Consider the following 134,082-nt stretch of genomic DNA (forward strand, 5'->3'; position numbering starts at 1 on the left):
ATGCAGTTCATTTAAAAATATAAAATTCTGGTTTTTGAAAGCTATTATTATAAACTATTTAGGATAATCAAAAAACTCAGGTTAATAGTCATTTATTGTAGATATATTAGACATGTTTCTAAATCATACAGATATATTTTAGATAGATAAATGGTCTCCAGATACTTCAAAGACCTATAGAATATGACATTTGAAATGTTTTGTTAACTTAGGGCTTTTCATGACAGTGAGACACATCTGCTCCTGGCAGCACCAATTTACTTCATAAAAGGATGATGGGTATTGAAGAACCTCCATAAGAGTTTGCTTTCATTGTGGCAAGATTAGCCAGTTAGACAAGAAACAGCTTTTGCCTTGACTGCTTGACTGTGCTCTCTAAACTGGACATGCAAGACACACAGGAAAGTGAATGCAGAACTTTGCCAAAACAAGATGGGATGATCCTTCAGGGTTCCTGCTTCACAGAAGAAACTGTCAGACATTTTTCAGGACACAGAGGAAAGCAATTGATGAACTTTGCCAAAATAATAGGGACAGTCCTTCAAATTTCCTACTTCACTAAGAAGTCTGCCAGATACTAGATCTATAGGCTGAAGATGGATGCCCCAACATTACAGAGGAACTTTGGGTGACTGCCCAGGCAACCAGATATCTCTGTCATTTCTAGAATTTTGGAAGTTGCTTTTAGTGTACTTCTTGTTTACTCAGGTAATATTATATCCTTCTGGGGTCTTTGATGGAATTGAAGTCTAGATAGTTATAGTTTTCCTTAATTATGATGATAAGAGATAAATTAGATATGAAACTTTAGACTCACAAAGATAGATGATAGAGTATTTAATTTTGCCAAATACAAATAGATTAAATAATGTAACTGTAATTCTTGCTTAATAACTGTTTTGTTATATATAATTTTACTATGTTAAAGTTAAAACCTTTTTTGGTTTGACAGAAAAGGAGAAATGACATGGGATGTTTTCCTGTATGCTGTGAATATGTATTACTCCCAAGGCAGCATAGAGCCAGGTGGGAAATCCAAGCAGAGATACAGGAAAAGGGTAGAGTCTGGGAGAAGCCAGCCAGCCAGCTTCCCAAGGCGCAAGAGGCCAGTAGACCAGTAATGCCAAGGCTACATGGCAATAAATAGATTAATAGAAATGAGTTAGTTTAAATGTAAGGACTAGCTAATTATAAGCCTAAGGCATCAGCCAAGCATTTATAAATAATATTAAGCATCTGGTTATTTGGGAACTGGCAGGTGGAAGAGAAACTTCCAATTACACAGTAAGATCTTGTCTCAAAAAAAAAATATTTTTTTCCTAGTTTGATGATTTGCTTTTAATGTTACAATGCTTGATTGACATTTAAGCTTTACATTTGTATTTTGCCAAATATATTCCTTTTTATGCTTAGAAAGCATTTATCTGCCCCAATATTAAAAATTCATGTCACCTCTTTTATAGTTTATGCTTTTTATTTTTAATGTTTTGATTCACTTAGAAGCTACTGGAATATATAACATGACTTCATAGTGTGTTATCTCTTATTTTCCTGTAGGTTTCCAACTGTGGGCATAAGTTTCCGTCCTGCTAGCCACTCCCAAATACCCATAGAAGCTTATATTAATTATAAATGCTCAGCCGGTAGCTCAGGCTTATTACTAACTATCTCTTACACTTAAATTAACCCATTATTCTTATCTATGTTTAGACAAGTGGTTTGGTCCCTTTTCCTCAGAATGACATTCTCATCTTGCTTCCTCTGCATCTGCCTGGCAATTCCTGACTCTACACTTCCTCTTCCCAGCATTTTTAGTTTGGTCACCCCACCTATACTTCTTGCCTGGCTACTAGCCTATCAGCATTTTATTAAACCATTTGAGTAGCAAATCTTTATAGTGCATAAGATGATTATTCCATAGCATTTCCCTTTTTTTAATTAAAAAGGAAGAATTTTAACTTTAACATAGTAAGAGTATATGCAACAAAAGTTATCAAATAAGAATTATAATACCTAGTCTATTTGTGTTTGACAAAATTAGAGAAAACACTCAATTATCTATCTTGGTGAGTCTAAAGTTTTATATCTAATTTATCTTTTATCATAACTAAGGACAACTATAATTATAATTATCTAGTACTCAACTTCATCAAAGACTCCAGAAGGATGTAATGTTACCTAATGACAGGGACATCAGGCTGCCTGGACAGTCACCCAAATTTTTCTATAATGTTGGGGCATCCATCTTTGGCCTATAGGCTTAGCATATCTGACAGATTTTTTTCAGTAGCAGAAAAGTTTGAAAGACTGTTTACCTTGTCTTGGCAAAGCTTGGCAGTCACTTTTCTTTGTGTCCTACTTGTCAAGATTGTACAGCGTACTTACTGTCAGCAGTTGAGGCAAGGGCAATTTCTTTTCCAATAGGCCAGTTTTGCCAAAAGGAAAACAAACTCCATATGGAGTGTCTTCAGTGCCCATCAACCTCTCATGAGTAGATTGGTACTGCTAGGAGCAGATGTATCTCATGTTCAAAAGAATTCTAAGTTCTTAAAAAATTTTAAATGCCATATTCTATAGGTCTTTGAAGTGTTTGATGATTGTCTAATTGAAATATGGTTTTGTATACCTAGAAAACTTAAATAACTGTAAGTTTGACTATTATAGATGATTATTAAATTGTATTTTTAATTATACATTACATTTTTAATTGAGCTGTATAAACATAATATCTTAAACAAGAGTAGAAATATACATATATAGTATAACAGAAATAAATTTAAATTTGTATCAATAAACTAAAATCCATACCATTGTAAAATATGTAAGATTAACAGTTGTTTTGGGGGATAAAATAGATTCAACAGTCTACCCTTTTTTCTTGTCATAAGAATCTGTCCTTTTTTCCCATTATTTCTATTTAATATCCCCCTTCCTTCTTTAGAAAGAAATTGACCATGACCAATAACAATTTATAACCACTCCCCCTTAAATGAAAATAAACATTCGTAAACAATATTTTGGGAATTTGGGCATAGTTTTCTTGACTACTTCCTGTTGATTGGTGCTGGTAATCTTACGGGACTCTGAGAAAATTTAAAATTATGGTCAAGTCCTGACTGGAGTATTTTGTACAGCTGGTCCATCTCAGCCAGCAGCCTTGAAGCTGTTTTGGGTGCAGAACCCAGAGGAACCTTTAACAGAGCTATGCTGAAACATTGGATCATCTGGGCCATCTGTTTTTATTGGTGTCTGATCCCCTTGTTCTGAAAACATAGACATTTTTAAAGGTAACATATATCTGTATTAATAGAAATATAAGCTGTTTTGTACATCAGCCAGCCAAAGTTAATTTTTTGTTTTATTGTTTAGCGGGTAAAATATACATCCCATGTCTTGTAGTTACTTCAGATTTATTTTCCCATGTCTGTGGTCAGGATTTTCAGAGGTCTTCCTCAATCAAACATGATTTTTCTCAACCTAAAATGAATCTATAGCCTCTCATTTTCTGTGGAAATAAAAGCAGAATCTCTTTCCCAAAGTACATATCAAAGTAGAAGTAAAATTACCAGCTTTTATAATCAAATGTCTCCCAGCAATTAGCTTGTTAACAGTCAAAAAATACAAAGAAAACAGAATAATATATGTAATCCAGACTATATTTTTCATTTTTATGTGGCTTACTTTCTTTATATTATTTTATTCCCCTTTTAATAGATTTTTTATTATTTTAAATATAGTTTGAATATAAGGCTGTATATATTCTTCCTCTTCTCATTTTCAAGCCTATGCACATTTTTTAAGCATACTGTAACCTGTTTAGAGGTCTTTTTGTCTGAACCTGTTTTTACTGTATATTTCTGACCCTTTTTTGTTTGTATGAGCAGAAACCCTAAATCCACCATGCAGCACATGCTCGTGTGAACCTGTGAGAATCCATCATGGTGTAGTTCAAGCCCACATGCCACAGCATCTCTGTACCAAGGCCTGTATGAGAGGCAAAACTAGAAAGCTGTTTTTTTGTGTGTAGAATCTTTTTTTTTTTTTTTTTTTAAAGAAGGCTTTCTCAGGCTTTATGTGGATGTATGTGTGGCATGTTGGAGTACCATATGTAAGCAGAAGTTACTGTCCTGCCAGCAACACCCAAATAACCAGCAGCTGCTTCTCAAATTACCACACACAGGCTTATATTAATTATAAATGTTTGGCCAGCAGCTTAAGCTTGTTACTAACTAGCTTTTACACACACTTAAATTAACCCATAATTCTGATCTACATTTAGCCACATGGCTTGATACCTTTTTCAGTACAGCATTTTCATCTTCCCCTGGCTGTTGACTCTGTCCTTCCTTTTCCCAGCATTCTTAGTTTGGTCACCCTGCCTATACTTCTTGCCTGGCCAATCAGTGTTTTATTAAACCAATTCAAGTGACAAATCTTTATAGTACAAGAGGATTATTCCACAGCACCAACACAGTAAAAAAATCAAATCGGTCTTATTGCCTTGTGTGTGCAAAACTTAACTTGGATATCATTAGCCTTGCTAAGTATTGGTATTGGAAGATGACTGTCCTCTAACATCTGTGATTCCACTGCTCTCAGGATGCCATTGCCGAACTCCTGAAGGCCATTGTATTAGTCAGCGTTCTCTAGAATAGCAAAACGTATATATTCTATATGGGATTTATATAGAATGGTTTACAGGCTGTAGTCCAGCTAATCCAACAATGGCTGGCTATGAATGAAAAGTTCAAGAATCTAGTAGATTGCTCAGTCCATGGGACTGGAGGTCTCAGCTGATCTTCAGTATATCCTGAAAGCCCAAAGAAGTCAGCTCTAATGCCAGCGAGGGAATGGACTTGCTAGCCAGGTGAGAACAAGCAGGTAAAAAGCATGACTACAGTTTAAGAGCAGAGAATTAAGCCACATAAGTTGAGTAGTCTTGATTAATTAACCTTCACATTGTTAATAGACAATGTAATATTTGTGATTAAAACAAGCAGTATGGGGCTGATAGGATGGTTCAGTGGGTACACTGCTTGCCAGGCAAGCCTAACAACCTGAGTTTGATCCCTGGAACCCACATAGAAGTAGAAGGTAAGAACCAGCTCCTCAGAGTTGTCCTCTGACTGCTACATGCACATATCTATACATGGTGATAATTTTTTCTGAATGTCTCTAAGTAGCCTGTACCCAATACTGTCATTGCTGAGTGCCTTGCTCCTGCTTGAAGGCTTTTGCATGGGCTCTTCTCTTGCTCTCTGGTTCTTGTATTGGGTCAAGAAGCTTTGGTGGAAGAGTCAAAGTGTTTGCTTGGCTTCCTCTCTGTGAGTTTGACCCACAGACTCCTTCCAGCCAAAGGTTCCTCTCAGTCAGGCTTCTCAGCTTCTGTTCTGTGGGTCTGACAGTTCAGGTTCTGTATCTTCTGCCTCTAATGGTGACATTTTGCTGCTCCTCTACTTACTGTAATAGTTTTTGTGATTCCTCAGTTCTGCCCACCCTTTGTAAGTATGGCTTACCAGAATTTTGGTGTGCCGTATGTTTCCTGTTAAGATAGTGATTGATAATTTGTCACAGTTCTATCAGTGGCAAAAAAACAAAAACAAACAAACAAAAAACCCTCATGTATCAAAGTGTCAGTATTTCTGTATATCTGATCACACTGTGTAACTCTGAGACTATGTTAATAAAATTAACCTTGGATCGGGGGAAGAGCCAGTGACTAGTTGACAGGAATTAGCCATAGGGAATATGGAGGAGCCAGGGATACTGATAGGGAGACACACAGGAAGTAATAGGGTGGGACTTAGAGATTCGAGGTCTATTTGGGGCTAGGATGTATGGAGATACATGCCTTGCTGGGTCTCCAGTAAAAGGGACAAGGTCAGCTGGTTGCTATTCTGCTGTTTCTTTGATCTATCAGGTTTTCACCCCAATATCTGACTCCCTAGTCATTATTGATAATTGAACAACTTAGATAAAAACATGTCAGCTTATATAAAAGTAAATTTGTCAGTGGAGTGTACACACACACACACACACACAAACACACTATTAAGTTGAAAATTACCACAAAATTTTATTAACTATAAAGATAACTTACTAAATCTTGAGAATATTAAAAACTCCAGGGGCTGGAGAGATGGTTCAGTGGTTAAGGGCATTGCTGTTCTTTCAGAGGACCCGGGTTCAATTCCCAGCACCCACATGGCAGCTCACAGCTGTCTGTAATGCCATCTCCGAGGAGATAAAACACCCTCATACAGACAGACATGCAGGCAAAAGACCAATGCACATAAAATTAAAAAAAAAATTAATAAAAAAACCCTCAAAGTTGAACCTTCTCTCTCTCATATACATTATAAATTTGAGAATATATAAATTGAAAATATATATACACATATACATACATATATACACAGTTTGTTTAGTAGGTTGGTTGGTTGGTTTTTATTTTGATGTGCCATTTATGGTAAAATACTGAAGTATGACTAGCTATCAACCTCAGGTAAAGAATAAAGTAGTCATAAGTAATAAGTAGGACTTGGGAAATGCTAAGAAGAGAAAATGAAACAAAAAATATATCTAGAAACAATGCATAAAAACTTCCCAGTAGGATGGCCCCTGGCCTTCAGGAAGCATCTACCAAGCTCTTCCACAGTTACTGCAGATCTTCCTTTGAAAAGGTACACATCCATGGTCTGTGGTGGTCATAGGAGTACTGAAATAATAACCAGGAGGGATAATAATGTACGTATCAGGGAGGTGGATTTTGGTTTTAAATATTAAATAGAAGAATAAGTCAGCTAAGTGTTTTCAGGATTCTTGGGGGAACACTGAGCTCTGTATGTGCATAGGGAGAGTCCAGCTCCACTTAGATCTGAAAGCTCTCCAGGCTTGCTCAATAATGCCTTACCCATTGAGCTGTCTCACCTGCCATTTGTCAGTGTTTCTTACAGCTTCCAGACAAGATTGGGTGTGATTGGGGTGGTAGGGCCATACATTTTTAAAGCTTTCAGTCACAGCTCTTGCATCTTTTTTATTAAACCTTCCCTGTCATTTTTTATATAATATAAGAAAATATATTTTATTTTATCTGTGTGTATGTCTGTGTGAGTGAATGCCACGTGTGTGAAGATGCCCATGAAGACCATAAGGCATCAAATTCCTTGGAATTGCAGTAACAGGCAGTTGTGAGCTGTGCCTGACATAGTGTTGAGAACTGTACTCTGAAAAAAACAGTAAGTGCTCTATCTAAACTGCTAAGCCATATCCAGTATTTTTTTCTACAATTGTTGAAAGTTTGTCCTTCCTTCCTTCCTTCCTTCCTTCCTTCCTTCCTTCCTTCCTTCCTTCCTTCCTTCCTTCCTCCCTCCATACCTCCCTCCCTCCCTCCAAACCTCCCTCCCTCCATACCTCTCTCCTTTCCTTCCTTCCTTTCTTCCTTCCTGTTTTTTGAAAGAAAGTCTTGTGACTCCCTACCTATTCTCAAAATCCTGGGCTCAAGGGGTCATCTTGGCCTGTCTTTTGAGTGGCTGAAACTGCATGCAACTACACCTGGGGTATTGTTTTCTCATTCTGTTTTGATTTTTCATTACTAGCACATTGAATATAATTGAGGCAGGCCCCAGAGTCTGAGTGTTGTCTTTGGTGGGGCCTGCTTCCATGGTACACATTTTTGGTCAAAGAAAGGACAGTTTGTGGGGGTGACAGTTAGGTTCTCTCTTCCCATGATTTGGGTTCCAAGAGTCAAATTCAGGTTATCACATTTGATAGTAGGTACCTTCTTTTTTCGATGAGCCATCTCCCTGGCCTAGATCACAGGTCTTACTCTCCCCAAACAGAGTTACCTTGTGTTCTCCAAACTGGTTAGTACGGTTCTGATAAAGTGGATGAGGAGGGAGTAAATTCCACAGTGTTCTACAAAGATTGTTACTCATAACATTCAAGGAGGAAAAAAAAAAAGAGGGCTACCTCTTTCTTTTCAATCTTATTTCTTATCTTGCATATTAGTGTTCAGTATAAGTGAGGGAAGCAAACACCGTGTCCTTGTCCCCAGTTTTAGAGGGAAAATGAATTTTAACCATGAAGTCAGTTGATTGCTATTAACATTTTCTCTAGATACCCATTATTAGGTTGAAGTTCATCCTCATTGCTAAGTATAAAAATCGTGAACTAATATTGAATTTTTTCAGATAACTTACTGCTTTCTCTTAGCATCAATGTAGTATGTTTTGTCTGCCTTTCTCAGCCTATTTGTGCTGCTGTAAGTAATTTATAAAGACCATAAATTTACTTCCTATCAGTTCTAGAAGTTAGTCCCAGATCAAGCACTATATAGGACTCTAGTCTCTATTCCCAAGATCACTCCTTGAATACCCTGGTTTCACATAGAATAAAGGAGGAGATGACTACTCCAGTCCTTTTATAGAATCACTGATTCCATTAATGAGGGTAGAACCCTCATGATTTAATCACCTCAATACTATTACACTGGCAACTAAGTTTCAGTGTAGGAATTTGGGACACATGTTCAGATTCTAGCATCATCCACTGGCTTTCAGTCTGTCCATATCTACTCATGGGTTCCTGACATGCAACATAGCTTCTGACAGTGTTGTGGCATTCAAATCCACTGAGAGAACCTGAAGATGTAGACTCAATTCAAATTTAGATTAATCTATTCTTTCTTCTAGCAGAAGGACAACAGCCTGAGAGCCAAACAGCATGCCCCATGGAAGCAGGGTTAAGGTAGGATTTTAAAGCAGACATTAGAAAAGCATGTATTAATTACAACTATCTATGGAATCAACAACTGGGCAAGAAGACTGTTTTACTTCCCTCAGTTGTTTCTTACTTTCTTGCTGTATAGTAATAAAAAGACCATTCCATCCCTCTCCCATAGCAGTAAGCAAGTGTTCTAGAAGCAAAGGCAGCTGTCAATGCCTCACAGCCCATTATCCTATTCTTACTTCACCTGTAGGCCGCTAGGATCTCCCAACCATTCCAGAGCAAAAAGTCAACAGCCATGTAGGGACACTGGCTCCATATTAAGTTTCCTTAGTCATCTTAGGACCTGTGTAAATCATCACTCAGGTCTGAGCACTCTAATGACTGAGATAGAGTAGTTCATCTCTGGGCAGGCAAAAACAATGCCACCAGGTTACAGCTGGCTGCCACATGCTCACAACCACTCTTAATTGATGCCTAAGGGTTAATATAGACCCCATTTCCCTTGTTCTTTGTTTCTATTTTTGTCTTCCATGTGGTTTTGTTTTTTTGCCTTTGTGATTTTTTTTTTTTAGGATTTTATGTTGCTGTGTTTCACTTTTTTCATAGCTTTCCAGTTACATTTGCCTTTACATTTCCAATGGCAGCCCTAGAATTACATTGTCCATTAGTTCTAATGCCCTAACTGATCTCATCCTTCTAGATCTTCCCTTTATTAGCTTTAACATGGAATAGGTAATCCCTGCTTACCTCATAAGAGTTTGCTGGGAGTTTTATAAATGATACAGCCATCCTTTTACACTGTGCTACCCAAATTATTTATTTTCAGACAACCTTTAGGCTCTTCCCTTGGGTCATCAATTAAAATCAGATTTTAGCAATTAACTTCCACGTCCTGAGGCAAATGGGACTGATTAACTCCAAGAGAAAGACAATGATCCAGCCACAAAGCCCTAAGTCCATACAACTCCTTTCCTGGCCAGCACACACTATTTTAGGAGAAAGAAATTAAGCTAGAGGGTAATGTTTAGACACCAATATTTTATATTAACATTTGCACTTCAGACTTCTGGGTAATTAAAAAAAAAAAAAAGCAGGTGCCTCCAGCTGTGCCCACAACCACCTGGGACCTCATTCCTTTTCCTTCCTGTTTCTGCCAAGGATTCATCTAATATGGATCATGCTCATCTTTGTGCAGTATAAATGACATGAGCACTCTTAAAAATATCCATGCCCTCTCTACAGGAACACACTGGAAGGGCAGAGTACCTGTAACATTCATTTCTAACATTTCATTCATTAACATTTTCCCAGAGGTACGAACTGTACAGCACATCACATGTCAGAGAATCTGTTTTATCTTGGGGTGTGTGTGTGTGTGTGTGTGTGTGTGTGTTGTGTTGTGTGTGTGTGCAGTGGTATTGTGTTCCCCATAATATTGTGCACCCTAATAAACTTATCTGGGGTCAGAGACAGAACAGCCACAATATTAAACATAGAGGTTAGGCAGTGATAGCACACTCCTTTAATCCTAGCATTCCAGAGGCAGAAATCCATCTGTTCAAGTATACAGCCAAGTGTGGTGACTCACGCCTTTAATCCCAGGGAGTGATGGTAGAAAGCAGAAAGGTATATAAGGCATGAGGACCAGAAACTAGAAGCATTTGGCTGGTTAAGTGTTCAGGCTTTTGAGCAACAGTTCAGCTGAGACCCATTCCGATGAGGACACAGAGGCTTCCAGTCTGAGGAAACAGGATCAGCTGAGGAACTGGCAAGGTAAGATAGCTGTGGCTTGTTCTGCTTCTCTAATCTTCCAGCATTCACCCCAATAACTGGCCTCAGGTTTGATTTTATTAATAAGAACTTTTAAGATTCCTGGGTGCTTGTGTGTGCACCATAACAGGCCCATGGAAGTCAGAAGACAGCCCCGGGTGTTGCTCCTCACCTTGCACTTTGTTTGACACAGGGTCTCTTGGTTGCACATTGCTCCGTGTGCTTGGCTCACGAGCTTCATTCCAGTATCTGCCTCCAGTCTCCCTATAGAGGCATAGCCCCATGCTACTGCCCCTGACTTTGCATGGGCTTTGGGGATTGCAACTCACAGCTTCACACTTGTTTGGCCAGAGCTTTAACCACTGAACTATCGTCCCAGCATCAGTGAGCCTCTGATGGGATATGAGAATACATGTACATGCCAACTTTGAGTCGAGGAGTGTGGAACGTGGCAGTAGAGAGGGTCTGTATCTCCACCACCTTCTCAGCACTCTGTTGTTCTCAGATGGATCTTACAGTCCCCAAATAAGCCTCTGCTTTTCATGCTAAGGCATTGCAACTTCATGGGCTGTGTGGCCTTGGGTAAGTCACTTAACATCTCTGAATTCACATTCTTGTCCCCCCCACTGACCCCCACAATAAAATGTAAATGGCTTTCCTCCCTACCTATCTTGCACAGTTGGGCAGATAGATAATATAAAGCAGTTTGCATCATAGGGGGGGTGCCAATTTATCAGATGATAAAAACTGGAGCCGCCTTTAAACTTTTTGTCATGTGGGGGTGGGGTGGGAGGGAGCAGAGGACAACCTGCAGGAGTCGGTTCTTGCCTTCAACTATGTAGATCTTAAGAGATTGAACTCAGGTCACGCTTGGTTGCAGGCGTACTCGCTGAGCCATCTGGCCTTGAGCACAGGTTTGACTTGGCAACAAGACGATGTTTCGAAGTTTGCACCAGAGAGAACCAGAGTTACATAAACTTTTTAAGTGAACGAGTTTGTGCTGGACGGCATCCACAACTCTGAGCGGCCACTCGCTTGACACGCCTGGCTTCCCACTGCGGTCTTCCCTGGAGGAACCTAGCTGGCTCCTAGCGAGGGCGGCTCTCCGCCTTGCCCAAGCTCTGGCCTGAAGCTGGGCTGCCTAGAAATCCCAGGACAGAAGTGCAGCCATGGCCCCAGAGGACTGACCAATAGTCGCCCGCCAGCCGCGCCCTCCCGCAGGGTTGCAGTGTTGCCCCGGGCTCGCGCAGATCTGCTCCCTAAACCACCCTCTCAGCCCTGTTCCAGCGGCGCTGCTCCCCGGGGCGTGCAAAATGGCTCGCAGCAGGATCTCCCAGCTCTCGGTGCAGGACGTGCGCTTTCCTACGTCCCTAAGTGGCCACGGCTCGGACGCCATGGTAAGCGCTCAGACCACCGGGGTCGCGTGTGCGAAGTGAAGAAGGGCTTCTAGGACTTGGAGGCAGGTGGGCATAGGGCAGGGCAGAGGCCTTCTGAGGGGCCGGAGTAGCCAGCACTTGTCACTCTCAACTTAGGTTTTCCTGGAAAGGGTAGAATGCAGAGGACCAAGAGCAAAAGGGTTTGGTTGAGCCCCCACTAGCGAAGCAGAACTTCGCACGGCCTGTGTCCATTCGCGGTACATTATGGGGCCTGCAGTAGCGGAGACCAGGAACCCAGAGCTGGGAATGTAGGATAGTGATCTTCCCTCTGTCACAACTCATTGAGTGACTTTGAGAAGACCCCGGCCTCTCTGCCACCCTTTGCTCATCAGTGGAATGAAAGTGTCACAGTCGGGCTGTGAAACCAAGAGTCTAGTGACTGGGGGTCGCTTGAGAGGGCACTCCTGTGAAATCTCTGTACCTACAAAAGTGATTAGAAAAGATTAACATAAAGAGTTCTACCTGTGACCGTCTAAAGAGAGGAAATAAAGGAAGGGCATAAATTGGGGCACCCATGTCAGTCCTGAAGGACATTTCTTACTGGCTGAGACTGTTAGAAAGACTGTTGTGCTTGTCTTATCCAACTGGTTGATGGCTTAACCTAAATACATGCATGGAATCCATCACTGCCCTTCACAGCTGAGTGCCTAAAAACCTAAAATGTTTGATTAAAAACAGGCTTCTCAAAACTATAATGAATATATTAAGTTCAGAAGAATGTTCTCTGTTCTGAGGCATTAAGAAAATCCCTGTGTCCTTATATATGATATTATGATAAATGATATAAAAATCTAGTCACAGTCCTTTGTGGATTTACAAATAAATATTCATAATTTTGGCAACTTGTAAAATCCAGACACCTCATTGAACGTGATTTTGCCTCTGTGTGGTTTAGCAGCTGAGGATGTTATATAATCTCTTCAAGCCTAGATCTTCTCATCTGTAAAATAGGTCCAACAGTATTTACTTTGTGCATTGTAGATAGATACCTGAAAAGAACTTTACAGAGAAGGCTTCCAACAGGAGTTTACTTTAATTATCACTTACTGATGAGAAAACTGAAGCAAAAAGAACTGACATAAACCTGACTTTGAATGTATGAAATATTAAGAAACATGGTTTGTATAGGAACAGTTAAGAAATGGAATTTACTTCTGGGCTTTAGTTGGCTGTGAGCTTTGATATCAGATTTTCTGATATCTGTATTTGAAGCTCATAAATACTTAACATTTCTCTCTGGGAGACAGGGTGAATATAGTATGTTGATCCTCAAGGCTTTCTTAGTAGAATGTGCTACTCTGCAGTTCTTGATGGTGATGGCTTTGTTGGTCTTGGAATACTAGACTTAGCATTCCCAACTACTTTCCAGCACACAGCAGCAATGAACCTTTCATGGAAAAAAAACTTAACTGCTCTCAGTGTCTGTGAAAGCAAAGATTCCTGGTGTGATCTGCTTTGTTAGAAACGTGGACTGCTCAAGCCTACAAGTACTTACTAGTTGCTGGCTTGTGCAAGCCCAGGACTCATCAAGTACTCAGTGAGCTCCACCACCTCTTAGCAATACTTTTACTTTGCTTTGCTCACTGTGAGCTCCCTAGTTCCTTCTCCTCTAGGCCCTAGTTCTCACCTCTCAGCAGTTAAGAGATATACCACTGCATCACTCAGTAGGTGGAAGACAAAATACCCATGGTCCCTTCTCTGTCTCCAAGCTGACCTTCGAATTCTACTCTTTGTTCTCTTCCGTGTCCTGCCCCCAAACTAATATAGTCCCCTGTCCGAATTCCTCCCCATCTAAACTCCTGAGGCTCTCTTTCTATGCCCTCACCCCCCTAACCCTTCCCACCTTCAGGTTTCTCACTGGTTTATTTTTAGAAATTTGATTTTTAAATTTAGACTTATTTATGGGTGTTTTGCCTGTCCGTATGTATATGAACCTCCGAGCATGCCTGGTGTCCATGGAGGTCAGAGAAGGACACCCAATGGACACCCAATGTGGATGCTGAGAATTGAATCTAGGTCCCCTGGAAGGGCAGCCAGTGCTCTTAATCTCTGAGACATCTCTCCAGCCTCTTCTAATGGTTATCCACTTTTTTTGAAGAGTCTGGACTTGACCAAATTCATGTTTGGCTCCCTTTGGTTTCTGCCCCTGGTCACTCTTAGGTGTTTTGCCTGTTCCCTTGTTTTATGTCTACTTATTTCCTCCCTAATTTGAAATCCAGTGTTTCTCTGCTATTGGGATTGCCTTTGTTTTCTCTGCTTCCAGTCCCCTGTACTCCTGGCCACTTCTCAGGCTATCTGCTGTTTCCCTACCCATTCCTGTCTCTGACTCTTCCTTCTTCCTGTGCTGACCCCCTCTTTCCTCTTCAAGGCTTTCTCATCTCACTCCATATTCTTACTATGACACCGCTGTAGCATGAATCATAAAGTCTTATTAATAAAATCAAACCTGAGACAGGTATTTGGGGTGAATGCTGGAAGAACAAGCCACAGCTTCCTCACCTTGCCAGTTCCTCAGCTGATCCTGTTTCCTCAGACTGGAAGCCTCTGAGTCCTCATTCAGAATGGGTCTCAGCTGAACTGCTGCTCGAAAGCCTAAAAGCTTAACCAGCCAAATGCTTCTAGTTTCTGGTCCTCATGCCTTATATACCTTTCTGCTTTCTACCGTCACTCCCTGGGATTAAAGGCGAGTGTAACCATCCTTGGCTGTATCCTTGTGGCCTTGAACTCACAGAGATCCAGACTTCTGCCTCTGGAATGCTAGAATTAAAGGCGTGCTACCACTGCGGAAACTCTATGTTTAATATTGTGGCTGTTCTGTCTCTGATCCCAAATAAGTTTATAAGAGTGCACAATATTTCAGGGAACATAATACCATACACCACTCCATGTTTTCAACTTCTAAACCTATCTTTATGCCAAAGACTTCCTGATTCCATTTCTGGATCTGCCTTCTCACCTCAGGTCTAGTTGCTGTGTAGACATTTTGTGTTCAACTTCATTTTCTGTTTGCCTTCATGCTTAACACCACCTTAATTATAAAGCATCACCTTCTAGCTCCCAATCCCAACTCCCTATATACACATTTCTTTCTGATCCCCTATGATCTTGCTGTTAGTCACAAAGACTCAGAAACTTCAAGTTATATTTGGCTCATCTTGTCCTTTTGATTCTCTCCTAAGGCTTTAATGGAGGATTTCTTTTTCTTTCTTTCTTTTTTTTTTAATTTATTTTTTTTCTTTTTTTCGAGACAGGGTTTCTCCATGTAGTTTTGGTGCCTGTCCTGGATCTCACTCTGTAGACCAGGCTGGCCTTGAACTCACAGAAATCGGCTTGGCTCTGCCTCCTGAGTGCTGGAATTAAAGGCATGCGCCACCACCGCCCAGCAGATTTCTTTTTACTACTTGAAAAAGCAGTGCAATCCTGTAACTCATGTCTTTAATTCCACTTGAGGAATCCAATGGTTGTTCTAAACCAGGATGGGTACTGTCTTGGTTACTATTCCATTGCTATGAAGAGACACCATGATCAAGGAACTTATAAAGAAAGCATTTAATTGGAGGCTTGCTTACAGTTTCAGAGGATTAGTCCATGACCATTATGGCAAGAAGCATGGAGTCAGGCAGGCATGTCACTAGGATAGAAGCTGAGAGCTCACATCTAACCCAAAAGTTACAAGCAGAAAGAGAGAGAGAGAGGAGAGAGGAGAGAGAGGAGAAAGAGAGAGAGGGTAGAGAGAGAGGGGGAGGAGAGAGGAGAGAGAGGGGGGAGAGAGAGGAGGGCAGAGAGAGGGGGGAGAGAGAGAGAGAGGAGAGAAGAGAGAGAGAGGGGAGAGAAGAGAGACTTGGCTTAGCATGGGCTTTTGAAACCTTACAGCTCACCTCCAGTAACCCAATGACACACCTCCTCCAATAATAACACACTTAATCCTGAATAGTTTACCTGCTGGTAACCAATCAAATATATGAGCCTATGGGGCACATTCTTATTCAAACTACCACAGGTACAAACTTGAAAACACTGTTACAGTCTTACTCTGTTTTATGCTCCTGTAACAAGATCCCAGAGATCTTATATAATTTATGAAGAAAATAAATTCACATAATTTACAGGTCAGGAGGTCAAAGAACATGGTGTCCAGCTCCGCTCAACTTCCGGTGAGGACCTGGTGCAGAATTGTAATCATGATAGAGATGAGGAAAGAGGAAGCAGACAGATATGCAAGGAGAATATATGTGAGAGAAGCCAAGAAATAGCTAGCTAGTTTTCTGACAACCCCTTCTCATGAAACCAATCAAGGCTTGTTTTGCTTTGTTTTTGAGAGAGTCTCATGTAGTCCTTTGCCATATGTCTGGGATTACTTTAAATTCCTGATCCTCCTGCATTTACCTTCCAAATACTGGGATTTCAGGCATTCACTACCATACCCAGCCCCTAATCCATTCTTAAAAGTTATAATGTAGTCTCTTCAGAGAGACATTAATCCATTCGTCAATGTAAATGTAACTAATTGTTCTCTAAAGTCCAAACAGTCCAGTATTGAGACTTCATGGGCATAGCTTCCCTGACATTTCTAGGAGATGTAATCTTACAGCAGACATCCTCTTCCTCTGGCTCTTACACTATTTCCATCCACCTTTTAAGATGTTCGCTGAACTTTAAATGAAGGAGTTGTATTGTGGATGGATCACTGGTGCTGGACACCACACTCTCCATTGTTTTCTGCATTTTCTTTATCAGTTATGGTTTTCTGTAACGGTTTCTATATATTTCAAAGAGACATTTCTTGTGGAGGTCATAGACTGAATAGATTTGTTTATATGTTTAGGAGAAACAGAAAAAGAGACCAGAGACTTTGAATCTGAGAGAAAACAAGTAGGGTTGGGGTACATGAAAGGGGGGAAGGAAAGGGAACAGAGACAATGATGTGATTATATTTTAATTTCAAGAAATGGCAAAAATTTATAAAAACATTCAAACACATCTAAACACCTCTAAATGCCTTCCATTAGGGATCAAGCTTCAGTATGAGTTCCAGTGGGGATAAACTAAATTCAAACCCATAGCAGTTACCATTATCTCACCTCCAGTGCTCTTCCTTCCCAGGTCCTTCTTCAGTGCTGGAGAGCCTTAGAGTCCAACCTCTAACAACTGTTCCAACTCTGAGTACATTCATCTGATAATACCCTCTGCCTGTCTTTCATAGTTTGCATCTTTCCCAGGGCCTCTCTATGCTCTGCCTGAGATTATTAGAGTTTTGGTAACTATGTCTTCTTCACTGTAACTCCCTCAAGAACAGACATCTGTGTCTGCGGCAGCAACCTACAGTCTCTGATACACAGGCTGCACTGAGCATCACATCATCCCGCACCAGACTTTGATGCCAACTCAGACCTGTCATCTATAACACACACCTCCTACCCTATCTCCCATCCCTGCACTGAATATATGAGAGCTTACAGTCTGCCTCCATAAGTTACTCATACTATGACCTTGGACAGGTTACTAAACCTCTTTAAAACTCACATTGTTTGCCTTTAAAACAAGAAAAATAGCACCTACTTTATACTATCACTGTGAAGATCAAATGAATAACATAAATGTTTAGAATGTGCTTGTGGCAATAATTGTTATACAGCATGAATAATGATGACAGTAATAAATTGTCTTAGCCTTATGCACAGCTCTTCTTCAATCATTGTAGTGACCTACATTCCTTATTAACATATTCAGACCTTCTGCCTGGCTTTTTCAGTATCTATATCTGACATGTCAGGGAACCCTAATTCACTTCCAAAACAATGCTCTTGTAGATCTTTTTCTTCTTTGTTGAAAATAAAAAAGGCTCTGGGATTTGTATTGCTTTCTCTGCCCTTTTGCACATCCTTGTGGTCTCTGCCCCATTCAAGAAAATTCCCTCAAGTTCTAGTTCTTCCTTGCCTTTGAACTAACTACTGTACTGGTTATAACTGATCACACTCATCACTTAAACACCTTCTCATCTGGTCCTAGGTGTTGGCTCCCCCTCCCCACTATATGAAAATTTTCTACTGATACACTAGAATAAAAAAAAAACAAAAAAAACAAAACAACAAAAAACAACAACAACAACAACAAAAAACCCCCTGCTTCTTCCATATCAATAAGCCACACTAATTTTTTATAGTAGTTGAACAGGAAAAATTTAGCAAAAGTACTGTTTGAAGACTGGTCCTTTCAGTATTTCGTCATGTATGGGGGGGGGTGTGCTCATGAGTTTCTGGCCCTTCCAGAAGAGCCATTGGCTATTGGCAGTTGATGGCTGCTTGGAGTGGGGAGTCATTCTCTTTAGTGGTATAGCCATTGATAAATTACCCATGCATTCATGGATAGTGGATATGCATAGCTCCATACCAATGCCCACTCTTGCATGACTCTAGTTAAACTCAACAGTTCACAAAACAAAAAAGAAATGATAGTATAAAAGGGACTTGTTAGAAGAAGTGGGAAGTTGATGGGGCATGGCAGAAAGATGGGGGCAGGAGGGTAAATGTGACTAGAGTGTACTATATACATATGTGAAAATTGTCAAAGGTGAGTTAATAAAACATTGTTTAGTAGTAGAAAATTAATGCAACATAGGGCAACACGAATAAAAGAGTTAACTTGTCCTAAAGTTTTATTTCTTTATTTTCTCCCAATGGTTTCTGAATGTGAGCTATTGTGTTGTCAGTCTACATAAGATGCTACAATGGAGAGCTCTGCAAATTTTTATATGAGTTTTCTAAAAAAATGGATTCATTCTATTTGAAATTGCTTATGAAGGTACATCTTTTTAGAAGGGGTGTGATCCAAAACTCCTGTATTTAAAAATAAACTCAAAACCAAATTTTGATATCATTGCAAACTGGTTTAAGAATTTATGCATTTGGGGCTAAGTATGGAGCTTAGTAGGAAAGTACGTGCTAAGCATGTACAAGCCTTGGGTTCTACTTCCACTCATCCCCCCAAACTGGGTCCATTGCATTTCTGCACTAGTGTGAATCCTCAAGAATATTTTTCCTCAGTTCATTCAGATCTCTTGTATGCTGTCTAGGGTATCTCATAGCAATTCTAATTTCTATTCTTTCCTTCCTTCCTCCCTCCCTCCCTCCCTCCCTCCCTCCCTCCCTCCCTCCCTCCCTCTCTCTCTCTCTCTCTCTCTCTCTCTCTCTCTCTCTCTCTCTCTTTCTCAAGACAGGGTTGCTCTGCATAGCCTTGGCTGTCTTGAAATTTACTATAGAACAGTCTGGCCTGGAACTCACAGAGATCCACCTGTCTCTGCCTCCCAAGTGCTGGGATTAAAGGTGTGCATCATCAGTACCTGGAAGCATTTCTATTTTTGTTTTTTTGGGGAGAAGTTTCTCATGTTTGCATTTTGGGGACCCCTTTCTCTACAGCACACAGACCCTGACTACTCGGCTGCCTATGTTGTCATAGAGACTGATGCAGAAGATGGACTCAAGGGCTATGGCATTACTTTCACTCTGGGTAAGGGCACTGAAGTTGGTGAGTTTGAGGACTCCAGTCTTGAGTTTCCAGAATACTTCATTTTCACATAGATTCCATTTTTTACTCTATTTTTCTCTGTAGTCATGCCTTTCAAATGGAGTAAAAACAATGCTTTGCAATTTGTTTCTTTGCTGGGAAAACTGAAAAATAGCAGCATTTGGTCTTTCCTCATATACTCATCGCTAGATTGATGAAAAATCCTTGAATCTGGATCAATTTCCATGTGTCAAAGTATAACTACTAGAGTAGTACCCACTGCTTTTTAACTTGAGACTATTGTAGAGCTTTTAGGACTAAATGTAGGCAAGTGACTGAAAGTAAAGGAGGACCAGATGTGTCACATACAGAAGTGCTTATTATGATATGTACTCAGTTCATGGTACTTCATACCAAGTTGCTTTCCAAAGAAATTCTCTGATGGTTCTCATCGATCCATGTATAAGCCTTCCTCTTGTTTTTCTAAACTGAAAATACTGAGTGTAATTTAACCTGTCTTAAAGTTGGATGAGATCTCAGTGGTGATATTGAGGGCCCTCATATTTTAGAGACAGAAAACTAAATACTTAGCAGTGGCAGAATTTTATGTATCAAAGTACTTTCTATCTAGAACATTGATTGATTGTGTGTATGCACATGTATGTACAGGTAGCTTGCAGGTATGTGAGCATATATGTGGAAATCCAGAGATCGACTTCTGGTATTGTTTCTCAGGTACAATCCACCTTGTTTTTCCAGACAGTGTTTCTCATTGACCTGAAATCAGCAATGCCAGGATCCACCTGTTGTTGCTTCCCCAGCACTAGGATTACAAGTGCACTTTATCACATCCAGCTTTTCTTTTGCACATGGGTTCTAGGGCTTGAACTTGGGTCCTCATTCTTGCAAGACAAGTACTTTACCAATTTAGCCATCTATCTCCCCAGTCTGTCTCTCGAATATTTAAATGCCATCTTTTGTTTGCATACACAACATACACACATAGTACAGTATTCAAGAAGTACAAGAAGGTCACTTTCACAAGATTAGTTTCAATAGATCATGAGGATCTAAAGATAAATCATGCTAGATTAAAAAAAATAAGTATCAAAGAAGGAGAAAACAGATTTCCTACCTATGGTAAGAATATGTACTTCTCTCATAGATGTTTTTACTTTTAGTCCTCCCACAAGTCTGCCCTTGGTGGAAGATTTTAATATTTTCAAACAAGTAAAAAAAAAAAAAAGTTTACATGTGTGTGCAAATAACATGGGGACATTTTTTCAAACTTTCAGTAGATACCACCATATTTGTGCCATTGCAATTCCAAATTCAGACCACCCAGTAGGCCACACATTAGTCATGTTATAAGTCAGCCTATCCTGCACTTGGCTGAAGAACTGATATGTATTGTACATTCTTCAAGGCATTGGAAAAGTAATTTTAAAGAGGAAAAGAAACAGTCAGTGAGGTGGCTCAGTGGATAAAGTTGTTTATTGCCAAGCCTGATGACTTGAGTTAATTCCCAGGACCTACTTGGCAGAAGGAAAGAACCCATAGCAGAAAATTGTCTTCTGAAATCCACAAACATGTCATGAAATCCATGACATGTCTGATAGCTCAACAGTTAAGAGCACTTGTTCTTGCAGAGAACCTGAGTTTGGTCCCAAGTACCCCATGGCAGCTCACAACCATCTTTAAATGCAATTGCAGGGAATCTGCTGTCATCTCCTGGCCTCCACAGACAACAGGCATACATGTGGTGCATATGCATACATGCAGACAAACACTCAAAACTCAAGCACATAATAAGTGGAGAAAGAGAATAATAAAGCAGAGAGGGCTCAGTGGTTAAGAGCACTGGCTGCTCTTCTAAAGGACCAGGGTTTAATTTCCAGTACCCACATGGCAACTCATTGCTCCCTGTGACTCCAGTTTCAGGAGATCCAACACCTTCACACAGACATACATGCAGGCAAGACATGAATGCACATGAAATAAACATAAATAAAATTAAAAAAAGAAAGCAGAGTTGTTGGTGAATGTTATTTTTAGGTGTGTTACTTTTGTTTATGTTGCATTTGTTTAACTCTGTGAAGCTGTGTTGCTGTGCTGTCTAAAATACCTGATGGTCTAATAAAGAACCAGCCAATAAGGCAGGAGACAAGATAGGTGGGGCTGGCAGGTGGAGAGAATATATAGAAGGAGAAATCTGGGAGGAGAAGAAAAGAGATGGAAAAGAAGAAGAAGTAGCAAGAGAAGGCAGGGGATCCAGGGTCCAGCCACAGAGTAAAAGCAAAAATTACATAAGTAAGAGAATGAGAAAAGCCCAGAGGAAAAAGACAGATGGGTTAAATTAAGGAAAGCTGGCAAGCAGCAAGCTGAAATAAGGCGAGACACTTATAATTAAGAATAAGCCTCTGTGTGTGATTTATTTGGGAGCTGGGCGGTGGGTCTCCCAAAAAGAGCCAAAACAAAAAACAACACAGAGTCCCATATCAGAAGAATGCATTAACTTACTGAAGAATCAGATATAAAAGGTATACTTATAATATAGCATGAAAAGTACTGTTTTTAAAAAATGTATCTGAACAGCATGGAGAAGAGTTCTTTCCCTCATCCAAAGGCTTGGGGAAGGTTTCAGAATAGAGGCGAGGCCCAAAAGTAATAGAATCTATTTTCTGGGTAAGAGGGGACCAGACAAGGATTCAGCAACTCATCTCTACATCCCACTTTCCCCATTAGGTTAAGGATCTCCTGTAAAAGTTTCCCACAAGGTAGTGACTCCTGACCAAGATAGATTTGTGAGCTGTTTCTGCCTTTCTGCAGCTTTAATTGTGCCTGCCTACATGCTGAGCATTCTATGAAGTTGCTGTCTTTTTTCATACTTCATACCATACAACACAACCCTGACACATTTCATAATCTATACAGTGGACTTATAAAACCTGGGGCAGACCACTAAAACCACTCTATTAAAAGGTAAATCTTTGAACTTCAATGTTTTTGGAACATAGTGGAGGGCCCTTGAGTGCTAAGATGAGATACTGTTCTTCAGTTGTATTATGATGGCTTTATCTTCCCCACCCACAATCCTGATGGAGGTCTTAGGGCAGGGGTAAATCAACTCCCATCTCCTGTGACTTTAATGCATGTTTCTTTTGTGCTAATTTTATTGGCTTCCACATTTTCCAGAATACATCCAGATAGAATCCATTTAAATTTTGATCTTCCTCTGTATTTCATGAGACTCACTGCATCTCAGTGTCACTTAAACTTGCACCAAAAATGAAATTTTTCATTAGCTCAGTATGATTCTTCCTGCAACCTTTGTCAACCCATTTACCAAGTTGTTATTTTAAGTTCACCACCATCACTCAAAATGAGAGAAAAAAATAGCTTGCTCCTCATTATTGAAGTGTATGATCAAGATATAGGGAGAGCAGATTGTATATTAATGTATAGAATAGACCAAAGGTTTCTTTTTTGTTGAGTAGATTTTTCCACCAACTCATCTTGCAAGAGAAAACTTGGGTTTAGTCAGCAAGAGCTGCCTTTAAGGCTAATTTTTGCCATATGAATCTCCCCTTCCCAGAACCAAAATAACCACAACCCAGATTTCTATTGAATACAGAAATTTTTAGTTAACCTTTTGCAGCATCTTCATGTCAAGCAAGGAAAATCCACATATTATAGATAAATTTTTCACTGTGGCTTGTTCCACTCTTAGCGCCATAGAAGTTGAAATCATTCATAGCTTTTGTTAGATGCATTTGCTATTGTGGTAGAGACCATAGGCTGCTTTACCCAGTGATTTATAGCAACAATCAAAGCCACGAGGCCAGAGTTTGATGTAGATAATAATATACCTCACTGTGAGTCTAGATTTTTGTTTCAATCCCAAAACATCAACCATCAAGGAATGAGGAGGATATTGTCTACTTGCAGTTTTGTGGCATAAATATACTAACTAGAATGATTGTGTATTCCATTAACAAAAGTCCTAGAGAACCCAGAGTGGTGGTTCAGCCCTAAATGCTGCATCCATCAGCAAGTATGTGTCACTGGAAAGCTGTGTCACTCAGATGTGGTGCTGCTTTAAAAATATCTTTATCTAGCATACAGTAAAACTGTATCCCTATAACTACCTTATTAAATGACCTAAAAGTTTACTATGGAATCAATACAACACCAAACAAATTTACCAAAATGTTTTGTAATAAATTAATTGCTTTGGGGGCACAAACTGTTTAAACCATTTTCTTAAAGAGACTTCTTCCACTGCCAGAGATCTTGAATAGCCTGCTGGTCAGTCATACAGAAGCAATTCTTCAGAAGCAGAACTTGGCTTTCACTTTTGGAAGAGAACCACCTTTATTTATACTTGCTTGCATTTTTGGCTTAGTATCTTCTATAGAACTAGGTCCTTTAGGTGTTTTAGGAGTTTTTTCCTGTTTTATTTTTTTATTTTTTATTTTTTATTTTTTTAAAGACTCTTGACCTTTTGATCTTGGTGCTAATGGTTTGCAGTCTTTTCCATTTTGGTTCAATTTTTGTACATTTTGATTGGATATTTAGTACAAATTTTTTCACTGGGACTTTTTCTTCAATTTCCTCTTTATCAAAATCATCATCATCATCATCATCATCAAGTTTTTCTTTTTTCTGTAGAGCCTTGCTTATTACCACTTCTGGTAGCAGTCTCTATTCAGGCATACTTAAGAGTTTTATAACCTCCTCATCTCCATCTTCTGACTCTGCATCTTCCTCTATGGCTACTAGGTGCTGTCCAATAATGTGGGCAGGCTTTGAACCACCCTTCAACCTTAAGGACCACAGGTCATATAACTTCAAAGCCCCCAAGGGAAACTGTTGGTCGTACAGGCATTTTCAAAGTTTTCAGTGTTAACTTTAATTGGACTGCCTTTGTAGTTCTCTGCTTCTGCCTCTATGATGTGTGATTCTTCTTTTGCTCCTGCCTGTAAATCATTCTTAGTGATAATTGGTGCTCATTCTCATCATTATCCATCTTACAGTGATAATCTTTGTCAATCTTTATTCTCAACTGAAAAGGTAGTTCTGAGGCATAAGAGGGCTCATGTCCATGTCCACTGAGTCTTCCATGAGTGGAAGCATGCACTTCAGTGTGAGAGAAGTCATGCCAGGCACAATGAACCCTTTTAAAGCACCAAAAAAAAAAAATTAATGTTGATGTTAACCCAAATTATGTTTAACTTTCACTGCATACTAAAAATGTAGTATAAGTCACTGGGAATAAGTTTAATGTTATAATGGTATTTTTATGTACAGAAAGTGTTCTTTATGCAAGTATGCTACATGCAAATAAATTCATCTTTGGTAGTGTATGATGTTGTGAATCAAGTATCTTTATTTGCCACTATTTAAAAATAAGTTCAAATTAAAAAAAATAAAAATAAAAGTAAGTTCATAGTTCCGTAAGTCTGAGTATTCTTATCCTTTTAGAGCAATGAATTAGCAAGGTTTGGCTTTGAACCTCCTTGCCTAACACATCACCCAGTGAATAGGAAAACACTTTTGGAATAGTAACTAAACTTACAAGTCTATGATTTTGCTTTTCACACGACAACCAATCAGAATGTATTTGCTCTACCCAGTATGTGGATTCCTAGCTGTTGTAGTTATGTCCAGTTCTTAGTTATAGTAGACACAGATACATTATGGAAGAATATTAAAGTATATGAGTTTTTTGTATTTTAATTATTTTCATAAAATGCCCATATCCATTTGTTTGTGGTATTTTAATGTCTTAACTTCCTGACTAAAACATGAACAAGAATGCAATCCTATCTCTTGGATAGTTGTCTGTGCTGTGAATGCTCTTGCCCACCACATGCTTCACAAGGATCTCAGGGACATTGTTGGTGACTTCAGAGGCTTCTACAGACAGCTCACAAGTGATGGGCAGCTCAGATGGGTAAGGAATGTATTTTGTTTTGTTTTTAAAAAGTGTGTGAGTGTGTGTTTGTGTGTGTGTGTGTGTGTACATACCCATGTAGGCTGGAAGAGGGTGTACGATCCCCTGAAGCTGGAGTTACACAAGTTTGTGAGTCACCTGATGTGGTATTGGAAATCCAACTCCAAGTTCTAAGATCAGCAAGTCCCCTTATCCTCTGAGCTATCTCTGTATCTCCGGGGATATGTTTTATAAAAAACTTTTATAAATAATGTCTCTACAGTCTATGATGGCCTTTGGTTGTAACAAATATAAAAACAGAGAAGAGTTTTTAATTTTTTCATAAACAGTTTCATTCAGTTAAATTAAGGTTTGAACCATTTAGATCATCAGCATTTTGAGATAGTTCCTTTCTATAAGACTTGAATCTGAATGTAATTGGATCTCAAGAAATCCAACTATTATATACTACACTATGTACTGTGTGGATTGGATAGAGTCCAAGAGTGTAATTGTGGTTTATGCCTATAATCCCAGCACTCAGATTATGATCACCATGGGTTTGAGACCAACTTGGGCTACAGAGTAAGAGCCTGTTTCAAAAGGACAAATAAAGAGGTCCAGAAGACAAAAGTCCAGATGGGCAGCCCTTTGGGTGAGGATGTGAACAGTAATGGCATTGTAGGAATAGCGAGTAAGGTGGAGAATATAAGAGAAAAAATACAAGCAGAGAGGAGAATCATGCTTTTGTATAAATAGGTCAGTATCTGAACCATAAGGTCAAAGCATGAAAAAATAGTTCTAAAGAAAGGACTCTAGACCAGGTTGTGGTGGCACAAGCCTTTAAACCTAGAACTCAGGAGGCAGAACCAGGTGGATCCCTGTGAGTTCAAGGCCAGCCTAGTCTAGTGAGTTCCAGGACAGGCACCAAAACTACACAGAGGAAACCCTGTCTTGAAAAACAAAAACAAAAACAAACAAAAAAAAAGGACTCTAACACAGAAAGATAACTCCAGTAATCTAGACTTTTTCCTGTCTCCTGATACCAAATTTCTCTTTTCTAAGTCTGTTCAGTTTCCTTTCCATGCAGAGACAGGCACAAGAAACTTTCTCTGTTTCGTTGGCTTATATGTTTTTAACTTTATGTAAAGTAAGTTAAACATGCCTTGAAAAGTCACACCTTGAAGGACCTCCCATTAGCCAAATCTTGAATAATTTCAACATGAGAATAGATAGGATAATAATGGCTTATAACCATTATAATGTAAGAACCCATGAGTCTGTTCAGGCAATAAATAAGGGAAAGTTCATCAATAGATTGCAACCTAATGAGTATGAGGCCAATATTGACATCATAGTTTTAGTTAATTGAGCTAAGTTGTAGTTAATCTGGGGCAGTAATATACTTCCTTGGAAGAGGAAAATGGTAACTCCACAGTAAAGAAAATAAATGAACACTTACTAAAGCAGTATAATTTAATAACCCTGACAATAAGGCAAGATATCATCATCAATTATATAATATGTTAATCAGCCCATATTGAGGGACACTAGACAAGTCAAGGCTCACACTCTAAAAATGGCACTCTCATTCAAAGAAGTATAAATGAATTTTACATAAAAAAGGCTGAAGACATATAACAGCTAAATTCAACATGTGGTCCTGAGTCAGATATGAGTCAGGACAAAATGAAGCCCGTTATTGGGAAAATTGGTAAGATTTGATTATGGGCCATCTTTTAGATAACATTCCATCAACATATTTCTTGAATATGATCATTGTATTATGAGGACACATGTAAGAGAATGTCCTAGTTTTTAGGAACTGCAAACAGAGGTATTTATGATTACAAAAAAAAAAAAAGATGATATTTGCAACTTTGCTTTTAGATGGTTGGGAAACTTAAATGTGTTCAGAGACAGAGAAGAGAAGGAGTTCGGGTTTTTTATTTCTACTTTTGCAACTTTTCTGTGAGTCAGAAACCAAGTTTCCATTGCTGCCAATTTCTTATTTGTTTGTTTTTGAGCCAGGGTAATTCTGTGTAACACAGGCTGGCCTTAAACTCATGATCCTCCCTCCTTAGCGTCCTGAGTTCTGTGAGTATAGATGTTTGCTGCCACACCTGGTTTTAAAATCTCAAAAAAATGTCCCTGGAGAAAGCCCAGATATCTTTTCTCAGCTAAGACAACACTGTTGTGCTCTGTTTCCCAACTAGATTGGTCCAGAGAAAGGTGTAGTGCATCTGGCCACAACAGCCATTCTGAATGCTGTGTGGGACCTGTGGGCAAAGCAAGAAGGGAAGGTAATGATTTCAGAGGCACACCTGTGGCTCCACAACTCAAGGGGATACATGACTGTAGTCAGAAATTTGTCGGGGCAGGACAAGGAAAAGGGAGAAGGGACAACAAAGGTAAAGTAGCAGTTCGGGGTAGCAAGACTCATGGGAGCATTGGGGATGGGGCGGGAAATGAACCAGCTGTCTGGTGGCAGTTACCATTAGTGCATTCACATCAGACAAAAACGATTGTTTTACACGTTTTCTCTCTCTCTCTCTCTCTCTCTCTCTCTCTCTCTCTCTCTCTTTCATTCTTTTTCATTTAAGCCTTTATGGAAGCTGCTTGTGGACATGGTAAGTAGAGTCTTTAATATTATAGTTATTTCTAAAGGAAATACTTTGTAGATTACATGGTATTTTTGATAATTAGTAAGAATATTCAGGACTAGTCTGTTGATCATTGATTATAAAATAAATGATGGGAATGAACCTAGGGCCTTGCTTGCTAAGTAAGCACTCTACCACAAACTCATATTCCCAGCTCATTTCTGATCATTTGAAATAGCAGATAGCTGTGCTCATGCAGGCAAGCAAGGATGGGAGGCAGTGAGTTCAAGTTCTCCTTTCTTCTGAAGGGTCCTTACAATTTCATACAAGTTCTGAGCTCCTACTGCTTGAGAAAATCACCTGAACCATTAGGAGCCTCAGAGTCAATTTAAATATCAAATGAAAATACAACTCCATAAATTTTGAAAAGCCACATACTATTACTAAGACATCTTATGGCCACTTTAAAAACATGATCAGGTCATGGCAGTTTCCACCATAAAGTTCCATCAGGGCAGCAGTGTAATACTGAATTCCAAAAACATACAGTTGGCTGTTTTCTTTCTCAGATAACTATTTGTAGCATGATGAGTGCCTGATTGCTAAGGAGGGTAAAAAAAAAAAATTCTTTGTGCTAGTTAATGAGGAGGGACCTTCAGACCCAAGTAGACCTGACTTTCAGCACAGGCTTCATTAGTAAGCAGCAGAACATTCTTGAGCATGTTGCTTATCAGTGAATGGTAGGTGACTCAGGTGATTTCTGAGGGCCCACAAATAAAGGCCCTGTGAAGAGACACCATGACTACAGCAACTCATTTAATTGAGGTGGCGGCTTACAGTTCAGAGGTTCAGTCCATTATCATCATGGCAGGGAGCATGGTGGTATGCAGGCAGACATGGCACTGGAGAAGAAGCTAGGAGTCCTACATCTTGCAGACAACCGGAAGATGACTGAGACACTGGACAGTATCTCAAATTACCACAGGATGCCATTATTATTTGATAGCAAAGTGAAGGAAAAGCAATGAACATGGGCTTTGAAGATTGTTGGGCTAAGAGGCTTTGCTCCTCCTCCAGGGGCAAATAGAGCCTAGATGCTCACACAGCTTCTTTCCGACAGACTTCAGATGGGGCATCTGAAGGGAAGGGTATGGAAAACTCAGCCTTTCACAGGAGTGTCACTGATAGTCATGAAAAGAATTTGAAGTCCAGTTAGGCATAGTGATGCATGCTTTTAACCCAAGCACTCTGGAGGCAGAGACAGGGAGATCTTGAGGCCAGTCTGGTACATAGTGAGTTCCAGGATAGCCAGAGATATATAGTGACACACTGTTTAGAAAACAGGCAAACAAACAAAATGAAAAAGAATTTGAAGTTCAGCAGAGTGGTGCCTGAGGTCTTACCTGAAGACTTCCATCATTTATTTATATTTTATGTATTTGGGTATTTTGCCTGCACATATGTCTGTAGCACATGTATACAGTACCTGCAGAGACCAGAAGAGGATACTGGATTCCCTGAAACAAGTTATAGATGGTTGTGGGCAGCAGTGTGGGTGTTAGGAATTGAATGTGCATTTTCTAGAAGAGCTGCTAGTGCTATTAACCATGGAACTGAATCATCTCTCTAGCCTACTTCCCGTCTTTTAGATTCTGTTTTCTGTCCTGGTCATCTTCTAAAAGATGCAGGGTCTCCAGGTTGAAAGAGCTCTTGAGATTTTCTGTTTTAATGACATATTACTAGTCAAATGGATATTAATGGGAACAGAGTTGTGATTCACTTCCTTGTGACTATTATGTGGGGATGAGGATATCAGGCCCAGGCATCCTGGGCAAAGTGGGGAGTGAGCATGAAGGAACAGGACCAGCATCACAATACAGCCAGTATTCTTCTGGACGATTAGTGCATCACTCGCCTCCTGTCAGGAAATCAGTCTTTGGGGAGATGGCCACAGTCACACTATGGCCCACATTTGTGGACCCAGGGCTGACCCTAGTGGTCGACTCTGAACACTGCCTTCCATCCACTCTGCTGTGCTGCTCCAGGACTACCTTAATCATAGTTCAGTGAAATCAGTATGCCAGGTAGACGAGACTCAGAGAGGAACTCAAGGCACCATCAACTCCTTCCCTTAGTGCTGAATGTTCACTGGGTACCAGGCCCTCTGGCCAAGAATCCACGTTAATTGGAAAGAACAGGGCAGTGGCAGGAAGTAAAAATTAAGACAGGAGGGTTGAGGGTCTCAGAGCTCCTTAGGGACAGCAATGAATCTCTAAAATGTTCAATAGTAAGGAATGACAGAACCAGACACACAAATCCAAAGATCCTTCCCGGAAAGGATAAGCCCAAAGGATCAGTTTAAGTAAAGATAAATGATCTGCTTATGGATTGATCTGGGCCTTTCTCTTCCTGTGCACCAGGACCCACAGATGCTGTTGTCCTGCATTGATTTCAGGTACATCACTGACGTCTTGACAGAAGAGGATGCCTATGGTGAGTTATGTGTAAGCTGTGGGTCTGGAAGGGTTCTGGTGCTTACCAAGGAGTGAACAGAGCAGATGCAGACTCTATCGTCTAAATGAGTGATTGATATTCTTCTCCTCCTCCTCCCCAGAAATACTGAAGAAAGGTCAGCTTGGTAAAAAAGAAAGAGGTATGTTGTGAGAAAATGTCCTTCTCTGTTTGTGCTATCAGTGTCTACTTTTAAACATCCATGTCTTCTGGGGTGCACATGATGCTCCCAGATACCCTGGAATAAGCATTAGACCCTTAGTCACACATGCAAATCTAGGTGAAGAGGCCACTAGTAGTGTGACTTGGCTGCAGGGCTCAGTTCAGCAATAGTTCAAGGAGGTTTAGCTCTCATGTTGCACTGTGGGTTAGGGAACTTTGAGGAGCAGGGCATTCAGTGAATATCCTTATTGTTTGAATTGGACACAACCAGAGGTGGACTAATGGTAGTGAGTATATAAAGGACACCCAAGAGAACAACTGGACTCCCTGTGGGTAACAACTTAGCTCTCAACAATTCTAATTCTGAAATTTCCTAGAAAGTGCCAAATGTTGTGTTTTCCAGAAGAGCAAATGCCGAGACACGGCTACCCGGCCTACACCACATCATGTGCCTGGTTGGGGTATTCAGACAGTACATTGAAGCAGGTAAGCTTTTAAACCTGTTTTTACAGGCAGGCCAAAGCAGAAGAAGCAAGCTAGTTCATATATATTCACACCACTATCATTCATCATACCTGGCTCTGATAACCAGATAAGTGGGAACACACAAACACACCCCAATCTCCACACACACACACACACACACACACACACACACACACACACACACACCAGTCTCTTTGGACAACAACTGGGTGTCCTGTTGTGTAACTCAGTCTCCAAGGACTAATCTGTTTTACTTGCCAATTGTGCAAATCCAGATTGTCACCTAAGTCTCTGACTTACAGCAGCTAGAACATAGGTTTCTATAATCTAATACCTTGAGTTTTATTATTCACTAGACTAGCTCAGAGAGCCTTTGACTTATGTTTACCAGTGTATCACAAAGGACATAACTTAGGAAGATCCAAGTAGAGTGGATTCACAGAGCAAAGTGTGTAGGGGAGGCAGTATAGAGCTTCCATGCCCTCGTATTGGGCTTCCAGATATGACCACATGTTCACTAACCCTGAAATTCCCTGGACTCTGTCCTTCCAGACTTTTTCAGAGGGTCCATTAATAAGCATATTGATTACATCATTGGCTTTTGGTAAGCAATGCAGTCATCAATCTTTCTTTCTCTAGTGGTTTCAGGGTAGGACAACAAGTTCTAACCCTTTAGTCAGAGCTTGGTCTAATGGTAACCAACTATGAAGGGACTGATTTTAGGGTCAATTTATTGGTATACAAAAGATACTATCACTAAGGAGATTCTGTGTTTTAGGAACTGCATGCTAGGAAATGATATGGGAAGGTAGACTGTAGAAGGGGGAGAATGCCAGATGTATGTTCCTCATGTCACCCTGGCTTTCTGAGAGAATTTCACTGCTTCTTGTTAGCCTTCTTACATGAGAAAAAGAAAAGCCACTCACTTTGACTTTGTAAGTCTCAGGTTGGGTTCTGGGAGATGGTAGCCTAGTTTTGATTCTATGCATATGTAGCCATGTAATGCTGTCAAGTCACTTCACTACACTGAGCCTCAGTTTCCTTTCTGTGAAGTAGAAAAACAATACCCCATCTCTTATGGGACAGTTTTGAAGACTCAGATAAAGCTCTAAGTGTCCCTATCACAGCTAGTACATGGTCATTTATTTTTCTTTCTTACCATATTGTGTATGTTTTTAAACCCAGGGCCTCATATGTGCTAGGCAGGCACTTGAAAACTGATCTGCACCCTCAGCCCTACTTCCTCACCATATTGTGTTCACATAGGGCCAAGAAAAAGGAGGGAGGGAGAAGCTGGCTTCTGGTTTTTACTCTTACATGTGTTAGTTTTGTGGATGCCACAAAGAATGCTAGCTTTAGAAAGAAGGACATCCATACTTCATTCTCCTTTCAGGAATGTTTATGACAATTAAAGTAATTGTTCCCATAGAGATAAGGAAAGAAAGCCACAACTGGAGTGATGCTGTTAGCCAAACTGCTTCTATCTTTAATTTAAATAACACATGCTCATTCCTTGGGTTTATACTACAACCATAATGTCTGTGAAACCAAGGTCAGAAACTACTGAAGTACCATCAGGCCAGGGAAACCTGGTGCATTATGCCAATATGTAATGAGAGATTCACCCCTTTCCTCACAGCTCTGTGCAGCGGCACTGAAGGACGGCTGGACCAGGTAAGTTTTCTATGTAATGGTGGACTTGACATTCCTAGTTAGCAACATGAAGAGGCCAAATATGTGAAGAGGAGCCAAAGATGTCACTAATAATGCCTGAAGAAACTAGACTAGTGTGTCAGCACACAGACATTTCAACCTGGGCCAGACACATTCTCTCTAAAGACAAGGTGTAAATCTACTTAGAATCCTAGAATATCATACACTATTTTTTTGGAAAATAACAGCTTCAAGCACCCATCCAGTATACAAATCCATTCTATCTGTTTTTGTAGTGCAAGTGATAGAACCCAGAGAGTGGCTCCAACTGCAACCAGGATCCTCATTTTAACAAGACCCCTCAGTTATTCCTCATTTGTGTACCCAAATTTAAGAGGGACCGGACCCTTGTTAATGCCTTAGCTAAACAGAGTGATAACATGAAGAAGGCAAGGAAAGGGCTTTAGCATCTGTAGACGGACGTTTGGCATCTGATAGAATTAAACTCTTGCCTTTTCCCACCATCCCTTTTCAAGGACACAGTGTGTGATGCTAGGCAGATTTCTCAGCCTCTGAAACACAGGCCTTCCCTCTCTCCTGTTCCTTCTAAGAGTTGCCATATTTGATGAGAACTAGCACAAGGTGAATTTGTATCATGCAGACCAGCCTCTCCCTACCCATGATGGGGCTGAAGAGTCAATTCTAGGGGGTCAGGAGGACTCCAGAAAGATTTATGGGCAGCAGCACAAAATGTGTATGGAGGCTATGGCCAGCAGTCTCCAGTGTTCTCCAATATTCCAAATCATACAGCTGAGACTTCCACCTGGAGTAGAAATGTCTCTGGGTGTTTGTTCTGAGTAAGAGAAAATAGCATAGTGGATGCCTGAATATTTTCAGCTTTTAAAAAAATATATTTCTGGGGCTGGAGAGATGGCTCAGAGGTTAAGAGCACAGCTTGCTCTTCCAAAGGTCCTGAGTTCAATTCCCAGCAACCATATGGTGGCTCACAACCATCTGTAATGAAGTCTGGTGCCCTCTTTTGGCCTGAAGGGATATATGCAGACAGGACACTGTATTCATAATAAGTAAATAAATCTTTATATATATATATAATTGAAATAAAATTACATCACTTTCTCTCCCTCTGTTTCCTACCAGCTCCCCTTCCCAACACCCCACTCTTAAATTGACAGCCTGTTTTTCTTTGATTATCATTGTTATATGTGTGTGTGTGTGTATGTGTGTGTGTGTGTGTACACTATTAGATATAATTACAACCCGCAGAGTCCATTTTTGCTGGCAGTGGTGTATATAATTTCAAGGCTGACCGCTCTGCATTGGATCAGACTAAGGGGAGAGGCTGATTCTCCTCTTAGTCATCTGTTGCTAGTAGTTCCTTGTCGAGGAGTGGGACCCTGAAAGATTTTCCTCCTTCCATGTTAAAATGTCTGTTGATATTGCCACTTGTTCTGGTCTTGTTTAGGCAGTCATTTCTAGAAGAGCCTTTCAGAATAAACTTTCTGGTATTCTGCCTCTTACAATCTTTGTCCCTTCTTCCAAGATGTTCCCTGAGCCATTGATGCAGGAGCTTTGATGTATATTATCCTTTAGGGTTGGGCTCCCGATGATCTGTTGATCTCTGTGTTGTGTCCAGTTGTGATTTTCTGTGATGGCCTCCATTTGATGTAAAGAGAGTCTCCTTTGAAGGGGGTTAGTAGCTACAATTATCCAGGAAAGTTGACTCCTGTACCTATGTGAAGCTTTTATGAGCCTAATGGGCCTCTAAGTAGACAGAGAGATTGGGGACATTGAAGAGTAGAAGACTTAGGCTCTGTCTGCTGTGGCAGCCTAAAGCCACTGTGGCTCTCAAGCACAGCCTTGGTGCTCACTGAACAGATTGTTGTGAGTGAAAAATTGGATACCAGTTCCTTGGGGTGACATTCTCTCCTCCACTAACAGTGCCCACTCTGGACCAGCCATATTCCAGCAGTCATAAAGAACATACATAGATGCTTATGTCTCAAGAACGTAATTGGATATCAAGGCAGATTGGGCGTCAGTGGGCTCCTTGTGAGTGGTGAAATGTGCCATGAAGGAGACCTCTACAGGACACTACAGACCACACTCTGTTTCTCCTCTTTGTGTGACCAAGTCCCTTTCCCTCCCTGGAACCAACCCTGAACCATAAGGAACTGATCAGTCCTACAGCCTTCCTCTACTGTGCTAACTGGGGCCAAAAATTTCTGTACAAATAGCTAGCACATGTATGGGCCTTGTCTTCCATTTGGACCAGGGTTTGTTTGTTCTTCTCTGTTTGGCATTGAAAATTTTTGAGAAGCTGTATCAGAGATGTAACTTCTCTTTCTGGCTCCTTAACTGTGAGTCAGCAGATAATTGAGAGTCATTGCCCTGAATCTAAATAAAGAGATGCAGTTTGCAGTGTTATTATTAAGTGACTTGTCTAAAGTTTGACTGAAGAGAAGAGGTTACTAGTAAACGTGGTCTGTGAATGATTCACAGAGAGTCACTTCTATAAAAAATCTAGATGTTCTTGCCAAGTTAAAGACCTACCTTAACTAAGTGTATTTGTAGGTTTAAAGTAAAAGTTGGAGCTGATCTCCAGGATGACATACAAAGATGCCGCCTCATCAGGGACATGATTGGACCAGAGAAGACTTTGGTAAATGTTTTCTCATGCTAATAAGACATGACAGCTTGATGGATTTTGTGTGTGTGTGTGTGTGTGTGTGTGTGTGTGTGTGTGTGTGTGAGTGATATTGGAAGTCTAACTCAGGAATGTGTCCATGTTAGATAAGCACTTTACCACTGAGCTATAATACTCACTTCTAGCCTGAAGTCTTTTGTTTCATGCAAGGATTAAGAACATGGAAGTTTTCATAAATTATGGTGGTCTTGTGATAGGTGAACTCTTTTTTTAAAAGCTGTGGGATCTCTGATCGGTTTAAGTTTTCTAATTCTACAGAGCCAATGAAGTCTGATCAGAGCAAGAACTGTCCTTCTTGCTAACTATGAGTGAGCCTGAACAAGTAGTCTTCCATTGGCCCCACGCTAGTGTGTCAACCATTGACCTCCCTTAAGCAGCTTATCTGGAGATAGGTTCCAAGCAGTCATTCTTTGAAGAAGTATTGAGATTTTTAGCCAAGATAAATATGATTTATCAATCCTATGTATTTTATGGAATAATTTTTATTATATATAAAATATTTTTGTAAAAGGAAGTTACAATCAGATTTTTATGAATTTTAACAAATAAGGCTTGTTTTGAGAGTTAAAATTAACTCTGGAGTGTTTGATGTAAGATCAGAAGTCTCATTATTTATACATGAAATGGCATTGCTCTTGTTTCATGAAGTCATCCTCATCCAAATAATTTATGACAAAATTGCTCTTGAGCCTGCCACACTGTGGTTCTCAGAGTATCCTGTGAGGAAGCTCTTACCACTTAGAGGATTTGTAGAATCTCATGTCCTTGTCCAAGTGCAATGAGGTTGATGGCAGAGAAGTGAGTCCTGTCTCAAGCTCTACACAATAATCACCCAGCTTTCAGGTTAGATGATAGGGAGGAAAAAGCCAGAGCCTAGAAGGCAAGGCCTGGACTTGAACTTACCACCAACTTAGATTACGAGTCTTGAGAGACTGACTTAATTTCTCTATAAGCCAATAATTTCCTTATTTGTAAAACAGAGTAATATGCGCTGCCTTGTGGGGTTATAGTAAAAATTAAATGGAACAAAACTCATTAAGCATCTAGTGGAACAGGAGCTTCATTAGTGGTTATTTATTAATATGTCAGACACCTATTGGGCAATAGTCAATAATGGACCATTGAACAAACTCATATGATTCAAAGGATGACCGAAGGGGAACTGGTGAGATGGCTCAGCAGTTAAAGGTATCTGTTGTCCAGTTTGAGAACTTGAGTTCAGTCTCTAGGATCCACATTGTAGAAGGAAAGAATTGATGCGCCCAACAAATTGTCCTCTGACTTCCACACATGTGTATATCACACATACACACAAGGGCATACACACACACACACACACACACACACACACACACACACACACACACACACACCATAAGTAAAATAAGGAGCTAGAGAGATGGTTCAGTGATTACGAAAGAACATTTTTCTGTTCTTGCCAAGGAGTCAGATTCTGTTCCCAGCACCCAAATGGCAGCTCATAACCAGCTGCAACTCCAGTTTCAGTGGATCTGATGCTCTCTTCTGGCTTCTGCTGGCACTAGACACATAATGTACATCATGTGCATTATGGCAAAACACTCACACTCTTAAAAATAAAGCACTCAGTGGATCCAACTTAAAGGTCAGTGAACACATCTTATAACCCAGCCCAGTACTTGTAGACATCATAGCAGTTCTGTGAACAATTCACATCTCCTACCTCATATATGGCTCACTCAGATCTGAAGCCAGATCTCTAATCCCGATGTTTGCACTTTGGATCCTTTTTGGAGGACTCTGGGCTAGACTTTAGCACAAAACAAAACAAAACAAAACAAAACAAAACAAACAAAAAACACCAGAGGAGTCTTCCTAACAGTAGGTTGCATTAAATGATGGCATCTCCTCTCTGGAGCCCCAACCCTACAGAGAAGTGAGGGGTCTGTCCTTGCAGATGATGGATGCCAACCAGTGTTGGGATGTGCCTGGGGCAGTGGAGTGGATGTCAAAACTGGCTGAGTTCAAGCCATTGTGGATTGAGGAGCCCACATCCCCTGATGACATCCTGGGCCATGCAGCTATTTCCAAGGTAATAAAGCTGCTGCTTCTGTCATCTCAGTCATTTACTATTTTGTTTAGTGTTCTCCCAGTCTCTCGTGCAAATAAAAGACTATGAATTTATTAAAAATGGGACAATTTCTCTCGCAAGTGAGGAGCTAAGTTTGTACTAATCACAGGCCTTCTTCTGGGCCATAAGGGAAGTGTTCCCTTTCTATCTTTGATAAAAATGGCTTCAGGACCATCTAGTTCATCAAGGTTTATCTCACTTAGAGTGTTGCCTCCTAAGGCTGGTGCAGGCTGTATGGAATATATCTCCAGCCATGCTTATAGTGGTCCTATCAAGCTGCTAGTGTGTCAAAATGATTTTCCACAATGCCCAGAATTCTAGCTGTTTAGCTAGCCAGAGTACCAGGGAAGTGTTTAAATGCTGTCAAATAGGGAGTCAGATTGCCTCACCCCCAACAGCTTAGCCTATTTAAAAGAAAAACAGAGTCAAAGAGAAATGTGTACAATAAAGGTTTATCATTAACATTAGTAGTGATTTAATAGTATACTAATAATTAACTCCTATCCCAGTGTTCCAGGAACAGGTGAGTCTCTAATCTGCCTTAATATTTGGTAGACTAGGTAGGTTGAATACAATTTCTGCTGATGATCTTTCCACTTACAATGCATTCATGAGGATCCTATCAAGCTAAGCAGCACCTGTATTTTATTTGTCCAAAGTGAAACAAAATATATAGATTTCCTCCAGAGGACTCAAAAGATCAGGCCTCCCCTTCAAAGCAAGAGGCTGCCTGACTTTTCTAAGAGCCCTCAATACAAATTTGCAGTGATTAGGGGCCATCTGAATTGCCTTAAGGGTTCAAATAGATCCTGATATGTCAGAACATCTTAGAAACTATGTCAGGGTGGGTGGCTACAGTGGCTCAGGTCCTTAGCGCTAATCTTTAGAACCAGAATACCAGTTGGCTCGTTTGTAAATTGAGCTTCCATCCTCAGACCCAAGCATGCTCTGTAAGAAACTGTACTCATGAAAGGCTGTAGAATGAGTGGAAAACTGGGGTAGGGCTGGTTATAAAATTTGAATATGTGATGACATCAGACCTCAATGACCTGCCATGGCCCTCTCAAAGCTCTGGCAATAAGACCTGGAGCCTTAAGCCTGTCCCTCTCCTGGGCACACGTTTGGCTAGCATCTGCCTATAGTATCTCACACGCCTGATTGGATTAGTATATTACTTTGACTCCTAGCCAACTCCTGCCCTTTAAGGAACATTTTCTTCTCTCTGGGATGAGTTTGTGTCTTAGTTACTTTTCTATTTGAAGGCAACTTATAGAAGGAAGGGTTTATTTGGGATTATGGTTCCAGAGTACCTAAAGAGTCCATCATGGCAGGAAAGCGTGGCAACATGTAGTTGACATGGCATCTAGAAGAGACGCTGAGGGCTCATATCTCAAACCATGAAAGGCGTGTAGCTTTGAAACCTCAAAACATGCACCACACTTTGCAGATCACTATTTTCCTCATTTTGTGGTTTTACCTTTAAAGTGTACCTGGGAACTAAAGAGATGCCTCAGCAGGAGGTGGTTGCTACCAAATCTGAAAACCTGAGTTCAGTTTTCAGGACACCCATGGTGGAAGAGGAGAACTTACCCCCACAATTTTTGCTTTGACTTCCACATATACTCTGTGACACACATGCACATACATGCACACAATTAACTAAATTAATTGAATTAAACTTTAAAATAATTTTAGAGAAGAAAAAAAAGTTTAAAATAAATAAAGTATAACTGATGGGGAGGAATCCTCCCTCCTTCCCTCCTTCCCTCCTTCCCTCCCTCCTTCCCTCCCTCCCTCCCTCTGTGTCTCTGTCTCTGTCTTTCTCTCTCTCTCTCTCTCTCTCTCTCTCTCTCTCTCTCTCTCTCTCTCTCCCTCTCTCCCTCCCTCCCTCTGTGTCTCTGTCTCTGTCTTTCTCTCTCTCTCTCCCTCTCCCCCTCCCTCCCTCACTCCCTCCCTCTCTCTCTGTCTCTGTCTCTGAGACAGGATTTCTCTATGTAACAGCTCTGGTTGTCCTGGATCTCACTCTGTAGACCAGGCTGGCCTCAAATTCACAGAGATCCACCAGCTTCTGCCTCCCAGTGCTGGGATTAAAGGTGTGCACCACTCCACCTAGCCCTGGGAGGAATCTTGTTTTAAGTTCTGGAAGAGAATGTAATGCTCCAGGCTCCTATTAGGATGTGAGGTTGGAGACTCAGGGCCATTCTCTATTTCTCTCAGTAAATTAGCAATAGAGTCTACTTAGACCAGATACCTTCCAGAAGCCTGTGCTTAGGGAATGTCCCCTTTATTTAAAGGAAAAATAAACACTTGAAGCCTCATCCAAGAGGAAATATTGAGATACATAAAATCAAAGTGCAGAGTGTTGAGTCTGAATTCTGAGTGCCCAGTGTGGTAGAATGAAGCTCATTAAAGGGATAATGGGAGTAAGCTAGGACAGTCAGAGATGGAGGGTGGCCTCACAAAGAGATCAGAGTTAATGCTAAGGAGTGTCACACTGCAAACCAGTTGAAAGATCCTTGGAGTGACCAAAGGCTTCTTTGTGTGCATGCACTTGGAAGCCAGAAGCCAGTCTTGAATATCATTCCTCAAGAGCCATCTACCTAATTTATTTTGAGGCAGAGTCTCTCATTAGGACCTGGAGCTTGCCAATTAGGTTGGGTCGGTGGCCAATGAGCTCCAGGGATCCACTTGTTGCGGCTTCCCTAGTGCTGGGATTACAACTCATTTTTTTCCCCAGGAATTCCTAGATATATAAATACAACCTGCTCACCCGCTATGACCATACATTACATATATACATATATACATACAAATATATGTATATAATCTCAGTACTGACCACTTGGTATTTGATATGCAACTCAGAGGCTCTTCCCTGGGGAAGACTGGTTCTCCTACTCTCAGCATTCCTCAGTTGCCCATAGTTCTTTGTCTAGTGTTCAGGCCCCGAAAGCTTTCCCTCTTCTATGTTTATTAGTGTCTTTTCTGACATTTCTAGGAGACAGAAAATTTTCTGTTCCCTCTGGCTCTTAGAATCTTTCTGCCTCCTCAGTTATCCCTGAGGAATTGTGTTGTAGGTCTGTCAGTTGGGTCTGGGTACCACGTGATCACTTATTCTCTGCGTTTTGATTGATTGTGGTTTTCTGTCATTGATCTCTGCATTGCAAAGAGAAGTTTCTTTGATGAGAGGTGAGAACCAAAACTGTCTGTGAGAGAATAAGGATAAGTCACAATGTAGTAAAGAATTGTGCTGGTTTAGGAAAGTGGGGGCTGTAGGTTTTCCTACAAGATCCTTGACTTCACTAGTATCAGGCACAGTTTCCTTTTTGTTTGGTGGGCCTTTGGTTCAATTAGAGAGATGTCCGTGACCACCAAGGTCTACATGCCACTGTTGTACCATTAAGGGATGTAGTGCCATGCTGGTGGTTGTGGTTCATAGTCATCACAGTTGGGTAGGACTGTTGGGTGCCTTCCTTCCTAGGGAGCTTGCATGGTGCTCTCTGGTACTGGAAAAGCTAGTGCTCAGGGAGGAGATTTTCATGTCAGACCCAGCTCAGGTCCTCCAGGTCCTGTGTCTGAAGTGGTTGGTGTCTTCAGCAAGAGAGTCTTACCTTAAACTTTTGGCGGCAACCAAAGGCAATAGCAATAGTCTATAATGTTTTGGGAGTCTTTTTGACAACCTGATCAATAAGGGTTTATCATGTTTGGTGTTTGGGTTGTATCTTTTTTGTTTTGGGTTTTTTTGTTTTTGTTTTTTGTTTGTTTTGTTTTTTGGGGGGATAGTCTACAGCTCTAGGGGGGAGCATTGTCAACCCAGATGGGAAATTTTCATTTGAACAATGTATGTATGTCTATAGAGATTTATATGTATTATATTTCATTTTAGGTAGATGGATACTAATATGATTCCTTAAGACTTTTCCAGATATCCTTATTGTTCACCCTCCTTCTCTTTATGTCCCTCCCCTTTCCTAATTAAAGCCCCCTTCCCCCCAATTCCCCTTCAAATAATGTGTACGTCACTATTCCCTTCTCTGTTGCTCCTCTCCCCACCCCCATAGTTCCCTTTCACTTTCCTAGTGTCTGTAGTCACTCCAGGTTATATACTCACATCCGAAAATTTGGAGCTAGGAACCACAGATGAGAGAGTGTGTGACATTTGTCTTTCTGGGTCTGAGTTGCTTTACTCAATATATTCCTTTCTAATTCCACCTAGTGACCTGCAAATTCAGGATTTTATTTTTCTTTTTCAGCTGTATTCTGTGGTTTATATGTACCACATTTTTATTATCCATTCATCAGTTGAAGGATGTTTAGGTTGTTCCCATCTCCTAGCTGCTATGACTAGAGCAGCAGTGAGCACGGATGAGCAAGTGTCTGTAGATTAGGATATTGGGTCTTTGGGGAACATGCTGAGGAGAGCCACAGCTAGGTCATAGGGTAGATTCATTTTTAGCTTTCTGACACGTCTCCACACTGATTTTGAGTTCTTTATATATTCTGGTTATTGATCATCTGTCAGATTGATTGTTTCTTTAGCTATGCAGAAGATTTTTAGTTTTATGAAGTCCCATTTGTCAATTGTTGGTCTCAATTCCCAGGCAAATGGGGTCCTATTCAGAAAGTTCTTTCTTGTGCCTGTATCCTGTAGGGTACTGCTTATGTTCTCTTCTAGCAGTTTAATATTTTAGGTTTTCCATTTAGCCTCTGATCCATTTGGAGATACGTTTTGTGCAAGATAATGGATATGGGTCTGACTTTATTCTTCTGTATATGGACATCCAGTTCTCCCAGGACCGTTTGCTGTCTTCCCTCCACTGGATGCTTCTGACATCTTTGTTGATATTAGGTGGTTATAGTTATAAGGTCCAATGTTCAGCTCTTCAGTTTCTCCCATCTGTCTGTATGTCTGTTTTTGCACCAGAACAATATTCTTTCTCTTATTATTATGTGTGGAGTGGGAATCCCTCAAGCATTGCTTGTGACTCAGGACTGTTACAGCTGTCTGGGGGATTTTGTGATTCCATATGGATTTTAGGATTTTTTTCCCTATTTCTGTGAAGAATAAGATTTTGGGGATTTTGATTGGGATTGAAACTCTTACTTTAGAGACAGGCTTTCACCTTGTAGCCCGGCTGATCCCAAACTTTTGTCCTCCCACTTTAATCTCCACAGTGATGGGATGACAGCTGTTCACCACTATGCCTGGCTTCTTAGGGCTCTTTCTGCTGTTGTTACATTTACTCATTCATTTTGTGTGTGTGTGTGTGTGTGTGTGTGTGTGTGTGTGTGTGTGTGTCTGTGTGTCTGTGTGTCTGTGTGCTGTGTGGAAGTCAGAGGACAATTTGTGGGAGTTGATTCTCTCCACCTTGGGGATCACTGGGACTGAACTCAGGTTGTCACCTCTGCCACCTAGAGTATTTTGGATACTTTTCTGATCTTTGATTCATGTACTAGGCTTCTTCTTTAGGGCCTCCAATCAGCTCCCAGATCATGACATGCAGATTTAATATTAGTTATGAATTCTCAGCCTAGCTTAGGCTTGTTTCTGGCTAGCTCTTTTAACTTAAGTTAACCTGTTCTCTTTATCTACCTTTGGCCTTGGGGCTTTTTACTTTTCTTTCCTTCTGTATATCTTACTTTCACTGCTTCTCCTGTCTGTCTGTCTGGTGGCTGCCTGGCTTCTTGCCCTGGGCATGTCCCTCTCTTTCTCCCTCATTCTCTCTTCCACCTTCTTCTCTCATTTTTCTTCATTCTTGAGCCTAGATTTCTCCTCCTACTTATTCTCTCTGCCTGCCAGCCCTGCCTGTCCTTTCTTTGCCCAGCTATTGGCTGTTCAGCTCTTTATTAGACCAACGAGGAGCCTTAGGCAGGCCAGGTGAAACAAATGCAACACATCTTTACATAATTCAACAAATGCAGCATAAACAAACATAACACATCTTTACACAGTTAAAATAATATTCTGCAGCATAAATAAATGTAACACATCTTTGCTCAGTTAAAATAATATTCCACAACAGACTCACCAAGATTTTCCTTAAACAGTGGAGGCCTTCCCCTCAGCAGGGGTTAAATGAGCTGAGGCAGGGCAGCTATCTAAATGGCAGGTCCAGATAGAGACCTGGAGAGATACCAAGGGAATGCTGCCTGCCAGGGAGTATCAGAGGCCAGTGCTTGGAGCCAGATTATAGACTCCATTGTTTAAAGGATACAACTGATAAGAAGGAGTCACTGTGGGCTCTTAAAGGAGAGGATGATACTGTGAAAGACAAGAGAAAGATGGGTTGACTGGAGGCCACATGTAGAGTGGATTGAGATAGGTATGTAGGGGTTAAGAAATGGGCAGAAGGGAGCAGTCAGGGATGGGAGGTATGGAATTCTGTTATTATCTGGGAAAGATGAAGGGAAAGGGCAGCTGGGAGAACAGATTCAGGAGATTGTGAGGAGGGAACAAAACTTGGCTCCTAGTTAGTCCTGGGAGCACAATCTTACAGTGATGACATGACTAAGTCAAATGGATTTTGTCTCTTTCTCCATCCCTCTCTTTTTTCCTCTTGAGATAAAGAGCTAAGTACAATTCACTGCGAAATCTCAGGAAGTGGGAATTATAAGCATAAGAAGATACTTTAGAAACGATGTTGAAACTGAGACCTTCTACAATGAGGAAACCAGCTGCATATGGTTCTTGGTGGTCTTACCCAAAAACACATCCAGTTAAACATAGCATAAGAGTAGTGAGGTTGGGGATGACTGGTTTCTGAATTAAGGGCTGTTTCTGCTAAGCTGCTTCATCTAATGATTCAGATGTCTCCTCCAATTCTAGAATCATACTAAAGCTCAAATCCTACTCTACATTTTCCATCTTTGTGATCTGGGAAGAGTTCATACCTGTATGCCTGTTTGCTCATCTGCAAAACAGGGCTACTGATAGCTCCTCTTTCTCACAGTGGGTTGTAACCAAGAATCATTTATGCTAAGATGCCTGGGAAAGGAAACTGTTAGGAAATGTCCTGTAGCACAGGTGGAAGGTGGGGAAGCTGTTCAGGGCCAGGCAAGGAAAATAGAGAGAATGCAAGGCCATATCCAAGTGAAGACTCCAGTACTTTACTAAATGACAGAGGGGTTCACCACTAAGCAGGTGGATCTCTGTGAGTTCGAGGCCAGCCTGGTCTACAAAGCGAGTTCCAGGACAGGCTCCAAAGCTACCGAGAAACCCTGTCTCGAAAAAAAAATAAATAAAAAAAAAATAATTGGAACCATGATCCACAGGAAGCAGAGGCCAGAGCCCCAAGAGTCCACAAGAACACATTACCTAGTGGCTCGGTCCTCTCCTCAGGCCCTGGAGCATGCAGAGACATGGTGTTGTGGAAGGAAGTCTACAGAGTCACATCCAGAAAGGGAGCAGTGGCCATATGTGAGCAGCCCTGTCCCCCCCCCCCACCCTACCCCCCCTCCTCCCCCGTGGATACACAACTCTCCCATGCACACACATTTCTGTGGACATCCTTCTTCCAGGCTTTAAACTTCACATGGCTCAACAGCAGGGATGTTTCCTTCAGCTCTAAAAATATTTTTAAACATTCAGAGTTGCAGTTCAAATATTAGAAAATAACACCAGGCTGCCTTACTTTGCAGGCATTGGCCCCATTAGGAATTGGCGTTGCCACAAGAGAACAGGTGAGTGATGTGTCCTTGGTATCACCTCACTGACCACTGACAGAGGATACAGTCATGTTGCACTATAAGTTGGGAAAATTTTATTGTTATAAAAATTGGTGATTCATTAGAATCCAATGTTTTGTGAATTTTTCCATAATTCATGGACTCAGGTCACTATTTTTTTTCTCTCTAAGTAATTAACTCAGAATTAACAAGGAATAACTTATTACTGTCAGGGCATACAGTGACTTTAAGAAAGTCAGCTTCCACATAGAGTAAGGGTGACATCATTCTCTTCTTGGGCTTATATACTAAGCATAGTGCCTGCCTACACCTGCTTGAGTCAGCCCAAAGGCAGAGCAGAGTGAGGAACAGATTTTCAGTCTCCCAGCAAAATGAACAATACCACCCTGCCACCGTTCCGTTTTGTCATTGTGCCATCTGCTTGTGGCTGTCACTGTATTCCATCCTGATGCTTCACTCCCTTTCTCACTTGCCAGGTGATAGAACAGTCATCTCTTTATAAATGGAGAGCTGGTGTGATTTGTACCCGACCCACAGTTATATCTTCAGATCTGCCCGTCTGAACTGTCAGGGTCACCTCAGGCCAAGTGAGGAAAAAAAAAAAAAAAAGGAAAAGAAAAAAGAAATATAGTCCAGGCTTCCTGAAGTCTAGTAATGAGTAACAGCTGGTGTGGAATCAGGGTACTGCCAAGCTTAGGGATCATGAAAACGAAGGCCAATTCTTCTGTTGGTGCTATGTTGAAATGTTTCATTCTATCTCCAGTGCCAGAATCGAGTGATATTTAAGCAGCTCTTACAAGCGAGTGCCCTACAGTTTCTCCAGATCGACAGCTGCAGACTGGGGAGTGTCAATGAAAACCTCTCAGTGTTACTGATGGCCAAAAAGTTTGGAAGTAAGGGTGATGTGCAGGCTGTGGGCCACACCTCCACTCTGCTCCCACTAAAGGCCATGCATGCTCCCTTTGCTGGCCTTTGCAACTCACAGATCTGTAGTTTGCCTTTTCTCTAAATCTTATTTATCCCTTATCAGTGAGTCTTGGCTGATTTCCATCCTAGAATTTCAGGCTAAATATTACAAAATTGCCTGTAGACATTTAAAAAAAAAAGAAACACTCCATGGAATCTCCCTCCCTCTTCCTCTCTCTGCATTACTTTTGCGCTAAATTAAAATACCTTCCTTCTAGTCCCTGTTTGCCCCCATGCCAGTGGAGTTGGACTTTGTGAACTGGTACAGCACTTGATTATATTTGACTATATATCAGTCTCTGCCAGCCTTCAAAACAGGTCAGTAACATGGCATTAGCTTCTCCACTGTGGTAATATCTCTAATCTCCCTTGATCCAGAACAGCTCTTTGAAAATTCTTTCATGGTCAGAAATACTCAGAACCCTGTGCACTGTTGCAAGCACCTAGAATAGATTTAAAATCCCAATTCCAAATTGATACTGTTCACTTTTTTGTTTTATTTTTTTTCCCTGTTAATTTTATGTATATGGGTGCTTTGCCTGCATGTGTGCCTCTGTACATGTATGCAGTGCCCAGTGAGGTCAGAAGAGGGCACTGGATCCCTTGGACCTATAATTACAGGAAGTTGTGAGCTGCCATGTGGTTGCTGGGAATGAAAGTTGGGCCCTCTAGAAGAGCAGCCAATGCTCTTTACAGCCAAACAATTTCTCTAGCCCCAACAGGATTTGAAATCCAGTCAGTTGCACATATATGGATTTGCTTATTATATATTTCATCTGCTGAAGCTAAACGTATCACAGGAACCTCACTAAAGTGAAATTGTAAGAACAAATGTGAGACTCTACATGGGAAAGACGAATGCCCAATTCAGGACTGTAAGAAAGAAATGGATGCCAAGGCACATGGAAGCAGGGTGCAGGGGGTGTGTGTTTGTGCGCGCGGGGTGTTGATTAGAATTGGTTTTCTTTATTCAGCTGGCTAGTGAGTGAAAAATACTTCCTTTTAAATCTGCCTAAACTAGTTTATGCTTGAAAAACATTCAGTTTAAAGGGAGGAAACTGGACTTCCTCACCCTAGAGCTGCTGCTCATACCTAACCTCACAGGACAGGAATCTTGACAATGAAGGTCTAGGTCATTATTCTTTTCTTAATGCTGTCCAGACAGACTCTAGGTTGAAAGTATCCTTCCTACATTGTTCTGTATTTACTTTCTCATTTCAGCACTTGTCTTCATGAGAGTCTTGCAGGTCCCAGGGGATGAAGGAGTCACCTAAGCACCCCAGTGCAGTGTCCCTGGTGTGAGAGACACTGCCAAGCAGAACTGGTGCTTCATACAGGCTTTGCAGCTCAGAAATGCCTATATAAAACCAGGTAACCAACAGCAGGTGCTGGCATCTTAAGCCCTCAGATTTGCCACTGTCTGTAGATGTAACGGTCTTGTTCAATAAGAAACACAGAGCCAAATGCAGAGCTAAAAGCCCAAGAGGTCAGAGCAGTAGCTAAGAGCTGAGACTAAAACCGCCTTCTTACCCCTCACTGCCGCTGCCGTCCTTCCCCTGAGAAAGAGACCTACTTACTTCCTGTGTGTCTGTCTGACTTTCTGTTCTGCCTTCTCATTGGTTGTAAACCCAACCACATGACCTCCTGGTCACTGCCTGTCTATACAGACTTCCAGGTCTTCTATGGTTAATATTGAGATTAAAGGCATGTGTTTCCATGCTGGCTATGTCCTTGAACATACAGAGATCTGCCAGTCATGTGATCGGGATTAAGGGCATGTGCTACCACTGCCAGACTTCTGCTATGGCTTGCTATTAGCTCTGACCCCCAGGCAATTTATTTATTAACATACAAATAAAATATTACCATAATTGTCTCTGCATTTTTTGAGACCCAACTGTCTCTCTCTCATGAGGCTGGCTCTTTATCTGCACCCTGTTCTTTACATAGGACACAGGAGCCATGAGCTTCTCTTGCCAGCTTATTTGTGCAGTCCTGGTTGGTGTGTGACATTATTTCTGGGGAGATGGGAACAGACTTCTGTCATCCTATTTTGGGAACTGGTGACAGACCCAAGTACAGATATCTGCTACCAAAGTCCAACCTGGTGAACTACTGAATTAGTTTTATTGACGTTACTTACAGGAATATGGGTCAGGGGTTTCTTACAGGAGCAGAAGTGACTCAGAGACAGCTGCATGACCAAAGCCCATCCAGCACGGGTGACAGCTCACGAAGCTGGAACTTGGAACATACTGCACAGCCTGCAGACAGTACCACAGGTTGAAGAGAGTCCCTTACGGCTGACTCAGTTCTGAGCCTCTTCCAGTCAGCTCATCTGGTCTTTGCTTCTTCTAGGAAGTTTGGCTGGGTCTTATTTCTGCTTCTTCTGGGTGGCTGGGCTTGTCTGAGAGTGACTCTCACCAGCCTTTACTCTGGGAAAGAGGGGCCTCGTAAATGTCGTCAGTTTCAGGGAATTCCTGAAGCTACTTTGAGCCGTTTACTTCATCTCCTAGTGAGCTTCCTGTGGTGATATTGTGTCCCCCACCAATATATTGTACACCCTAATAAACTTATCTGGGGTCAGAGAACAGAACAGCCACTAGATATAGAGGCCAGAAAATGGTGGCACACACACAGCTTTAATTCTAGCATTCCAAAGGCAGAGATCCGTGTGGATCTCTGTGAGTTCAAAGCCACATTGGAAACAGCCAGGCATGGTGGCTCACACCTTTAATCCCAGGAAGTGATGGCAGGAAGCAGAAAGGCGTGAAAACCAGGAATTAGAGCCTGCTAAGCTTTTAGGCTTTTGAGCAGCAGTTCAGCTGAGATCCATTTGGATGAGGACACAGAAGCTTCCAGTCTGAGGAAACAGGATGAGCTGAGAAGTTGGTGAAGTGAGGTTAGCTGTGGCTTGTTCCGCTTCTCTGATCTTTCAGCGTTCATCACAATACCTGGCTCTGGGTTTGTTTTTATTAATAAGAACTTTTAAGATTCTTGTTACAGCTTCCCTGCTGTATTTCCCTCCCTGTTGGTTCACTTCCCTAAAACATTCTGACTTAATAAGTTTCACTCCAAAATGGGAGGCTTTAATCTCCTAAGATCTGCCACACAACACTGGTACATCCTGGTGCACATCCTATTATGGTCATCACGTTATCAGGTGACTAAGGAAATACCCACCCTTTTGTGTATGGCACCTGCCCACAGGACTGGACACTGGCATACAGAATTTGAACAGATCGACCCAATTCCAAAACCTGTGCTTTTCACCTAATCATCCGTATAAATGGAAGGAACCTCATTTGGCAGCACCACAATAATCCAAGGTGTCTGGGATCTGAATTGTCAGGGTACTTCAAAACCTTCAGGGTAACTTCACAATATATCTCAGCTCTTACATATGTCTGGGAGATGGAAGTACCTCACAGAATGACTCACAAGAAATGTGTATTAACAGCTAAGCCTTGGGGACTGAACCTAAGATCTTATCCAAGCCAAGAGCTCTACTAACATGGAGCTACAACCCCAGGTCCTATTGCACCTGTTGCAAAAAGGTTTTGTGTGTGTGTGTGTGATATTGAATACAGTCACAGTTGGAGCCAGAGGATAACCTCTGATGTTAGTCTTTACCTCCCAACCTTGTCTAAAACAGAGTTTCTTTGTTGCTTCCCACTATGTATGTACCAGCTAGCTGGCCCACCTGAGCTTCCAGGGACTCTGCTGCCATCTCCCACTGCACTGTAGATGCCCTACTGTCTCCCGCTTTACACAGGTTCCTGAGATCAAATCCAGGTCTTCATTTTTGTAAAGCAAATGCTTTTACCCACTGAGTCATCTCCTCAACCTACCATTTAAGGACACTTCCTGCTTTCACAGTTGCTAGCCCTTTGAGTTACCTAACTTCAGGCACTAATTAATGCTCCAACGTCCTAGGATATGCGAATATGTGGACCATCTGCATGAACATTTCAAGTATCCTGTGGTAATCAAGCATGCTTCCTATCTGCCTCCCAAGGTAAGTTGAGACCTAGGACATGTTGCAGACCTTCTACCATCAGCCTTTGGGCCACTGAACAGGGACCACAAAGCCTCAACTCGTGAAGAATTGATTTTTCAATATCTAGAAACAAATGGCTTTCTAGTGATGAGTATCAAATCCTTAAGTTTTTGGTCAGTGTGAAGCTAGTTTTATGACAACCTGACACAAGCTAGAGTCATTTTGGAAGAAGGAACCTCAATTGAGAAAAAAATCAAGAAGACTGGCCTTCAGGCAAGACTGTGATATGGATGAGTCCAGCTTACTAGGGACAGTGCCACCCCTGGACAGGTATAGTGCTAGCTGACATAAGGTGGTGACTGGAAGCCAAGAGGTCAAGGCAGTGAGTAGCACTCCTCAGCGGTTTCCGTTTCAGTGCCTTCGTTAGGTCCTCCCCTCTTAGCTCCTGTCATGATTTCCCTTGGTGGAGTATGACCTGAGAGATGTAAGTTGAAATAAATCATTTTGTCCCCAAGGAGCTTTTTGGTCAGTTTTATCATGGCAAGAGAAATCCTAAGACACAGAGCTATGGTCATATTTCTGCAGTTGCCGAACCCTCAAAACACTTTCCTTCTGCCCCAAAGCCAGCACCATCTGCGCCTTAGTGACTGAAAGGTTTTGATTAAAGTTTTGTGACTTGGACCATTTATCCTGATTTTGTCCAGATTATGGCTCATTTTCACCAACAGATTTAAGGTACCAACATTTTAGTTTCATTAACAATCCAGGTAAGTAGTCAATAGTGTGACCTTCTGTCCTTTTTAAAAAAATAAAAAATCAAAAACAAAAAAAACCAAAAACCCTTTGGTTTTAAAGCTTTATTTTTACATGTATGTGTGTTGGTATGTGCACATGAGTATAGACACCCTGGCAGGCAAAAGGAGGGAATCCCCTGGAACTGGAATCAGGTTGTGAGGTGCCCGAGATAGGTGCTGGGAACCACACTGGGCTTTTTGAAGAACAGCAAGCACTCTCGACTGCTGAGCCATCTCTCTAGCCCCCAAACTTAATTTCTTAAATACATAACTACCTCTGGATTAGATCTAGAAGCATTTCTAGTAGCAGCAGAAACCAGTATTAACATGTCTCAACCTGTTGTCTTTGCTAGGATGTAGGCTACTCAACAGAAATGAAAGAGGAATCTGTAAAGAAACACCAATACCCAGATGGAGAAGTCTGGAAGAAACTTCTCATTGCTCAAGATTCATGTAGTCAGCCTTAACACTTTTTTTCAGAAGTGGAAATGCTTAAAATTCTGGAGTTTAATAAAAATAGAAGAAAAATCAAGTCTAGCTGCAGGTCATATTCACCTCAGGAATCAGCTGTCATCATGGGGATGGTCAACAAGTCAATATTCTACTTTTTTTTTTTTAATTCTAAAGCAAATTTACCTAACCCAAAGCCCAGGAAGATGGTAAATCTCTATCAAGTGCTAGATATTAAGCTGTAATTTAAAAAAACAATGTTTCATAATTTTTTGTAATAATTCCTCATTCTAACACTTGTCATAAATCAGAATAAAACTGATTCTGCATCATTGTAAGGAATCTGGGAAAGTTTAAAAAAAAAAAAAAAGGATTCACTCATTTGTCCTGAAATAGCATCCACACCTCACTGAAATTATAGGGGACAAATGGTATTTCTACACGCTTTCATAACTCTTAAAAAACTATCTTAGCCAGGCATGGGAACTCCAACTTGTAATCTCAGCATGCAGGAAGCTGAAGCTGGAGCTGTGTTGTAAGTCTGAGGCTAGCCTAAGGTACATACTAGCTCCAGACCAGCTAGGGCTAAAGTGTGAGACATGTCCCCATACCACCACAACCCCCAACAAACAAACTTAAAATGTGATTTAAAACCTTCTGATGGTTAACATTACATTTAAGGTTTAATTACTATGCTTAAGATAGGTGTATACAGAACAAAAAATGCCTCTGGCATGTAAAGCCCTAGCTTGTACAGGCTGTACCCTCTCAGCCCCCACCCCCATCATTTTTTAACCAGATGTCGAAGATTCTTAAATTGACTGATCTTGTAAAATCTGCTGTTCTAACAAGATAATATAGGTCATAAAACTAACAGCTATTTTTGCTTTTGTAATCAAACTTGCTTACTCTGCTCAAAAAGATGACTAGGACAACTGCAAGACATATGTTAAAAATTAGACCCAGCCTACAATTAGGCAGAATACATGTAATCTTGTGGTTTTTGCCTGTATGAGCCCTGGGCTGATACGGCTAGATGCTGCATCTTGGAAGCACTCTCAGGTGCAGACCTGGTCCCAATCATTCCAGGTGCCAGAAATTAAAAGCATCCTATTGAAATTCATTCATTGTAGTGGTTTGAAAGAAAATGGCCCCCAAAAGGAGTGGCACTATTAGGTGTGGCCTGTGGGAGGAAGTGTGTCACTGTGGGGGCAGGCTTTGAGGTCTCCTATGCTCAAACTACTCCCACAGTCGCAGACTACTTCCTGTTGCCTACAAGATGTAGGACTCTCAGCTACAGGTACAGCACCACGTCTACCTGTACTCTGCCATGGCCCACCATAGTGATAATGGACTGAACCTCTAAACCATAAGCAAGCCACCCCTTTTCCTTTATAAGAGTTGCCATGGTCATGGTGTCTCTTCACAGCAATAGAAACCTTAACTAAGACAGTCATGGTGAATCTCTGAGTGACCCACAGACCCCTAACAATCTTAAGTGGTCATTATATTTTCAAATAAAATGTTACTATACTGAAGTATACTGTGGAAAAATAGGAAAAAGTTTAGTCTACCATACTGAATATAATTTAACTATCAGGCCTAGGCTACACAGTGAGTTCCAGGCCAGCCTGGGTAGATAAGACGCTGCCAAACAAACAGAAAAACCAAACCAAGAGGGCTGGGGATATGGCTAACTTGGTAGAGTACTTGCCTAGCATACAGAAAATTCTGGGTTCAATCTCCAATACATGCCTACAATCCCAGTAACTAGGAAGAGTCAGGAGGATGAGGAATAAAGTCATCCTCAGCTACAGAGTGTGTTTGAGGCCAGCCTGGAATACATGAGACCCTGTCTCATCAACAAGCTAATGAAGGCTTGGGGTTTTTAGGTCAATCTATTTTAGTCAGAAACTTGAGCCTGTTACCAAGCCTAACCAAACTCCCTCAAATTTGTGCTCTGACCTATATGCACGTACACACACATACACACTAATAAAAACTAATTTGAAAATTTTAAACTGACAAATGCTAAACAGTTTATTACTACAGCATATAAAACATAAGTAAACATTGTAACTCAGTTCAAGTTTAGAGGAATAACATAACCTGAATCTCACCAGCTGTCTTCATATAGACATATATAAACGCCTGGTTGTTTTTGCTAGTTACATAATCTCAGCTTTTTTATGTACCTCAGTGAATACTAAAGGAAAGGCAGCTCTAAATGCCAGTGATGATAGTTACAGATAGATCACTGTCAGAGTTTCTTTTCCTTTAGAGAAAAACTTTATCTTACCCTGGGCATCAGGCTCAAACCCTGACGTTTGGTGACATTAACAGCATCTTTGAAAGAGCTCTAAACAGCCATTTCCATTTTGATCGTTGGATGTGGATTATAACCTTCAATCTGAAAGTCTTCAACTTTGAAATCATCAATTGTCTCAACTTTTCGAAGGATTTTGAGCTTTGGGAAAGGTCTTGGCTCTCGCTGAAGCTAAAAACAAAATCACGGTATTATTTTCCATTTGTTCCCAACACAATATTTTATTACAAAGTCCTGTTTTACAGGAATGCAATACTGTACTGTCCTTTTTGTCTGCAACATTAGGGATTGCACCTAGGGCCTCATGAAAACTACATAAGTAATCTGCCATCAAGCTATAGCCCGGCTTTGTTTACCTTTTCATTCTGAAAGAGGGTTTTGGTCAGTTATCTAGGTTTATGCTCCTGCTCTAGCTTCTCAAGTAGCTGTGATTACAGGCTGAAGCTGCCAGATAATCCCTGATAAATATTTTAAACATTGGGATACAGTTGTTTACTTTTCTGAGTCTAATTTTCCTCTCTAATGTTCATGAAACAAGGACACTCATATTCTCACTACCATTTCAATTCATTTGTATTATAGGAATTTGAAAGGAATTTTAAAAAAAACGGGCTTTTTAAAGTTTAGACCTGGTACTGTATTTAAGCATCAAACCAAAGTCAAACATTTATTTTCAGCTCTTCAAGTAAAAATATGAGTTAAAATGCCGTATCTCAGGGTTGGGGATTTAGCTCAGTGGTAGAGTGCTTGCCTAGCAAGTGCAAGGCCCTGGGTTTGGTCCTCAGCTCTGGTAATAAAAAAAAAAAAAAAAAAAAAAAAAGCCATATCTCCTGGCTCTTCTCTCTGGTACTGGTGTTTATTACCTTACCATGTTCTGTGCTTGTGGTTGCTAAGGCCGATAACGGCCTCATCCCTGCTCATCCCCCCCGCCTTTTTTTGTTTTGTTTTTTTGTTTTTTCAAGACAGGGTTTCTGTGTAGCTTTGCACCTTTCCTGGATCTCACTTTGTAGACCAGGCTGGCTTCGAACTCAGAGATCCGCCTGGCTCTGCCTCCCCAGTGCTGGGATTAAAGGCATGTGCCACCACCGCCCTGCAAACAGTCTGGTTTTTTTGTTTTTTTTTTCTTTATTATTATGTGTTTTAAATTTTATACATCAGCCATGGGTTCCCCTGTCCTTCCCCCTCCCGCCCCCACCCCCACCTTCCCCCCAGCCTCTCCCCTCCATTCCCATGTCCTCCAGGATCAAGGCACCCCTGGGGATTCATTTAAACCTGGTGGATTTTGTACAGGCAGGTCCAGTCCCCTCCTTCCAGGCTGAGCAAAGTGTCCCTGTGTAAGCCCAAGGTTTCAAACAGCCAGCTCATGCACTAAGGACAGGTCCGGATCCCACAGACTGGGTGCCTCCCAAACAGTTCAAGCTATTCAATTGTCTCACTTATCCAGAGGGCCTGATCCAGCTGGGGGCTCCACAGCCTTTGGTTCATAATTCATGTGCTTCCATTCGTTTGGCTATTTGTCCCTGTGCTTTTTGCAATCTTGGATCCAGTTTCTTATTTTAAGCAATTTTTTGTTTTGTGCAGGCTACTTTCATCTCCCTTTTTTAAAGCTCTGCAGTTGGAGCACTTCAATAAGAGCATCAGCCAGAGTGCCTGTGATACAAAGGATGCCATGCCATCCACCTTTTGTCAAGAGAAGGCACTAAGCTCAAAAAGAAATGTAATTTCTTACCTGAATTTTCAGTGGCTCAATATGATTCAGGTAAATATGTGCATCTCCCAAAGTATGGACAAAATCGCCTGGCTAAAAATGTCCCACAAGAGAGAACACAACAGTCAATATTTTGGTTTAAATTCTTTTAAAACACTTTTTAAAACAGATTAGGGACCGGTGAGAAAGCTCAGTGGGTAAAGGCACAAGCCTGACAACCTGAGCTTGACCCCTGGGACCCACATGGAGGAAGAGAATTGACTCATGCAATTGTGCTCTCATCTCTACGCACACACTGGGACATGTGGGCCTCCCCACATACACATACACAGCAACCTATATGAATGTTCGTTTCCATAGGAAACAAGGTACCAGAAAGCTCCAAGGAGGGTTATAAGGTGAGCCAGTACATGTCTTATTTACATGCAAAAAAATTTAACACTAATCAGACTGAATTCCCTGCTATGAGCTCAGCACATTACATTGGCTATAACCATGCCTTCTGAAAGCAGCTCACCTTCAGGCCCGTGATGTGTGCAATCATGTAGGTGAGCAGGGCATAGCTGGCAATGTTGAAGGGCACACCCAGGCCCATATCTCCTGACCTCTGGTAAAGCTGGCAAGACAGCTCCCCATTCACCACATAGAATTGACAGAGGGCATGGCAGGGAGGCAGTGCCATCAGGGGAAGATCTGAGGAGTCAATGGTGAAACAAGGGTTTTAGAGAACATAGCTATTAAAAAGGTAAAACAGAAAACAGAAGCCTACCATGAAAATAGCCACTAAGTTACAGACACCACAGCTCACACCTTCTGATTATGTCAAAGTCAGACCATTTTCCCAACCCTGCAGCAGGGGTCATGGAAGCTTGTCCATTAGCTTAAGGTATCTGCAAGTATACATTTATGCTGAAGCCATGCTCTTTCATCTAAGCTAAAATTAGGGATTTGGGCTACTGTTGATGGCACCAAATAAAAGGAAAATTATTTCATTTGCAAAGGCCGTAGGAAACTGGCACCTGAGGCACAGCTTTCTGTTTTAAGTCTCTATTAGAAATACAAAATGTCCTGAGTTCTCACTACACCTTGGCAGAGTTTAATTTTCTAATCTAGTTTCAAGTTAGCACTGGAAACTTCATCTGCTCCACATTAAAAGATTAAAACCATAGGTGTATTTTTACAGGCCATTTAGTGCTCCTTTCATATAAATGGATAAAAATCATGCAGGTCTACTGAAAGTGGAGCAAAGTGTGATTGGGTTACCCAAGGGTACATGATCAACCACATGACTGGAGACAGTTCCAGTGCCCTACAGCGCCTCAGGCCACCTTGCTTCCCTTTTCTAACTGGCCAGTTTATCCAAAGGAAGATGACGAGGATGCTGTCCACCTTTTGGGTTCCAGGCACACATGATGATTCTTCTGTCATCAGGGTTGGTTTTGATGGTGTCGATCACTTTTTGCAGCTGGTCAACTCCTTGACCCGAGTAATCTGTAGAATTTTCAGGAGAGGACATGAACACGTAAGTTCACATCAGTCATGGCCTCTCATGTGACGACCCTGACAGCATTCACTCAGTGCCCCTCCCTGACCCATGGTTCTAAGATACGCAGCACATTCTGAGTATCCCTCAGATCTTGCTGGATTTCAGTTCAAGGTCCTTATGGAGCTATAACAAACAGAGTTCTTTCCTACACAAGTCTTTTAAACATTTAGTCTGTGACAATGTCACTTCCTCCTCTTAATACTGCCCCAGTTGTTAACTGCTGTTTGGATATAATTTGAATGTGTCGCTCAAGGGCTCATGAGTTGAAATGTGATTCTCATTTTGGGGTAGAAATTTAATCAAATTACGTGGTCTTGAAGAGGTGATTAGGATTAGAAAGTCATTAGGGTGGATTTCCATGAGTGAATCCCGGTGGCTTCATAAGAAACCAAAGGAGACACACTTCTCACCTTTCCTCACCTACTACTGTGTCACCTTATGTGACTATCATCAAAATGGAGGCAAGTGAACCACCAGCGCTGAGATTGAACCACAGCTTCCTTAACTGTGAGTTTAGGGTTAAAAAAAAAGGGGGGGGATGAGTAAATGAATTTGGGGGCCGTGAAAAACTAAACGTGCAACATCCAAAAACGAATTCAAAATCAGATGCATGAGGAATCTGAGGTGACTCTGACAGAGCTCCCCAGTATTGCATGCTGGCACTTCACCTCAGTCATGGATACAGTCTGAATACACGTACACACTTTGCACTGTACATGTTGGTGTAACATGAAGCATCAACAAACGCTGCCTGACTTCAGCTCAGATTCAAGACAACCGACTATTATAAATTGTGGCCTTTTCCTGTACATACAGCTTGCTGCTTTTCTAGATTCATAATGATCTAATTGTGAAAAACTAAGGCTGTTAATATTTCCTAACTCATTCCTTGGTATGTATTCAAATTAGTCTATCTTTGGTTTTGTTGGATGGGAGAGTGCGTCTTGATTTTTAAATTTATTTAATATTATTTTGTGTATGTATCTGATGTGTGTGCAAGTAGGAATGCATGTGTCAGTGGACAACTTTCAAGAATTTTCTCTTTCCACTTGGAGCCGTAGAAAGTGAACTCAAGTTGTTAAAGCTTGTGTAACAGATGCTTTTACCCACCAAACCATCTTGCCAACCCAAATTATCTTTCAATTGTATTAGAGTAGAATCTTTGGTTTTAAAAATTGACTTGGGGTTCATTAAAAACATCATTCAATGAATTGTGTATTGAGATTAGAACAGAAATGCCAAGAGTTTCTGAAATCGCAAACATACTTCTGCCATTTTGTACTCCATATTTCTGTGGTGTGGAGTTCTCATCGTCGACAAGTATGAAATCAAACTATCAATAAACTCTGAAAATACCCTACAACCTATTTTCAGCCAAGATTTAATTCTTTATGTGAAAATTAACAAGCACAGCCCATCTCATTAATGTGTAAAATTTGCTTTCATCTTTAATACATAATATGTTTATTATTTATTAATAAATGCTAAAATTACATGTATATCAAAGAATTGGTGTAAGGTAAAATGTTAATGATTTATTATCAATAAATATTTGGTTTGTGTATTACTTTATGTATCTATATACCTGGGGCTACAAAAAAAAATTTCTTGGGCAAAGAGAGTCACAGTGGAAAAAGTTTAAGAAATCTTTGCTCTAAATAAACCTCTTTTCTTCAAAGTTATTTAGCTTTAAATATTCTGGTATAGTAACAAAAAAATATACCAATCATCTCCAATCTCAGCAGTTTTAGATTTTCCCAGTGTCCCCATGTGATGTAGCTTCTATACCTACCAATCACCCTTATCACACTTCACCAACACAAACTATTATTGTCCCATGGAACACTGGATCTCGAATAGAAGATAGCATTTCACAGATATTCCAAATAGCAGAACCATAGAGTCCTTTTTAGGGCTTAGGCACTATCCTACCCATACTTCCACCTAAAATAACATTACAGTTTAAACACATCACTGACTTACAACTACCAGGAAAACCGTAATGAATTTAATGATCTTGTACTTTTTCCAGTCTCATCTATGGACTTTAATTCCTGGCCTCCTGTTGAGGTGTGAAAGCTGAGCAGTGATTTGTTAATGAAGGCCAGAACAACTTCATATAGTCTCCTCTGGATACACTTTTACCAAGGTGTGTGAGTAAATGTTCTAGCACCGTTGGTACTTTGAGGGAGGGGACTCCCAAAATGACAGCCCCAAGAAGGCAATATTGAAGACTTGAAGAATTATTCTATAGCTTGATTGTGGTGGTGATTCTGTAATCTATAAGTGTTAAAAAAAAAAAAAACAACTAATAAAGTACAGATTAGATTGTAATTATTCCATGTAGGAGAAAAGGGGTAAAGTATAGGAAAATTGTCTACATTAAAAAACATTTAAAAAATAAGACAATCAGCTAGGAGTTGTGGTGTACGCCTTTAATCCCAGCACTCAGGAGACATGCAGGTGGATCTCTGTGAGTTCAAGGCCAGCCTGGTCCACAGAGTGAGTTCTAGGACCATCAGGGCTACACAGAGAAATACTGTAAAACAAACACACAAACAAAAAAACCCAACCAAAACCAACCAACCAAAAAAATGGTGGTAAGGTGAACATTATGGCACATCCCTGTAATTCCACCAGTTGAAAGGTAGAGATCAGGAGATGAAGGCCAGCTACAGCTTCATAAGACCTTCCTCCTATACAACACACACACACACACACACACACACACACACACACACACACACACACACACACAAGATAAATAAATCCCAGCACGTGGGAAGGGCAGATGTAGGCAGTTCAAGGCCAACTTTGTCTATTATAATTATTTCCAGACTAGCCATGGCTATTATAGTAAGACTCTGACTCTAAATAAATAAATAAGACAAAGTATACACAAACATTAAATTTACTGTTAAAACTTTTACATTTATACTATATTCATTTATTTTGTTATGTGTGGCATATGCTGTGGCATGTGTAGTCAAAGAACCTGTGAGAATAGATTCTCTCCTTCTACTGCATGGGTTCCTGAGGAGCAAACTCAGGTCTCCAGGCTTGGAAGCAATCGCCTTTAGCTCATTCACACTATATGTAACCATCACACTGTTCACTTCCAGAACTTGTCAAATAACTCATTGCCCACTAACACTAACATCACATGACACCCCAAGCCCAGCAATCTCTTCTCTTCTTTCTACCTTTACCGTTTTGCCCATTTGTAATCCACAAAGAATTCCACAGACAAATACAACTTTAGGCTTTACTGAAGAATTTGGATACTAGGCCTGTCTTAGTCAGTGTTCTACTGCTGTGAAGAGACGCCATGACCATGGCAACTCTTACAAAAGAAAGGATTTATTTGGGGCTTGCTAATAGTTTCTGAGGTTTAGTCTATTATCAGCTGTAGTGGGTAGCCATCCCAGCCTTGGCCTGGAAGTTCCAACCCCCATTGAGGCTTCGGTAATGGTCACGCTTACAAGGCAGGGCTGAGTTAGGAAGCTGAAGACCCAGGATCCAGAGGAGAGGTCTCTCTTGGTTCCAGGACCCTGGACGCTGAAGGTAGACCCAGCAGAGTTCTCCAGAGAACACCGCTGGACTGCGCCATACCTTTCCCAGACTCTGCAACCTATCCCTTCTTTCGTAAGCTACCCCACAAAATAAACCTTCCTTTTAACTACGTGGAGTGGCCTTAATAATTTCACCAATAGTCAGCATGGTGAGAAACTTAGCAGTGTGCAGGCAGACATGGTGCTGGAAAAGCAGCTGAGAGTTCACATCCAGATCTGCAGGCAGCTGGATAAGAGACTCTGGGCTTGGCATTGGCTTCCAAAACCTCAAAGCCCACCCCCAGTGACACACTTCCTCTAACAAAGCCACACCTCTTAATCCTTTCAAATAACACCACTCCCCGGTGACCAAGCATTCAAAGACATGGGCCTATGTGGAGGCCACTCTTATTCAAACCACTCCAAGGCCCAAATTCTTCCCATTGGCTAGAAGGAGCTGTGACTGTCCCCTTGAGAAGAAAAGCATACCGTCCAGTCCAGGTTGCTGGTGTGTCTGCCCAGCCAGTAATCTATTACTTCCTGCACACATGAGCATATACACACATATACTAGTGAGACATTAACTTTGGAACCTGTCCTAGGGAGAGATGAGCCAGAAAGTGGCAGAGGTTGGAGGCTGGTCTCGTGAGACTCAACAGTACAGAGAGAGAGAGAAAGAGAGAGAGATGCCAGTCACAAAATGAGATGTTTTCTTCACCCTCTGTCCCCACAGAGCAGGAAGGAAAGGGTAAGTTAGAAACTGCACAAAGACACCACACCACATACAACTTTGCTAGGGCCTCAGCCCTGCAAAGGGAAAGGGTCATCACAGGTAACTCGTGCACCTCGTCCCAGTTGAACCCCCTTCTATCCTAAACCTTAACACAGACAAACCAAATCTGCCACTATTGGCCAATGACACAGGTATAGAAAGTTCCAAGCCCAATAAATGCTAGCCCCCAAAAGTATGATTTGGCCTTTGTGAGACTTTCTTGTAGCTTCTCCACCATAACCCAGCACAGCTTCTCACAAAGATGATCACATACTGATCATCTCCCATGATGTGGACTTATCCCCCATACTCTAAAATGGATCTTTGAAGAAGAATACCCAGAAAACCTGAGGCATTGTTATCTCCTCACCTGAATCCATATCTTTGTAGTCTGCTCCAAAATGTCTCCACTGGAAACCATAAACGGGGCCCAGGTCCCCTTCCTGCCGTGCAGAGAACCCCAGGCTGTCCAGAAAATCTCGGGACCCATTGGCATCCCAGATTCTTACTCCCTTGGAGGACAGTTCTTTAGCATTTGTGGATCCCTGGAAAATACGAGAGTAGAACAGGTATAAAAGAGGACCCATGGCATACTATCCATGTGCAGCCTGTCTTTAAGCAGGCTGCTCCTGGTCAGGCTTCTGAGGGATTACAGAATAGTCTTACCCCTTATTAGAAATTTCCTCAAGGCATTTCCTTTCATCTTTTGTTTGTCTATTTGTTTGTTTTTCAAGACAGGGTTCCTCTGTGTAGTTTTGGTGCCTGACCTGGATCTTGCTCTGTAGACCAGTCTGGCCTCGAACTCGCAGAGATCCACCTGGTTCTGCTTCCCGAGTGCTGGGATTAAAGGCATGCGCCACTGCCACCTGGCTCCCTTCAACTTTTAAAAATCTTTGTGTTTGTATATGTATACATGGATGTGTAAGCATGCCAGGGTGCATGTATGGAGAAGCTGGTTCTTACCTTCTACCTTATTTGAGGTGGGTGTCTCTCTCTTTTCCTGTTGCTGCATCATCCACCCAGGCTAGCTATCCTGTGAGCTTCCAGTACATTCCCATCTCCATCTCCCATAGAAGTACTGGCATTAGATAGCACTACCAAATGGGACTTTTTTGTTTGTTTGTTTGTTTTGTTTTGTTTTTCCAGACAGGGTTTCTCTATGTAACATTCTTGGCTGTTCTAGAACTTCCTTTGTAGACCAGGCTGGCCTCAAACTCACTGAGCTCTGCCTGTCTCTGCTTACCAAGTGCTGGGATTAAAGGCATGTGCTGTGGATATCACTCTGTATAAATAAAGTGCTGGTTGGCCAGTAGCCAGGCAGGAAGGATAGGGTAGGCGGGACAAGGAAGAGGAGAAGGCTGGGAGGAGACACTGCCAGCCGCTGCCATGAGAAGCAACATGTAAAGACACCGGTAAGCCACAAGCCATGTGGTAAAGTATAGACTAACAGAAATGGGCTAAATATAAGAGTAAGAGCTAGACAATGGTAGGCCTGAGCTAATGGGCAAGCAGTTTAAATAATATAAGTGTCTGTATGATTTTATACGTGGGTTGTGGGACCGCAGGGGCTTGGTGGAACCTGGAGAGAAGCTCTCCAACTACAGGCGTGGGCCACCACCACCTGACCCAAAGAGGGCTTTTTATGAGGTTTCCAGGGATCCAAACTCAGGCTGTCAGATTTGTGTGGCCTTTACCCACTGAGCCATCTCCCCAGCCTTCCCTTTAATTTTCTAAATACCTCCAAGTTCCTAAAATATTCCTATCTCATCCTACAGTTTTGAACTACTGAATCAAACATATCCTATGTCTAAGCATTATACTGCAAGTGGACTTGTTTAATGTTCCATGTGCAGTCTGTTCATGTATCATCTATCTGGCTAAAGAATTTCTAGTAGTAATCAGTAGCTAGCTTTTCTGGAAAATGTATGTGCATGGTTATCCGAGCACATGGAAGCCAGAGAGGATACTGGCTGTTCTACTCTATTATTTCCTACCTTTTCCCTTGAAACAGGGTCTCCAACTAAACATAGAACTTATTTGGGTTAGACTAGTGACCAGCAATCACCAAAGATCCTCTTGTGTCCACCTCAGCACTGAAGTTACAAACACATACAATCACACCCAACATTTTTTAAATTTTATTTTTAATGTTACGTGTATGGGTATTTTGTGTGCATGTGTCTGTACACTGCGTGCATGCAGTACCCAAGGAGAGTAGAACAGGGAGTCGGATATCTTGAACTGGAGTTACAGATGGTTAGCCACTAAATGGGTGCTAGGAACTAAACCCTAACCCTCCAACCCCCACCAAGAGCAACAAATGCTCCCAACCACTGAGCCATCTCTCCATTCCATACCCAGAATTTTTATGTGACAGCTGGGGAGGGATTGAACTCAGGTCTTCATGCTTACATAAAAAGCCCTCTTTACCTACTGAGCCATCATCCCAAGTACTCTAAAGAAGGAGCTGAACTTGTAGTATGGCCCAGAATTCATCTTATCTCCTGGAGTACTCTAAACTAGCATCAGACAGAACCTCACTTCTTCTGGACCAGGACACAGAGGAGGAACTTGGGGCGACTGCCCCTGTCATCACACCACTCAAATATAATTAATTATATATAATATAAATATAATTATCTATCAATTCAGCAACCAATATATGCTGAGCACCTAACATGTGGCTGTCTATATTTTATTCCTGAGATACAACAGGAAATAGGAGAAATAGATTTTCTACCTTTGGGGAACTCACAGGACATTGTACTTATTTATCTCCCATCCAGAAGAGGGAAAGCTGATTTATAGGTCACCTGAAAATGTTTCCCTATGAAGAGAAACAAAGAGGTGACTAGAAGAAGGTCAAGGTTGTCTGAATGGGACTGGAAGGAGGGGAGAGAACCATACTCCATTTGGAAGGAAAAGATAACAGGTAATGGGATGGCAAGTGCCAGAGGCCTGGGCTGGATTATCTCAGTGTGCTCAGATTGGTCAAGAAAGCAGGATGGGTGGGAGAGAGAAAAGCATCTAAAGCCAGAGCAAGAAAATGAGCAGGTGATATGGGAATGGCTAACAGCTGCAGGACTGACTTCTCAGGCTCCTGCTGTGAAGACAGCCAGCTTCCAACAGCAGCACCACCCTTACCTTGATAAACCACAGCAGCTCCTCCAAAACACCCTTCCAGAACACTCGTTTGGTTGTGAGCAGAGGAAATTCATCTGAAAAACAGTGTGTAACACAGTTAAAATGTGGTAAAAACAACAACAACAAAAAACAAACAAACAAACAAACAAACAAAAACCACACACAGCAAGCCATCATCTAACTTTCTCTGTAGAGGGAAACTACCCTGGACACAAAAGCCTGGAGTGGCTTCATGAAAGCTGGGAACTACCACCACCCAGCTGCTGGGTAAGTCAGCGAAATCACAGTTCTGCATTGACCCAGGGGGCACCCATATGGCACAAAGAAAGACCATACACCCACTACTGAGCCATTATGAATGCTGTCACTGGTGTGTAACAACAACACCCAAAAATGTGGCCTAGGACACAACCTAAAGGCTCCCATGCCCAAGTCCACTAGGCTCCAGGCAGAGAGATGATATCACACTGGTAAAAACTGAGAAAGAGTTTTCAGATATTTGGGAAGCAAACTGACCAAATATATAAAAACAGAACTGTTTACACTTCGGAATAGCCACCAGGGAACCGGAAGGCAATACAGAAGAAAGACAAAGGGGTAGGGCAGGCAGGTCAATGAATGCACAAGGTCAAGGTGAAAGGCTCAGGCTAGTATATGTTTCGTAAGAGAGCAATACTTCCATCTTTAACATCTACATGGGAAGGCTGAATGAAAACGAGATAACTGAAAAACAAACAAACAAACAAACAAAACATCTTGTCTACAGTATAAGCAGAGGAAGTGGACTACAAACTGGGTATGTGGTTGGTTCGTCCACTGTTGCAGGAGGCCCTGCACACTGGATTAATCTGTGCAAGTCGCTGCTGAAGTTTCCAGCTCCAGATCATGTTTCCAACTAAGTCTAAGCTCACTACACACTACTCTCCAGTGTACAATAAGTCAGTGTCAGGTTGCTATTCATCCTAAAGGACACCTTAACCCATCTCTCCCCAGCATCTATGAGGTCCTGCCCCCTACCCAGCCCTGTGCTTAACGCCTGAGGCCAGCAACTCCAAAAGAGTACTTCTTCCCTGGGGCCACTCTATATACATCCTCTCGGTTCCTCTTTAAAAGCCCTGGCTGTTGGGGAAACCACAGTTTCCGCCTCAGGACTGGGTTCTTCATTTTCCGCGCCTCTTTTAGCACCGCCCAAGTCATTTTCGCTCCAATTTTTAAACAGTTGCGAAGGGGAACAAGAGATAAAGGGAAGGAGGAGGAGCAAAAGTTGGGACCTCGGGGCAAAGTTTAGACAAGCCCGGACAGGTTTCTTCTACTCTATCCCTCGGGGACCCATGACCAGTTGAAGCTGGCTTTGGGAGAGGTGGACGGGGGTGGGTGGGTGGATGGTAGGTGGGTGGGTTTAAGGACAAGAGGCCTTTAGGACCCGGTTTGCCTGCAGTAGCTATCACGCAGAGACCGTAGGGCGGGAACTCGGAGCTTAGGACTCATAGAGCCGGGGTTAGGACTAACCGTGGCCGCCAGCCCCGCGCCTCCGCAACCCAACCCGCTGAGCGTCCTCCCGCAGTCCCTCCGGTTAGTGGGGTCCAGCCGCGGTCACCTCTCAGGCTGTATCGCGCCTGCATGCCGAACACCGACAAGGTTCCAGTGCCCGTGCGGTCCTCCTTCTTGAAACCGCAGCGCATAATGTGCTCCACCTGCTTCAGGTACTGCAGCTCCCCGTGCGGCGGTGCCTCCGCGCCCTGCTGCGGAGCGGCGGACTGCATCACGGAGCCCGCAACCGGCATAGTGCAGAGGTGGCGGCGGCCGTGTGGTGGGCGCCAAAGCCGGGACCTTCCTCGCGCTCTTTTGCTTTACACTTGGCGGGCCCCGCCTCTTCCTGCTGGGAAGCTTCTTGCTGGCGGGAATTGTCAGACCCCAGCGTCCACGCAGCTGAATTCCTGGAGAGTGCAGGGCAAACACCTTCCAGCATTCCCAATTCTCTTGATTTACCCTATCTTGGCAATAAGAGTCTATAAGATCAAGACGTGGTGACACAACGCCAGTAATCCCAGATCGTGGGAGATCGAGGCTCGCGGAACAGGAATTCAAGGCAATCCTTTGCTTCATAGCAAGTTCAGGGCCAGCCTGGGTATATGAGACCCTAGCTCAAGAAGAGCCTTTGGCTAAGACTAAAACACACCCAGATCCTGCCTCTTGTTGCACTGACCATAAGGGTTTCGTTTTCCAAGCCAGGGAAAGGCTTGGTTCCTTGTTCGTGCAAATTTAAAAGCAAACCCTGTTATTTGAGTTCTGTGGCCTACATCAGAGCAACAAGGGATGATTCGCACGACTCTATTCCCCAAGCCTTGCTCCAGGCTATCAGCCGGAACAAGTGAAAGATGCACATTGTTAAAATTGATGATGACCTTTCAAGCATCCTTTAAAGTGTGTACATTTAGTGTGTGGTGTGTGTGTGTGTGCGCGCGCCCGCGTGCCCCATAGGTTTCTGCTTATACATTGGAGGTGTGGGGACAATTCAGGTCATCAAGCTTGGTGCAAGCCCTTTACAGACTAAGCCATCTCTACCACTCAGCTCAACTTTTCAAATTTTAATGCCACATTTTTCAATTTTAAGGAAGATTTAAAAGGTAGACATTGGTGAGCAGAATCATTTGATGAGTTCAAAATCTACTGATACACATGTTGTACATGCAGAGATCTGTATCTACCACTTTATTGAGTACATTGTAGGTACTCAACAAACTTAGAATTTTGGTTATGTCTGAGGATATGAGGAATAGGATTGGGGCTCTACTGAAACCTACTAAACACTATCAACTTTTTCTTCCCCTAAGAATTGAATCCAAGACTTCCCACATGTTTACATAACCACTGAGCGATAAACCCAGTCCAAAACTGTTCGTTTTTTTCCTGCATCTCATGTTTGTCATTTTTGTGAAAGGTACGAGTTAGGTAAGAATCGCCTATGTGTTAAAAAAGGCTTGCTGGCCAGCCTGTGGTGTTATTGGCATGTGGTGTAAGCTTTAGCAAGTGGGGTCCAGTGACCAGAAGTAGTCATTCTTGAAGGCAACATTAGGATCCTGGCTGTTTCCTGTTTTTGTTTGCTTCCTCCCAGCTATGAGGTAAGCAGGGTCTAAAGCCACTCCACGGAAACATGATAACATGCTGTGTATGATAGAGTAAGGTGCTGTTCCCCCACAGACAAGAAGGCAACTAAAACAAGCAACTATGTTCTGAAACCTTCAGCCAAAATAAACCATCATAACTTGATGGTCACAGTGGAAAGTATCTGACAGCACGATTCTCCTATTTTCCTGCTCAAGTTCAACCTCAAATGCTCAAGTTCAAAATGTGTGTTGTTGGACTGGAGAGACAGCTCAGTAGTTAAGAGCACTGGCTGCTCTTCCAGGGAACCCAGGTTCAATTCCCAGCACCTATAGAGCGGCTCACAGTCATCTGTATAATTCCTCTTCTGGCCTCTGTGGGCACCAGGCACACACATAGTACAAAGACATACGTGCAAGAAAACACTATATACATAAAATAAAATAATTTTAATACAAATAAAATTTTGTGATGGAAGGGGTTCTATAAGAGATTAGATAATCATCTTTTATCTGCAGCTCTGTTTATTTAGTTAGCTAAGATAATGTCGATTGTTTCTATGTGCTTTTGTTTCATAAAACAACCCAAATTTCAAAAGAAATTTGTAAATATGGATGGCCTTTTTGGTTTAATTAGAAGTATTACAGGAAACATTTCACACACTTGGTAGTGGAAAATTGGTATTCTTGCGGGGCAGTGGTGGCACACACCTTTAATCCCAGCACTCAGAAGGCAGAGCCAGGCAGATCTCTCTGAGTTCAAGGCCAACCTGGTCTACAGATCAAGATCCAGGACACGAATCAAAACAACACAGAGAAACCCTGTCTCAAAAAAAAAAAAAAAAAAAAAAAAAAGCTGAAATGCATTGAGTTTCAGGATAGCAGTAAGTTGAAAATCTTTTTAGTTCAACACGATGTTAGTTTGGCTTTTCCTAGATCACCCCACTGCCTCTCTACCCAAATTCTTATTGGTGTAATGCTGTTCTTCCAAATCATCAGTGTCTCCTTTGGGAAGTTAGATCCTCCTTTATGAAGGAGAGAAAAGAAGTAATATCTTTTCATTACCTTTCACGAGGTCATGGCTAATTCTGTATAAAAAAGACAGGTTAATATAAGTTTATTAATATGTTTATATGATACAGGAGATTTCAGATCAAAGGCTAGGAATATCTTTAGGTAGTACGTAATGCCTACAGGGGAGACTTCCTTACTTTACTATAATATTCCTATCTGATGTTTCTACTGATGTGTTTGGAAAATGCCTTGATTTATGACTTTCTTGGTGCTGTTCCTAGAAAAACTTCATGAAACCGACACCACATTGGAGCATAGTGTTTTTGGTAACTGAATCTATGTTCTTGGATCCAGTTACTTGTATTTGGCTCCAGAATAAACTATTTTTATTCTCTTTGAGGTGAGAGCTGTGTAACCTGATTTTGGGGTTCTAGGGGGGCAGGGGTTGGGGCGCAGTTGTGCAGAGAATGATTGAGGATAAGAGTCTGCTCTCAGGGTTGGGGATTTAGCTCAGTGGTAGAGCGCTTGCCCAGCAAGTACAAGGCCCTGGGTTCAGTCCTCAGCTCTGGAAAAGAAAAAAAAAAAAGAAAAAAGAGTCTGCTCTCATGACAGACAGTAGGGAAAAGGACAGGATTGGCAGCACCTGTCTGTTCAGATTTGTGTTGGCTCTTAATAGGGTAGGGCATTCTGGGATAGCCTATTTTCAGGAAAGATAGGTCAAAGAATTCTTGTAAGACCTGCTTTATGGGAGAAAAGTAGGACACGATGAGAGTAATCTTACTCCCTTCAGCTTAAAATACACAATATGTCAAGTAACATATTTGGAATACCACAGGCTGAATCCTTCTGTATGTTGTGCTGTGAGCTTTCTGAGGGTTGTTTGGGAAGACATGGGTACACTGTCAGAAATATGGTCTCAGAAAACAGTAGATGGGCTGGGCCTCATTTGAAAAGAACACTCCTAGGTGTTCAGAGATGATTGACCAAGTGAATTGAGGTTCTGGGTGTCAGGGAGCTGCAGGACTTCTAAAGAGAACTTTCTCTGGTGCTTTGGATGGGACTCAGTGTGACTGTCCATCATAATGCGGGATGCTGGTATGCCTTCAGAAAGCCAGCCAAATAGATACATTCTCTCCAGCTCCCTACTAACCAAAAGGAGCCCACATACTTTTTAGCCACTAGCAGAATCCTAGGCAGAAAATATCCCAGACTATCCAGTTACATGTTATTTTTGTGTTAATTTTCTCTATGTTGAGTCTGATCTTATTTTTCTACCCAAGATCAGCAGATAAGGGGGAACCAAGACCCAAAAGTGGGGTCTCCCACTCTCATGAAAAAACCCTTTACCATGACCTTAACTGAAGACCTTGTTTTGATGGAAAGGCTCATTTCAAAGCGGCTACTGAATATAAGTTAGCCAGAATAAATGATCCTCAAACAAGCATCATTTTTACTCATTCATTAATTCATTCAACAAAAATTTCTATTGTAATACCTTGCTTGTGTCAGCAAGGAGCATGACAGGCAAGGACCTGGTGGTCTTCATGGAACTGATTTTTCAGCAGAGACAAACGATTGGAAAGGTCCCAAGCAAGTTTTCTGTAGATGGGCCAAGATGTGACACTTAGCAGAACTCAGATTCAGTACCTAGTGTTGAGGGCTAGACAAACCCAAGGCTTTCCCTGAGGCCCTGATGCATGGAGATGGAACATACATCCTCCTCCAAAACCAGGAACATGATTGGCAGAGCTGGCTATGGCCTGGGGCCCAAGCCTTGGGGAGTTTCAGTTCTATATCCTGAGAACCCAATTCTTCCCATCTTTAGGGGATACAATGATCAGTCCCAAGGCTGCTGTCTGCTTGGTCCGTAAGGTTCTTAAGATACCCTGTGTGCCCCTTGTGCAGCATTGCCTGATTAGCTTCCTGCTGACTTCATCCCACTGTATGATAGCTTCTGCTGTTTCCATCCCATTTCTCCTCTAGAAGTAGCATGTAAGATGCTAAACTTCTTAATAAGCTTGCTTGGCACAAGCCATAGCTTATGCAGCACCTTCTAATCCCAAACATATCTACTTCCTGATCTCCTGGTTCTCTCTCTCTCTCTCTCTCTCTCTCTCTCTCTCTCTCTCTCAGGACTTGTCATTGAAGAATGACCTGCTGGCCCAGGTCACCATAGAGCCACAAAGAACTTTCATTTCGTAGTTATAGCAATCTGTAATATGTATTATTTATTCAATGGTGTAGTACAAATCCTACTTGGTCTTAATAAAAACCCACAGCCAGATATCGGGGTAAATGCTGAGAGATCAGAGAGAAAAAGGAACAAGCCACAGTTACCTCTCACCTCACCATCTCCTCAGCCAAAAGGACTGAGCTCCTGTCTCCTCCTGCCTTATATTCCTTTCTCCACCCAGTCGTATCACTTCCTGTCTCCACCTCCCTGGCGCTGGGATTAAAGGCATTTGTGCCTCCCAAGTACTGGGAGCAAAGGCATGAGATTCCAAGTCCTGGGATTAAAGGTCTGTGCCACAAATGCCTGGCCTCTATGGCTAACTAGTGGCTGGCTTTGCCCTCTGATCTTCAGGCAAGCTTTATTTGTTAGAGCATACACAATATCACAATAGTGCACAAATAATAATTACAATGGTAGCAATCCAGAATGGATATTTCATTCCTATTGATTTATTGTTACATTTCTTTAATTTTAAAACTTAATTTTAGATGTTTAGTTTTATTGATCAACAAGGGATATTTAGGCCTAAAAATACACTGTAGATAACATTTCTAGCAGAAAGTAGAATGAAAATAAGAGTTCAGGGAGAAATGTAAGGAAATTAAAGTGCCTTTCTATGAAAGAAAAGAAATAGCAATGCAGTATTCTGAAAATATCTCTTAAGGTCTAAGAGACTAGAACTTTTGCTGGATCTCCCAGTCTGAGTCACACCTCAAAGTCACTTAAGACTCAAGACTGCTAGCCTACTATATACTCAGCCTGCTTGTTTAACCTACTTTTAAGAGAACAATGTAAACTTGTGTGTGTGTGTGCAAAGTCGTATTTCCACTCATGTGGAAAGAGGGATGAATTCATCCACCTTTAACCCATGTAGTGAATAATAGATACTAAAGCAAAATTTGATCTATACATGTGATGGAATATTATGCTTAATCAGAAAATACCAACCAGTGATACAAGACAGATGAGCTTTGAAGACATTGAGCTAGATGATACTTGTCAGTCACAAAAGGACAGGTAGTGTATAACTCCACATACATGAGAAACTAAGAGTAGTTAGATTCATGAAGACAGAAACTAGAATAGTGTTTGCTAGGGCTAGGAGTTAAGAGGAAGGGGAACCTAATGTTCAATGGGTATAGAGTTTAGTTTGAGAAGATGAAAAAATGTCTGGAGATTGGATAGTGGTGATAGTTGCACAGTATAAATGTACTTAATGCCTCAGAAATCTACACTTAAAATGGAAAGTTTCATGTTATGTGTATTTTACCACAGTAAAAATAACTTTGCAGAAACTATTACTCTTTATTAAATACAGGATTGACTAATATTTAAAAGGAGTGGGACAAGGTACTTTAAATTGAGCTAGGCATGGTGGTGCATGTGTTTAATCCCAGGACTCAGGACACAGAGGCAGGCAGGTCTCTGTGAGTTCAAGGCCAGTCAGGTCTAAGGTACAAGTTCCAGGACAACCAGAGCTACACAGAGAAACCCTGTCTCAAAATAAAAAACAAAAGAAAGAAAGAAAGAAAGAAAGAAAGAAAGAAAGAAAGAAAGAAAGAAAGAAAGAAAGAAAGAGAAAGAAAGAAAAAGGAAAAAAGAAAACAAAAACATTGAAGTGAAAACCTTTTGTTAATTAGAAAGTGACACAATGTAGTGGGTATTGTGTTCCCCACAATATTGTGCACCCTAATAAATTTATCTGGGGTCAGAGAACAGACAGCCAGTAGAACAAAGCCAAAAATGGTGGCTAGAAAATGGGAAGAGTAAGCTATAACAGAAGTTGGGCGGTGGTGGTACACACCTTTAATCGCAGCACTTGGGAGGCAGAGCTAACTGGATCTCTGAGTTCAAGGCCACTTTAGAAACAGCTAAGCATGGTGACCCATGCCTTTTATCCAAGAAACCCAACCTTTAATCCCAGGGAGTGGGGGCAGAAAGAGAAAGGTATATAAGGCCTGAGGACCAGGAACTAAAGGAGTAAAGCATGTGGTTAGTTAAGCATTTGGTTGGTTAAGCGTTCAGGCTTTGGAGCAACACAGTTCAGCTGAGATTCATGTGGAGGAGGACTCAGAAGCTTCCAGCCTGAGGAAAAAGGATCACCTGAGGAACTAGCAAGGTGAGATAGCTGTGGCTTGTTCTGTGTCTCTGATCTTCCAACATACACCCCAATAACTGGCCTCAGGTTTGATTTTGTTAACAAGTACCTTTAAGATTCATGCTACAACACATGAGCCAGGTGTGGTGGCGCACGCCTTTAATCCCAACACTTGGGAAGCAGAGGCAGGCAGATCTCTGTGAGTTCAAGGCCAGCCTGGTCTACAGAGCGAGTTCCAGGACCACTAGGGTTGTTACACAGAAACCCTGTCTTGAAAAGAAAAAAAAAAAAAAAAAAAGGAAAAGAAAAGAAAAAAGAAAAAGAAAACAACACTTTATGGTCAGTGAAGAGTATAGTAATGCCTGCGGCTGAGATGGGGAGGGTTGAGTCAGGAGGACAGCTGGAATTAGGACTGATCAGACAAATAGAGGAGTTGGATATTGTGTTATGGCTAGTGATTTTATATCAATAATAGCAGTGATAAAATTGATTACTCCCAAGATGGAGGATACACTGGCTGGCTAAGTGCAGAGAAAAAATGGTTAGGTCTACTGATGCCCCACCATGTGCTAGATTATCCCAGTTAGCGGTAGATGAACAAACAGTTCATCCTGTTCCTGCTCCTGCTTCTACTACTGATGATGCTAATAATAGTAGAAACACCCAGGGCTATATAATAAAGAGACCCTGTCTCAAAAAAAAAAAAAAAAGAAAAGAAAGAAAGAAAGCAATATATTTGTAGAAATGACAGAACATAAACACCTAGATGATTTAATGTTTATTTTAATATACAGAGTGCTAATCTATAGTACATAGTTACCCCTTATTTTTAAAATGGAGTTTCATTTTAAACTCAATATTACTAGTTATTTGTCTGCTATTCAACATAAGTATATTAACAGCTTTCATAACACAGGGCTAACATATTTTCCTATAATTATGTTTATTGTAATTAGTCTGAATTGTATCTTAGTATTTGTAGGTCTCAGCTAAAGATTGTTGGATCCAGGATGTATTATATCTTACCCTTTAAACAAAAGCATCAATACTCAAAATAGTAATTTTTTTTTGGCTATAGTCTTAGAGGGTTTTTTTGTTGTTGTTGTTGTTAGTTTGTTTTATGGATGGAGTAAAAATTCAGAATAGGTAATTTGGTAAATGTTCTTGGCTTTCAGAAAAAAATAATGTATTACAAAGTAATGGTAAACCCACATATGTGGGTATTGTTAGTGCATATTAATTGTATAGAATAATGGGCTTCACGTTCATATACAGATGTAACATACTTTGGTTATATCCACTCCCTATTACCCTTGCCTCTCTTTCCCTGACATCCTTCCTCTACTCTGATTGTCCCCCTACTACTTTCACATCTTTCCTCCACTCCTTTTTCTAGATTCAAGTATGGATAGTCTCCCCCATTCATACCTTTTGGTTCTTTGAGACAGGATTTCTTATAGCCCAAGCTGTCTGAAATTCTCCATGTAGCTGAGGATGATCTTTGACTCCTGAGCTTCCTGCCTTTACCATGCCCAGCTCTCTCATATGGATAGTTTTAACTTCATCATTTGAAGAAATGATCATAGTTCCCATGGCTTGCTGAACCTGAATTTTTATGGTGTAGCTTAGTGGCAGAGTATGTGCTTAACACGCGCAATACCCTATGTTCCATCCTCAGCACTTAACAAATAAAAAAAGGTGGTCCCTTCCTCTTATGTGAAACTAAATTTCACTTATGTGAAACTACATACACTCAGCCCTTGTCTAGTACACTTCTGTTACTCATGACCCACTCTCCTCTTTAAAAAATGCATGTATATTTTTTACAACAATGATGGTAAGAACCCATCAATAAATGCTTATTAAATACTTGAGATATATAAGACATTATGTTACAGCCTGTAATTGTGGTGTGGGGAAATAAATACATCACTATAAAGGGCAAAAAGGCTTTGTGCACACAGATAAGCACTGGAGGAGTCAGAGAAATTAAACACACAGCTTACCTCTTCAATGGAATGAGGTGAATAGCTGCTCTTCCTGGAATGCCAGGAATGATATAGTTTTACAACCTGGTGAGCCTTTGCTGTCTGATGAGATATACTTCACCTGTGTCTCCCAGAATTTATGATTTTACTTATCCCAGATCTTTTCTCCCTAAATCTTGACCATTGCTTTTAGACCATAAAACCCATCCTTTGAGAGCTGTCTTTTGTACTTTACTATAGCATAAGTGATTTCTTTGTTATCTTAGGGCCAGGCCAATCTTGACTGCCATAGGCATTACGTTTACCTCAGTCATTCTCCCTAGACCCTTATTTCAAGCATTGTTTCTGAGTCAACAAGATGAAGTCATACGCACTTTGCTAAAAATGTCAATGTAAACATGTCTTAAGCTTTGTTGTACTCACTGGATTTAATTAATTGTTTCCTGAATATGCTTTTCCAAAATTATGCTATGCTTAAATATAGTTAAAGTAAAATGATCTGGGCCAGACACTAGAAGTCCTGGTCCAGCACGAGTTGCAATAATATCGGGCTGAGCCAAGTTTCATTCTTACCACACCCTGATCTTTTTTCCGCTGACTGCTGTAAAGCCTGCAGGATAATCACCAGATATTACAAACTGATAAGAAGCATCAAGAGCCTTGGATGCTGGTGAGCATTCCAGAAGAGGATTCTAAATATGTATTTTTCACTCGATAAAATTTAAATTTATATCCTAGCAAGCTGTATACCTGCATTTAGAACACCTAACAAATATTCATGTGATTGAAAAATGCCAGGGGGATATTATATTTCCTGTTTCTTTCTTGGACATTAGGCAGGCATGAGATCACAATGTACTAATCTAGTCAGAACATTGACAAATATACTTACCATGCTTACAAGATGCAAAAAGCAGAAATTCAGTTAGTAAGAAAGCTCAGGAAAGTGTTCATTTTCTTTTCTTTCTTGTCTTGTCTTGTCTTGTCTTGTCTTGTCTTGTCTTGTCTTGTCTTGTCTTGTCTTCCTTCCTTCCTTCCTTCCTTCCTTCCTTCCTTCCTTCCTTCCTTTCTTTTTTTTTTTTCTTCAAGACAGTGTTTCTCTGTGTAGTTTTGATGCCTGTTCTGGATCTCGCTCTGTAGACCAGATTGGCTTCAAACTCACAAGGATCCACCTGGCTCTGCCTCCCGAGGGCTGGGATTAAAGGCGTGTGCCACCACCACCTGGCTCTTTTTGTTTATTTGTTTGTTTTTCGAGACTGGCTTTCTCTGTAGCTTTTGGAGCCTGCCCTGGATTAGCTCTGTAGACCAGGCTGACCTCGAACTCACAGAGATTTGCCTGCTTCTACTTCCCGAGTGCTGGGATTACAGGAGTGGCCACCACTGCCCCGCACCGGCTCATTTTTATTCATAATTTAAAATGTAAAGATTATAAAAGTGAGATTAAAGCACATATTTCCTGTTGGGGATCTCCCCTTTACCAGTTCTTGGTACTGAGGATTGAACTTAGAGGCCCATACAAGCTAAGCAAGTGCTCTATCCCTGAATACTCAGATAAATTAAAATGTTAACTGCCATGTAAGAACTTGTACTTCATATATTTTTGTTATTAAAGTTGGTAATGTGTACAAGAATAATGAACTATCAATGATCTTTAAACTAGTGATTCTATTTCTTAGAATCCAACATAAGAAATCAATTGGAAAAATATAAATAAGAAAAAAATAGATGATAACAGTAGTTTTGTTAAGACGGTGGGGTTATAGCTAAGTTTTGTTTTCTAAAGGTGTGGAGATTGTGATTTTAGAATTAAGAAGCTACTTCCAGGGGCCCCTTTAAGCAGATTAAGCTACACAACTGTCTCACTATGCAGAGAACCTAGTCCAGTCCCATGCAGGCTCCACAGCTGTTGATCTAAATTTCATGAGTTCCCACTAGTTTGTTTTGGTTGTCTCTGTAGGTTTCCCCTTCATGGTCTTGATGCCCCTTGCTCCTAGAATCCCTGTTCTCTCTGTTCGACTGGACTCCTGGAGCATGGCCTGGTGTTTGACTGTGGATCTCTACATCTACTTTCATCAGTTACTGGAAAAAGTCTCTATGATGTCAGTTAGGGTATTCAGACACCCTCTCCACTATTGGTAGTAGTCTAAGCTGGAGTCATCCTTGTAGATTCCTGGGAACTTCCCTAGTACCAGGTTTCTCCCTATCCCCATGATGTCTCCCTCTATCATGGTATCTCTTTCATTGCTCTCCCACTCCATCTATGTTCCAGCTCAACTATCGAATTCCCTTATGTTCTCATCCCCCATCCCCTACCCTTCATTGCTCACCCTTCATCCCCAGTTTACTCATGGAGATCTCATCTATTTCTCCTTCCCAGGGTGATCCATGCGTCTCTCTTTGGGTCCTGTTTATTAGCTAGCTTCTCTGGAGTTGTGGGTTGTAGTCTGGTTATCCTTTGCTTGACATCTAGTATCCACTTATGAGTGAGTACATACCATGTTTGACCTTCTGAGTCTGGGTTACCTCACTCAGGATGATATTTTCTAGTTGCATTCATTTACCTGCAAATTTCATGATGTCACTGATTTTTACTGCTGAGTGGTACTCCATTGTGTATATGTACCACATTTTCTTAAATCTATTCTTCAGTTGAGGGGCATCTAAGTTATATCCAGGTTCTGACTACTATGAATAATGCTGCTATGAACAAAGCTGAGCATGTGTCCTTGTGGTATGATTGAGCATTCCTTGGATATATGCCCAAGAGTGGTATAGTTGGGTCTTGACATAGTAGAGTGACTTCTATGATGGGACACCTCACACAGCCTTAAGGCAGGGGGAAGGGCTTGTAGAAGGGAATGGGGGTGGATTGGGAGGGGGAGGCTGGAGGGGCAGGAGGAGGGAAGAGGGGGATCTTTGGTATGTAAAATGAATAAAAATTTTTCTTAATTAAAAAAAGCATTAAGGGGATGAAGAGATGGCTCAGCGGTTAAGAACACTGGCTATTCTTCCAGAGGTCCTGAGTTCAATTCCCAACAACCACATAGTGGCTCAAAACCATCTGTAATGAGATCTGGTGCCCTCTTCTGACCTGCAGGCATATGTGCAGGCAGAATACTGTATACATAATAAAATAAATCTTTTAAAAAATAATTAAGAAGCTATAAATTAAAAAGAAAAGAATTAAGGCTGGAATGTCATTCTTTGGTCTGATGCTCACCTAGCATGAATGAAGCCCTGGGTTTAACCCTGCCCCCAGCACTGCAAAATAAATAAATGAATGGATCTTCTCCAGTCTCAAAGATATCACCTCAAAAATAGGCTTACAGAGTTGGGAGTGGTGGCCCATACCTATAGTCCCAGCAACTGGGAGGCAGAGGCAAGGTAATTTTATTGCAAACATTTTGATGATGTGGCTATAAATATATAGTCAATACCCATATGTTCCTTTTTCTTAAAAACCTGAAGCCTTACTGGTGCCTATGGTGCAAAACCTCCAACTCCATAGCTTGGTGTTCAAATCCTCCTTCCCCTTTTCTGTCTCTACTTTTCCATCCTCACCTCCTGTCATTCTCGCTGTGTTCCACTCACCTGTACTTATCACTTCATGTGTGCCAGTTTGGATTCAGATCTACCGATGTTTGAGTTCCTCAGCAGAGGTATTACATTGAGCCTGCCAGGAAACTCCACTCTGTCCCTGTTTTCTAGAGGCAGAGACAGACACCAGGGATCCAGATGGGCTACTTCAACTCCTCAGTGCAAGCCAAACGATGGTGGTGAAAACAGGAGACACTTGCAGGTGCTTCACCTGATCACCATGCCTCAAACCATGGTTCCCTGGCTCCTGCTTCCCTGAGCACTTGGTCCCTGCTCAGCCCATTCAGGATCATTCACCTTTGCATAGGATTCTCCCATTTCTTTAGCCAAGTTGGTCTTTCTTGTAACTAAAGAAAAACCCCAAACTCCCGTAGGTTGGAGGGTTCCTGTTGTAGGAGAGGATGAGTAGGACTTCTCAACATCCTCTTAGTACCGTGGCACTCTGCTTTCACCACCTGGTATGTAACCATCTCCTCTGCTTGATTTGATTATGTGAATATATTGTTAACTTATGTTTTTAATAAATGAAGGAAGAAGAAAAGATGGGAAGAGAGAAGGGGTAAGGAGAGACGGAAAGGAAGAGAGAACGGAAATATATGTAGGTCAGAACTTTCTCCCTCTTGGAAAGTGAACAACTCTCTCCCAAATTTCCCAGAGTCCACTTGTATGAACTCAGTAATTCCAGCCTTGCATTACTTGTGTGTGTGTGTGTGTGTGTGTGTGTGTGTTCTCTCATGTGCTTGTGTTGTTCTTTCTGCTGGAAAGAGCTAGTCTGGAACAAGATCTTGTTGAATTCTTCTTTTTCTCCTCCCCAGTACATGGATCCTGGGTCATAACCTAATATATATATGGAGATGTCAATTGACTGACAAGAAGGGCCTCCAAATCTCAGAAGGTCTGAGTTTGATCCCTCATGGATTCACTTGATGGAAGGAGCTAATCAATTTCTAAACATTTTCCTATGATCTCCACACCTATGACACATATACACACAAAAACACAAATTAATTGATTAAAAAAACTTGGAGGCAAAGATGTGAGAGGCATTGTCTGTTATTATTGACTTTAATTATACATTGATAGTGGCATACTAAAAAAGATTCCTTTTGAATGGTAATTTAGAATTAAAATTTGATAACTATTTAAGATTAGTTGTATTCCCAAGATCTTTGTGTCTTGTTTGTATGGACCAAATGCCATAATGGTCATTGTGTGGTGTGGAGCAGTGAGTTCCACTTCTCCTGTAAACTGATTTACATCAGTTTGAGATCATTTGGCCTTGGGCTATGCCTCGGGTTCTTTTACCATAAAATAAGGGAAAAATACCTCAAAAATGGTTCATAATAAAGACTTGGCCACAGTAGTTGGCAGGTCCTTATTCAAATTCTATAAGTAATTTTTTAAGTTTCATAAAGTATACTGAACGGATTTGGTCAATATATGCCTAACCATGCTCTTATTTTTAGACACTGATTAGTGTAGCTGGAAGATTGAGACAACAAGGGTCTGTTTCAAAAAACTTGGGAAAAATAATAAAAGGTAAAACCAGCTTATAGCACTACTGATAATATAAGTTTTCAAGTCATCATGTCCACATAGGTGCTGGGGAATAATGCTTTTTCTACACTGGTTTAATAAAATGCTGATTGGCCAGTAGCCAGGCAGAAAGTATAGGCAAGAGAAGCAGACAAGGAGAATTTTGGGGTTGGGGATTTAGCTCAATGGTAGAGCGCTTGCCTGGCAAGCACAAGGCCCTGGGTTCGATCCTCAGCTCAAAAAAAAAAAAAAGAGAATTCTGGGAAGAGGAAGGCTGAGTCAGGAGATGCTACCCACTGTCTAGGGAGGAGCATGTAACGGCACACAGATAAAGCCATGGAACACGTTGTGACATATAGATTAACAGAAATGGGCTGAGTTTAAGTGTAAGAGCTAGTCAGTAGTAAGCCTGAGATAATAGCCAAGCAGTTTTAATTAATATAAGTTTCTCTGTGTTTACTTGGGTCTGAGCTCCTGCAGACTGGGTGGGACACAGAAAACCTTCCAACTACATATGAGTTTCACTATATAGCCCTGGCTGGCCTGGAACTGGCTATGTAGATCAAACTAGCCTTGAATTCACAGAGATTTGACAACTTCTTCGTCCCAAGTGCTAGGATTAAAGGTGTGTGTGTGTGTGTGTGTGTGTGTGTGTGTGTGTGTGTGTGTGTGTGTGACTTTCTAGGAACATTTTACACAGCTTTTTAACACTGGCAAATTTGATAGCGCCTACTCAATTCTTATATTTCTGTTATTTCTTTTATGAGTCACCTACCCTGTCAACAAAGGTTTTCTAATCAGCTATTCTGCTTACCAAGTTTTAAAATGTCCTTTAAAATACCGAAGAACTTTTGCTACCACATAGTCAATGACATTTGAGCTCTCAGCACTTTCTTCGGGACTCTGGAGTGAGAAGTTAGAGGAAGACAGAATGCTTGAATCTACCATAATTTCATCCTGTTTGGAAGAATTTCCTCCATGAATTCTTGGAATTGCCTGAAGAAGAAGAAGGATTATAGAGTAAAAAGTTTTCCATAATCTAGTACACATTTAAAATTAATAACACAGGCCAACGAAATGGACCAGTGAAGAAGGGTGCTTGCTGCTGAACTTGACAATTTGAGTTAGGTCCCTAGGACCCACATGATGGGAGGAAAGAACCCACTCCCACAAGTTGTCCTTTGACCTCCATGCACATAAGGGCACCACTTATCTACAAGAGGAATCAGGAAACCCAAGTGAGCTGATGAAATGTTTAATGAATACTATTGTTTGTCCTACTAACATTAATGTATAATGCCAAATTTTGTAATTTTCCTAAGAAACTTACAGTTTATGGTTTTATGTGTGATTTTAGCAAGAACAAATCAAGTAGCATGCACATTGTATTTTCTCTCTCTCTTTGGTTTTTGGTCTGGTTTGATTTAGTTTTGAAAAAGAGTCTCACTACATATTTAGGGTGACTTCAAACTCACAGTCCCACCTCATCTCTGAGTGTCACAATTACAGGCATGTGTTTCTGCACCTGGCTTAATTAATCTCTTAATAAATTCCCAAGTGCATATAATATATTTTAAAAATCATTTTAAATGGAACTAAACTTTAAATTCAATTTGATGTAATCTTAACAGAACTATTTAAGAAATGCTTTTGAATAAATTCCTCTACCAAAAATATAAAGGGCAAATGAAAATAACAAATTTAATAGTTCTATTTTTGTTTGTTTATTGTTTGAAACAGGGTTTTGTATAGTTCTGGCTGGTCTCGGCTTGCTATATAGCTGAGGATGACCTTGAACTCCTGATCCTCCTGCTACCACTTCCCAAATGATAGGATTGTAAGTGCATGCCACCATACCTGGCTGCAGTTCTAGTTTACAAGGGAATAGTCTGAGTAACTTGTCCACTTACTTGCCTTTCAGTAAACATAATGCATATAGGAAACTCCATAAACCATTTGTGCCTAGTCTAATACATAGTTGTATTTCTATACATAGTTGTATAGAAATAAGGGGCCATAACTTTCTTATTTGTTAGAATTTGTGAAGTACACAGAGGCTTCTTTTCAACATTTGCAGGTCTATGATTTGCACTTTGCTTTCCAGGATGACATAAGAGCTGCTTTGAGAAGAATGGCTTTGACAGGCAATTCTTTAGTTTAGCAAAGTGGCTGAGTCCACCGATTCTGGAGCAAAACCCACTCTGCTTCCCATAATGCTCACCCTGTGTGAGCTTATACAATCTGTCTTCTGTGCCTCATCTGAAAACTGGGGAACACAGTACTCTTACGGGCTGTGGTTTGGGTGTGATTTATCCCTTTGAAAACTTGTGTTGGAATTGGATTCTCCATGTAATGTTACTGAGAGATATTGGAACTTTTAGGAGATGATAAGATCTAACTGAAGTGAGTTATAACTAGAAGCACCTTGTCAGTTATTATCAGCACAGGCTGTAGGTTGTTGTGAGGCCAGTCTGGCACCTCCCTTCTTACCACTCCTCAGTCTCTCTCACACAAGTTCTACTTCCACGCTGCTGGCTTCTCCTTCCTAGCATGCACAGAGCAACACATGACTCCCTCCAGAAGCTAAGAAGACAATCTTGGACTCCCCACTCTCCAGAACTATAAAGTAAATAAGCCTCATTTCTTTGAAAATTGCTTAGTCTTCCAATTTGTCGCTCCCTTCCTTTTCATCCCATCTGCCTCATGGCCTGGGGTGCTAGGGATGGAGCCCAGATCTTCACACTTGGGGATGGGGTGGGACAGAGTCTTGTTATGTAGCCCTAGCTAGCCTGGTACCTGTTATATAGCCCAGCCTGCCCTTGAACTCTCTGAAATTCTTCTGCCTTGGCTTCTAACTGCTGAGATCACAGGTGTGCACCACCATACTGGGCTTGTTTTGATTTTTTTTCTCAATTTTAATTTTTTTCTTTTATTTTTATTATTATTATATTTGTGTTTTAATTTTACACATCAGCCATGGGATCCCCTGTCCTCCCCCCTCCCGCCTCCACCCCCACCTTCCCCCCAGCCCCTCCCCTCCATTCCCATCTCCTCCAGGGCCAAGACTCCCCTGGGGATTCATTTAAACCTGGTGGATTCAGTACAGGCAGGTCCAGTCCCCTCCTTCCAGGCAGAGCAAAGTGTCCCTGTATAAGCCCAAGGTTCCAAACAGCCAGCTCATTCACTAAGGATGGGTCCTGGTCCCACAGCCTGGATGCCTCCCAAACAGTTCAAGCTATTCAATTGTCTCGCTTATCCAGAGGGCCTGATCCAGTTGGGGGCTCCACAGCCTTTGGTTCATAATTCATGGGCTTCCATTCATTTGGTTATTTGTCTCTGTGCTTTTTGCAATCTTGGTTTCAACAATTCACGCTCTTACAGTCCCTCCTCTTTCTCGACAATTGGACACCTGGAGCTCCACTGGGGCCTGGCTGAGGATCTCTGCATCCACTTCCATCAGTTATTGGATGAGAGTTCCAGCACGACTGTTACGGTGTTTGGCCATCTGATCACCAGACTAGGTGAGATCAGGCTTTCTCTCAACCATTGCCAGCAGTCTACAGAGGATGTATCATTGTGGATTTCTAGGGACCTCTCTAGCACTCTGTATATACCTGTTCTCATGTGGTCTTCATTTATCATGGTCTGTTATTCCTCATTCTCCCTTTCTGTTCTTGATCCACCTGGGATCTCCTGCTCCCCTAAGCTTTCTTTCCCTCAAATTGCCCTTCATTATTTCCACTGTCGTCCAGGTTGTTCATGTAGATCTCATCCATTTCTCTGTCATTGGGTGATTCCTGTGTCTTTCCTAGGGTCCCGTTTTCTAGGGAGCCTCTCTGGAGTTGTGTAGCAGTCTAGTCATCTTTGTTTTATATCTAGTATCCTACTATGACTGAGCACATACCATGTTTGTCCTTCTGAGTCTGGGTTACCTCACTCAGGATGATTTTTTCTAGATCCATCCATTTGCCTGCAAACCTCATGATATCATTGTTTTTCTCTGCTGAGTAGTACTCCATTGTGTATATGTACCATATTTACTTTATCCATTCTTCAGTTGAAGGGAATCTAGGTTGTTTCCAGGTTCTGGCTATTACAAACAATGCTGATATGAACATAGCTGAACAAATGCCCTTGTGGTATGATTGAGCATTTCTTGGGTATATGCCCAAGAGTGCTATAGCTGGGTCTTGGGGGATATTGATTCCCAATTTTCTAAGGAAGCACCATATTGATTTCCAAAGTGGCTGTGCAAGCTTGCATTCCCACCAGCAGTGGAGGAGAGTTCCCCTTGCTCCACATCCTCTTCAGCATAAGCTGTCTTCTGTGTTTTTCATCTTAGCCATTCTGACAGGTGTAAAGTGGTATCTCAGAGTCATTTTGATTTGCATTTCCCGGATAATAGGGATGTTGAGCAATTCCTTAAATGTCTTTTAGCCATTTGAACTTCCTCTGTTGAGAATTCTGTTTAGCTCTATAGCCCATTTCTTAATTGGACTGTTGGGCATTTTGATGTCTAATTTCTTGAGTTCTTTATATATTCTGGATATCAGCCCTCTGTCAGATGTGGGGTTGGTGAAGACCTTTTCCCATTCTGTAGGCTGTCGCTTTGTCTTGTTGACCATGTCCTTTGCTCTACAAAAGCTTCTCAGTTTCAACAGGTCCCATCGATTGATTGTTTCTCTCAGTGTCTGTGCTACTGGTGTTATATTTAGAAAGTGATCTCAGGTGCCAATGTGTTCAAGAGTACTTCCTACTTTCTCTTCTATCAGGTTCAGAGTAACTGTATTTATGTTGAGGTCTTTGATCCACTTGGACTTAAGTTTTGTGCACAGTGACAGATATGGATCTATTTGCAGCCTTCTACACATTGACATTCAGTTATGCCAACACCATTTGTTGAAGATGCTTTCTTTTTTCCATTGTACATTTTTGGCTTCTTTGTCAAAAATTATATGTTCATAGGTGTGCGGGTTAATGATTCCATTGGTCGACATGTTGGTTTTTATGCCAGTACCAAGCTGTTTTTATTTGGGTAGCTCTATAGTAGAGCTTGAGGTCGGGGATTGTGATGCCTCCAGAGGTTGTTTTATTGTACAGGATTCTTTTGGGTATCCTGGGATTTTTGTTTTTCCATATGAAGTTGAGTATGATTCTTGCCAGATCTGTGAAGAATTGTGTTGGTAATTTGATGGGGATTATGTTGAATCTGTAGATTGCTTTTGGTAAGATCGCCATTTTTGCAATGTTAATCCTGCCTATCCATGAGCATGGGAGATCTTTCCATTTTCTGACCTCTTCAATTTCTTTTTTCAGGGACTTAAAGTTCTTGTCATATAGGTCATCACATGCTTAGTTAGAGTAACCCCAAGGTATGTTATAACATTTGTGGCTATTGTAAAGGGTGATGTATCTCTGATTTCCTTCTCAGCCTGATTTTTTTTAGTTGATCTTGTATCGTGCTATGTTGCTGAAGGTTTTTATTAGCTGTATCAGTTCCTTGGTTGAATTTTTTGGGTCACTCATGTATATTATCATGTCATCTGCAAATAGGGAAAGCTTGACTTCTTCCTTTCCAATTTGTATCCCCTTAATCTCCTTATGTTGTCTTATAGCTCTGGCTAGAACTTCAAGTTCTATATTGAATAAGTATGGGGAGAGGGGACAGCCTTGCCTTGTTCCTGATTTTAGTGGTATTGCTTTGAGTTTCTCTCCATTTAATTTGATGTTGGCTGTTGGCTTGCTGTAGATTGCCTTTATTATGTTTAGGTATGTTCCCTGTATTCCTGATCAATCCAAGACCTTTATCATGAAGGGGTGTTGGATTTTGTCAATTGCCTTTTCTGCATCTAGTTGAGATGATCATGTGGTTTTTTTCTTTGAGTTTGTTTATATGGTGTATTACATTGAAGGACTTTCGTATGTTGAACCACCCTTGCATCCCTGGGATGAAGCCTACTTGATCATGGTGGATAATTGTTTTGATGTGTTCTTGGAGTCTGTTTGCCAGAATTTTATTGAGTATTTTTGCATCAATGTTCATGAGGGAGATCAGTCTGTAGTTCCCTTTCTTTGTTGCATCTTTGTTTGGTTTGGGAATCAGGGTAATTCTATGAGGGTAGCCTCATAGAAGGAGTTTGGTAATATGCCTTCTTCTTCTATTGTGTGGAACAATTTAAAGAGTATTGGTATTAAGTCTTCTTTGAAGATCTGGTAGAATTCTGCAGTGAAACCATCAGGTCCAGGGCTTTTTTTGGTTGGGAGACTTTTAATGACTGATTCTATTTCCTTAGGGGTTATTGGACTATTTAAATGGTTTATATGGTCTTGATATAACTTAGGTATGTGGTACCTATCCAGAAAATTATCCATTTCTTTTAGATTTTTCCAGTTTTGTGGAGTAGACGTTTTTGAAGTATGACCTGATGATTCTCTGGATTTCCTCATTGTCTGTTGTTATGTCCCCCTTTTCATTTCTGATTTTGTTAATTTGGATGCTCTCTCTCTCTGTCTTTTGGTTAGTTTGGATAAGGGCTTGTCTATCTTGTTGATCTTCTCAAAGAACCAACTCTTTGTTTCATTAATCCTTTGTATTGTTCTCTTTATTTCTATTTATTGATTTCAGCTCTCAATTTGATAATTTGCTGGCGTCTGTTCCTCCTGGGAGACTTTGCTTCTTCCTGTTCAAAGGCTTTCAGGTGTGCTGTCAAGTCACTAGCATGAGATTTCTCGAGCTTCTTTATGTGGGCATTCAGTGCTATGAATTTTCCTTTTAGCACTGCTTTCATAGTGTCCCATAAGTTTGGGTATGTGGTGTATTCATTTTCATTGATCTCTAGGAAGTCTTTAATATCTTTCTTTATTTCTTCCTTAACCCATTGGTGATTCAGTTGAGCATTATTCAGTTTCCATGAGATTGTAGGATTTTTGTAGTTTTTTTGGTTGTTGAAATCTAACTTTAAACCATGGTGGTCCAATAGAACACAGGAGGTTATTCCAATTGTTTTGTATCTGTTGAGATTTGCTTTGTGGCCAAGTATGTGGTCGATTTTAGAGAAGGTTCCATGGGGTGCTGAGAAGAAGGTGTATTCTTTTTTGTTTGGGTGGAATGTTCTGTAGATAATGATTAAGTCCATTTGAGTCATAACATCAGTTAAGACCATTATGACTCTGTTAAGTTTCAATTTGGCCTATCTGTCCAGAGGTGAAAGTGGGGTGTTGAAGTTTCCCGCTATTAATGTGTGGGGTTTTATATGTGATTTAAGCTTTAGTAATGTTTCTTTTACATATGTGGGTGCCCTTGTGTTTGGGGCATAAATGTTCAGAATTGAGACTTCATCTTGGTGGATCTTTCCTGCGATGAGTATGCAATGTCCTTCATCATCTCTTTTGATTGATTTTAGTTTGAAGTCTATTTTGCTGGATATTAGAATGGCTACACCAGCTTGCTTCTTAAGACCATTTGATTGGAAAGTCTTTTCCCAGCCTTTTATTCTTAGGAGGTGTCTGTCTTTGAATTTGAGGTGTGTTTCATGTATGCAGCAGAAAGATGGGTCCTGTTTTCGTATCCATTCTGTTAGTCTGTGTCTTTTTTATAGGTGAATTAAGTCCATTGATATTAAGGGATATTAATGACCATTGATTGTTCGTTCCTGTTGTTATTTTTATTTATGGTGGTAGTGGGTGTGTACTTCTCTTCTTTGGGGTTTACTGCTGTGGTATTATCTATTGCCTGTGTTTTCATGGGTGTATCTGCCTTCCTTAGGTTGGAATTTTCCTTCTAGTGCTTTCTGTAGGGCTGGGTTTGTGGATAAGTATTGTTTAAATCTGGTTTTGTCTTGGAAGGTCTTGTTCACTCCATCTATGATGATTGAAAGTTTTGCTGGGTATATTAGTCTAGGCTGGCATCCATGGTCTCTTAGTGTCTGCATTATATCTGTCCAGGTCCTTCTGGCTTTTAAAATCTCCATCGAGAAATCGGGTGTTATTCTGATGTGTTTGCCTTTATAAGTCACTTGGCCTTTTTCCTTTGCTGCCCTTAATATTCTTTCTTTATTCTGTACATTTAGTTGTTTAATTATTATGTGGCCAGGGGACTTTTTTGGGGGGTCTAGTCTGTTTGGTGTTCTATAGGTTTCTTGTATCTTCATAGGCATTTCGTCTTTAAGTTGGGAAAGTTTTCTTCTATGCTCTTGTTAAATATGTTTTCTGTGCCTTTGAGTTTGTAGTCTTCTCCTTCCTCTATCCCTATTATTCATAGATTTGGTCTTTTCATGGTGTCCCAAATTTCTTGGACATTTTGGGTCATGACTTTGTTGGTTTTAGTGTTTTCTTTGACTGATTAATCTATTTCTTCTATCGTATCTCAACATCAGAGATCCTCTCTTCCATCTCTTGCATTCTGTTGGTTATCCTTGCATCTGAAGTTCCTGTTTGTTTATTCAGATTTTCTATTTCCAACATTCCTTCTGCTAGTGTCTTCTTCATTTTTTCTATTTCCCTCTTCTGGTCTTGGACTGTTTTCCTTGCTTTTTCATGATTTTCTTTCAGGGACTTATTTTTTTCTTCTGCTTTAATTGTCCTTTCCTCTAGTTTGTTATGGCGTTCTTCCCATTTTTTGTTTGTCTGTTCCTCTACTTTATTTTTGATTTCTTCTATATAAGGCTCTAGCCTCTTCATGATGTTACTTATAAGGTTGTTTTCTTCTTCTTCTTCCATTCCGTGATGTTCAGGTCTAGCTGTTGGAGAAGGGCTAGGTTCTGGTGATGCTGTATTGCTCTTTATTTTGTTGTATGTACTTCTGCCTTGGTGTCTGCCCATCTCCTCATGGGTTCATTCTTGGTGTTATCAGTGTACTTAGTCCAGACAGAGCTGACAGATTTAGGGAGCCTCTCTCTGGTCCAGATGGAGGTTCTGGGCCTGATGGGAGCACTGGTCCAGATGAGAACGCTGGCCAGATAGGAGCTGGGGGACTGGACTCTGAGTCTCAGGACGTCCCTGGATCTCCTTATCTTGTCCATATGGGAGCTCCTCTTGTCCAGATGGAAGTTCTGGGACAGGATGGAATCTCTGGTCCAGGTGGGAGTTCCAGGGCGGATTGTAGCTGGGGGCTCTCTGGTCCAGATGGGAGTTCCGGGGCGGATGGGAGCTGGGGCCTGGTCTCTGAGTCTCAGGAAGTGGCTGGGGTCTTGGGCAAATGGGTGTGAGGGCAGAGTGTGGAGACTGCAGGGTCTGCCTGCAGTCTTGGAAAAGGGGAGCCTTCCCGCAGGGCCTGACAAATGGCTGGAAACTGTGGTCAAGTTGGGCAAGTCCTCCAGGGATGGCTGGTGCCCAGGGGTGGGACCCAGAGGTGGTTGCCTCTCTGACTACAACCTCAAGCACTCACCTCTGGTCCAGATGGGAGTTCTGGGGCAGGATGGAAGGTGGGGGCTGGTTTCTAAGTCTCAGGAACTTGCTGGGGTCTTGGGCAGATGGGTGTGGGGGCAGGGTGTGGAGGTTGTAGGGTTCACCAGATGGTCTTGGAGAGGGGGAACCTTCCTGGTGGGGATGGGGGATCCTGCCCTATGGCCAGATCCTGGGGCCCAGTTGGGCAGGTCTTCCCCGGAGTGGCTGGTGCCCCGGGGCCTCTCTGGGTGTGATCCCAGGCACTCACCTATGGTCCAGGTGGGAGTTCCAGGGCAGGTTGGAAGCTGGGGGCTGGTCTCTGATTCTCAGGAAGTGGCTGGGGTCTTGGGCAAATGGGTGTGGGGGCAGGGTGTGGAGACTGCAGGGTTTGCCTGCAGTCTTGGAAAAGGGGAGCCTTCCCGCAGGGCCTGCCGATTGGCCGGAAACTGGGCCTTGTTTTGATTTCTTGAGGCATTGTCTTCCATGATTGAGGCCAGCCTTGAACTCCTGATCTTGCTTCTACCTCTGACGTGCTGAGAAGATTGCATGCAGGCATTTGCCACAACACTTTTAAGGTTTTTGTTATGAGTAGCTAAACTTAGTTTTCAAACTATGTTACAACTGGCAGATTGACAAAGAGCAAAGTGTTAGATTTTCTAACAATAGGCTGATGTCCCAATGTGAGTTGATTACTGAAGGGATCCTCTCAGGTAAAACTTTTAGGAGGATTAGGAACGCAACCTGGGGGGCTGGAGAGATGGTTCAGTGGCTAAGAGCACTGGTTATTCTTCCAGAGGACCCAGTTTCAATTCCCAGTGCCCACATGGCAGCTCACAACTATCTGTAATTTCAGTTCCAGGGAATCCAACAGTCTCACACAGACATTCTTGCACACAAAACACCAATGCACATAAAATAAAAATTAATTATTATTATTTTTTTTTTTAAAAAGGAAAGCAATCTGGAAAAAAGGGGGATGCTGAATAAAAACATTGCTACAATCCACCTCTAGCTGCACCTGGATCCAGCAGAGAGTTCTAAAACTCAGTGGGTAGACTAGGAGCTGGTAACAGGAACCTATGATGGTTAACCTTGATGCCAACTTTATTGGGGCTGGAATCAACTACAAGATATGCCTCTTGATGGGTCTGTGATAGTATTTCCTGGATAGATTAATTGTAGGGGGAAAGACTCTCCCTTTGAGTGGTCCTTTATATGAGCTGCCCTTATATAAAGAGATCTGAGGGGCAAACTTCCTTTTTGCCTGCCTGCCTGCCTTCACTCTCTTCTGGTGAGTGCATCTGCCCTACTGCTGCTGCTGCTGCCCCCACTACAGCTGCCACAACCACTGCTATCCTCTGCTGATATCAGAACCCAGCTGCTTTAGCTTCCTGTGTGGACATCCAGGAGTCCTCCATGCCTTCAACACTAGAAGGATGTTGCTGAGGTTTCTATCCTACTGGACTGAGTAGCTACTGGTTCTCAGCCTCTTGAATATGCAGACCACCATTCTTAAACTACCTAGAGCATATTATGTAAGTCAGTATAGTAAATCTCCTTTGTAATATTTATTTGCTCTGTCAGTTCTGTTCCTCTCCAGAACATCACACACTACACAGAGTATTGCATATTTAGTTGCTATGCACCATGCTTCTTGTTACCCTTTTATGTCAGTGCTAACCCCACAGGAATCAATGTAGCACTTTTGTATAACTAAGGCAATTTGTGTATGGTCATAGGCATGTATGGCTCAGAATGAAAATCCAGCTGTTACTTTTTGCAGCAAAGAGTTAATGATCAAATGTGGGAGTCATGGCATAGGTGCAATTTAAGATGACAGTATGTTTTTAGATGGTATTTAATTTTAAAACCTTTTTAGGTCTATTTTATGTGTATGGATGCTTTGCCTACATTATGTCTGTGTACCAAGTACATATGCATGCCTGATGCCCGAGGAGGTCAGAAGAGGGTGTCAGATCCCTAGGAACTGAAGTTATAGATGGTTGTGAGCCTCCATGTGCTTCCTGAAAATCAAACCTGGATCCTCTTTAAGAACAACAAGTGCTTTTAACCACTGAGCCACAACTATTTAATTCTCCAGCCCTGATATTTAATTTTTAAGGTGTCTTAGTTTATTGTATGAAACATTAATAAGTACAATAATTTACTTTTTAAAAAGCTGTGGCATCTCACTGGCTTTACAGACAAACATTTTAAGATGGCTTCCAATGTTCCCATCTTAGTGGAAAAACTGAGGCCTAGAAAGGTTAAAGAGCCAATCTTTCTCAGCTGTTAAATTTTAGAGTCTAATTTTAATTTTTTAAATTTATGAATATGGGTGTTTTGTCTGAATTCATGTCTGTACATCACATGCATGCCTGGCTCCTAAGGAGGTCAGGAGAGAGTATCAGATCCCCAGGAGCAGTAGTTAAGGAAGGTTGTAACCCTCCTTATGGTGCTAGGAATCAAATCTGGTGCCTCTGCAATAACAGCAAATGCACTTAGCTGCTGAGCCATTTCTCCAGCCCCTGATGTCTAATTTTGAACTCTACTTTACCTACAAGTCTTCTTTCTTAAAATCTGTATTAGCCAGTTCAAGGTGTCACTATCATCTACAACCCTATAGCTATGGGAAGAATTAGTCATTTTAGATTAAAATACTTCTATATTTTATGACCTCATGCCTCTCAGTATAGGGCCCAGAAATGCTAGGCAAATCCACCACTAAAATACATTTCTAGCCCTTTAAAAGTTTTTGTTTTGTTATATTCAGAGACAGGATCTCACTAAGTTGTCTAGGCTGGCACAGAGCTCATTATGTAGCCCATTCAGGCCTTGAACTAAAGAGCTTCCCACCTCAGTCTTATGGGTGGCTGATGTAAAAGAACGAGCCATCTTTCTGGACCATGGACTGCATTAAGTTAAGCAGGCTTGGATGCAATCACAATGGAGTGATGTGCATCCTCTCGAGCTTGTTTTCAAATTCACCTGTAATCAGTAAGTAACTAGCAGAATAGAGAGAGGTAGCACGTGTTATTTCTGCTCTGGGGTCCTTACCTTTGTTGAATTAAAGATGTCCTCAGCCATTGGGTTATGGCTTGCTAGTTGGGACACCCATCCAAACTGCTCTCGCATCTTTTCCATCAGATATGTGGTGTCTTCCAGATGATACTGGGCCATCCAAACAATCTGATCATATTGCTGATTGGATACATTGACTAATTTCAGTGCCTCAAGGAATTCTATGTGTAGTTCAGGTACATCAGGGCAGTCTATATAGGAAGTAAAGAAATAGTGAAGAAGCAGTCCAGGAAACTTGGAAGTGGATGGTGTGGGCTTCCCTTAGTTAATCCTTGTTGTTTGTGGTAAGTAATATTGCCAGCATCACTTTCAAGTGAGACCTGGCTTAATTAATTGTTAATTATGTGGTTTTATAGAGCAGAAGTGGGTGGATAAAGAAAAGACATTCTTGTTAAAAATCTCACGTGCCTACTGCCTATATTTTAAGGGGACAGTGTTTAGGGTGTGGCTCAGGACTAGACTGTCTGCTCGACAGGGCAAAGCCCTGTTGACCATTAGCCCTCCCCCCAACCCATCCTCCCCTCAAAAAACTTGACTAAAAGCAGAAGCCTCTGCTTTGTCCTTCCACAGCATTCTCTCCATCCAATCAAAGGGGGAAATTTAAATACATGAGTGCAATACAAGTGGAGGTATGAGTAAAAATAAATATTTATAGTGAATTTACTTAAGATTGAGACAAAATGAATAGTAAAACAGTGAAAGTCATAACTAGTGATGTTTGGAAAAACATTTTGTCTTACATGTATCAAGTATGATATTATAATTATAGCTATGGGATTACTCATAGAATAATTAATTGATAAAAATGTATGACAGTTGCCTTTGTTTTGTTTTTGGTAAGGGGGATGAGTTCTCACTTGATAGCCCAGGTTGGCCTGGACCTTGGCTGTGCCAATCAGATTGGTCTTGGTCTTGAACTTTCTATCCTCTTAACTGTCTCTCAAATCCTGGGACTACAGGCATATGAGCTACTATGCCCTCCTCAAATAGTTCCCTGTTTCTGTGTTTTGTAATAGCAGAACTTTGAAGAAAAACAAAACAAAACAAAATTTAAGGCACTGTCTTGGTTAGGGTTATTATTATTATTAAACACCATGACCAAAGCAATTTAGGGAGGAAAGGCTTTATTTGGCTTACAATTCTACATCACTGTTCATTATTGAAATCAGGATAGGAACTCACATTGGGTAGGAACCTGGAGGTAAGAGCTGATCCAGAGATCATGACAGGGTGGGTGCTGCTTACTGGCTTGCTCCCTATAGCTTGCTCAGCCTGCTTTCTTATAGAACCCAGGACCACCAACTCAGAAGTGGCCTCAGTGGGCCCAGGACCACCAGCCCAGAAGTGGCTCCAGTGGGCCTAGGACTTTCAGTCCAGAAGTGGCCCTAGTGGATTGGTTGCTCTACTCTCAATCACTAATTAAAAAAAAAAATCCTGTAGGCTTGACTACAGCCTGATCATATGGAGGCATTTTCTCAATTAAGGCTCCCTCCATCTTGATGACTCTAGTTTGTATCAAGTTGACATAAAACTAGCCAGTACAGGCATTCAGCTAGAGAATGGATAAATTGTGATATTCCAACACAGACCAATATACAATAAGTGAATTAATAAATGTGAGTAAGATATTTTTCACTTGAATAAATCTTACAAACTAGCCTGAAAGAAGAATAAATATCCACTAACATATTAAGACAAATAACACAGGGCTGTGGGTAATAATCCCATATAATCCCAGCATTTAGGAGACAAAGACGTCCAGCTCTCTGTGAGTTTGAAGCCAGCCTTGTCTTCTAGGCCAGTCAGGACTGCAGAGTGAGACTCTGTCTCAAAAATAGAGAATATTCAGAATTTGGAAATATGGCAAAATAATGCTGCATGCATGCTCTTCCAATGTTGTTGTTTAAGACACCTTTTTATTTCCCTAGGGAAATGATCCTTTGTGGAGTTCATATTATTGAATAATGTCAGACTCTATGACACTAGATAGATGAAAATTATGGATTGAAGAGTTTTAATTGGTTTTATCTAGCAGAGGTGTGAATTGTTTTTCTAATAATAATTACAATTACAAAGATTATACTGCTACTATCCTCTCGTATACAAACTAGCTATGTGCCTACCTTGCATTCTTATTTCAGCATTGTATCCTTGGTTACAAGTACCTATCTCTTTGATTTTGGTGTGGATGGGGAGGTTGTTGGTTTGTTCATTTGTTTTGAGGTAGGGTTTCACTCTCTAGTCTAGGCTGGCCTAAAACTCTGGCTGGACTAGAAGTAGTGGGCTTAGTTATATATGTGACTCTTTTTTTAAAAAAAACTTTTATTTATTTATTTTTTATTTTTTATTTTTTTCTGAGACAGGACTGGGTTCAAACTCTTGATTTTCTAGTCTTAGCCTCCTAAGTGCTGGGACTATCGGTGTGTGCCACCACACCTGGTTCATCAGTAGCATTTTAAATTTAAAATTATAATTTGCAGACATAAAAATTTTAAACATAAAACACTGTTAAGTATGGTATATGTATATGTGTAATGCATATGCATACATGGATATAGAATATAAGTAAATATGTTAAAATAAAGACATAAATACTAAACCTAAATTAGTCATTTGAATCTACTTTTTTTTTTTGAGACAGTGTTTCACTATGTAAATGAGTCTGGCCTTGAACTCACAGAAAGTCACCAGCTCAAGCCTCCAGAGTGCTGGAATTAAAGGCCTGAGTCATCACACCTGGCCTCTGACCTGGAACTCTTGCTTCTCCTGTGTTGATGAGATTATAGGTGTGTGCCAGCATACTAGTTATGTAATTCTGGGGATGGATTACATAATTCCAAAATTCTTTTGTGCATGCAAGTGAAGTTGCACCCCCACCCCCTGTTTCCTTCATTTACTTAATTATTGTCTTGGAGCAGGGTTTTATTAACTGTCTTTATAGAGCAGTCCAGCCTTCACATGCAGCTGCTGGGACTCTGTTATGCTGGATGGCTCTAGCTAGGGCACTGCACGTGGCTCTGGTTCCCTCCATTTCCTTTTGGGGGTATAAAAGGAATGTGACCTGGAGGAGTGACACATTTAGGTTTCATCTGCTTTAATAATGTTTAATCCTTAATGTAAGTGGTGGGTACCTGGAGTTTTGTTATTCCCTCCTTTATATTTTAAAAGAAATTGCTTTTTAAAAATAAGTTTTAACAGTATGGGAATCACATTGGGACATCTGTTCCCTTCTATTTTCTGTCTGTGACAGACAATTTATATTGCCCTTAAGCTGCATTACCTGATATGTGCCACATCTATTTATTGCTATAGTTTGGATCTGGAATATTTTCCAAAGACCTAAGAGTTAAAGGCTTGATCCCTAGCCTAGAGGTAATGGAAACTGTAGGAGGTGGGGCCTAGTAGAAGGTCTTTAGGCCATTGGGCCTAAAGGGCTCTTTCTTTCTCTTTTTCTCTCCTTATCCATAAGGAAAGTGGCTTTGCTCTTCCACCAATGGGCCCAACCAAGCACACACTGAAAATCCCAATTATATGAACCAAAGTAATCTTTTTTTCTCTGTAAGATAATTTATCTGAGTTATTTTTAATGGTAATGTGTTGTGGAATATTATTTTACCTGGGCAAAGATGTGTGACATTTGTTTATGCTGAAGAATAGTACTTTAACTGTGTAAAGGTATGTTACTTTTGTTTAGGCTACATTTGTTGAATTATGTAAAGATGTGTTGCATCTGTTTCACCTTGCCTGCCTAAGGCACCTGATTGGTCTAATAAAGAACTGAAAGGCCAATAGCTAGGCAGAGAAAGGATAGGCGGGGCTGGCAGGCAAAGAGAGAATACATAGGAGGAGAAATCTAGGCTCAAGAGGGGGAAGAAGAATGAGAGAAGAAAAGAGAGAATAAAGGAGACCCCAGGGCCAGCCAGATAGCCACCAGCCAGCAGACATGAGAAGCAGTGAACGTAAGGTATACAGAAAGAAGGTAAAAAGCCCCAAGGCAAAAAGTACATAAGAGAAACAGGTTAATTTAAGTCAAAGAGCTAGCCAGAAATGTGCCTAAGGTAGGACAAGCATCCAATATTAATAGTCTCTGTGTTGTGATTTGGGAGCTGGTTGGTAGCCCCAAAGAAAAAGCCTGGTACAGTAATGTGAAGCTAGCACATTGACAGAGAGTAGTTATCAGATACATTTGTACTATGTGACTTACTTTATCTGTGACAATTGGGGAGAAATTAATTGGTGGAAGGAAATACATGTAAAAGTATATAGATGGGGTGCTTGAGTGGGATGGCTTTTGAAAGTTATCAATTCATTAGTTCATACTGTGTATATATGGGGGTGTGTGGTGGTGGGAGTTGTTTGTATTCACACGTTTGTGTATCATGAGAAGGTCAGAGGTCCATCTCAAGGATCATCCTCAGCAGCCATCTACTTTCTTTTATTGTTACTTTGTTTTGAGACAGGGTCTTTCACTAGAACCTGGAGCTTGCCAATTAAGCATCTAAGGTTGTCCTCTGATCTCAGCATGCACAGGCTTTATATGTGCACATGTACCCACACCCATGAACCCAGCAATGCACACACATGAAAGACATGATAAAAAGAATAGCTATTTACCTTCAGCTAGGTAATTGTGACATTTTCGGCATCTTTCGTGAAATTTGAAACATCCAGATAAATTGTGGGCCAATTTCTCACATGTTCCTCCATTTTGCTCAGGTAACATCTCTGAAGGCAGGTCTCTCTGGTCCAACTCTGTAGGAAATACAACATTCACACGTAAACACTACTGGAATTTTACCATACAGGGCTAAGTCGGTAAAGTGGTGACTACGCAAGCACAAGGACCAAGGTTTGATCCCTAGGACCCTTGGAAAAAAACAAGTGTGGTAGCATGTGCTTTTAATGCCAGTGCTGCGGAAGTGGAGATGGGCTTATTGGCCCAGTTATCTTAGACTTCTTGATGAGTTCCAGGCCAATGAGAAGGTTAATTCCAGCACTTGGGAGGCAGAGACAGGCCATCTTTGAATTGGAGGCCAATCAGGACTATGTAGGGAGAGCTTGTTTTAAACAAACAAAAAACAAAAACACAATTAAAGAAAAACAAAAAATAAAATAGAAAATTTAATGAACAAAAACAAGTAGGTGACTCCTGATGAACAATATCTAAAGATACACATACATGTATGCATACCTGTATGGACATTAAATAAATTAATTTATTTGATAAATAAATCAAAATTAAATAAAAATTTAAAACCTTAGAAGCTAGGCATGGTAGCCTATATCTGTAATTCAAGCACCTGGGAGGTAGAGGGAAAGGATCACAAATTCAAGGCCAGCTGAAATGTTGGTGATATAGTAGTCAGAAAAGTAGTAGGATACAAAATTAACACAGAAAAATCAGTAGCTTTTCTGTATATCAACCAAATGTACCAAGAAAGAAGTCAAGGAAACAATACCATGCCATAGCCTTAAAATCAGCCCACACCATAAGCTTAAAAATTAGTCAATCTTGGGATAAATTTCACCAAAGAAGTGAGAGGTTTACAATGAAAACCTTAAGACACTAAAGAAAGAAATTGAAAGAGATGCCAGAAGATGGGAAGACCTCCCATACTCCTAGGCGGGTAGGATTAATATTGTGAGCATGGCCTTGTTACAAAAACTATCTACAGATCCAAAGCAATTCCCCCTCCAAAATTCTAGTGTAACTCTCCACAGTAGTTAATAAAATAATTTCAAAATTCATTGGAAAACACAAAAGACTCAGGACATCAAAAAATATCCTGAATAACAAAAAAAAAATATTGGAAATTTAAACATTTTTTTTTTTTTGAGCTGAGGATCGAACCCAGGGCCTTGTGCTTGCTAGGCAAACGCTCTACCACTGAGTTAACTCCCCAACCCCTAATTTCACTATTCTTGATTTCAAATTATACAACAGAGCTATAGTAATAAAAGTAGTATGGTACTGGCATTAAAAACAGAAATTGACTGTGGTTGGTATGTAGAATAAGAGGAAAATTTTCTTAAATAAACAACAACAACAACAGAAATTGAAGCCAGGCAGTGGCGCATGACTTTAAACCTAGCACTGAGGAGGCAGAGGCAGGTGGGTCTCTGAGTTCAAGGCCAGCCTGGTCTACAGAGTAAGTTCCAAGACAGCCAGGGCTACACAGAGAAACTCTGTCTCAACAGCTTCCCCCAACCCCCGCTGCCCAAATCAGAAATTCAAGAAGGGTTTTGTTGCATACATTTTTCATTCCAGTACTTGGGAAGCAAGACTTGGGATTTCTGTGAGTTTGAGGCCAGCCTGATCTACATTGTGAATTCTAGGACAGCCAAGGCTGTGTAGAGAGACACTACTTCAAAACAAGCAAACAAACAAACAAACAATATAAATAATAAAATAAAACCAGACATTGACCAATTAATAGAGTAGTGGGCCCAGATATAAACTCACACTTCTACAGACACTTGATTTTTGACAAAGAAACCAAAAAGTACACATTGGAGAAAAGATCTTCAACAGATGCTCTGGTCAAACAGAATAGCTACATGTAGAAGAATGAAACAAGATCCTTGTCTTCCACCCTCTATTCTATATGGATTAAGGACTTTAACATAAAACCTGATGTCCTAAATCTGAAAGATGGGAAGACAGTGAATATGCTTTAACTTATAGACACAGGAAAGATCTTTCTGAACAGGACCTCAGTAGCACAAGCATAAGACAATTGACAAACAAGACCTCATGAAACTAAAAAGCTTCTGTAGAGTGCCATCATTCAGATGAAGAGGCAGCCTCTAGAATCTTTACCAGCTGTATGTACATTTGACAGAGGGTTGGTATCTAGAATATGAAAAATCTAAACAACACAAACAACCCAAATAAAATTTTGGACATGGAGGCTGGATGGTGGTGCCATATACCTTAATCCCAGCCCTGGAGGGTAGGGGTGGGGCACAGAGGCAAGTGGATCTTTGTGAGTTCTAGGCCAGCCTGGTCTACAGGGCAAGTTTCTAGGACACCCAAGACTGCAACAGAGAGATAGACATTTCTCGAAAGAAGAAATACAAATGGCGGGAAGGTTTTTTTTTTTTATGTTCAATATCCTTGATCATCAGGAAAATACAAAATAAAACTCTACTTTGAGTGATGGAGAGGTAGCTCAGGGGTTAAAAACACTTGCTATTCTTGCAGAGGACCCAGAGTTCAATCCCCAGCACAACAAACTCCAGTTCCAGGGGATCCCCCTTCTGTCCTTCATGAGCACCAGAAATGCACATGGTACACAGACATACATGTAGACAAAAAAACCCATACACGTAAAATAAGTAAAATAAAATGACTTCCAGATTTCATCGTACCCTAGGCAAAATGCCTCAGATTAAAAAAAAAAAAAAGACAACAAATGCTGGCATTGATGTTGGAAAGGGTAACATTCACTGTTGGTGGAAGTGTGAACTGGTACAGCCACTATGGAAATCAATGTTGAGGTTCCTTTAATGGCTGGAAATACAGCCACCATATGATTCAGCCATGTAACTGCTGGGCATATTCCCCAAAGACTTGATATCCTACTATAGAGATGCTGGCTGATCTATATTAATGGCTGCTCTATTCACAATAGGAAAGAGGCTAGATGCCCACCAAGTGATGAATGGATAATGAAAATGTGGTTTAAATACACAGTGGGATATTATTCAACTGTAAAGAAAATCATGAAATTCACAGGCAAACGGATAGAGCTGGAAATAATTATCCTGAGTCAAATAACCCCAGATGTAGAGAAATGAATGCTACATGGCACTCTCTTACGTGTCTACTGCTTTTGAATCTTACATGCATTTACAAGGGGCCACAAGGGGAGGGAGGTATTTCAGGGGAGGGCAATAGAATACCCTCTATGTTCTTGTCTTTATACCTGTAAATTAGTGTTTCTTTTAACCTTCATCAGAGAAGCTTCTGTTTGCAATAGATGGCTATTAACACAGAGACCCACAACATTCAAAGAATAAGAGACCATAGAATGTTTACTTCTAAATGGGACATTTATATTACTCCTCCTTCATCGAAGACTTAGAGATTACCTCAGAAGAGGAGTCAGAAGGATTTTGAGTGCTAGAGTGAGTAGATATCTGCAGTGAGTATTTGCTGGGAACATGATAGCACCATAGCATATGTGAACTCATAGTGTCTGGGACTGCATGTGTAAGAGCTATGCAAGAGTAAGCAAGACAAAATCCCAGCATAGATGGGAGAGGGAATCATGAAATCCTACTCTTATCTGAGGAATTACTGGCAGTTGATGGCTGCTGAGGGAGAGAGATCAAGTTTTCTTTAGGGATGCTCTTCCTGAGAGGTTGCTGATATTCTAGTCTTGTATTTATAGGCAGCACTGAGTAGACTTAATGAGTTTTTTTTAAAAGAGTAAATTAAGTTGGAAGGGAAAAGTAGAGAGGATAGTAGAGAAATTATAGGGGAGGGGATGGGGTGAATTTGATCAAAATTCATTATATACATACATGAAATTCTCCAACAACAAAAGGAAGATTTTGTCAAGTTCAAGGCCAGCTTCCTTGGCTACACAGTAAGTTTGAGGCTAGCCAGGGCTATAACATTTAAAGCTATAATTGGAAATATATGGGAATTTGAAAGAAATTAGAAATGTCTTAATCCAGATGGTATTTATTAGAGCACCATTTGTTTTTGTATCATATATACATATATTGTTATGAATAGTAGGTTAATAAACTGGGTGTGGTGGCTCATGCCTGTAACACCAGCACTTGGAAGGTGAAGTCAGGAGGATCAGAAGTTCAAGGTCATTCTTAGCTACTTCAAAAGTTCAAGTTCACCTGGGTTTCAAGAGACCCTGTCTCAAAAAAAAAATCAGTGGGTTAAAATTTGGGAAAATATCTAAAGCAGATCAAATTTTGAGACCCTCCAAGAAGAATTACAAATACACAGAAAATCAATAAAATTTAAAATATCATTGAATGTCAATGTGATTAGATTTTTTTTTTTTTTAAGATTTCTTCTTTCCTTTTCATTGAGTTCACTTTTAAGTTTTAGTCATTTTTCTAATTTCAGCTTTTAGGGTGATTGTGATCATTAAGTTCCATCCATGATAGCTTCCTGACACCCTTAACCACTGGAATTGACAAGAGCTATGTATTAGATTCCTATTCCTGCTGTGTCCGAGTACCACAAATTGGCTTGAAACTCATTATCCTGCAGTTTTTGTATTTCAGAAGTTTGGTGTGGGGCTCACTGGGTTAGTATCAAGTTATCAGCAGGGCTGATTATGTGCCAGTTCTTGGAGAGAAGCCTAGTGTGCGTTATGTCCAGCTCCTAGAGGCAACCTGCGCCAGGACACAAGGCTTAGCAAAGTTGGACAACAGCCTTCTCATGATGCTATTTCTGTTCTCTTCTGCCTCTTTGCTCTACTTTTGAGGATATCAGGTTTTTGTTTTGTGTGCTTTTGCAATCAGACTCAGGCCTCCTGTGTGCTAGGCAAACATTCTACCACTGAGCAACATTCTTAGTCCCTTCTACTTTAAGGACCCTGTGACTACATGGAACTCCTCCATAACCCAGAATACTCTCTGGGGTTTGAAGTCAGCATGCTCACAACCTTAGTTCTGTTTTATGCACTTACTCTTCTTTTACCTTGTAACATGGAGATCCCAGGTCCTGGGAATAAAGGGGATCGATAACTTTAGGTAACTGTTAATTCTGCCCACCACAAGGGGGCAGAGCTCAAATATTTTCCACACAGCGGGCAGTGGTGGTGTACATTTTTTTTTTTTTTTCCAGAGCTGAGGACCAAACCCAGTTTAATCCCAGTACCCAGGAGACAAAGGCAAAAGGGTTTCTGAGTTCAAGTCCAGCCTGCTCTACAGATCGAGTTCTAGAACAGCCAGGGTTACACAGAGAAATCCTGTCTCAATAATTTTTTTTCCCATACCAGGCAGATTTTCTAGGGATGGTTGGCTATTCCTTCCTAACCACTTGTACAGAAAAGTGATGGAGGCCACATTATATGCCCTGTGGCCTCTGCCTGACAGATCAATAGTTCGCCTTTGTCCATCTGGGAAATGGCCATTTCTCTTTTGTTGGGCTTGCTGTGTGATATCTAGAGGAAGGGGTGTTGGTAATAGGCCTTTCTCTTTATGTGTATAGCTGTTGTTTTAAATAGGTTTGTTTGTTGGTTTCTTAAGGACTGAACTAAGCAGGGTCTTGCATATGGTAACTAAATAAGTATTCTGCCACTGAGCTACATTCCAAAGCTGTGTTCTATTTAATTAATTTATTTTTAAGACAGTCTTACTGTATAGCCACAGCTGGCTTGGGACTCACTATGTAGACCAGGCTAGCCTGGAACTAATAGAAATCTGCCTGCCTTTCATTCTTGAGTACCAGGGTCTATTATCACCGTGGCTGGCCTTTATTTTCAATGTTTGCATTGACAGGGATCCTAGGTATCCAGTTATCACAGAGATGGGATAGAACAGAAGGGCAGGGCTGGCCACCAGATGTATGACTCAGCAAGAACCTCAGGCATGTTCTTCTTAGAGCAGAAGGGAGTTGCAGTGGACAGGAAGTTATTTAGATTTTGATGTATCTGAAATGCTCCAAATCCTGTGCTTCACATTTAAATGTAGCAGCAGCTATGCAAGGCTGCTATACAGTATGAAAGAGGAGCACCATTCTGTTCTAGTGAATACGTTCTGGACATTAGTCCAAGATAATTGATATCTACCTAAAAAGCCAGGCAAGAACTATTTAACTCCATTCCAGTATCAACATCTGTAGTATTACTACGTGATACTGGTCCTGAATATTGCTTAGACTGGAGAAAACATTCGACTTACCAAACAAATCTGCCAGACCCTGAAATAGAATCCAGCAATTCCAGTAATGATGGCTGTTTTCTGCTCATGGAACAATGGGACAGGAAGGGTTTGCTTCCTGACTTCCATTTCCAAAATGTGTGAGGTAAACCCTTCCTAGATGAAAGCCAACTGTGTGGTCTTGTGGTATCTTTGAGAATCTGGTTCACATGCTGCCAGGTACAGCTAACAGGAATGAAGAACAGCTGGCACTAGCCTATTACTAGTTCAACAACAATTAAAAAAAGAGTAGCTTTTAACTTGGCCTTGTGGTCACTAAAAGGTTGAGGCTGTGTAAGGGGATGAACCTGTAATCTCAGCATTTGGGAGGTAGAGGCAGAAGGACCTGGATCAGTCTCAGGCCAGCCTGGGCTCAGTGAGACCCTGTTAGAAAACAACAAAAAAGGTAAGTTGAGGCATTTGAATTCTCCCTTCAGCACATACAGCCACTCTCACTTCTGAAATACTGTCCTTTGTGTAACTTGGAGGATCTTTGTAAGCATTTTCTATGGTTCTTGTGCATCCATTTTGTGATACAGATGAAGAGATGACTCAGAGATGTCACAGGACATTCAGCTGGATCTGTAAAAAGTAAGACTTTTCACAAAGTAGGTGAGGACCTAGACTGACTTAAAAAAAAAAAAACTGAGCTGAGTCTGTGTGTACATATGCTTTGTAAGGGAGGGAGCTGTGGTTTTCAAGTTTTTGCCTGTTAGAGTTTAAATCTTTCAGCTTTAAATTTTTCTCTAAGAAAAGTAAACAGCCCTAGAACTCTCAAGCATGATGGGGGGTGAGATGGTACTTGGTAAACTTTAAAGCTCATTGTAAGGGGCTCTGAATACCTTCTACGAATTATCACTTTAAGAAACACTGTATAATGACTCAAACATCTATGATTTCCTTAAAATAACTGTTAAATTTATTTTGGGTGGGGCAGTGGGTGCTGGGGATTGAACTCAGGTTATCAAGTTTGGTGGTAAGATCTTTATTTGCTAAGCCATCTTATTGGCCTATATGTACCATTTCTGAAGTCAAACTTTAAAGTAGGTTTTGGTTTTTTTTTTTTTGTTTTTTTGTTTTTTTGTTTTTTTTTTTTAAAGATAGGCTTTGTACTGTATGAATCTCAGTCCTGGGGAGACTAAGGTAGAAAGATTGTGAGTTCCAAACCAGCCTAGATTCTGCCTCTGAATGAAAGAAGGAGCTGGTTGTATTAGCACATGCTTTTAGTCCCAGTGGAGCTGAACAGATCTCTGACTTCTAAGCCAGCCTGGATTACAAAGCAAGTTCCAAGACCACCAGGGATACAGAGACAAACACTATCTTGGGGGAACAAAAAGGAAGAAAAAAAGGTTGACAAAGGTAGTGGGAGAAAGAAAAAGGGTCTTGAAAGACACTTTAGTCAGTAAAGTATTTAACATGCAAGCATAAGGACCTGAGTCCAATCCCCAGCACCCCATAAAAAGTTGGACATGGTGGCATATGCTCATACCAGTGCTGGGGAGGAAGAGATAAGTTGATCCCTGAGACTTGCTGGTCAGCCAATCTAGCCAAATCTGTGAGCCCTGGGTCTCAGTGAGAGACTCCATCTCAAGACAAGATAGATGGCTCCTAAAGAATAACATTTAAGGTTGACCTCTGGCTTCTGCATACATGTGCACATACACATAGGCCCACACACCCACATGTTCATTAGCAAATTCATGAACATGTAGGCATACCAGCATGTACCACAAAAAACAAGCAAAAGAATAAAAAAAGAGGGAGCAAGAGGGAAGAGAAAAAAGGGAGAGAGGAAGAGGGGTCGTTAGTAACTGGCCTTTGTGTGGTTCCCACGAATCCTCAATTGTGTTCAGTATCTTCGTAATTATTTCTCGGACTCTCCCATAAATAGAGAGACTGAAATTATGAAACAGCTGGAAGACATTGGGAATATCCCACCTTTGCCCAAGTTCTTCTTTTTTGGTTAGCTCTTTTTGGTTAGATGGGGAAAAGTATGGCTCCATTAAGTCTACATTGGACAAGAAGTATGACTGAAAGGCCTGGTCGAATTCTTGCTGCATCTGTTTGAAAATGTAAAAGCTCATATTGAAGAGAGATTTCACATCCACAGCTAACTGGCTGAAGAGGTTCTCCATTTTTGTCACTTGTAAATCTTCTGTCAGCTGTTTGGCGGCAGGGGTGTCCTCCACATCTTTACTGAGGGGAAATAGAAATCGGTACATCTTCCTGAAAAATTGCTCCATCTGCATGGAATGAAAATAAGATAGTTAAGGACTGTAAAATTTAAAGCCATCTTATGGTAGTCATTCTAAATTAAGTTCTGTACAAACTAGGGAAAGGTGGTTGACTTTGAGATGATCTATTACCATTCTTTTTTTTCCAGTTAGTTATTATTTTACCTAATAATAACCATATTTTTTCTTTCTTTCTTATTTTCTCTCTCTCTCTCTCCCTCCCTCTCTCTCTTCCTTCCTTCCTTTCTTTCTTTTTTTTTTTTTTGTTTGTTTTTCAAGACAGGGTTTCTCAGTGTAGTTTTGGTGCCTGTCCTGGATCTCACTCTGTAGACCAGGCTGGCCTTCAACTCACAGAGATCCACCTGGCTCTGCCTCCTGAGTGCTGGGATTAAAGGCACACATCACCACCATCCAGCTCCATCATTTTCTTTTTATGACAAAAAGATTTTCTAGATCAAGGAAAATATGTATGTTCCAAAATATTTATATAAAGTTTTTTTAAATAAAACCCTAGTTAGAGGCAGAATATTTTAGTAACTTTTGACAAAACCCTAAAATTTGAACAGTAATAAAACAATGTACAACAAATACCTATATATATATTTTGACTGTTGCAACAAATACAGAAGCTCTCCATACACAAACATACATGCACACTTAGACACACACACACATTCACACATATACCATTTATTCACTCACATAAACTCACACTATCATATATATATATACACATATATACCCAAACTCTCACACATACACACACACACACACACACACACACACACACACACATTCACAACACACACACATATTCACACATATACACACATACATAAGCATACTCATATATACACATGCTCAACACACACACACACACACACACACATACAGAATTCCTATATTACAATTCTTATAGCTTTAACTATGGAAATGGGACCTGAAATTCCTCCTGGCTTAGGTTTTCTCACTGAGGGCTAAAAGGGTCAAAATATAGTAGACAAGCTATAACCCGATCTTCTGTCAGCAGCTGGCAGGTCATTGACTATAGGCTACTGTGAAGTTTGCCTTAGAACTATAAAGAATGCTGTTATCTTTTGACTCTATTATTGTTGTTGTTTATGATTATTTAGTAGAATGCTATTATCTTTGTCTCTTGTTAGCACTAGATTAATCTGTGGAAAGAAAAAAAATGAACACATCTACACTGAGCCATAGATGCCAGCTTCAGGATGGTTATATATTAGGTTGCTTAGTGACAATTGTAAATTAACAGCAAGAATACCCATCTTGTTATAGTCAAAGGAATGAATGAAACCCTAGTCACAGAAATTTGAGTACCATTCAATGGAAGAAGATGTCATACTATGTGACATCTAAGTCTGGCCAGACCACAGTTGTCTTTACATCACAGTGCTTAGAATGTGCTGAGTGTCATCAGCAATGGAATATGACTTCTGGAGCATCAGCTTCCTACTGTCCAAACAATTATCCAGGAATATGTATAGGACCTATGCCTTTCCGAGAAAGCAATCTGGATAGATTGCCGGCCTCTCCTCTGCCTGCTTTTGGTCACTGATTCCGTCCATAGAAACAAAACTTTAAAACTGGACAAGATGGCACATGACTATAGTTCTAGCTCCACCAGGGACTGAGGGGGAGGGGGCATTACTAAAGCCAAGGGGTTGAGATGTATAGCCCTGTGTAACATAGCAAGACCCAATATCAGAAAACAACAACTATAAGAAACAAGCCCCAACAAAAGTTCATAAAGTTATATGTCTCATCCAAATGAGAACGACCTCCAAATCTCCAGCACTCATCATTATAATCTGGAACATTAGAGAATGACTATAGCTATAGAAGTAGAGCAGATGCAATCACCAATGTCATCAAATTAACTTGGCATATTCCTCATCTTAGTGGCTGCTCTTTTGTAATTGAGTGTGGCACTGCCAAGCCAGATGTATAGTAATATATATACACAAAGAGTGAAATTCCATTCCATTTCACATATGGCTCACTTCTCAAAGTGGGGAGGGAAATCCAGGCCAATCAAAGAATTTACTAGGGCAGAGCTCACCCTCTGAGAATTCCTCTGCCTAGAAGATAGCCAAAGGGCATAAAAAGAAAACATGCCAGTCCTGCAAGCCACACATAGATAGGGCAAAAGGAGACCTGGAGCTATTCACATTTGTATACAAATACATAAGAGGAAAAGCACATTGAAATAAAGATGATGTGGTATTGCACACCTGTAATCCTAGCACTTGGGAGACTAAGATAGAGGGATCATGGGCTCAAGGTCAATCTAGGATACATCTCAGAGGAGATTTTGTACCATAAATCAAGGGAGGGAGGGAAGAAATGAGGGAGGGAGCAATGAACCTAAGTGTTATGGCACATATTTGTAACCCAGAACATAGGGAATGGAATCATGAGAATCAGGAGTTCAAGGTCATATGTGGCTACATACTGATAGTTTTTTTTTTGTTGTTGTTGTTTTGTTTTTTTGAGACAGGTTTTTTTTTTTTCTGTGTAGTTTTGGTGCCTGTACTGGATCTCAATCTGTAGACCAGGCTGGCCTTGAACTCACAGAGATCCTCCTGGTTCTGCCTCCTGAGTGCTGGGATTAAAGGCATGAGCCATCACTGCCCAGCTACATACAGAATTTAAGGACATGTAGAATTGGCTACATGTAGAATTGAAAGAGGGAAGGAGGGAGGGAGGGAGAGAGGAAGGGAGGGAGGGAGAGGAGAGAGAGAGAAAGAGATTCAAATACATGCTTGAAGATTGAAATAAAAGACTGTAATACTATAATTGAAAATGCAGTTGGACATGTTTATGGGAAGCCTCCTCAAGGGAAGACACATAAAATATGACCCTTGCCATCAAAGAGTTTTCTACCTACTTGGAACCTGTCCACAGATAGTGAATACAATGCAAAGTCAGGGCACTTCTACAGGAGTTCAGAGTGTAATTATAAGGGGACTAAACACTGATAGTTATTCTAAACTATAAATTGTGCATACACGAGTGGTGATATATAACTTTGGTGTTAGGTTATAGATCATAAAAGGACAACATCAATCATTTCCATTTTAAAAATAACATAATTTAAAAATCAAGATGCCCTGGATGTCTTAAGAATCCTAAAATGGTGAGCTTTCCCCCCATCCCCTTACCGTATTTTTCACGGAGGACCAACCAGGTTGGCAAGCTGTGTAAAATCTCATGCAGTTACTTTCCAGACACGGCCTGCATCCATCCCAGGAATCCACAGAAGATGCCTGGCATAACTTTTCTTCTTTCTCCAAATGTTCTTGCACTTCATTCATGAGTTTCAGGGCCTCCTGGTTAAAATGTACAAGCACGGGTCTCATTTCCATTTCCTGAGTCTATATATACCTTAGTTGTTTTCCCCCTTTTAAGCATATATTGGCACTAGGGGTTGCCAAATTAGCCCGGTTGATAGAGTGCTTGCCTTACATTCGCAATGCCCTGGATTCGATCCCTGGCACCACCTAAACAGGCATGGTGGCACGAACTTTAAATCTCAGCTCTCAAAAGGTGGAAGGGGGAGGATCAGAAGTTAAGGTTATTCTTGGCTACCTAGTAATTTCAAGACCATCCTTTAATACATAAGACCTGGCTTCAGCAGAAACTAAGGTTAAGACCCTTTAAATGACTTCAGTCTTTTCATCTTCGCGGTCCTCGCTGCTGCCTCAGAGATCTGCCTCAGTGATTTCTGTTTGATAAAGTCTTCTGAATGAGCCTTTATTGAAGGCCATGAAAATCTCATTGTCTGTTCATTTTCACCAAGTGTTTATTGAATAGTTACTGTATGATGAACGTTGCACTAAATGTGGATGAGCCAATAGCAAAGACATCACCCCTATGGGAAACCACGATGATTATCTTTTGACTTCTCTATCTGCATGGGTAGCCTGTGGGGGATACGGAAGGTGGGCTTTAAGGCTTTGAAAACTGATATTTTAATTCTTTAATTAGGCTTCCTTAAATCGTTGTATGTGTTTAGATACTGCAAGAAAGCACGATTCTTGTATATAACCATTGATTTACAGTGATCAGCTTCTTTCTTCTTGTCTGTATTCCAAATGCGCCCCCTTGTGGTTCTGGCTGTACTTAACTAGGGCCTGTTTACCGTTGGTAAGGAGCCAGCTGCAAACGCAACTGTCTTAGTTCTGCTCTGGAGGTTCCCACAGCACTACAGCAAAAATAAATGGATAGATGATAGATAGATAGATAGATAGATAGATAGATAGATAGATAGATAGATAGATAGATAGATAGATAGATAGATAGATAGATAGATAGATAGATAGATAGAGATAGATAGATAGACGGACGGATAGATGATAGGTAGGTAGATAGATAATAGACAAATTTTAAAAAGGCCTTTTTTTTTTTTATCCCTGACTTGATCCCTGGCCTCACTGCACACGTGAACTTCTTGCCTGAGATGGAGTTCAGGAAAAGAGGGCTATACCAGGTCTCAGAGCCAAGGCAGCTCTCAAGTGAAAAACATATGGGAGAAGTTTTTGTTCTTGAAAGCATTTTATTACAGACCCTTGTTTTGTGAAACGGGGAGTCAATATGTAATCCAGGCTGGCTCTGATCCTCCTGCCTCAGCCTCCTACGTGCTAGCATTATGGGTTTTATCACAGATCTCCTGTGTGAGTGTGTTGTGTGTGTGTGTGTGTGTGTGTGTGTGTGTGTGTGTGTGTGTATGGTGTATGCAAGTTTATGTGTTTATATGTGTGCATATGTATGTGTAGAGGCTAGAGGTTGAAGTTGGGTGTCTTCTTCTATTGCTTTTTTGATACAGGGTTGGTTCACTAAACTCACAGAGATCTGCCTGCCTTTGCCTCCCGAATGCTGGGATTAAAGGTGTGTCCCACCACAGCCCAAATTTAAGGTTCCTATCTTCTTTTTCCCCACTTAATTTTTTGAGTAACCAAACTTAGAGTCTAATGCAATGAATTTTTATGCAATAAATAAAATTTTAGGGATAAATTTTTTACTAGTTGCTGGGATTTTTCAGGACCAGCTCTGAAACCCATATTTGCTTCCTTGGTCCTCACGGGAATATTCTTTTCCTAGTATTGCAGCCTTAGCTTGTAGGCAGCTTAAGAAAATAAGAACAATAGTAAGTCAGCAGGTCTTAAATGCTCATGTCTGCTGGCTTCCTACAGGTTCATTCATGCTAGTGTTGGAGATGTTAACAGCTCCAACCTCAGCTTGCTTAGCTACAAAAATCAAAGTGTGGTTGACCCAGATGTTTGAAGGATTCCATGAGATGATGTATTTTGTACTAATGACATTTAGTGTCCCCATTCCCAGATGGCCAGGAAGAACCAGCATGGGGCCTTCCACATTGTCCTAATGAGGAGCTATTTTAGATTTCCTCATCATCTGGACTGCTGCCAAAAGAGGGGAGGACTAGCAGCTGCCAGCTGGGTCATCTTCTTCCTGACTGGTAGGTGACCATTACACAGCTTTGGGGTCAGCTTGGCAGATTCCATCCTCACTGCCTTATGGACCCCCAGAGGTCAGTGCTCAAGAATGATAAGATTCTACAAACTGTCTGGAATTCATTGGCTCCAACTTTATAAGAATATAGGTAAAGATACAGTTGTGCATTGGAACTCCACTGGTATTTTTTCTTAATTAACATGTATGGAGTCCAGAGGTCAACATCAGAGGTCTTCCTCCAGTGCTAGAGTTTCAGTCACATACCACTATACTCTCATGTTGGTGCTCTGAACTCAGGTCTCTGTGTTGTGCATCAGGTACTTTACCAACTGAGCTGTCTCTCCAGCCGCCCATTTATATGTTTTAGTTAATAATTAAACACAGGAAAGGTTGGATGGAGGAGAAATAGGGTGGAGAAATAAGGTTGCAAAATGAGGACAAGTCTGCAGTGATGCAAAGTGTTCTGAGTGTCATTAACACTACTAAACGGTACCCTCAGAAATGAAAAGATGGAGATGGGAGCAGAGCTCAGTTATAGTGTGTGAGACCCTAAATTTTATCCTCAGCACCCCCAAAAATTAAAAAAAAGAAAAAAGTAAGATGTAACTATCAACATTAACATTTAAAATATTTTCTAACTTTATTTATTTACTTATTTAGCCCAGACTGGCTTGGAATTGAATATGTAGTTGGCCTTAAACTTGTGGCAATCCTCCTGCCTCAGACTCTGAATACTGGGATTACAGGCATAAGCCACTTGCCCAGATTTTCCAAATTATTCTGTTTTTATTTCCATTTTTATTAAAGGTAGCATTGAAATATAACCTCTGGAAAATATTTGTTTTGAATGTTGTATTACTTGTTAATATCATTAAACTGTGAAGTATGTAGTATCTATAGTTCTATACAATAGTTTAGGAATAATCTTTCATATCTTCCAAGGACATTTGAATATAACATTTATTCTCTATTAGAAAAATACATATCTGGACTAGAACCATATGTAAAGTTGTTTGATTTTTTAAAAAAATAGATCAGTGAATGTAGCTCAGGGTTAGAGCCCAGGATGTATTCTCTCCCTAGCATCTCAAAAACTAAAAATAGAAAAATAAAATGGGGCTGGGATGTAGCTCAGTAGGAGGCCCCTGTTACAATTACTGACCATACTGGAAATAAATGTAACAAAATGGGCTAGGCTGGTGTGCTATTTCATATACTCTGGTGTCTGCTAGAATGTCATCAGACATTCTACCTGCCAACTGTATGAGGACCCTGAGGAAGGGGTCCCTTCATTTTATAGGTATTGGCCAGCTCCCCCCTCCACTTCCCTGCAGTTCTCGGTTTACTTGCCTTCTGATTGTAATAATCAGGTGGACTAATGAATTTTTATATAGTTGCAACTGAAATAACTCCCCATTTTTTCACATTTATTTATTTACTTGTTGTGCAAGTGCATTTGTGTGTATGTGTGGTACAGGTTGCCATGGTGTGTATGTGGAAGTTAAAGGATTGCTCGTGAAAGTCCATTCTCTTTCCACTGGGTGGGTTCCAAGGATTACACTCGGGTCATCAGGCTTGGTGGCAAGTGCTTTTATCCACTGAGCCATCTTGCTGACCTGCTGTTAAACTAACTCTCTAAAAAAAGAAAGGTTGGGGGGCTTGAAAAAACTTTGGAGGGGGGAAGTAGTCTAGAGAGGTAAAGTCCATGGGTGATTTAAGTGCAGTAGTTAAGAAGTAGGGCAGACTGACAGTCCTTCATTATAAGCTCATTATTGGCCACATGACACGGTAAGACTAGAGATCTAATCAGATGTGGCAAATCCGATGATATTTTCAAACAGCCAGAAGACTACCTAAAACGTAGAGTTCAAAGCTGGGTATGATAATACATACACATCATTCTAGCACTTAGGAAGCAGAAAAGTCAGGAGTTCAAGGCCAGCCTCAGTTATAGCCTGTGTTACATGATACCCCGACTCTAAATAAATAAATAAATAAATAAATAAATAAAATTTAAAAAAGAAAAGAAAAATGAAATTCTTTTTTTTTTTTCAAGAAAGGGTTTCTCCGTGTAGTTTTGGTGATTATCCTGGACCTCACTCTGTAGCCCAGGCTGGCCTTGAACTCACAGAGATCTGCCTGGCTTTGCCTCCCAAGTGCTGGGATTAAAGGTGTGTGCCACCACTGCCCGGTGAAATATGGAATTCTTAACTATTCTTACCCTAAATATACTTAGGAGTAGTGTTTAACTACTTACTTATTTATGTTTAGTAACAGGGACTAGAAACCACTGATCTAGTCACAACCTCTCCAAACACTTTTGACTCAATATCTTAAATGAGACTGAAAGTGAAGCATTTTGAGAAAGCAGCCTTCTTAACTAAATTTCAAACCCCAAATCTTTGTGTTCAAGGTCCTGTGGAAGATGATTAGACAAGAAAATGTAAAGCTTCCTCCAACTTCTCCACTTTAAAATGCTCTCCAGAAAATGTGCCATACTGAAGGAAGTCACTCGCTAATTGCACAGATTTATTGTTGCAATTTTTATTGCCGCCAGATGTGCTTAAAAAAACAGACAGTTTCCAGTGGTGGTACCTGCTTTTCTTCTTTGCATTTCCTCAAGGTTTTCATCAGTTTTGTGTGCTCCTCCTCTCTCTTTTCCATCATGATTTTCATCTGCTTAATGCCAATCAAAGCCTTCTTCACCTCTCCTCCTATATCTGTTTCCCTCACCTCCAAAAGACCTAGAAGACATGTTTGGCATTTCTTTTAACTTGATTAGAAAACAGTAACTTCACCAGTTTTGGGTGCCCTCTAAATAGCATCTGGATCATTCTTGTACAACCTTTCAATCTAAAGCACTTCACTATCAGTTGCCGCTTTGACCCGTTCTGTTTCTTACATGGGAGCTCCTGGACAAGACAAATCTGAGCTCATTGATCTCAGTCTTGTCATTTCCCACAAGCCCTGTTTTCCTTTATCCATTTCTTTTTCTATCACTGGAGACTCAGGTATGGTTGTATTAGAGAAAAATCTGAATTTTTTTTTTCAGTTTATATGAAACACTCAGCAGAAGGCTTCAAACACAGTGAACAGTTTCCCTTTTTCAGTTTTAATTACCTTCCAAGAAGCCATCAGACTAAGAATATATGTCATATAACATATACATAGTAACTTATAATGACAGAGATTACTCTAGTAGTTTAAATTTTTTAGAAGCTAGGAAAACATTTTGCTGTTCATTGAAGATATGTGAAGAGGACATCAAACATTTGGATAATACAAAAGAAAATGCAGGCAAAAATTTGGCAAGCTTTATCTGCATGATTGCAAACATCTGGATAGGTGAATGTTGGCTCATGGAGACTTATTGGAATTTTCTATTTTTATCCAAATTTTTGACATCATGAGGATTTGGTTTAAGTGCCTAGAGAACATTTCCCTATGAAATGTAATGGATACAGTTATCTCTCAACTGCAAATCCCTGTAAACACCAGCAGGTCAGGCGAACAAGCAAACAGGGCATACTATTCAGGTTTCCATCCATAGCAGCTGCGTCCTTCCAAGTAGGTGCACTGTGACAATACTTCAACCACAGCAGACACACAGAAAGCACCAAGAGTGGTGGCTTCATGGTCCAGTGTTCCTATGAAGGGAAAACCATCCTGCTTTAATGCCTTCCTTGAAGCTGCCCTCTTGCATAGCAATTGAAAACACAGGGTGCTCCTAAGCACTTTTCCGTCAGTTTCTCTTTATGACTTTAGATAATTCATGCTAAAATGTCTGGCCTATTAAGAAGCATGAACTATGAGTTCAAAAGCCAAACCAACTCTATCTTGACAGGTAACTGTGCACTACCATGTCCAGCTTGATGAACATAGACATGGGGGCAATATGGTTGGAAGTTCCATGTCCACTCGGACCACACAGCAAGACCCGGCCTCAATAAGCACATCAATGGTAATGTCATCTGCTGCAGTACTTGAAATCCAAGCCAATGAATACTAATGATCATAGAGCTGTAGAGTTGAAACATCAGTTGTTTTTCTTATCAACAGTAAACGTGTCTAAAGGCAGACTTAAAGTATGCCAGGAAGACTTCCTATGTCCAAAATTCTCAGCCTTCCTGCCTCAATTTCTAGTATGCTGGGATCGCAGACATTCTGGAGTATTCTCATACTTCTTACAAAACCTATCACTAAATATAATATGCAGTTACATTTTTTTCCTGAGACTAATGACTCTCTTTTCAATATAATTTGATTTATATTAGTTATAAATAATCCTAAAATAATTTAAACTTTATCAAGACAAGATGTATCTGGTTTTTCAAGACAGGGTTCCTCTGTGTAGCCCTGGCTGTCCTGAAACTCACTCTGTAGACCAGGCTGGCCTCAAACTCACAGAGACCTACCTGCCTCTGCCTCCCAAGTTCTGGGATTAAAGGCGTGCACCACCATTGCCTGGCACAATTGCATATTTTAATGAAATTAAGCCTGTAAAATATGGCACATTATCTTAATTTTCTACAAAAGGATCAAAAGGGATGTTTATTTACTTTATGCATATCTGTTATATTAAAACTTCACTAATCCACATTTGAATCTTTTTCATACACTAATAAAACAGCAGCTATATTAGTAATAATATAGTGGCCATATTTTATATGACATTTGAACTGTTTTCTTTCTGCTCATGACCCACTTAACAAACAAAATTTGTAATACTATATATTTACCATTGATATTGCAGCTCTCTCCAGAGAAATTGCCATTAACTTCTGGAAGGGCTTCCACTTTTTTCTGATGTGGCTTTTATCTGTGTCAGAGATTTAGCCGTGTTCTGTTTGTCTAATGACACAGTTTTTAATCCTATTAAACATATTTTGAGATTAAGGCTGTTTAAGTCTTGGTAGTACCTAAAATGAAACACTAGAGGGCAGGCTAAGCACATCATCAGCAACAATGACCTTCCCTACTTTACACAAATGTGGATGAGTTTGTGTTTTGTTTTTTGAGATAGTCTCACTAGGTAGTCATGGCTGTCCTAGAACTCCCAATGTGGACTAGACTGGTCTCAGACTCATAGAGATTGACCAGCCTCTGCCTCTACAGTGCTGGGATTAGATGCATTGTGCCATCACAACAGACAACAAATATGGTTTCATTGGTGGACATTTTTTTGAGCCAGTCTCCTTGAAATCATAGGTAGCCAGAGATTCAAAGACCTTGAGTTCTGATTCCTCTCAACACCCGAGCTTCCATCTCCCAAGTGCACGGATCGCAGGCCTGAGCCACTGTGTGGTCTGGTTGCTTACCTTGTTTGTTATTTGGACTATAAAGTGGTATAAATTCTCAAGATTAAAGAAAAGTATGTTTTATTCTTTTTAAAGTGCCATAGTTCAATAGTCTCATAACTAACACTACAGACACATATAAATATAATATATGTGTTTTTGTGTGAATGTGGAGGTTAGACGGGAGGCCAGTGGTTTTTCTCAATTACTCTCCACTTTATTTTTGAGTCAGAGTCTCTCACTGAGGAAATTATATCCCAGGTAACTTTTATGAGGTTCATAAAACCTGCTTAGGCCAGTATGACATAAATGTAATTATTCATAAACATATCAATATATCAAAATATTTTTTTAAATTTCCACTGCGCTCAGCAGAGCCTCTAACCAATTCAGCTCTTGTCATAGGCTGTTCAGCAAACTTGTGTCATGTTCCAACATTAGCATAAGATGGGTTCTGCTCTTACACACCCATGCTGTGGTGATATTGTGTCCCCCAATATATTGTGCACCCTAATAAACTTATCTGGGGTCAGAGAACAGAACAGCCACTAGATAGACACAGAGGCCAGAAAATGGTTGCACACACACCTTTAATCCTATCACTTGGCAGGCAGAGGATCCATCCAGATCTCTGTGAGTTCAAGGCCACACTGGAAACAGCCAGGCATGGTAACACACACCTTTTATCCCAGGAGGTGATGGCAGGAAGCAGAAAGGTATATAAGGTGTGAGGACCAGGAACTAGAGGCTTTTAAGCTTTTAGGCCTTTAGCAGCAGTTTGCCTGAGATTCATTTGGATGAGGACTCAGAGTCTTCCAGTCTGAGGAAACAGGATTGGCTGAGAAGTTGGCGAGGTGAGGTTAGCTGTGGCTTGTTCTGCTTCTCTTATCTTTCAGAATTCACCCCAATATCTGACTCTGGGTTTTTATTTAATAAAACTTTTTAAGATTCATGTTATATTTGGTGCCCCATGTAGACATGGGAGCCGATTGTAGACAAATTTCTAAATGGGAGAGACCAGGAAATGACTCTGTGATGGATTCCTAATAATGATCCCTGAATGCTGATCCAGCCACATAATTTGAATGTCCCAGAACAAAATGACAATGGGGCCCCAGTTGTCTAAATAATACTAAGAATTTCCAGATGGCAGTAGCAGAGTGTTGAGGGAAGGACCAAGAGGCAGGTACTTGAAGCTGGCCCTGCTGGAGAGGCCATGAGTGGCTCTTCCAAAGCCTAGGAACAGCGTCACTTTTAGAAAGAAGATTGATAAGTAGTGTGGGAATATGTTTAGAAACAAATCCAGGATGCAAATTGAGCCAATGTTCAGAGTTTAGTGAAAGACGGGTGGTATTTGGTAAAGAGACAGACAGATGCATATGGAATGGTGGTTCAGGGTGAGAAGGTGCACTTGATCAGTGAGCATGGAGCCACCCCTGAGCTCTTCCCCAGACATATGACCTAGTGCAATATCAGTGGCCGCATGTCCTGTTCCACTTGAATCCCAGGGTGCAGTTAGTTTGGGACATCGAAGAGGGGGGCACGCTGCTGCCTGTGCATTTTGCTTTTGTTCAGTTTCACTGTTTATTTCACTTCATTTTTTGCTCATAGAATGGGAGCCAAGGCAGTCGGGGAAGAGTTCTCTGACAGGGTAGTGATCAGCAACCGGAATGATCAGCTGGTTAGGGGTTAGGCCTAGACCACCATGAAAATGTAGCTCTCCTTTTTTATTGGTAAGGAGTAAAACTGAGTAATTTTAATGATCCCACCCCTAGCCCCCTTCTGCTTTTTCAGTCACATTTGGCTCCTTTTTATTCTGTCTGCCGGCTGCCCTGCCCTCAGTTTCACTCATGTCCACACTTCCTCTCCCCTGTCTTCAATCCACTCTTCATACTACTACACAATGTCACAGTAGCCATCAGCTCTGAGCACTTTCCGTTTCCAGCAATACAGACCAGAAGACCCCACCCATCTGAAATACTTTCTCTGCTGGCTTTGCAGTATTCCTGAGGCTTTCCAGGGATAATTGCTAGTGGTCACATGTTACCTCGATCTGCCTCTTTCTCACTCTTCCTTAAATTTCCACCTTGTATTCTGTGAATCAATCAAAACATGATTTTCTTTTTGTTCTCTGGTGTCTTCTTAAGAGTAACAGACACAACCCATGCATGAAATATGTCTTAGTGGTAAGTAAACCCAATTTAGTAAAATTATTTTTTTTCTGAGAGCTGAGGAAATAGCACATAACATAAAAGGAACTAGTAAGTTAATGTGGCTTTACTAATAACCAGATGTCTCATATGTTAAAATGTCATGTGAAGAGAATATACATAGGGCTATAAATAGTTAAGAGCTAGTACCTTTTAGGAAGGACTCAAATTCAGTTTCCGGCTTACAACCTCCTATAACTCCAGCCACGGGGGATCTGATACATCTGACCTCTAGGCACCTGCACATACACATTAAGTAAAATCCTTTTTTTAAAAAAACAAAACAAAACTATAAGAGCATGTATATAAACTCTCTATCAGAAAGAACCCACAAGCAACTTCCTAGAGTTCAGACATAGACATCAATCATCCAAGAGATCTTCATGGGTGATGTGAGAAGAAGGGTCTTTATTATGTCCTCAGACTATTTGGTTCCTTTTCCTGTTTGCATAGCCAGTTCTATACACATGTACACTCACATGTGCATGTATAAACATAGCGTCTTTATCTTAAGAGTCTTTAACATGGTAGGTATTGCTCAGGTATTGACATGTATTCATTGAAACTAAGTTCAGTAGCAGTGAGTGGAAATCAGGTTGTGTTAAATTTACATCATGCTTTTTATGTCAGAATTCCATTCAAATGCCACTGAATTCTCTCTCCACAGTCTATGTTCAAGAGCTCTCCACTTATGGGCTGCTTTCTCTTCGGCCTGCCACTTGGTGTCATCAGCCTCATGTGCTATGAAATCTACACAGCTGACACAAATGGAGGCTATATAGAAGAGTGGTATGACGTATCTGAAAGTGAGATGGAAAACCAGGAGCAGAGAGAAGAGAGCAAAGAGCAGGAGTCCATCAGTGGAGGATCTCAAGTGCCTACTGTGCAAGAGTCCAAGGATGTATTAGAAAAGAAGAAAGACTGAGACTTCACAGGTAAAAAATATTTGAGAGGATTTCAGATTATTAAAGGGTATTTATTGATTTTAGAGATTTAATCATGATCTGTTTACAGAAGAGAACATGTTGTTTGTATTTTGCTAGTAACAACTGCATGAATTAAAGTAATCCTTCCATAAGTGGGAAGATGCTGGGCACAAGGAAATGAAGAGTTGTCTAAAACCAAGCTAAATCATTCATTCTATCAGTTTACCTTACAGATGCCTATTCTGTGTGCACTCCTCTGTGTGCATGTTCTAGGACAAAGTTAAAAAACTTGGACAAAATATTAGCTCAACCATTGGGGTGGAAGATGTGTGGTTTTGTAGAGAGAAATAGTACTTTCACCTAATATATCAATTCTCCCATATTTTGGATAAAATTTATATAAACAAATTAAGTCTTTAAAAATTTAGACATTTAAAAAAAATTTAGACATTTTAAGAGAAACTAGTTACTTTTTCCATGTATAAAATTTCAGATTCTGAGTTTAAAAATAGAGTGGTTCTTTTATATAGCATAGTAATTTTATTTTCTCATTGGTTCTTAAGGAGAAATGTTATTTTTTAACTTATACTCAGTTGTATTATTATGATATTGGCTTATGGTCCCATGAAGTGGGGGAAGAATCTTGTAAATGAGCTTTACAAAATGACAAGGTTATGGGGAGTGGTGACTTCAGCACCTACCATGTGCTGTTCAGCAGGGCACACTGCCCATCACTGTAGGAAGGAGAGGCTTTTTTTAGCACACCTTGCTTTTAGCCAAAGCAGCCTAGTATTTTGCTTTGTTTTGTTTTAATTTTATAGCTAGACATTACTCCTAAAATTTCTATTAATTAAGAATCTTTTCAGAAGTAATAGAAACCATTTTATTTATTTTTTATTTTTTATTTTTGTTTTATTTTTGGAGCTGAGGATTGAACCCAGGGCCTTGCACTTGCTAGGTAAGTGCTTTACCACTGAGCTAAATCCCCAACCTCTAGAAACCATTTTTATGATATATAAACTAACAACTTAAAATTTATTGCCATGCCAGGCTTCTGGAATCCGGTGCCTGTGGTGTGACACCTTGCATAGCCTTGGTGCAGTGGGAAGGGGCTTGGACCTGCCTAGTTTCAGTGTGCTGGGCTCTGCTGACTCCCCATGGGAGATCTCGATTTGGGGGATGTGGGGATGTGGGGTGGCTTGGGAAAGAGGGCTGGGGGGTGGGAGGAGGGAGGAAGGGGGTCTGTGGATAGCATGTGGAGTGAGTAGATAATTTCTTAACAAAGAAAAATGAAAAAAATTACTGCCACACTTCTATTGTGGGAGGCCATGACATGTCGGTGATATAATCAGCTTTGCCTCCATGGTAGTCATGACCTCTCATCATTCGTTAGGATGTAGTCATGTCTAAGAGTGGGTATTTTGTGATAACATGTTTACTACACATAAATTTGTTCATTTTGAGGCCTTTATTTTAGCTAATTTCAGAATTGTCATTAGGTAATGTTTAGGTAGCTGTTGTTTGAGTAATTTAGGGTTTATTGAAAGGATCCACTGAGCATTTGCAAACATGGTTTACAGTTCTAACACTTAGGCTTCTGCTTTCTGGTCAGTATCAATCAGCAATGAACTGAAACTGAGTCTGTAGAGCCAGGGAATTGTAAGTCATAGTTTGTTTCCAGGTATGCTTTTCATTTTTAAAACCATGCATTTTTAATATTTAATCACCCATCATGAACTTTGTTGATAATGGTATAAATATGTAGTCACAGGGAATTTCAGAAAATAAAACAATATTTTCAAATGGAAAGTGGAAATGAGGACTGTTAATAGTTGCTGTGATAAGTAAACTCCTCCAAAGAATGAAGACTCTTTGGGGAGGTTCACGATAATTGTCCCAAAAGTCAAGTCTTTTTGCAGGAGGAAAGACCTGAGGTACATAAAGATGCCTCATTTCTGATACTGTATGGTAAGGAGAGAGACATGAGGACATGGGAAGTACGACTAATACATTTCAATATTGTTCATCACTATTAAACGTTGTGTGTATTTTGTCTTATCAATCAAAACTTGTAAATAAGTTCTCTTTTTTTTTGAAAGAAAAAAGTTTAAAAACTTAATAAGAACATAAAGAGTCTTACAAACAGAATACAAAAGAATATCAGGCATTAAAGACATGATAGAAGAAATGGATACATTGGTCAGTGAAATGCTAAATCTAAAAGATTCCTAAAAAAATATCCAGGAAATCTGGGACACTATGAAAAGGCCAAAAGAATAATAGGAATAAGGAATAAGGGAATAAGAAATGAAGGTTGGAAAAAAAAACAACAACAATTTCTTATTATTCTTATTCTTTTTTTCTTTGTGGCAATTTTTATTGTTATTATTGCTACTTTTATAAGGTTATTAAAACTTTTTGTATAATATATTTTGATCACATTCTTTCCCTTTCCTCAGATCCTCTCCATCTTCTTACCCACTCAACTTCATGTTCTCTCTCTTTCTCCGTCTCTCTCTCAAAAACCAAAATAAAAGACAAAAATCACATAGCCGTAACAATAACAACAACAACAACAACAACAACAACAAAGTAAATAAGTTGTCAGCAGGAGAAAAGATAAAGCACAGCTTTGCATCAGTAAACAGAAGCGCAGAGGTGGTTTTTCCGTACTTGGCAGTGCTTTGGTTCTCTATAAAACAACTGTATACTGATCCTCATTCTATTCATACTTTTAAAATGTGCTCATTGGGAAAAACAAAATGTGCAAGTGGTTCACAAGTGAATAGTTTTATTTCATTTTGTATTAAACTATTTTTTACTTATTCTTGAGGATATTTTTATTTGCATTGTCAGGTTGCTCACATAACAAAATTTAAAATTTGTTCACTAATGTGTTTTTCTCTTCAGTGTGTTATCATTCTAAATACTGTTTGCTTATCAGGCAGGATAGCATACTTTAAAAACAAGGCAGCTCTCTTCATAATCTGAAAAAAGATCAATCCTTTAAATACATGATAAGTCCCATGGTTAAATACCAACAACAGAATCCTTTCAGGAAATTGGAATTCTATTCTTTTTCTTTCACCTTTTCCTCCATGTGTAAAGTTCTGATTATAACGTTCAAAAGTTTAGCCCTTTGGTGCTCAAACAACATTTCAGAATATTCTAGAGATTGTTCATGTTTGGTCCAGCACCCTCAGCACCTCTTTCTGAAATCCCTCATTGTGTACATAGGTATTTTTGTACCTTCTATTGTTTGAAGCTTGTTTGAGGTCTATTAGATACACAGGTTTTGTTTTCTTCCCCACTCAAAGGACTCTTGGAGCCTGGTTTAGAAATGTCACATAAGTAAAGATGATGAAAAGGACTTTTGAAGAGCTGCAGCAATTTTGTTTGTTTGTGTTTAGTCAATTTTGTTGCCCATGTTGATTCTAATATTTTGACTTGGTAGCTCCTAATTTTAAAATAGTATTTTCATCAGTGTTTCATGATAAATTGGACAGGGAAAAAAATCACTCATCTATTCATATGCAAAAATTATTAAGCTAGTGTGAGATGTTAAGATTTAAGTGGAGGGGCTTTGTTGACCATTGTATTTTTACTAATACATATTTTTTTTCTGAATATGTCTGAGTCCCAAGAATAAGCAAAATAATAATAAAGATAATGGTAATTTTCTAGTTTGAACTAAGATATAAAGGTTTTTGAAAGTCTGTATTACTACTAACTTGTTGAATTGTGATACTTTGCCTTGTGGCATCAATTGCAAACCTTTGTTTTTCTAAAATAATCAAAAACATGATTGCATAATTGCTACTTTTAATACATATTTTACAGAAGTTTGCCACATGACTAATTCTCTAAACAAAATCAGAAACTACAACTAATATTCCACACAATAAATGTCACAATAAATATCTTCCTTCTATTAAAACAGTTTATTAATAATTGCAAAAACACAATTTTAGATTTTAAGCAGGCTTGGAAGTGAATTGTAGCTTAATTCCTTATTGACAAAATCCCTAATACACATGGGCTGGAGAGATAGCTCAGAGGTTAAGAGCACTGGTTGCTCTTCCAGAGGTCCTGAGTTCAATTCCCAGTCACAACTATCTGTAATGAGATCTGGTGCCCGCTTCTGACATGCAGACAGAATACTGTTTACATTATAAATAAATCTTTAAAAAGTCCCTAATACACGTAGTTTAGTGTATTTTTGTTTTATAAAGCCTAATATTTTTTTTAAATATTTTTTTCTTCAAAAGGCTACTTCAACTTTTCTACAAAATTTAAAGTTAGAACTGGCTTTGAATTTTGAATTACTAAATTATGGTCCTGGACACAATACTATCCTCACCTCTCATTTTCATTATCAATGAACAGGAAATTTAAAGCCATTGGAGTAGGGGGCACTGTTTGTATTGAATTTTTAATTATTTTGACATTGAATGGAAAACATATACTATAAAAACATAAAGTTTATGCAAAGTTAATTTTTAAAATCCTTGCATCAAAGAGATGTGTTTTCTTATGCAGTGATGGGAACAAGAATAAAAAGTGAGTACAGAACATGAACTTGTACTGATTTGCAGGTTATGAGCAGAGACAGGCCTACTGAGCTATGTGTGAGGGAGGTGCCCTGTGTGTTAGGATGGGTATGGGACGCTGGTCTCACTTCATGATTCTTTTTCTTACTCCACCCTTATGAAATTATGATTAACCTCTCCCACTTCTGAATGACCTGTGATTTGAGGATAATGCCACCTATCTCTAGATTATGAAGGTTAAATGGACCTGTGACTGGCATATAGCTACAGCTCATTAACTGACATTTACTGTTTAAATTTAATTGACTTCTCGGTTTATTTAGAATTCTATCATTGATGGAGGAAAAACAATTCATTGTAATGTGAAGCCTTGATATTTTAAATTTTTTTGGCTAGTTTTCTGCAACTTTTGAATTCTAGCATTTTATATAGTGATGAAAAATATTTTAATATTGCAACTAAAGTTAAAAACAAGTATTTAGGTTTAGTCACTGTGAAAATCCTCTGGCTTTTGTACTTTTTAGATGAAAATGATCACACACAAGAAGGTGTAACTGGTCAGTAAGGTTATTGATTAATATGTGTGCATATCTTATTAGATTTCTGCATGATTTAGGCAGAGTTAGATGCAGGTGTGTCATTGGAGGTGGGTTTTGAGGTTTCAAAAGCTGCCTGTGGATCAAGATGTAGCTCTCAGGTGCTTCTCTAGCAGCCTGCCTGCTACCATGCTCCCCATCAGGATGATGGTGTCTTCTGAAGCTGTAAGGAAGTCCCTGATTAAATGTTTTATAAGAATATAGGGGTTGGGGATTTAGCTCAGTGGTAGAGCGCTTGCCTAGCAAGCACAAGCCCCTGGGTTCAATCCTCAGCTCTGCCAAAAAAAAAAAAAAAAAAAAAAAAAAGAATAGAATAGAGTTGGTTGTGTTTCAGCACAGTATTGATAACACTGACTAAGACATTCTTGTTCTGCCTCTACCTGGAGGACTATTTTGACTGGTGAGCTGGGGAAGCAGATTGAGAACAGAGCTGACTTCCACACTGGAATGCAAGCATTTGGTGTGGTGTGGTGTGGTGGTGGTGGTGTGTGTAACATGATATTTGAATTGCTTTGGAAGAAAATAAAATGACATTTTCCTGCCTTTTTGGAACAGGATAATTAATAGTTTACTATGTCAAAGTGGATGGGAACAAGTAATCTAAATTGGAGTGGGGATTAATGTCAAAAGTAAGTGGGGGCTGGAGAGATGGCCCTGTGAGTAAGAGCACTGACCACTCTTCCAGAATATCCAATTTCAGTTCCCAACACTCACATGGTTGCTCACGTTTTGTAACACCAATTCCAGGGGGTCTAACGCCCTCTTCTAGTCTCTGCAGGTGCTGCACACATGTGGTTCCCAGAGATACATAACGGTAGACACTTATATACATTAAATAAAAATAAATACTTTTTAAAATGTGACTTTTGCTTATCAAAACAATTGCAACAAAATGTTTTATACTTTGGTTGCTCTGGGGCAAAAATATAAAATACAAAGCAAATGTCACATGATAGTTCTTCCAGCAAAGGTGTGATTGTATGTGTCTGTCATCCCAGAATTCAGGATGCTGTGGCAGGAGGATCATGAGTTTGGGGCCAGCGCAGGATACATTGTGAGTCCCTAGATCAAAATAAAAAAGAGGGATTGATTACCAAAGTACTGAAATTATGATTTAAGACAAATATGTAGCACACTTGCATATCTCTGTACTTGAGAGGTTGAGGGAGGAAGATCATGAATTCAGGGATAACCTGTATACCTTGGAAAAGACTAGAAGAAAGTTTTGAGACATATATTTGCTATATTTATTCATTTAGTGTATGTGTGGGTGCCCATGTGGAGGCCAGAGGACACTTCTCATGAATCAGTTCTTCCTTTCCATTGTGTAGGGCCTGGAAGTCAAACTCAAATTGATATGCTTGGGTGACAGTCCCCTTCCATGATGAACCACCTCCCTGTGTGTGTCAGAAGAGATTGAACAATGCTTCATTTTGTTTTGGTGGTGGTAGGGTCTCACTGTGTAAGACTGAATGACCTGGAACTAGCTGTGTTGACCAGTTTGGCCTTGAATTCAGACATGTGGCTGCCTCTGCCTCCTGACTACTGGTCTCAGAGGTGTGCACCAACCCGGTCACCTTCATCATAACACTGTTTGGGAACATACTATGGAGACTGACTTGGTGAAGTTAAATTGAGTGAAGCATTTAGCCAACTCCAAATGTAAGATGTCTACATTCAAGTTCAGACCTGCCTGGGTTGAAATACCTTTTCTTCTAGTGCTGTCTGTCCATCTGGCTTGGCTTTGTATTTCTAGTGTGGATGCAGTATGTGCTGATGAGCCTTTTATACAGCTGTTGCTCTCCATTGGTGAAATAAGTCAGCAGCGCAGAGGCCAGGGAACCTTTTGATAACATCTACTCGGGTCACTCTGCGAACAATGGATAAAGGGATCTAGAAGGGAAAGATGATGCCCAGTGTACAAAACTTCACTCAACATTCCTTTAAAATGGATTATGTTGGGTTGGAAATACAGCTCAGTGGTACAGTGTTGGGAGGCCTGGTTGGTTAAAGGTTGCAGCCTACCATGTCAGGACAGCCCTCTCTGAGCTCAGGGCAAGAGACCTAGATTGGTTTCCTGCTCTCTGCCTGACCATATTTGGAGACTGTCCCTGAGACTGGATGCCTGACTTAACTTAGTGGAGACCTTTGACACAGTTCCCTGCAAATGCTTTCTCCCTGCTACCACAAATGGTAACTATATGATAGGGCTGTGCTGCCACATAGGCTAACTAGACATTGTGCTCCAGCCTTATGATAGGAGCATGCTGCCAAATGTAAATTAGATGATTCCCCAGCCACTGTCCTCATCCTTCAAAGCTCCTCTCACTCTGGAATAAAGTTGAGCTGGAACACTGAAGCAGTCTCCCAGAGGCTGTTTCTGTTGTGCTCTCAGGCCAGACAAAGCCTCACTCACTGCCTCTGCTCCCTTTGTCCTTGTAGCCTGGTGGGCAACAGACCACAAGGAAGAGGGAGACTCCACAGATTATTTTTTGCATAACATTTATTAATCAAAATGCTACCTTAGTCTCTATTCTGAGGCATAAGTATTACCTGCTTGCAAACCTTACTGTCAATTCTAAGTTATTTGAGGCTTTGATTTGATTAAGATTATTCTTAAAATGTTGGTAGTAACAACTTCTGAAAAATTAGACACAAAACCTCTCTGGATACAGAGACCTGAGAGAATGTCGGGCATTGGATACAGCAGAGAGTGAGCCTCTCCTCATGATTGGGAGCAAGTGCGTTCTGAGGTAAATACAGCTCTTTCCCAGAAATCTTCCTCTTTAAGGAAGTCCTTTATGAAGAAAATCTAATGATCAAGTGTAGTGACTTGTGTGTCTTCTCTGTGCCTAACAGACTGTCTCCTCTATACATCAGAGGTGGTGGTAGTGTGTAACTTGAATGATTATGGTTAATCATAAATGAGTAAATACATATCTTAGAATACATATAGCATGTAGGTGGAGCTGTATGTTTTATTCCATTTATTATTTTGTTTTAATACCTGGCCTGGAACATGTGACCCTCTTTCCTCAGCCTACCGAGTTCTGGGATTACATGTATTTACCATCATGCCAGGCCTCAAAATCCTTCATAATTATTACCTGTAATAACATTATTGCATCACTTTAGTGTCTCATTTAATTTAAACCTACTGTGGTTTACTCACTCCACTTTCCTTTCACATAAATTAGAGCTTTACCTGGAAATACCACTGATAGATAATAAATGTTTTTATTTCTGAGACTAGTTAACAACTTTTAATATTGTATCCAAAATTGTTTTGTTTGTACAAAGATCTTCCTTTCTGGGGAGGAGGTCCCAATCTTCAGATATTTTGGAAAGTCTGTAACACAAAAAAGATTCAGGATCTGTTTTAATTTTTCTGTCTCATTCATTCTGTTTCATGATGTGTTTTGGGGGTCCCTGCAAATGCTCTGGTCAGCAGAGGAACAGTGTTCGAGAGGCAAGAAGGAAATCTGGTTCAACACTACTTAGCTGGTATTGGTTCATATTTCTAAAGTCAGACCCTGAGCAGTTTATTGTAAGCATATTTAAGCACAGTACAATTTGGAAAAAAAGTTTCCTGGCTTATTCAATCCCCTGTGCACAAGGAGGCATAATTACATGGAAACTCAACTCAAAGTAAATGTCACTTCTTAGAAGAATATTGCTTCTACAGATAGGCTACACATATTATCTTTTTTTCCCCCAGTTTTTAAACAGGGTTTCTTTGTGTTGCCCTGGCTGCCCTGGAACTTGCACTGTAGACCAGACTGACTGAAAACTCAGAGATCCAGAGATCCACTCACCTCTGTCTCTGCCTCCCAAGTGCTGGGCTTAAAGGCATATCCTACCACTGCCCAGCTTACATGTATTACCTTAAGGGCCTAGGGAAGGATCTGGTGTGGTGTGGAAACTTGGGGGAGCTCTTGGCCACACAGATACTGCAAAGGTCACCTAGACTATTAGTCACCCCCAGTCCTGTTTGTGGGAACTTGGTATGGCCTGACTCTAAGGATAATGCAGATCACCAGACTATTAGTCACTTCCATTCCAATGAGCCTTCTGGGTGTAAAAACAGGTTATAGATCTTTCTCCTTGAAAAGAGGACCCTGCATGCTTATCATTCCTGTTTTTGTGAGTGCAAGGACCCATGTGCTTCCAACATGTACATTCTGTGTGTGTACTGTAAAAGTTGTCAAAAAATCAAAATGAAGTTGTTTGTATCAATCTAAGCACAAGAGTAAGCTGAGAGTTTAGAAAGGAAGAGTCCTTATGCATGTTTACCTGGTAGAAACTGTCACAAAAGACTGCTAGACCCACAAGCGTGCAGAAAGGCCACTGCAAAGTTGTATAAACAATCCATCTACCCAGAACCTGTCTGTTTAACCCTGGGCTGATATTGTGGTCAAGAATTACTGTTTCCAAATATCCAATGCAATCCTTATTTTACATTTAAAAATGTCCTCTGCTGGAATATAGCTGAGTGTAAAGCCATTGTCTGGCTGTGTGAGGTTGTAAATTCAGTTCCTAACACTACTATTAAAAAAAAAAAGTCCCCTGCATTACCCTTGCTGAATATTCCCACAGTTGCAATACAGAAGTTGATGTTTTTTCAGTTTTAATCTATTTCTTTCAGTCAACACCAGGTACTCAGTGGCATTTTCCATTTTATACTATAGGAAATGTTTGGTATTTTGTTGTTGGCTTACATTTGAGTGTCAGAAGATGGAGTTCTTGGTATCTTGGGAAAATCTAGAAATGATGGTTAGAATCACACTTGAGAACTACAGAGAACAGGGCATTGTTTTGATAACTGTCTGATAACACATGGCTCGTTTAACTCAACCATACAGTTGAAACTGTACCAGAAAATTATTGTGTGGACCAAGTGTAAGGCATGGAACACTTAAACAGTGCTTGGTACTTAGCAGGTGTCTACATTTGAGCAGTGCCCTTGAGACCTGGAAGTGCAGTAAATGGCAGGTGGCTAGTGGGCAAGGGCACCTTCCACTAAACCTGATGATCTGAGTTTAGTACCCAGAGCCAACATGGTAGTAGGAAAGACACAACTCCTGCAAGTTGTCTGTCCATTGTGTGCCATGGCACATATTCCCCCACCCTCAAAAAGTGAAAACAATAAAAAAGAGGTAAAAACATCTGATGTTCACTCAGATGTTACTTACAGTAGTGGATAATTCATGGAATAAAAATGTTCAGCAACATTATGATTTTATATATCTATATAACAGAATATTATGCAGATATTAAAATTATAAACACAGCAAGTCTAATAATGGAAATGTTGACTCTGTCATGTGTAGTGGAAAAAAGCATGATTAGTGTTGGTATAGCATAAACTAATATATTTACAAGTAAATGCATAATAAACACATGTCCCCTGCCCCAAACTTCACCTCTGATTCTTCACCTCTCCTCCTTCCTCCTCCCCTCCCCTTGTCTCTTCTCCTCCTCTTTTCCCCTGTCTCTCTGCTTTTCTCCTAGCCTTTCCCTGGCTCTTTTCTCCTCCCTCCGGCCCACCCCTTTCCAGTCCTCTGCTTGGGTGCATATGATCACCCAGCACTGAGTTGCATTTGCCTTGGGCTCTCTTCCTTAGACATGTGCGTGGCAGTGCCACAGCAGTGACTGCACACCTTGTTCCACGTGACACCCTGAGTGAAGTCAGTCTCAGGTCTTCCAAGAGGTGCTCTCTCGTACTGCCTGTGCATTTTGGCTTTGTTCGGTTTTATTGTTTCATTTTATTTTTGTTCGTAGAACACTTGTTGAGGCAGTGAGGGAGATACCTAACTTGAGAGTGTGTACCCAGAAGACCAAGCCAGAAGCGGATGGATGCCAGACAAGCACAGTGCCCTGGACCCTTCATCTGCAGAGACCTCTTTGAAGATCTGAGCCTTGAAGGGGAGAAGATATGCTAAGTAGGCAAGGCAACACAAATGCAATATTGACTTTGAGAACCATAAGCCAAAGGAAAGCAGGTACAAGTGCTAGGCAGTGGAGGGAGGGGGTTTGAGGAGCATGTTACGTGTAGGGGTTATAGTTTAGGGATAGGGTTAAAATGGCTAATGACATGGTCTGAGTACTGACACAGGGGTTAGGAGTTTAGGGAGTAAGGAAATTAGGGGATTAAGGAGTTAGGGGGTTAGGATGGCATTGGAGGTGAGAGTGAGGGTCAGGGGATAGTATGTTAGGATTTTGGGTTGGGGTTAAGGTTCCATGATTGGGGTTGAGGGTCAGGGTTCAGTGTTCAGTGTTCAGGTTAGGGTTAAGGTTCAAGTTCGGGAGGGCTCGGGGTTATAGGTGAGGGTAGGGGCACTAGGGCTGAGGGCTGAAGAGTAAAGAGTTATGGTTAGGATAAGCTTTAGCGGGTTCGGGTTACAAGCAGGATTAGGGTAACTCAGGGTTAGAGTTAGGATTAAAAGTTAAGGTTAGAGTTAGTGGTAAGGGGTTAGGGGATTAGGGTTGGGGTTAGGGGTTAAAGTTAGGGTTAGAGGGTTAGGTTTAGGGGGTCAGAGGTCAAGGGTTAGGGTTTAGGGTTGGGGTTAGGGGCTAGGAGTTATGTTTAGGGTTAAAGGTTTATGGTTAAGGTTAGGATGTTAAGGCTAAGGGGGTTAGGACTAAGGGTTAAGGTGGCTCAACACTATGAAATTGGGGATTATTTGTCGTATTAGTGAGGTATCTCTGTAGTAACAGAACTTTCAGAATGAATCTCTCTCTCTCTCTACATACATACATACATCCACGAGGTGAGGCTGGATATCTCAACTGGTCTTCAGTAAACAATGGAATCCCAAAGAAGTAGGGTCTAATACCATTGAAGGAATGTCTTTGTTAGCAAAGCATATGCAAGGAGGCAAAGAGCAAAATCTTCCTTTGTCCACTGCCTTATAGGCTTCCAGTGTAAGGCATGGCCCAGATTAGAGATGGGTTTTTCCAGCTCAAAAGATCTATATTAAAGGTATGTCTTCCCAACTCAAGAACTGTATTAAAGATGTGTCTTTCAACCTCAAAAATCCAGAATAGTTGATCTTCCCACTTCAAATTAAGTGAAAAATCCCTTACAAGTATGTCCTCTATGTTTGTATTTTAGTTAACTCCAGATGCAGTGAAGTTGACAAGCAAAAATAGCCATCACACATGTAATATTTTTATACTTATTGTATTTTATTTCATTTTGTTTTTTTGAGACAGAATTTCTCTGTGTAGCCCTGGCTTTCCTGAAACTTGCTCTGTAGACCAGACTGGTCTGGAACTCAAAGATCCACTTTCCTCTGCCTCCTGAGTGCTGAAACTAACATGTGCCATCACTCCTAGCTACTTGCAATATTTTAGGAACATAAAATTTAACTTCTTGTTATTTTATAAACTTGTTTATGAACATTTTAATTTCTTGTTATTTGATAAACTTGTTCATGAACTGTTTTTTTTTTTTTTTTACTCTTTTGGGGGGCTCACCATCCAGCTCCCAAATAAATCAGACATACACAAGTTTTTTCTTACTTATAAATACCTGGCCTTAGCTTGGCTTGTTTCTTGCCAGTTTTCTTTAACTTAAATTATCCCACCGGGTGGTGGTGGCACACACCTGTAATCCCAGCACTCGGGAGGCAGAGGCAGGTGGATCTCTGTGAGTTCGAGGCCAGCCTGTCTACAGAGTTAGTCCAGGACAGGCTCCAAAGCTACAGAGAAACCCTGTCTCAAAAACAAAAATTATCCCATCTATCTTTTGCCTCTGGGCTTCTCCTTTTCTATTCTGGTATACATTTCTTTGTTTCTTACTCTGTGGCTTGCTGTGTAGGTGGGAGGCTGGCCCCTGGAGTCCTCCTCCTCTGGCTACTTCTTTCCTCCCAGATTTCTCCTTCTATATATTCTCTCTGCCTGACAGCCCCACCTATCCTTTCTCGTGCCTTGCTATTGACAGTTCAGTTATTTATTAGACCATTAGGTGTTTTAAACAGCACCTTTTCTAAAGTGTGAACACCTTAATTTACTTTTCTACTGCCATGACAAAACACCATGGCCAAGAAACATACAGGGTTATCTGAAAAGAGGGAACCTCAGTTGAGAAAATGCCTCCATAAGATTTGGCTATGCCAGGTGGCGGTGGCACACGCCTTTAATCCCAGCACTTGGGAGGCAGAGTCAGACGGATCTCTGCAAGTTCAAGGCCAGCCTGGGCTACCGAGTGAGTTCCAGGAAAGGTGCAAAGCTACACAGAGAAACCCTGTCTCGAAAAACCAATATATATTTGGCTATAAGGCATTTTTGTAATTAGTCATTGTTGGGGCAGGGCCCAGCCCATTGTCAGTGGTGCCATTTTGGGCTGGTAGTTTGAATATTGAGGAAAAAGTAGGTTGATCAAGCCAGCAAGCAGCATCCTTACTTGGTTTGGTATCAGCTCTAGCCTCCAGGTTCCTGCTCAAGTTGAGTTCCAGGCTTGATATCTTTCAATAATGAACAGTGATGTAGAAGCATAAGCTCTCCTCCCCCAATTGATTTGGTCATAGTGTTTCATCATAGCAGTGGTAAACCTAACCAAGACAATTTTAGACACTACCCAGGTCACAAGGCTCTTCAACAAAATTTACCTGCAAAGTAAGAAGAGTGAAATTGGGAAAGAAATGAAGAATTGGTAAGTACTCATAAAGTTGGGCCAAAAATGTTGACAGATACAAACACTTGTCTGGGAATGTAGCTCATTTGGTAAAATGTTTGCTGTGCAAACAAAAGGACCTAAGTTCATATCCTCAGCATTCAAAAAAAGCAAGGCATGGTACTATACTTCTGTACTTCTAGCCCTGTAGTGGAAGAGGGAGTAGAAACAGGCAGACTCTGGCATTTTGCTCTCTTGTCCCCCAACAATTAAACAGCAATCTGGTTTTGGAAACAGAGCAGAATGTGCTTTGTGCATGTCATACAGGAAAAGAAGGAGTGAGGTAGCTCCCTGGATGGGCTTCCTCTGCTCACTCCTAGCCTTCCCTAGGTGAAAAAAAAGCTCTGGGTAATGAGGCTGATGGGGCATCTATCAATCAATGAGATCCAGGATGTGTTATTCAACAAGGGCAACTTTACTGCTCAAGGCCCTTACCTTGCTCAACCAGCTTTTCCTTGGTAACTGAGAACAATATTCTAATACTGCAAAGACTAATTGAGTCCAGTCATTTGGAGTAATTCTACTCCCAGAGGACCATGTATTTAATATCTGCCTCACATATGCTGAATGCATATGACAGGAAACAATTGCTTCT

General features: G+C 40.7%; 3 protein-coding genes, 1 non-coding gene and 1 pseudogene across 4 annotated transcripts; 2 read left to right on the plus strand and 3 right to left on the minus strand.

The window, feature by feature from the left end:
• Positions 1 to 11,813: 11,813 nt before the first annotated feature.
• Positions 11,814 to 51,537, plus strand: Enosf1 (enolase superfamily member 1). Its single transcript, XM_036172985.1, has 16 exons — positions 11,814 to 11,897; positions 19,352 to 19,460; positions 25,280 to 25,395; positions 27,591 to 27,677; positions 27,978 to 28,004; positions 30,398 to 30,470; positions 30,592 to 30,630; positions 31,054 to 31,136; positions 32,776 to 32,810; positions 35,382 to 35,469; positions 37,451 to 37,585; positions 45,263 to 45,304; positions 46,074 to 46,203; positions 46,495 to 46,594; positions 50,213 to 50,294; positions 51,424 to 51,537. The coding sequence occupies exons 1-16, from the start codon at positions 11,814 to 11,816 to the stop codon at positions 51,535 to 51,537; spliced, it is 1,344 nt and encodes a 447-aa protein (XP_036028878.1).
• On the minus strand, positions 23,703 to 24,563 carry LOC118573289 (annotated as a pseudogene).
• A 2,342-nt stretch (positions 51,538 to 53,879) lies between the features above and the next one.
• Positions 53,880 to 66,351, minus strand: Tyms (thymidylate synthetase). Its single transcript, XM_036173779.1, has 7 exons — positions 66,165 to 66,351; positions 64,568 to 64,641; positions 61,794 to 61,968; positions 56,944 to 57,045; positions 56,072 to 56,247; positions 55,576 to 55,647; positions 53,880 to 54,017 (listed from the first exon to the last, which is right to left on the minus strand). Exons 1-7 carry the CDS (start codon positions 66,349 to 66,351, stop codon positions 53,880 to 53,882), a joined length of 924 nt encoding a protein of 307 aa, XP_036029672.1.
• A 13,947-nt stretch (positions 66,352 to 80,298) lies between these two features.
• Trnaa-ggc lies at positions 80,299 to 80,380 on the plus strand. The gene has a single exon. It is a non-coding gene; the product is annotated as a tRNA-Ala (tRNA).
• Positions 80,381 to 80,947: 567 nt separating this feature from the next.
• On the minus strand, positions 80,948 to 114,866 carry Clul1 (clusterin like 1). Its single transcript, XM_036172853.1, has 7 exons — positions 114,761 to 114,866; positions 113,827 to 113,975; positions 108,921 to 109,088; positions 105,318 to 105,744; positions 97,217 to 97,354; positions 92,579 to 92,793; positions 80,948 to 81,133 (listed from the first exon to the last, which is right to left on the minus strand). The coding sequence occupies exons 1-7, from the start codon at positions 114,864 to 114,866 to the stop codon at positions 80,948 to 80,950; spliced, it is 1,389 nt and encodes a 462-aa protein (XP_036028746.1).
• Between the last annotated feature and the right edge of the window lie 19,216 nt (positions 114,867 to 134,082).

This window comes from Onychomys torridus, chromosome 23 (assembly GCF_903995425.1).
Source record: "Onychomys torridus chromosome 23, mOncTor1.1, whole genome shotgun sequence".
NCBI lineage: Eukaryota > Metazoa > Chordata > Mammalia > Rodentia > Cricetidae > Onychomys > Onychomys torridus.

Excerpts from the sequence above, each read along its gene's own strand:
- Tyms (XM_036173779.1), bottom strand. The coding sequence starts at position 66,351 with ATGCCGGTTGCGGGCTCCGTGATGCAGTCCGCCGCTCCGCAGCAGGGC. Across the intron at positions 64,642-66,164 it reads GGCGCGATACAGCCTGAGAG|ATGAATTTCCTCTGCTCACA; the intron begins GTGACCGCGGCT and ends ACTGTTTTTCAG. Across the intron at positions 57,046-61,793 it reads CTACAAAGATATGGATTCAG|ATTACTCGGGTCAAGGAGTT; the intron begins GTGAGGAGATAA and ends AAAATTCTACAG.
- Enosf1 (XM_036172985.1), top strand. The coding sequence starts at position 11,814 with ATGGCTCGCAGCAGGATCTCCCAGCTCTCGGTGCAGGACGTGCGCTTT. Across the intron at positions 32,811-35,381 it reads CTGAAGGACGGCTGGACCAG|GTTTAAAGTAAAAGTTGGAG; the intron begins GTAAGTTTTCTA and ends GTGTATTTGTAG. Across the intron at positions 45,305-46,073 it reads GCGTTGCCACAAGAGAACAG|TGCCAGAATCGAGTGATATT; the intron begins GTGAGTGATGTG and ends TTCTATCTCCAG.
- Clul1 (XM_036172853.1), bottom strand. The coding sequence starts at position 114,866 with ATGAAGCCACCACTCTTGGTGCTTTCTGTGTGTCTGCTGTGGTTGAAG. Across the intron at positions 113,976-114,760 it reads TATGGATGGAAACCTGAATA|GTCTTTTGGAGGTGAGGGAA; the intron begins GTATGCCCTGTT and ends CATGTCTTCTAG. Across the intron at positions 81,134-92,578 it reads ACATCTTTAATTCAACAAAG|GCAATTCCAAGAATTCATGG; the intron begins GTAAGGACCCCA and ends CTTCTTCTTCAG.